The 144,179-nt window shown below is 43.4% G+C and overlaps 1 pseudogene; it reads right to left on the reverse strand.

The window, feature by feature from the left end:
• Nucleotides 1–7,163: 7,163 nt before the first annotated feature.
• Nucleotides 7,164–73,192, reverse strand: LOC144762750 (regulator of nonsense transcripts 1 pseudogene; annotated as a pseudogene).
• Nucleotides 73,193–144,179: the final 70,987 nt, after the last annotated feature.

A 144,179-nucleotide genomic window follows, 5' to 3' on the forward strand; every position in this document is an offset into this window, starting at 1 on the left:
CGGCTTATGGATACTGTGGGGTGGTGAATTTTGTGTTAGTCAAGTTGTCACAGATATGCTTGCAATGCTTTGTGCATCAAGTGCACTCTTTTTGATGCAAGCTTAAGCAAAAGCATTTCACAAATTACTGGCGATATAGAGAAGTTAAGTGGGTACTGCAGTAACCCCAGAGTGCCTCCAATTTCAAATCCCTTTAAATTTTAAATTTTCAGTTTTGCTTCTGTTTTAGAGAAATCCATTTAATCTGTTAATATTATCTAATTTTCTAAGCAGTTGCAGAGCCCCTGAGGAGAATTCGCTGACCCACAGGGGTACCACGACCCCAGGTTCAGAACCACTGACCTGGCTTCTTCTTTTGTTGATGGGACAATGATGGAGACTTATTAGCTAGTATAAGCATAGTTCAAAGTCAACTACTTCCAGTGCTCGGAACTACTTTTTAAACAAATTCTGGAAAAGGTATGTGCTTTCAGGGATAAACATGGGATTAGCTGGTGATCCTTCTGAGCACGTGATACAGAGGCTCAGGGAGTCAAACTCACAGGTATGCCACCAACACACCAGAAACACCATACACAGCTTTCTTAATCCTGGATTTCCCAAAGATCAGCACCTTGGCCTGGGCACAGAATTCTTGCAGATTAACTGTGCGCCGCCTATTAAATAAGGCTCTTTCCAGAAGACTCTTTACCCAGCTAAAACAGCACCAAGTATCCTTCCATAGGACTGGTTATTCCAGTAATGGAATAAGTCCTGAGGAAAGAGATTCAATAAACGTTCTGTGGCAAGGTCCCACAGCAGACAGTTGAAGGTCTTCTTCCAGCAGGCAGAGCGGCTTCCTACTCCTACTCCATAGGCCATGAAAACTTTGAAATGCCAGTGTGCTGCAAAACTATTTTCAAAACGGAATCAAGCAGCATATCAATAATGAATAGCCACACACCTATCTGTTAAAAGCCCCAAAACACAAATACAAGTACACAACACATTTTCTTTCACTTTGGAGCAATTCAGTTCCTGTGCCTAATGGTACCACAATTCTGCCAGTATCCTTTGTGTTCCAAAATCCACTATGACACCTGACAACTCTAATGCTAAAGATTTAATTTCCAACTCTGAACTCCACCCACTACAGACTGTTCAGCCTTTAATGTGATTCTGGCACTAGCTGCCAGTGCTGAGAGCCCTTGCTGGAGCTTTGCTAGAAAAGAACCAACCATAATCAGTGCTCTTGTACTTCACAAATGTACAGCTGGTAATTCCAAAACTTCCCTCCTCCACTCTTCCTGGTTATTGTCTCTCTGCTGTTTGAGTACTTGGCCACAGATGTCTTCCATGGAGACTTTCAGCAGGGGTGAGGAAAAACTACCTCATAGGGCAGAAGTATGAAGTAAGTGTGAAAGAGCTTTTAGCTAAAGTGGCTATTACAATAGGCTAGTTGTCTGGTTTAGACACTCAGAGGCATATGTACAAGCCCCTATTGCCACCACGACCTCAGTTTTACCGACGTTGTGGTGGTGATACGGGCTGCGCCTAACGTACAAGGCAGCGTTAAGTCACTCAACGTGGCTTAATGCTGCCTTGTGCATAAGGCCCCCTTTCAGGCTAAGCTTAGAGTGAAAGAAGTGGGCAGTGGGTGTTGCGCTGGGCGTTCCACCTCAACACCCATTATTTTGATGCTGCCCTCTATGTACAAGGGTGGTGTACATAGGAGGCAGTGCCACAATTAAGACCAGGTAAATCCTAGTCTTAAGTTGGCAAAACGAGGAGAAATGCATTAATTATCCTCGTTTTTGCTTTTTCCATGTGTGCTGCCTTGTGCAGCACAAATGGAAAAAGCAAAATGCCTTGGTTTGTTTATGTAAAGGAAGGTGTCCCTTCCTGTACATAAACAATCTTTAAAAAAAAATCTAGTTGTCATTTTTATGTATGCTGTATGAAGCAGCACACATGAAAGTGACAGAAAGGCATTTTAGGATTGTTTATGTGCAGGAAGGGACAACCTCCTACACATAAGCAATCCTCTCCTGCACACAGACACCCTTGCACTATGGTGCCGGCGTTGGCGCTAAGTTGCTAAACTTACCGCCATTGCAGGGGGAAACGCATGGCTGCACCACATTCTTGTAAATATGGTGCAGACTTGCTTTTCAGAAATGCCGGAGCGCGGCTTTAAGCCAAGGAGGCTAACGCTGCACTCCACCACTTACTTGTACATATTCCCCTCAATATCCTATGCCTCAAATATCACAGAGCTAAAGTAAGTAGCTTAAATCTGGCTTCAAATGTGAGTGTTCCATAACAAATTCCACTGAGTATACAACTGTGTTGTTTATTGGGTTTACCAACCCAGAGATTCAGATTAATAGGAAAATAACATGTTTACTCTGATATAAATTAAAAACTGCTTGTGCTTCAGTCTAACACACAGGTTGTCTGAAAGTGTCAAGCTGTGGGGATGACAAATCCTGTCATTCAACTTTCATAAATGTCCCCTGGACAGGAGGACCAGCTGCCCAACAATATTAAGTATGAATTACGGAGGCTGGATTGTTTTATTTTTAAGGTCTGGCATTAGCCAAGATCTTTTGATTGTACTGAAATTATACATATACATGCTTACACAAGCTTTCAGCCAGACCTCTTCTTCCAATGGTCTGTTGTCATCAATAGTTTTCTTCTGCCCACTTAAGCATATAACATGGGGCAATATTTCAGCCTACTTTAGCCATTGGTTAGATTCAGTGTGGAGGAGGTTTTTCAGTCTTTTACTAGGTTCACACCTGCACAATTTCCCTTCAGTCTCTCGGACTACTAATGTGTGCTTTTTGAAACTAATTAAATGTCTTTTTTTAGCCAACGTGTAAAATGTTGGTGAAAGCTGGCATAACACTCAACAATAAAGGTATACAAAATTCATGCCAAAACAAAACAAGCATTGACAAAGCTAAAACTTGGCACCAAGCGCCCGACCTGATGGCTTTGCCAATGTTTGTTATATTTTGCTACGCTTCAGTGACAGGAAAGCGCAGAGACTATATCGGGACAGCCTTAAAATGCAGACGGTGAATTGAGTGACAAAAGCATATTATTTCTACAGAGCATGCAGGCTTGACACTTATTTTACTGACCTGGGATACAGCAGAGGCCAGAAATCCAGAGTTTCAGTTTGAAAAATAAGATGGGAAATATGTAAAGTTGATGATGTTTTTTCACATTACTATACCATTTAAGTCTATTGGAGTATAATGCACCTGTTAGGTACATGTAGGAAACACATAAGATGCAGGAGAGGCCCGTGTAGGCAAGAGCAGTGGGGCAGGGTGGGGAGGGAGTCAACAAACGATAATGAGGGAAAAAAAATTAAAAAAAAGAAAACGACTTACCTTGCGCTCACCGCATCGCAGACTCAATGATGCGGCAAGCAGAAGGTAAGTGGTTTTCTTTTTTTAAATGTAATTTTCCCTCGTTGTCGTCTGTCGGCACTCTATACACCCCGCCTCACCACTTTTACCTGCACAGGCCGCCTCTGATAAGATGTGGCAGAGTAGTGTTTTGCAATATCATGTGAATGTTTCCAGTTTTGATGAGTTTCAGACAGGACACAAGTTGAGGGTCCACACGGGTAGAGGGTGTCCACCCACTATTTTCAACGGGTGGACACAGTCCACCCTGCATAGAAGTTCGGCTCCATTCAAATATGCGTAACTTAACAGCACACATTCATCCATGTTGTTTGCTTTTGTTCTGAGCAGAATGGTGCTGGCAGTGAGAGGGGCTTTGTTATTTGAAATTCGAACTGAGCCCAAAATAAAGGGCAAAGATGAGGGGCTGTCAGGCCTCCTTTTGTTTAAATATTATGGCTGGGAGCTATCTGGTGCCGCTGTAGTATTATTCAAAGGAATCCAAAAATAAGGTTGAAGGATAAGTTTATTCCATACAAATGAGATCTGCAGATAGGTAGAAACTGACCAGAAATGGAACAAACAGCACTCCACTACAACTCTGAATTAGAACACAGAATATAAATACATTCAAAAGGCTACAAGTATTTAAAGGAACATGCTCAAAACTACTATCTAAACCACAAGCATTAAAGGGATATACTCAAGATAAAAACAATATATAATTGAATACTACATATCTTCCCCTTTAACGGATACAAATAAATAAATAAATAAAGTTAACACCATACAAATTCTTTACACTTTCTAGGTATTTTAACAGGTCTTCCAAAAGAAGATTTTTTCTAGAGAAACAGCACTATTCAAAATTTCTATTTCATTGTTGACAATATCATTTTCATTGTTGGCAACATAATTTTCAACAACAAGATCATTCTCACTATTATGTGAAAGTAAATCCTGATGCAATTTCCCACCCTCACCATTGTCCAAACACCAAAAATGGCCGCGAGATTTTGAAACTGGATCGGATTTAATTTCTTCAAAACTGAGCAAATCACTAGGATGTGCTAAAGCTAAACGGCTCATGTGCCAGTTTTCACCATTATCTAATGTTACAGAGTTACAGTGAATTTTTTAAATTCTTTTAGGAGCACTGAACTTGCTACAACCTTTGGGAACTTTCTTAGCACTCTTAATACAAACCCATTAGACCCATGTTTGGTGTCATGTTAGACCTTATTCTTTCTTTGTGAAGAAGTAAGATCCGATTTAATTTCACCAGCATCATAAAAAAACATTTCATTCCTTTTCATCCAACTAGGATTTGTTTTAGATAAAGGGATTCTACACCTCATAAGAGAAAATGGACTTTTACCCAAAGAAGGGTGAGGGGTTACCCTGTAAGCCCACAACATTTTTTTAATTCACAATCCCAAGAAAGTTTTGATTTAATACCCAATTGTAAAGTGCTTTTGATGACTCTGTTAAGTCTTTCCACTGTGCTATTGCAGGAGGGATGATAAAGTGGTGTTAACGTATGCCTAATTCCATTTGAGATAAAGAAAGTATGCACTTCTTTGGACTTAAACTGTACTCCATTATCAGTTAGGATTGATGACGGACATCCTTCTTGTACAAAAATATGTTCCAAAAAAACTACAACATTAGTGGATTTCGCTTTTTCAACGACTTTTAGTTCAAACCATTTAGAAAACAAGTCAACAAGAACAATTATATATTTCAAAGATTCATCAAACCAGTTAATAGGACCCATAATGTCCATAGCCGAATCTTCCCATGGAAGGTTTGGAGCAGTAACTTCTCCTAATGGTGGATTGAAAGTTTTCTTTGATTTATCAGAAAGTTCACAATTAATACAAGATCTGACCATTTTTTCAATGTAATTATCCATTCCGGGCCACCAGTATTGATCTCTCACCCTGGATTTGGTGCGAGAAATACCTGGATGACCTTCATGAGATAGTTGTATGATTTGATTCCTATTTAAAATATTGTCTTCAGAATCAGCTTTTGACCATTGCTCTTGAGAAATACTATTGAAGACTTTGTCATTGGACATGACATTTGCAACAGAAAAATCATTCCATGAATTTTGATCAGATTCAATAATAGGTAAGGAAAACCTGCTAAAAAAATCTGCTATGACATTTTTAGCTCCATGAACATAACGAATTTCAAAGAAAAAATCTTGCAACCGCATGGAAAGTCTTGCAATCCTAGCAATAGCTTTATTGAGACCTTCAGTAGTAAGTAATTTGTTAAGTGGTTTGTGATCCATCCTTACACAAAAGCTTTTACCCCAAATAAACTTCCTGAAATGTTCTAATCCCCAGACAACAGCTAAGGTTTCCCTTTCAATCACAGAATATTTTTCCTCAGTTGGAGTCAAAGATCTAGAAGCAAATGCGATCACTACTTCTTTATTATGTTCAGAGATCTGAGTTAAGACAGCTGCGAGGCCTTTGGAACTCGCATCAGTAGTTACTAGTGTATGAGCACTAGGATCAAAACCTTGAAGGTTAGGAGCATGGCAAATAGCTTTTTTGATCATAACAAAAGCTTGCTGACATTCATCCGACCAAATAAAAGAAACTTTGTTTTTCCAAAGGCTCCTCATGGGATATGTTTTTTCTGAAAAACTAGAAACAAATTTTGTGTAAAATTCAGCTAATCCTAAAAATAATCTTAAATCATCTTTAGATTTAGGTGCTGGTGCATCTAAAATAGCTCTCACCAATTTAGTCTTGGGTCTAATGCCTTGTGCACCAATCTCATGTCCTAGATACACTATACTATTTTCAGAAAATTTGCATTTGGAAATTTCAGCAGTAAGACAATTTTCATTTAAAACATTTAGAACCTTTCTTAATCTAGAGTCATGTTGATGCGAATTTTTTCCCATTATAAGGATATCATCTTGAAAAAAAATGACACCTTGCATATCACCAAAAAGCTGTGACATAAGTCGTTGAAATACTGCAGCCGCAGATGCCAATCCAAATGGCATGCAACGAAAACAAAAACATCCAAAAGGAGTGCAAAATGCGGTCAAGTCACGACTGGAACGATGTAGGGAGATCTGGTGATACGCTGAAGATAAATCCAGAGTTGAAAAATATTTAGCACCTCTGGTTAAAGAAAACATTTAATGGATTCTAGGTAAGGGTTATTGATCAATTATTATATTGTTATTAAGATTTCTCAAATCAACACATAAGCAAATTTTTCCATTGGCCTGTCTAGCCACGACCAATGGAGAAACCCACTCTGCGGCTTCAATAGGTTCAATATTACCACTTTCCTGTAATTTCAATATTTCACATTTGACTTCATCCTTCACAATCACAGGAATATTACGCACCTTGTGTGTTTTAGGAATGGCATTACTTTTTAGTTTTATGCGATGAGAGAAACCTTTAAATTTACCAATCTTACCTGAGAATACATTTGGAAATTCTTTAAGGAACTAATTCTTTGTGTCCTCACTCTCACCGGTAACAAGAACTTGTTCAGGACTATTAGGATCCAAAATAATATGCAAAGCTCGTTGATCTTTCCATCCTAAAACAGAAGGGCCATCATGAGCAATATACAAATTGCAAATAGCGGTGCGGTTTTTTAATTCAAACACTAAAGTACGATAACCCAACATATCTATTTTATCTCCCCTAAAACTTTCTGGGTTAACACCAGTAGGTTCTAAGTGTGGACCAAACCATTAACTAATTCTTTTTCCTAAACATCCTTGGCTATAATAGTAAATGGAGAGCCGGAATCTGCAGCAACCTGCAAAGGAATACCACCAAACTTTACAATGCACAATGGTTTGCTCCTTTCATTAGCGTCAACATTAAGAACAATATTACATTGCATGTTTTCATTAAAGTTAGCAGAGTTGTTCAAATCTGAGTCATAAACAGACAAATCTGTATCAGTAATGCAAGTGACTTTCGCTCGTTGAAATGGCTTCCTCTTGCAAACTATGGAAAAATGGCCCAAAATGCCACAGTTCGAGCATTTTGCAGATCTTGCTGGACACTTCTCGTTACCAGCGTTATGATTCTTGTCACCACAACGATAGCATGCAAAGGTAGGAGTATCCGTTTGATTAAACTTAGACTTGTTGGAAGATTTATAATTGGTGGATTTAGTTTGGAAATTCTTATTAGTTTGAAAATTCTTGTTTAATCCTTTTTTTGAAGAATCCTTGTTTTTCTTATGCTCAGAAATCTTATTGACCGAAGGAGTGGGATTTTCCGAATGTTCAGAAAGTGCTTTTGAGCTTCTATCCGAGAGTTCAGCTTTCTTAAGAAGCGTGATGACATCTTTAAGGCTAGATTCACCCTCAATCCAAAGTCTATCTTGAGTACTCTTATTTCTCGTGCAAACAACAACCTGATCCCTAATAAGTTCGTCATGTAATGCACCAAATTTACAATGTGCAGCCAATAGTTTTAATTGGGCAACATATTCTTCTACAGTTTCATGTTGTAGTTGTTTTCTTTTGAAGAATGCACATCTAGTAACTCCAATGCAAACTGTGGATGAATAATGTTCAGTTAAATCTAAAATAGCTGCCTTGAAAAACGTCGACATCACCAGCTCTCTCAGGTTTTTGCATTTGATTGTATACCCTAGGACCTTCGGGGCCAAGACTATTTAGAAGCATTCTATGTTTCCTTTCTGGAGAAAGGGTACCAACATTATCTTCAAGAGTAGCAATATAGTTAAAAAATATTCTTTCAATTCAGTCCATTTAACCACAGGTTCACCAGGAGCTGTTAAAAATTCTTTGAGAGTACTTAAATTGATATTAATGCATGAAGAAGAATTTGAAGTGGTTGAAGAGGACGACGTAGAAGTTGAAGCAGAGGTATCAGTAGTATTATTAATATTCAGGACAATACTGAAGGTGAATATCAAATCAGTTAAAGCATGAGACTTCTTGAATAATAAAGTACGTGGTTGTTGTAAAACAAAGCAGTGCAGTAGCAGTATAGGCAGTATAGGCAGTAAGCTGTAAACTGTATAAAACACTGTAGTGCAGTAGTAGTATGGGCAGTCATAAGCAGTGTAGCTAAAACTGTATTACTTCATTTCGTAAATATCCGAAATTGTCCATTCAAATGTAGTCGTCGACTAAATAATAATATGGCCACAAAACGACTTACATGAATTAAGTAGCAGTAGAAATAAAATCGATAAAGGAACTCCAGGCGTGCTCGGGAATAATGAAGTGAAATGAATCAAATATGGCGGCACGTACGCCGCATCAGGTCGGATAACGTGACCTTTGAGTCACGACATTGACGAGTAAGCACTGTGTGAGAACGTAACTACTGCGTATTTGCTTGATGTTAGTTGGAGCGTTGCTATGCAGAGGAAAAAGCAGGAGCGCGAGGATGCAAATGCAGTCGGCAACGGCAAGCAAGAGGATTTAAACAAAAACACGAAGTAGGTAACTGTGAATCTTCACAAGCAGAGGTGAAATAAGTTTAAAAAGAGTCAAAATTAAACTTATCCTCACAGGAATACTCCAATAAAGTTGAATAGCCGATTAAACTTACTACGCCAAAAACACACGTGAAAGAGAGTCCGGTAGAAGAAACCTCTCACTCTGTTCACTTCTGAAGATGCTTTTAAGGGTAGTAATTCACTCAGTCTGAAGTTAGTGACAAAATATTCATGTGGAAAACACCAGTTTGAAGATAGATGTTTTGTGAAGCAAAGTTGAAAAAGAAGAGAAACAAAATAAATGATTTCTCTAAAAAATAATAAAGATGGTCTGAAAAAAAAAATCCAGTACGTCGCCAAAATGTTTGTAGTCTTATTGAAAGGAATCCAAAAATAAGGTTGAAGGATAAGTTTATTCCATATAAATGAGCACGTCTGGTAAGATCAGCAGATAGGTAGAAACTGACCAGCAATGGAACAAACAGCACTCCACTACAACTCTGAATTAGAACACAGAATATAAATACATTCAAAAGGCTACAAGTATTTAAAGGAACATACTCAAATCTACTATCTAAACCACTAGCATTAAAGGGATATACTCAAGATAAAAACAATATATAATTGAATACTACAGCCTCACACTTAGATGGAAATGCAATGAAGGAGCAACAAAGACGCACATCATGGTATCACTTCGCAAGTACTTATGAGAAGTTGGGTTTGACTTTGAACAGTCACTGTATATGAGAGATATGCATACACTGCAAGAATGCCAGATTTGTTGCCCTGTCCCATTTTTACTCAATATCAATTTAACTACCGCTTTTATAGCAGTTTGCATTACACATACACATACATTGACAATAACTCATATAACTGTGTAGATCAATGTATATGATGTGTTTACAAGGTGTAGGAGTATCATGTCCTTCATAGCTCACTGTGCTACATCAGAAGGATTACAATTTATGAACTGCAAGCAACAAAAGGATCTCGGGGCAAAAATAGTACCCAACTTACTTAGCAACATAAAATAAACATCTGTCATCTGTATGGTACATGATGTTCCTTGCAGGAGACATATTAATCCTCTGTACTACTTTGAATCAGAACAGGACAGAGGCAAAATATCTCCCTAGCAAATGTGTTAACCTCCAGAGTTATCTTACCATTATTATTATTCCATTAGACTTACTGGGGACACAACGATCTCTGCCGTACATGTCTTAACCCCATAAGATATCTTAAAACTGAGACTTTGCAACAAATGAAGCAGAACAGACTTACTGCCAAGTTTCTCCTTGTTGCCAAGTTTTTTGGCTCAGGATTCGACAAAAAATAAGAGGCCCATTATGATGTCGGCGGACCGACACTGTTTCCCTAATTCCCCCCGCCATATTAGTATGGCGGGGGGGACCGCGGCGGACGGAAAGACCGTCCGCCACTTTTACGCCCCGGTCGCCTTGCGGCCGAGGCAGAAAAGGAATAATATGGTGGCAGTGTCTAACAGACACCGCCAGCCATATTATGATGGGGGAAACAGATGCCTTTCTGTGGCGGCGATGCCGCCACGGAAAGGCATGCGGTCTTCACTTTGGGGGGCCCCTGCGGGACCCCAAGGTGAAGGAGGGGTGGGGGGTGCACACGGGGGGTACCTGTGGTACCCCCCGCATTTGCATATGCAATGCGGTAGGCACCGCGCGGTGCCTGCCGCATTGCGTATGCAAATGTATGCATTCATTCATAGCATTGTGGCGGGCGGTGCAGAGTGCCCCGCCTGCCACAATGTTATGAATGCAGGTTGCGGCCGCCACTCTGGGGGCCGCATCCTAATGCCAAACACGGGACCCCCGCCCTACTGGCGGACAAAGTCCGCCCGTCATCCTATTGGACCCCCTAAATGTGTAAATTGAAGATCAGATTTTGTGTCGAGTTGTGTCACTGTTTTGGCATAACCCTGCCACACAATCTAATTTGTTAAATCTTGTAATGTGCTCAAATGTACTCATGATAGATCTGCTAAACATATGGCTGAGTTAGTAAGATCTGATGTCACTTCTTGCGTTGTCATTTCTGGTGAGGTCATGGGATGTGATGTCATTTTCCGTGATGCCACATGCCATGGCATGTGCCATTAGGTCACTTGCATACTTCCTAACTTTGTTAGTCCCCCCACTTTTTTTATGACGTGTGCCCTGGTTTCACATTGGCATCAAACTAGTAATTGATTTCCTGCTTTGAAGTTCAGCAATCTTTGCATACAGCCAGGAAGTAATGTCCAGAACATACAACATACAATTAGAAGCTGTGTAAACCCACATGACATCAGCCTCAGTATGGTTTAGTATCATATGTATGAACATGCATATCACTATTACTTACATCCCAAAATGTTATGCTCTATCATTATGACTAGCTTACCAGCATAGTTTATCATATCATGTTCCTGCTTTTGTACAATTCATTATTATTTTTCATCAAATAAAGCTATGGGTCATTTATTTACAATGCAAGCTAGTAATATGTGTAATATGTACTTCAATATTTACTCGAGCTACATAGAACCAGTCACTACTGCATACACAGTAGTTGATATCAGGTGGCAGATTGTCATCATGTGTATGGACTATTTGGTGATCTGGTGTTTTGTAAATACCACGTGCTTCTTTTTTGTGATATTCTGTTCAGACACGTGGTAGTTTCTTCCATGTGGAACAAGCAGTACTTTTGGCAGCTCCAAAAACTAAGAGTGCCAGTACTACAGTGGTACGAATACAGATGTGCTAAATTCATCGGGCACATCTTTTGTTATTTCAAGAGCCGGCAGTGCATACACCATAGTTTAAGTAGGGGAAGCACAAGCACTGGTCTCATGCAGTTATTTTGTGTACATCATTGCATAGTTCCTGATCTTTATTCTGGGATAATGCACAAACTTTTTTTGGGGTAATAGTGATGGGTCATTTCCATTTGGTGGGTTTTGGGTGAGGTACATCACAGGGATTTTACTATAAGTGCTGGGCATACAGATGTTGCTTTAAAAGCAGTGCTGGAGTCAGAACCTGTGCCAGATGTTTTGCTGGGCGTCTTTCTGGTGTCTGATGGATAGAGCAGCTCCGAATTAAGAATACATTTACTCTGGGGAAAGAGAAAAGACCTTATTTGGCGCCACCTTGCTGCATTTTCAGCAAATACAAGGAACAGAGAATGCCTTCTGTTTGAGTATTTCAAAAATATGTTGTAACAGGACAGCAGGGTCACAACGGGCCAGATTCACAGAACTAGCTTAAGACAAATTCCTAAACTTACTACCATTTTGGTATTCACAGAAGGCACTTACTCATCAATGAGTAAGTGCCTTTTGTGAATAACAATATGAGTAAGTTATTCAAAAAGATTAAGTTACTCAAAATTAGTAAGTGTCTTCTGTGAATGCCAAAATGGTAAAAAGTTTAAGATTTTGTCGTAAGTTACTTCTGTGAATCGGGGCACAGAGGGCTACAAAGACTAATTTTCATGGATTCTCTTGAAATTAACATGGACCTTAATAGCCAGTGCAGTCTTTGCAGTTCCTGTAGAGATCTCCGCCTTTCGTTATGCATAGCTTCTAATCAAATTTGTACACCTTAGCAGACTGTGCTGTGGGTGTGCTTTGGATCTCTCCAAGTGTGCAGCCACATACATTTGCCTCTAAGTCTGCATGTGGCCTAAATGCTGGTCCTTCTGTGTGCGTTCATGTATAATTTCTTTAGGTACGATTCCTTTTACGTCGATGCATGCATCTAGATGTAAGCGGCCGTGTGAGAGAGATTGTCACAGAAGGAGAGGGTGCGTGTGTCAAGGGCCAAACTCACAGACATCATCAAACGCCCATCAAAGCTAAACAAGTCCTTCAACTGTGAGACATCTTTCAGTGAGTGGAAGGAACAGCTTTCATATATTGGAACTAAGCTTCTCTCTAGCAGAAATCCCAGAAAGGTATGTAACACAGATTTACTCATTTGGTATGAAGCAGTAGGAATTCAACACTTAGGGCATGATTCCGATCCCGTTTGGAAAGCCCTCTCAACAACTCAGTTCCGGAGAGCTTTCCAAGGGAACCGCGCTCGGGGAGTCTGTGCGACCGATTCTGATGCATCCGTATAGTTACGGACTCGATTCACTGTGACTTCCATTGAACTCTATTGGAGCCTGTGTACCGAATGCGTACACAGGCTCCCATTGCAGAAAGGGGTTGGTGGGGAAAAGGGCACACCCTGTGGTGGACACCCCATGGTGCCCGACACACCGTACACGCTTGGACTATGGGGGAACATGGGCACCCCCCTGTGACCGATTTGGAGGGCCCTGTGTGAAGGGGGGCATGCTATCGCCCCCCCAACTCCGATTCCCTAAGCCTTTTCGTCTCGCCAAAACCGAGTCTGTATGGCTGTCAGAATCGGGTATTGTACTTGCTCGTTCGGAAGCATTGCATGGCACGATTCGGCTTCGAATGACTCGGACTGACAGGATTGGGTTCGGAAACTATTCGATCGGGCAGGACGAGATCTTCGCATTGTACTTGGTCATTCAAAATGGGGGACGATTCCATCAGAAACAGGGTTTGAATCGGATTTGCCATTTCTGGAACCTGTCTGGAAGCCTTCCTAATGGGATCGGAATTGGGCCCTCAGTGTATATTACGCTCAACTAAGAGACTCCCTCGTAGCTTCAAAAAGTGAGCTCTATGACCTATGATGTCTTAGTAAATAGGGTTCTTCTAACTCGTAGCAACTTGCCACTTAAGCACCTAAACTACGTCTGACCAATGAGTGTAAATTAAGGGATTCAAATGCAGTCCTTCAGCATTTTAAGACACCATCTTCCGCAATAGATATAGAAAATAAAACCCGGCAGGGCTTCATCAAGAAATGGTCTACTCAATAACAGTATAATTTATGTTTTAAAAAGAACACAACTGACTGATTTTACCTTTTTATAGTGCAAGTAGTAATATGTGTCATTGCTCCAACATTTCCTCCTGCAGTGTGCTATTAATGGTTCGCCATCTGTAACACACTCAAGCAGTAATCTACTGCACAGCTTCACTTCAACAGTAAATGCATTGTCACTGCTTGATAACCTAAAATTCAGTTACCAAATGTTGGCTTCTAATAGAAGCCGAGCTAGACACTGAAAAAAAAAGAAAGTGGGTAGAAGATAAAGGAATCCAAGAGGAAAGGTTGACAGGGGTATTAGAGAATAAAATAGGAGAGAGATGGGAAGCAAGCAGACTAGCTAATTATGAATATGGCGAGGGATGCTGCAAGCTTCTAGCGTGGAAAACAAAAACCGACGCTAGCAGAACTAAGATATTTAATATTCTCCCACAAGATGGCTCTAGCGCAAGCTCAGAAGAATCTGTAATAATGAGAGAGTTTGTTGACCTCTTTGCTTCCCTCTATACGGAAGATACGTCTCCCTCAAGTGAGGATCTAAACGAATACTTAAAAAACCTGGAATTCCAGAAATATCAAATCTGGAAAAAGAGGAGTTGAATGCCCCGATCACCAATGAGGAGGTAATAGAAACATTGAAACGTTTAAAGAGAGGGAAAGCAGCCGGGCCGGACGCCCTTCCTAATGAACTATATATTAAATTATGTGAGGTCCTGGCCATCCCACTCACGAACCTACTAAACAAAATCTACATAGAGAAGGAGAAACTCCCTGACTCCTGGAATGATGCAACGATAAGCATCTTGTTAAAACCAGGCAAGAACCCAGCAAAATGTGAATCTTATCGTCCCATAAGCCTACTTAACTGTGATTATAAGATCTTCACAAATATTCTGGCAAAAAGGTTAGGGAAAATCGCAGGTAACCTGATAAACGAAGATCAGAAAGGGTTCATAAGGGGCAGGCACCTGCAAGACCTAACACAAGAACTCATCAGGTCAATAGATCTAGCGACAACCGAGAAAATTCCGCTCACAAAAATAACCTTAGATGCGACTAAGGCGTTTGATAGAGTGAATTGGGCTTTTTTGAACGCAACACTAAATAAATACAATCTGGGAGAAAACTTTCAGGGAGTAATTAAAGAACTCTATCGAGCCCCAAAAGCTAATGTCCTAGTTAACGGGAGTCTAACAGAGAATATACTAATACACAGAGGGACCCGACAGGGGTGTCCATTATCCCCAATTTTGTTCAACTTATATATCGAACCCCTGGCAAGTAAGCTCAGAGCTCATTCAGAAATAACTCCGTTCACTTATCATGCATGAAAAAAAAAAATAGCTTTATATGCAGATGATCTGATGATCTTCACTAATAATTATGCAGGATCCTTCAATGCTATTGAGGATTCCCTAAAAGACTTTGGGAAGGTATCAGGTTACCAAATAAATCGAACAAAAACAGAAATCATGAGCTGGAATACCCAAGTAAATAGCAGCTTTTCCAGAGAGAAAATCAAATATCTGGGAATAGAACTGGTTAAAAACATAGATAAGATACCCAGTACAAACCTGGATAGGATAATTGCGGAGGTAAGAAAGCTACTAAAAAGATGGGGAAGTCTCCCTTTGACCTTCCTCGGTAGATCTAATCTGATCAAAATGTCTATTTTACCCAAAATCACATTCCTGTTCAGCACAATACCCTTAGAATTTAAGAAGCAAACCTTGAAGAAAATACAAGGAGAATTATCGAGTTTTATCTGGGCTTCAAAAAGTACATGAATAGCCTGGAGCAAACTACGAAGACGAAAAGCAGAAGGTGGAATTGCCAGTCCCGACTTATTCGAATATTATAGGGCTTTCCAATTCAAGTATATGAGGATCCTGCTAAATGACTATGATCTGTATCCAGAACACCTCAAAACAATGACCGAAAATACCGGGCATTTCCTATTTAAATTTGGCCATCCAAAGTACTTTAAAAAAATTAAATTGAAGACGTTAAGATCAGCGGCAAAACTCTGGTACCAAATACGGTGTACCTTGAACATTCCCTATTACAGTGAGTTCGCCCCAATCTGGGACTCACCAGGAACCCAAAAATGTCTCAAAGACAAGCTGGCAATACCTTTGAAAAACAGCAGGCTTCCAAGTTTGGGGCCAACTAATAGTGGACAACAACTTAATAGACTGGGAAACTCTGTCTGAAAAAACAAACGCATCCCTTTCAAAGTTTAAATTCTATCAGCTCACTAGTTGGGTAAAAACAACGAAAGAGAAAAACACCGGAAACAAGATCATGGAAACAACTATGATAAAGAACTCCCAGATAAAAAAAGAAATAGCATCTTGGTATTGGGCTCTTATTGCAGCAGGGGAAGAGAATTTCCTAATTCCAGAAGCGACCTGGGGGAAAGAACTGCCGTCGTTGGATCTCCAAAACCTGTGGCAAGTATCTATGAGCAAATGCTGGGCTATTACGAAATCCGCTGCTCTAAGGAGAAATCACCTCTTTACTATCCACAGAGCCTATTGGACGCCAAAACGACTATCCAAATTCAATGGACAAAATGTGAAAGTGTGTCCCAAATGTGGATTAGCGGGTGCGAATGATGTGCACATGTTTTGGCAGTGCCCCCAGATCGATGGCTTCTGGCAGGAAGTGAGTAAAATTATAGAAGCAGTATTAAGAAGACCGATAACTGTAAGTATAGATCTCGTTATTTTTGGGGTCAATATACAAGAGAGGGTAAATTCCTTAACATTTAAAGAACAGAACCTTTTGTTCATGCTGATCTTATTAGCTCGCAGGGAACTTTGTATCAAGTGGATAAAACCAGTTGCCCCCACTTATTTAGAATGGGTGGCTTCTATAAATAAAATAAATAAATGGGATAGAAAAGGGAAACCAAGTAAGAAGTATAACTATTGGGAGCTTTGGGAAGGATCCCAGTATGTAAATGAATAGGTTATGTAGATCATTCCACGCTAAGCCCGCACATTTCCAATGATTATGCAATGGCAATAAAAACACAAACAGTAAGTTTGTGTGAGTGGCCAGGGTGGCCAGCTCCCCCAGTTCGATATTGAAAGTGTTAAGGACACAAGGGGACCCCACTCTGAAACCACAAAAGCTTGAATATCCCACAAATCTAGGGGCCATGTCGGAACAGAAATCAGAGAAGCGGGTCCCTGATAACTCCGAATACACTTTATTGCAGAATGAGAAAGAAAAAAAAAAATGTTGGCTTCACTCTAAGGCACCCTCAGTTGGTTTTCCCACTGCATGAAACTCTCCAACACATTGGGTCCAATTCACAAAGGTAAATCTGCAGGCAGAGATCTATGTGCGTGTAGATGTACACCTACAACCGAGCATGTCTCTCCCCCTAAATGCCCGAAATTAACACTGACTAGGAGAAGAAGCAGGTGTCCCCACTCTCTTTCATAACACAACTGTTAACTCACTACAATTACCTTTACAGGCATATCATAGGTGCAAATCTACCAAATGTACTTCTACATATCATAGGTGGAAGACTCTGCCTATGCCATGTAGAACTACAAACTGAAAAGAATAGGCGAATAGCCATCACCTGATAAAAATAAAATACAATAATAATAATAAGGCATACTTGACACAAGTGGAAGCCAATAGAGCACCTGTCCTGGGCTTGGCCTCTTCCCTTGGTGCATACACAAAAACGGGCAAAACAATAAACCATTGTGAGCTTGGGTGTAGGTCATAAAAAGTCAAATGAATGTTATGTTCACTTAATGATGAGGGAAAGAAACAAAATATTGTTATTATAACAAATATTAAAAGAAATCCAATAAAAGGAAAAGAAAAGAAGGTAGCAAGTGTATAGGATAATTTGGTTGTAAAAACGAATCAATTCAAGGTGGATAAGAATAAAGGGGTACAAAACAAATAATTTCCAGAGATACATCAACATTGTATAATCACCGTCCAGTACAGCTAAGAGTAACAAAAACACATATGTCGATGTATGCAGGGTCCACTCTCACTGTTGCATAATGCCAATTGTCCTTTCAGAGTAAATAGTCCATAGGGGAAGAAATTATGAATTTAAAGTTGGCAAGGATCGTCGATGTTTATGTCTCAAGTGTATTGAATCCACGAGACCATGCACAGGGCCAAATTGATGTGGGAGGAAATGCCATAGGAACTTGAAAAATATTAAATCAGGCATGAGCATCATCAATGTATTGAAGTACACCCATAATGGAAAGCAGGAGACAGTCTCCTTACTTTACTTTTCAAATATTTTAACAATGTAAATAGAGTGGTGGCTGCAATGAGTAAAGTTCATTAACAATTATTTTTCAATACCATTTCTTTTATACTTTTATACTGCTCTTTCAAAAGAAATGGTGGGGTCTGTGGGGTCTCGTGTTGCATTTCCTCAAACATCAATTTGGTTTTGAGGATAGTTTTGCCGATTAATTACACCTGAAACTGAAAATTCAACAATAAGTCCACCTCTCCTACTTTGTAATCCTAGGCCCTCAATTACTATGATTTGCCGTAGGTCAGTGCTGGACGTGTTTTTTGCTGCACTCCCATACGCCAAATCAAAAGGGCAGGAATGTACAGTATTTACGAGATATAGTGCTTTCCTATTGTTTCAGCGAGCGGCGGTGCACGATATGGTGCCGAGTGCCAACGCAGGCACCCTTGCAACATGATGCAAGGGTGTCTGCATTGTTGGCATGATTGTTTTTGTGCAGGAATGGACACCTTCCTGCATATAAACAATCCCCAGAGGTGTTTCCCTCTTTCTATGTGTGTGCCGTATGCATCACACACAGAAAGAGGAAAAAACGAGGACAAATAAACATATTTCTCCTTGTTACAGCTGCCAAGAGGAGGCATACAGTTGTAACGCATTCCCAGGTTTTCAAATCCATGTAAATCTAGAAATGCATGAAAACCCATGGGTGTTCGGTGGGAACACCCACTGCAACGCCCATGGAATGCCTCCCTGATGCAGTGTAAGGCAGTGCTTCAACTTGCGCTGCGTTGCCTTATTCCATTTATACAAGGCCATGAAAAGCCATGCAAAGTGGCTTTATGTGGCCTCATAGATATGGGTCTGCACTCTGCCCCAGTGGAGCATCATAAAAAGTGAGGCACCAGTGGCGTAAGGGGCATGTAAATAAGCCCCATAATTTATTCAGCTACGGACTATTTACTCTGCAGTGAGGATTGACATTACACAACTATGAGAGTGGACCCTGCATACATAGACATATGTGTTGAAATCACACACTCAATCCTTTCACAGGGCGGTTTGTAAAATTGATGCTTTCTCTAGGCGTTTAGGTCACAGTCGCATAAGGTCCATATTACACCTTTACAACACTAAGGACCCGATGTAGGTAATCCCAGATTACTGATTCTTAAATACCGAATCATACCGATTCGGTATTTAAGAACTGGCAATCGGGATGTAGGTATTTTTACCGATTCAATTACCGAATCGGTAAAAATCGGTATTTACAGATTCGGTAATTGCCATTGATTCCTGAATCAATGGCAATTACCGAATCGGTAAATACCGATTCGGTAATTGGGGGAAACATTGAAGGGTGGCAGGGTGTCACTTTGACACCCTGTTTCACCCCTCAATTGTGCATGGGTGTACATGTTGCAGACATACATGCCCTTAGGGCACGTATGTCTGCAACATGGCACTGTTTAAAAAGCAAAAGAAATGCTTTTTAAAGGGTTTTCATTATTTACCACCAACTTCTAGTTAGTGGTAAATAACGAATTCTTAGACCCCTGTAGCACTGATTGCAGCGCTACCTACATGTCAAAATACAGAATCTGTAATTTTACCGATTCGGTATTTTACAGAATCGGTAAAATTACCGATTCTGTATCTTAACATGCCGTCGGTAACGGCCGAAATCGGCCGTTACCGACCGGTATTTGGCGACCTACATCGGGCCCTAAGTGTGTCCCGGCTGTAACCTACAGGGCAGAAATCTGGGGTTATACATCTCCTACACTAATACAAACAGCAGAAAATAAATACCTAAGGAAACTGTTACGCATCCCACAGTATGACCCATCAGAAATAGTTCGTGAAGAGATAGGGGCAGGTCACATAGCTGACTATATACGCTTACTACTATGGTGTTCTATATGGACTAAAAAAGAATTGGATTTTAATGGACTAATAGTAAGAGATTGTTTAAACTTGAACTTTAGTTATCGTATACCCTGGCTTAGTTACATAAAAACTACCCTTTCTAATTTGGGCTTATTGCATGTCTTTATCTCACCTGAGAAAATACCTAAATCAGTTACTGCAGAAGTTAAGAAAGTATTTTTAGAGAATACTCAAGAATTTAGACTGCAAGACTCACAGCATAAGTACTGTTCCATTCATCATACCATGGTCAAAAGTAGTGAAAAAATTGAACTTTATCTAACACTGGATATGCCGGAGAACGACTCACGTTCCATCCACATGCCAACCAGATTACCTCCTCAGCTTTTTATAAGCTGAAGCTAATTAAAAAAATCATCCCTTTTCTCCCTGATAAAGCCGGAAAAACTCTTGTCACATCTCTTGTGCTGTCCACCCTGGATTACTGCAACGCTCTGTTTCTCAATGCACAGGAAGGAGTCTTGAATAAACTACAATCCATACAAAACTCTGCAGCGAGGCTTCTGGGAAATATCCCTAAACATCACTCTGCCTCTAAGACCATCAAAGAGCTGCATTGGTTATCCATCAGAAACAGGATAAGGTTCAAGACCCTGTGTATCGTATATAAGGCGTTGCACAACCAAGGACCAGCACATCTTGTCCGTAATCTGACCCCTTATCGCCCGCTCAGAACATTACGGTCATCTTGCTCAGGAGATCTTGTTATACCCCGGACAAAAACGGTCTCTTGGGGCGATAGAAGATTTCTGGTTTCAGCCCCTAAGTTATGGAACACTCTGCCACCAACGATCAAAGCCAGTTCATCTCTATGGTCCTTTCGGAAACAACTTAAGACCTGGCTCTTTAGTCAATAAATCATTCATTTTCTAGGGCAAACACTCAGACACTTAGCGCCGAGACGCCCTCGGGCCATTGCATGCGCTCTACAAATATCATAAATAAATAAATAAATAAGAAGACTTTAAACATACTTTCAACTGAATATGTTACAGCACCTTGTAGCAGGATGACACAGGCAACATAACCTTCCTGTGTATTCTTGTGATGAGTATTCTGCACTAGACACTTTACACATTGTACTAATTTGCCCTAAATGGGCCAGTTTGCGTCAGAAGTATATAAGCCCTTTATTTGCACATTTGAATTTTAAACAAGCGAGACCTGCCCTTTTATATTTACAATTTTTAGAAAATTCTACTGTCTGTTGGTATGTGGTGAGATTTTTATTAGCAGTGTATAATGCTTATACTTGACATTGAATTGGAGTGTTTTTAATTAATGACATTATTTGCTGCTCTTACTATTTTTGTATGATTGATTTATTAAACTTTTATGATTGTCAAATACAATTGAATAAAGTGATTATTGAGTGATCGATCGATTGATTGATTGACATATGTGTTTTTGTAACTCTTAGCTGTTTTGGACTGTGATTATACAGTTTTGATGTATCTCTTGAAATTGTTTGTTCTGCACCTCTTTATTCTCATGCACGTCGATTAGATCGGTTTTTACAACTGAATCTTTATTTATGCCTGTTTCATTCTTTTTTTCCTTTTATTGTTTTTTTTTTTTAATATTTGTTATAATAACAAGATATTGGATTTTTATTTTCTCCCTCATCATTATATGAACATACAATTCATTTGATAAGAATTGCTTAGCAATAGTTCTTTGAAATATTCCCTTGTTAGCCCTTTACCTTTCTTCCCCTAGTGCTGCAAGAGGTCATGGAGACAGACACCAGCTTCAGATGTGATATATGCATGCATCTGCTTGGACCTGCTATGTTTGTCATTGGTTTAGAATATGTATAGAATAATGGTAATTTCGAGGTAGTCCATATGGTTTCCATAATCCATTAATAATTTCCATATTCTTAATTTTCCACTTATGTATATCTGTTTTATTGATTATCTTTTATGATGTGATTTATATGGTTAGCTGCAGCACCTAATCTGACATGCCCATTTTGTCAAATTAAGTTCAATTCTTTATTTTTTTTACATTTTTAATGTTTCTACAGTATGATTGATAATGATGTCTTTACTGCACTATTTAATAATATACAAATACTATTTTACATTAATTTAAATTAATTGTTTGTGTTTACATTTTTCAAACATTTTAGCAATGTGATTTGTGTGGTGGCTGCAATGAGTAAAGTTAATTGACAATTATATTTCAATACATTTATTTTATTTTTTAAAACATTTTTGCAGTTTGCTTAGTATGGGTGTATGCAATGTGTAAACAATTTTGACAATTTTTTTCTTTTCTTTTTTGACTTGGTGCTGTAGCCCTATTCCTTGCCTCTTTTAATTCCCTTGTGATTCCCTCCAAGTACCTGTGTCCATGTGTGCTATTTGACTTGATCCAAGGGTTGGTTGGAGTAAATGTTAGCCTGTTGAAACTGTAGCCCTATTGTAGTCGATGTGGACCTAACTTTTGTAAACTGTAAATGACTTACCGTTTTGTGTGTGTGTGTGTGTTTTTCTATTTACATGTACTTCCTTCTACCTCTCAATATTTTTCTCCTACTACATTGTAGTAGATATTCCTCATTGTATCATCACTCCTGGTGCTTTTACAACTTTTACACATACATGATACAACTAGCTGTGTGATAGGACGTGTTTATGTGTGGACCTATGTCCATACCTTTAGGAATTACAGTTATCAGTAAGTGAAGTAGTTCCACAGTGGTACTACTACACATACTCATAAATGGTTTTGCATACTGCCCCCACTATCTCTGTCTCTTACCACAGTAAACTTGCAATGTCACCATGGGTTACTTCAGAGGTATGAGTGTACTTTCATACATGTCCCTAATCTCCTATCTCACTTCATAGGTACCAATGGAATGCCACTCTTGTGACGACCCTCTGCTAATATAAAGGTGCCAAAAACCCATACTGTAATCCTACCTATACCATACACACTTTTGTTGCATGCTGTTTAGAGAAAGAGATGTGACTCAATATTATCACATGCTGAATCTCAGACTCTCAAAAGAAATCTTCCTTAAAAACCTCTTCTACAAAATATGGAGGCATTTTTTCTCACCGTAACAGAAATGATCATACCAAAAGACATATTAATAAGTGCAAATCTAGCATGTTTGAAAGAATATCTCACTGTGCTAAAATGTTTGTAATCATTACATGGTAATACTAAACGTCTGTTACATTTGGAGTGCATAATGTTATGTATATAATGCTTGGGGCAATGCTTCACTTACACTGATCCCATTCTACTTGCATGCTCTCACTTTTTGTACCACGCTTTAATTAATATTGATACAAGAGAAGCGTGATGAACTCTCTAATGGCCAGGAAGTCCACCTCCTATGGAAGGTGGGTGGGAATCTAAAAGGAACCAAAATCATTTTTTCCAGTCTCTATGAGAGCCAAGCATATGTAAGGAATTTGTGCTAAACCATACCATATTCTTCACCTAGTAATTGTAATATGGATTTGCAAAAGTAGGTGCATACCACTCACATGCATCATAAGCCATTGTGAAATGTGTCTATCCACCAAAAGTAACATGGTGCTCTTGTGTCATCGCAACCTGTGTTCAAGGTACTGGACATAATGATGACGTCACTAAAAAACAACACAGGATGATGACATTAGGCACAATCAGATGGTAAAACACAAATAGGCACATATTGCTTTACTTCATTATTCAAAACCTCAGCCTTGGGAAATGCTATTTCAAGAAATTATTATTGGCATAAGGAAGCATTGTAAGCATTTCTTTAGAGTGTTTGTAGTTCTTTCTATTTACCCATTAGACTATGAAAGAAACCGCAAATTAATGTTCTCTCTATTTCCCAAGACTCTCCAAAGCTTTAATGAAAACAGAGTTCCTCAATACCTCACTATAACAGAGTAGATACTATATAAGTGATTACCTCAAAAACCAGTAACAATAAATGCAATACAATTTAACATTTTGTAAAGCACATCTACAATATCAAGGGCAGTTAGTTTGTTTGGAAACCAAAAGATCTTTAAAAAATGTTAAGAACTTTAGATATAATATTTTCTTTGCTAGGCATAAACACATTGACATTGCAATTAGTTTCCATGTGAAGGAGTTTGTCTTCTCACATGCAACAAGAACATCACATCATTTTCAGACAATTTCATAAATATTGGCCCACAAAGCTAGTGTGAAATAAACTCATTATGCCATGGTGGCTGAACAATTACAAGGTTCTGACTTTTCATCTTTAATACATTATTTTTCATTTCCATTGTTACAAAAAAAGATTATTTGTTCTTTCATAACAGTTTGCTTTCAACACATTATAATTCTGTTTTCTTGTGTTTCTTGTTCAAAATGACTTGTACATTGTTACCTTTTTTTTACAAGTCCACAAATCCAAATCATTCCACTTCATGATTCAATGCAGTAATAGCAACAGATTCTACATTAGTGTTAAGTTCATAGCACAGACTTGTTTCCTCGTTGTAATGAAACTGCAAAATAAGACCTAGAAAAGCCTAGTGAATAAAAATATTTATGTAGTCTAAGAATGATTCTGACATTTCAATCTTTATAGATGTGTCAGCATTTTGATTGTGAATACTGTTTTAAATGGCATTTCAGTGACGGTATACTTCTAAAAGTTCTCTGTAAAATTGAGCAATCACACATAGCTTAATTTAATAGAATGCCACTGGGTATAAATGCCCATCTTAATGTATTTTCATATAGGGGAATGTTGTACAATCATTATTCAAGTAAGACATTTAGGAACAAATAGGTTGATATAAGCAAACCAAACTGAAGAACATCTTTCATTTGTGAAAAACTATGCTCTAATTTTCTTCCCATTCAGTCAGTCAACATTCCCCACAAGTGATTCTGGCAACAGGCCTGAAATATGGCGAGGTAGCAACCAACCAGTTATAAAGCAAATCATTTTGTTGCAGCTTCTTGTTTTAGAATCCACTACATAGTTTTCTTGAATTTGTCCTTTACATTTTCTTTCACTATGTAATGCCATGTCATTGTTTGTACTTCACTGCATTTGTATCACAGGTATAATCTGAGTAAGCCACCCTATAACACATTTTCACATGAACCCCACGAAACCCCAATGTTGCTTCCCAATGATGGCAGCACCACTATCAGTCATAGGTGACAGTCCATGAAGGGTGTCCATTACCACGTATCACATATATCCTTCATGTTTTGGTTTATTCATTTCAACTTTGCAGCACAGCTAGTTGCCCAACACTGCTCCTTAGTCTCATCTGTCTTGAACTGAATAATGCTACAATGCATCTGAAGCATTATGTTACTCAACCTACTTTGTGCAATTTATCTAGAATTATCTTTGTAATATCTATGACGTCATTAATGTGCGTTTTTCTTAGTTTAATGTTGCTATCTCATAAACAAATATATCACCTTCTGCTACTTCCTTGACACCACATCATCTAACATTACATTGCCATTACATACTGACAATGCAATTTACCACTGCATAAACAACTGTTAGGTTGAATATTTTGGGGTTTATCTTTAAATTAGATAGTTATTATTAGCTAAAACATTTTAAAATGTAACGAAAATGCATGACTGTGATCAATCAATTTCAAATTGTATACATTGACATTAATCTCATTCTTAGGAAGACAAATTCAGCTCATTTGATCTAGGAGCTGATACAGCCCCCCTCACAAGTACATTTGAGCCATTTACAGCTTAAGCAAAGGTAAGACCCATTTAATACTGTACTAATATTATGTTCAATATAACAAACATGCAAATTAAATAAAAAAATATATTTTTCTAAAATCACACTAACACATTTATAACATTACATTTTCTTTCACAGAAATTAGGCATTTCACATTACAAGTGGTTAGAAAAAGTGGAATGCAAACTATAATAATAAATGTAGTGAGTACAAATGAGAAAGGTGAGGTGACACATTAAAAAAAACATGAGGCTGTTTGACACAAGAATGGTTTTGCAACAAAGGAATGACACCACCCCATGTGAAGGAATTACTAAACCTTATATTTAAATTGAATATTCTATTCCATTTTAACCCAGTGTAAAGATCGGACAAAGAGGTAGAAGTAATGTTATCAAACCTGCAGAGGTATTATAGCAGTCAAACCACACATGTTTTACAATCTTTGCAAAGACAAGAGTAAAATAAGCCAGAATGCTGAGGTAAAGACTATGTTATAGTCAACAGTTGGTCCTAGACATTGATTCAACATACACAATGTAATGCTATAGTTCAATTAGTCACTCTAGTCATCATTCGATTAAATCCACCATGATAAATATAGAACAGAACATGACAAATACAGTAGCCCAAAATATCAATTGATACAAGAAAAAATACACATAAAACCAAGCAAATATGTCTCACCAAGGTCCGAGAGACTTACTCATTTAATATATATTTTTTGAAAGTAGCAAATATAAAATACAAATATTTACAAATGGGGTTCACTGTCAAATGGTGTGCACAGAAAAGAGTGAAAGTAAGTGCTTGTGTGAGTGACCAATATGGTTGGTGAAGAGAAATAGAATTTGTTAAAAAATGAACACAAGTGAGCCTGCCCTAAATTAATAGCTCGCAAAAAAATGTAATTCTTTCTTGCTGGCACGCGGTTGGATAGTCCTCCGTATTCCTGGATTGGCACAGGAGACAACAGGAAAGGGGAGGGAGGAGGGGGACAAGAAAACGTAGGTACAGGCTCCAAAGGATGGGAATTGTCGACGTTTCGACACAAAACAGAAAACTGGGTGACTGGGTTCCTCAGGGACGGGTCTTCATCAGGACGGGTAAGGGAAGGGTGGGACTCAATGTGCACATAGGTATAGTAACCCCAATATCAGTGGGCACCCTTCACTGGTGTACCACTTGTGCGACGTTAGTCTGCACCCTAAAAGGGATTTTCCAGTGTGCTGAAGTTAACACCACACGACATCCCTTGATACAATTCTCAGTCGTCGATACAGATTTTGACTTAATTACTTGTCACAAACCGTGGAACAGTCAGCTTGCCTCCGTTCGTGCGCTGTAACGGCTCCGAAATGCCTCAATGGAGAGCGGAAACCACGTATGTGACGGAGCTTTGGAGTAACCTAGTGTCACGTACGTGGTTTCCGCTCTCCATTGAGGCATTTTGGAGCCGTTACAGCGTACGAACGGAGGCAAGCCGACTGTTCCGCAGTTTGTGACAAGTAATTGAGCTAAAAAATGGTGATGGAGAAGCCCTGATCTGTTGACTGGGTAGGAGTGTTCTGATTAACTCAGATACTCTGTCCCTCACCACCCCTTGTTGTAAATATTTTTGTCCACCCTAAGCGTGGAAGGGTATACTCAGACAAGAGTCCCTTGCTCATTGCACCATCAGGATTCAAGCAAGCCGGGCCGAAGACGGCTGTAATGCCAGAAACCGGTCCCCGGAAGCTTGTTTCCTTCCCAGTGTAAGAATTGGCTTTTGTAGTCTGGTCTGCCCTGTTCCCATGATGCACTGGGCCAGGGACAGACTAATTTGCATACAGCCAGGTTCTGAAACTGGGATGGTGCAATGAGCTAAAAAACGGTGTTGGATCTAGCCCAGATCTCTTGACTGGGTGAGAGTATTCTGCTTAATTCAGAGACTCTGTCCCTCACCACCCCTTGTTGTAAATATTTTTGTCCACCCTAAGCGTGGAAGGGTATACTCAGACATGAGTCCCTTGCTCATTGCACCATCAGGATTCAAGCAAGCCGGGCCGAAGACTGCTGTAATGCCAGAAACCGGTCCCCGGAAGCTTGTTTCCTTCCCAGTGTAAGAATTGGCTTTTGTAGTCTGGTCTGCCCTGTTCCCATGATGCACTGGGCCAGGGACAGACTAATTTGCATAGAGCCAGGTTCTGAAACTGGGATGGTGCAATGAGCTAAAAAACGGTGTTGGATCTAGCCCAGATCTCTTGACTGGGTGAGAGTATTCTGCTTAATTCAGAGACTCTGTCCCTCACCACCCCTTGTTGTAAATATTTTTGTCCACCCTAAGCGTGGAAGGGTATACTCAGACATGAGTCCCTTGCTCATTGCACCATCAGGATTCAAGCAAGCCGGGCCGAAGACGGCTGTAATGCCAGAAACCGGTCCCCGGAAGCTTGTTTCCTTCCCAGTGTAAGAATTGGCTTTTGTAGTCTGGTCTGCCCTGTTCCCATGATGCACTGGGCCAGGGACAGACTAATTTGCATACAGCCAGGTTCTGAAACTGGGATGGTGCAATGAGCTAAAAAACGGTGTTGGATCTAGCCCAGATCTCTTGACTGGGTGAGAGTATTCTGCTTAATTCAGAGACTCTGTCCCTCACCACCCCTTGTTGTAAATATTTTTGTCCACCCTAAGCGTGGAAGGGTATACTCAGACATGAGTCCCTTGCTCATTGCACCATCAGGATTCATGCAAGCCGGGCCGAAGACGGCTGTAATGCCAGAAACCGGTCCCCGGAAGCTTGTTTCCTTCCCAGTGTAAGAATTGGCTTTTGTAGTCTGGTCTGCCCTGTTCCCATGATGCACTGGGCCAGGGACAGACTAATTTGCATACAGCCAGGTTCTGAAACTTGGATGGTGCAATGAGCTAAAAAACGGTGTTGGATCTAGCCCAGATCTCTTGACTGTGTGAGAGTATTCTGCTTAATTCAGAGACTCTGTCCCTCACCACCCCTTGTTGTAAATATTAATTTAGGACAGGCTCACTTGTGTTCATTTTGTAATACATTTTATTTCTCTTCACCGACCATCTTGGTCACTCACACGAGCACTAACTTTCACTCTTTTCTGTGCACACCAATTGACAGTGAACCCCATTTGTAAATAGTTGTATTTTATATTTGCTACTTTCAAAAAATATATATTTAATATATATTAAATGAGTAAGTCCTCCGGACCTTGGTGAGACATATTTGCTTGGTTTTATGTGTATTTATTCTTGTATCAATTGATATTTTGGGCTACTGTATTTTTCACGTTCTGTGCTATATTTACCATGGTGGATTTAATCGAATGATGACTAGAGTGACTAATCGAACTATAGCATTACATTGTGTATGTTGAATCAATGTCTAGGACCAACTGTTGACTATAATATTTGATACCCAGGTCCTTTGACTACAATTGGGTTACCCCTTGTTTTATAACGAGGTAAAGACTATGGGCCCGATGTAGGTAAATTAGATTTACCGATTCATAAATACTGAATTTTACCGATTTGGTATTCATGAATCGGTAAATCTAATGTAGGTAATTATTCTGTAAAAAATACCGAATCGGTAGGAATCGGTATTTACCGATTCTGTAATTACCGAATCGGTATTTGTCATTGATTCCTATGGGCCTTGAAGCCCATAGGAATTAATGGCAAATACCGATTCGGTAATTACCGAATCGGTAAAATTACCGATTTGCCAAGGGGGACAGGGTGTCACTTTGACACCCTGTTGCACCCCTGTTTCTGGCTTTTGTGCCATGTGACACACATACATGCCTTAGGGCATGTATGTGTGTCACATGGCACAGGTGTACATGCACAGATGTGCATGTACACTGGAATTCGTTATTTATCATGCAATAGTATTACATGGTAAATAACGAATCGGTAATGGCCTGTGGCACTGTTTGAAGTGCCACCTACATCTGTATTTACCGATTCGGTAAATTTACCAATTCGGTATTTTACAGAATCGGTAAATTTACCGATTCTGTAAATTTGAAGGCCCCTACATCTCCATTTGCAAATACCGATCGGTAACGGTGTAAATCGGCCGTTATCGACCGGTATTTGCCAACCTACATCTGGCCCAAATGCTCTAATCTATCCTGGCGGACTTTAGAATTGGCCATCTAAGTTAGCATGTAACAGCAAAATCGAAATGTTTTTAAAAACTAACAATATTGGTTTGTGTCTCTCTTTAATGTACAGAAGAATATTAGAACTAGCTCGTACAAAGAAAATATGATACAACAAGAAGAAATCAAATATCAGCAGTACCTAATGACTTCAAACACAACTGAATTAGTAGTTGTCAGAAATGGGGTTTCTTGTTGGCTAAGGTATACACCCTGGCCAGGAGGAACCCACCACTCTAGTCAGGGAAAACTAGATACACAAATAATATAACCGGGCTTATCACAAGAGGCAATGCATTAAGTATTTATGCAACACACACACACCACACAGTAACACAGTTTATACATCACAAAAAGACTCCACACAGGTTTATAAAAATAGCTTTCTGTATTATATGCAAAACTAGACCAAAACAATAAAAATTCATTGTATACTTTACAAGATATATGCACTAAATGCATTCAGGAAACACAGTGTTCAAAGACGCATTCACCACTATTGAAGTCCTTATGGTACTACTAGTGGAATTGCGGGTTGAAGTGTCAGAAATCCACGCAGATGCTCACTAGGGATTATGAACGCACATTATGCCCAAGTGGCACTTGTTTCACAAGCTGCATTGGTCCCAGGGACCGGCGGGTGTAATACAGTCAAGGATGCTTGCGAATGTGCAGAAAGGTACATAGAACTTGCAGGTACAAGGCCGGATCACAGTACCTTTCTCTGGTCGACCTTGAGCGCCACACTAGCTGTCCTTCGATGATCGGGGCAGACTTGGTGGTCTACCAGTAGTAATGGGTGTGGTGCTCTGTAGCCCTGCGGGCTCCTCCCTACGGGCTGACAATGAACAATGGACACCGGTGCACCACGTTGGTTTCAGCTCCCTGAGGCAGGTTAAGGCAGCACTGACATCATCTGGAGTTTCCATGTTACCTCGGCAACGCGTCTATAAAGAATGTGGCTTGTTGGCTCAGCACGCACTGCCTGTGTGGCGCGAGTCAGAAAAGGGAAATGCCGATCCCAGGTGAAGAATGCAGAAAGCACTCAGCCCTGATAAGAGAAAAGCATCTGATTTGTCCCTGCAACACTGATCAATCAGACATGCACAATCATTGTCCAGTCCCATTGTCAGGCTGCAGAGTCCCATGGCAGGGGTAGAAAGGGGAAATCTTTGATGGCCCTGAGATTTCCAAAAACAGGAGGTAAGCCAACAAGCCCTTGGAGAACACCTGAAGTCAGTCACAACACCGAGGTCGCAGGCAGCGTGTTAGTACAGCAAAGCAGGTAACAAAGTGCCAGTCCCTCCTGCAGCTCAACAAGCAGCAAGCCAACACATCAGATTACTTAGTAGTGGCAGTCAGCACAGCAGTCCTTCTGGCAATGTGCAGATGTGGAGCCAGCGATGTCTGGTTACAAGTTTCAAAGTGTCTGGTTAGAAGGGGTCAAAACCCAATACTTATACCCCAAAAGTGCTCTTGAAGTGGGGGTGACTTCAAAGCAAAGTCTTTGAAGTGCATAGGTCCCCTTTCAGCCCAGTACTGTCTGCCAGGTTAACCCTGGGGGGTTCATCAGTGTTTTGTGTGAGGGCAGGACACTGCCTATTGAAGTGTACGTGTCAGTCTGTTCACTTCCCTCTGCTTAGGAAGACCCACCAGTATGCAGATTAATGCAATGCAGCTCAGAGTCTTGTGCTATTAGCTGTCTAGAGGGAATGCACAAAGTGTAGCTGCCAACCAAACCCAGACTTGTATTGGAGACAGGCTGGAAAACACACAAAGAGCTAAGAGCAGATAAATGCCCATTGTAAAATGATGGTGCATAAATCCAGATGAATAAGGAATAGGTGGAAACCCAGTTGGCAAAGAAGATTATACTTTGGACAATAAAGCTTGAAGTTTCAATTGACATATACAGATACGATCGATAGTTGTATCATATTAATAACTACACCAAGATCTATGGTATAGGGGGTACTCTTTTCTTCAGTGTAGCAATACCTAATCGCTGTCCCCATCAACTCAATTGAATCACTCCGAGTTGTGACAGACACTTTTAAAAGTGGCACTGCTAAACTAGTAATGCTAAATCCCACTTTACCAGTAAAGAGGATTTGCCATTACCAATCCAAAGTTATAAAACATAAAACAGCCACTCCTCTCTGATCAGGAATTACCACTTTAAAAGTGTATAAGGGAATTCCCAATCCAAGCCTATGGCAGAAGTAGGCCTCACAGTAAGGAACAATGAATCTAGCTGTTTGTCACTACCAGGACATACAAAACATAAAAGTAAATGTCCTAACTCTTACTTACACTGCACCCTGCCCTTAGGGCTACCTAAAACCTACCTTATGGGTGACTTATATTGGCAAGTAGTTTTAAATGCCAGGTCAAAGTGGCAGTAAACTGCACAAAACGGCCCTACAATGGCAGGCCTGAGGTAGGTTTGAAAGAATACTTCTGTGTGTGACACAATCAGTGCTGCAAGTCCACTAGTAGCAGTTAACATACATGCCCTGAATACATGGTGTACCACTTTACAGGGGAGTTACAAGTAATTTAAATATGTCAATCATGTATAAAACAATTACACACATATTTAGATGAGAGAGCCCATGCACTTTATCACTGGTCAGCAGTGGTAAAGTGCCCTGAGTCCTAAAGCCAAGAAAAAGAAGGTTAACAAACAGGTTGAGGAAGGCAGAAAGTTTGGTGTGACCCTTCAGAGAGGGCCATTTTCCAACAGTAGTCTAAATAGGAATGGATGTAAACGGCTATAGAGATGCCAAATACCTTGGTGGAACTACTGTTTAATGTGTTTAGAAGCATGACTCACTTTAACTGACTCACTTTAACTATCATGCCACAGAAAGATAGCGAAGTTATTTTGCTTCAATGATTGAGACAAAAAGTGTGCAGTTTCCAGGACATACAATAAGCATGCACAATTACTGATAATATACATCATATTTTCTTCTGAAATAAACAAAGCAAATCAGGCACAATTACATATATTTATTTTAAGTTTTAAATAGCTCAACAAGACCCAAGCGAGTGAAAGAGCGGTTTACAGAATTGATGAAGGTAGTTACAAATACAAATGTTAAGAGGTAAACATGTAGATGATATGTTATATGAAGACAGTAGTTACATAGCAAAAATTCAAATGAAAATAATGATATAGGCAAAATCCGATAAGGTGTATGGGGTATGTGTAGAGGGTTGGGAAGTGGAAGAGACAATGTGGATCTCAATGGCATGGGAAAAGTCTTGATAGTTGTAATGTTAGGCAAGCCAATCAGCATCGAGCAGGAGAAGGGATGTGGCCTCATTGTGGGAGGAATCTTTTGGATAGTAGAAGTTTTACTTCTTTCCTGAAAATGGTTGTGGATGGGTTGCATCTAGTCACTGAACGGAGAGAATTCCAGGTTTTTGGGACCAATTCGGAGAAGGGTCATTTGTATGCTTTCTTTTCATTAAATATTTGTGGCTTAAGTGGTAGGGAGCTTGTGCTTCTAGAGGATCTTGTTCTGCCAAAGAGGGTTCAATTTCTGGGTCAGGTATTATAAGGGTGTTGTGGTATAGAGCTTTGTGGGTTGTACAAGCAATTTTTTGCAGGATCCTAGCCTCATAGGGTAGCCATTTCAGAGGATGGAGATCAGGGGTGATATGATCACTTTTTTTCCAAGCCAATGAGGAGCCTTGCTGCAGCGTTGAAGGTAGCCTTCAGAGGAACAAGATTAGTTTTCAGAAGGCCGGCAAAGGTAGAGCTGCAATAGTCTAATTTCAATATCACAAGTGTTTCAGCTGCTGTTTTGAGATCTGCTGTGGGAAGGAAAGGTTCGCTTAGTGCATGTAGTTGATGATTAGCTCCTCTGGTTGTGGAACTGATGTGATTTTGCATGAAGAGTGCATTGTCCAAGTTTATTTCAAGGGACTTAGCTGAGTCAATAATTGTTGAGTAAAGCTCAAGGCAGTAAGATTTGGGAGCCAGTCTTTGATAAAGGGAGTGATACTGGGCTGTGAGATCAGCAAATATTCTGTTTTGATGGCATTGAGTTCGAAATGGTTATGGGTCAGCTATTTTTGCATTTTGTCAAGGTAATATTTAGAGTGCTGATGTCATTGGGAGATGTAATTTTCATATAGAGTTCAGTATCACGCACGTACATGCAGTAAGAGGTGTGAGAGAGTTTGAGTGTTTACATTAGGGGCTCCATGTAAACGTCAAACTGTGTTGGCTCGAGAGCAGATCCTTGGGGGCACCTAGTATCACTGGTGATTGATCAGAAAGAGTGTAGTTGATTAAAACACACTGAGTTCTGCTGTGAAGGAATGAAGAGAACGGTAGCAGAGAGACCCATCCTGCACCTTAAAAAAAGGTTCAAAGACTTTCAGGAATAACCATGTCGAACGCAGCTGACAGGTCAATGAAGATTAGTAAGCAAGATTAATTCTGGTCAAGCAAGCGGAGAGCATCATCAACAATGTAGATCAAGGCAATTTCGGTGCTATGGCTCAGTCTGAAACCAAATTGGCATTGGTCGAGCAGTTGGAAATGTTTGATGTTACTTCTAAGCTGCAGTTGCACACAATGTTCCAAGAGTTTTGCCAGAGTGGGGTTGTTAGAGATTGGGCTGTAGTTGTTAGGGGTCATACAATTGTGAATTGGGCTTTTTAGGATGTGTGCAACCTGGCCACTTTTTAGGTAATCAGGTATGGAGTCTTGGGGGACTGAGGCATTGATAGTCCCAGTACATAGGGGAGCAGGAGGTGAATTAATTCATTGTGGAGTATGGAAGGATGGGGGTCATTGGAGTATTTCGGATAGGACAGAAGTTTGGAGATGTCATTTTCGTTGAAGGTTTTGAAACATGCTAGGGGGCATATATCGGCCTCTGGAGAGCGGATCCCATCCCCCAGAGCCCAGCCATTTTTAAAAATGTATCTCTATTTATAAGTGTGCAGGTGTACGGAACTTTAGAAGGTTGGTAAGCAGTGATGACGGGTTTTTGAGTCATGGTGTAGTCAGTAGTGTTGATACAGTAAGTAAAATAGTTGCCTGCGATTTCATCCGTGGATGACCTCAGTGGGAGAGAGCAGGACAGAGGAGAGAAGAGGGGTGGGATAGATGAGGGAGTCACAGGAAGGGGGTCAGTAAAAAGTTGAGTGGAGGTGGGCAGGGCAATGGCTGAGTCTAAGTTGTGCTTGATGGATGAGAAGAGATTGACAAAGAGTTTCAAGTAGTGATCTGAGGATTGGATGAGTACAGGTCTGTTGTTATAGAATGAAATGGTAATGTCCACCTTGTACAGAGGTGAGGACACAATAGTGAGTTTAGGGCCTTGTGGGATGTTCTTGGAGGTAGTGACATTCAGTAAAGAAGAAATAATTTTCCTCCATTGACTACGCTGGTTGAAGATGAGGTGGTTCAATAAAATGCCCTTGTTGATGCAGATGTAGGAGTCAGTGATAAGGGTTTCTTTATTTCTTTATTTAGATTGAGGATTTTTTGTTTGAGCTTTTTTTGGTGTTTTTGAATAAATTAGGAAGGTAGTTTATTCTTAACGAGGTGTTTCCTGCAGGGGATAGTAGGGCATTCACTTTGCTGGCCTGGGATGGATCCATGTTGGATGGTGTTGGCAGGAGAGAGGAAATGGTGAGCAAGAGAGGAAAAAACCTCTTCCAAGAAGACTGCCCTTTTGGAGACAGGAGTCAGGCTATTGTTAAGGGAGGCTGGGGAGTCCCTTTTCCATTTTTGAGTTTGAACAAGGTGATGAGAGTCCTATGACGGTTTCTGTAACAGTTTATGTACAAGAATCTAGGTGAAGCGAAAGAGACATCTTGGGTGGTAAAAGGAAGATAGGGTAGAGTAATCACCAGTCAAGTCGAGGCAAAAACGACATATAAACAGGGGGAAACACTGTTGCAGATGCAGCCAATCTGCAAATTGAGCATCAGGTAATGAGTTATGTGGCAGGTGTAACATATTCATAACTATGTGCCCGAAAAATAACATACTTTCAGTGACAAGTAGTGCAAAGGAGGTTGCAGGACCATCAAAGAAAGTGTGGAAGCCGGAGGTTCCCTTGCGCTGATCTGGAAGTCTTGAGGTTGCCTCTGAGGGCAGGGAGATGCATTGGCACAGCGCTTGGGAATCAGGAATGCAGGTGAGGCATAATGCAAGGGATCAAACATCTGGTTAACTACGCTGGTGAGGTCTCAGTCGGGAGGCGGATGCCAGGCCCGGACACACGCCGCAGCCCATAGAGCCTCGTCAGAAGAAGGAGGCAGTGGCTCTCGCAGATAGGGAGTGAGAAAGTTGACTGCAGAGTCGAAAAAGAGCTACAATGCAGTCAGTGAGTTGCAGCACCGGGCCGTTTAGGCACAGGCGTAGTAGAGTTCGGTATTGGGTATAGGACGCCAGATCCAGGCACACGCTCCCACTTGATTTGTAAAGTCTGCAAGATGGTGGACTATTCCACACCACCAATACTCCCCCCCCCCCCAAAAAAAAAGAACAATACACATACAAAATTCAACATTTTGAGGCCATTTCTGGTATAGATCATCCAGAACTGGTGCCCCATTGCATTAATAATTTAAAAATGAATAAGCATGCAGAAAAATATGATCCTGAAGAACCACCCCTCTTCTCCCCTTACTTCCCAGACCAGAAATGCTTGAAAGATAAGCCCAAAATGAATTAAACAGGGAAGATACACTCATATTTGCTTAGAAGTCCATTCAAATTCAAAGTTATTGCATCTACATCCCAACAAATCTCAGTAACTTTAAGTTAATCCACAACCATAAATGCCCTAAAACCCAATAAAAATGTAAATCCACGGAAAGCCAACTAAAAAACTAAGGGGCAGATTTATGTTTCCTGGCGCATCCCTGCAAATCAGCAGGGAGGCACCAGGAAAGATGCGAGACGTAAGCTTACCTTTGCGCCACCACAGATGCGCTGCATTTACAATGCGGCACATCATGGTGCAAGGATAAACAGATGCGTGTCGCATCTACCGGCATACGGTCGCGCAGTGCTGGAGTTGTGTGGCAGGCGTGACGCAACTCCAGTACTGTTCCAACCTGGCCTATCCTCAACATGGTACGTCACGCCTTACGCCTGCTTCAAGCATGCGCAAGGATTTGACGCAGGTGCATCAGAAAAGTGACTGATTGAAATCTTGTAGATTTCACTCAGGCACTTTTCCAAGGCACTCCTGTGATGGAACGCCCACCTGCTCCAGAATGCCTGAGGCAGTTTCATGTGGCGCAGGGCATTACCGTGTTACGCATCTCCCTATATGCGTCACGTTGTAAATAGGGCGCAACATGGCGCATGGTTTACGCCACCTCTGTGTCAGAGAAGTGACACAACAGCGGCCCAAATGTGGCACATGGGGCTTGTAAATCTGCCCCTAAAAGTGCAATGATGAATCGGTAGGGAGAGAGAATAAAAGTTGTAAAACTCCTTAAAAACTAAATATACTTTAAAGTAAGGTTGTTTGTTGAAAACACAAATATAAGAGAGAGTAAACAATAACAGAAGAGTCTCAAAAAAATGGTTAATAAAGGAATATCAATATTTTATCTTCTCCTGGGATGCCATTATTTTAAGGCACAGTCAGGGAACACCTTGAAATTAAACAAATACGAAATAACTTCACTACACACTTACGGTAGCATTAACCTTAATCAATTATTATACCCCTAAAAGAAGTTAAATCAACCTGAAAATAAGCTTTAAAAGTAAAATTTTACCTGCAGCAAGCTAACAAGGACCCTCTACTAGTTGAACAAGGACAAACAAACAAGGTTCTGATGCATATGAAACAGAGGCTGGTGAGTAAGAATGTTTTTTTTGCAGTACTATTCAATAGAAATATTTTCTTTTATTGATTAAAATGGCATATTTATTTTTAAATTATCCTTGCTGTAAAAATGCAAAATGTTGTTACAACTGAGCATAAATATCTGAATTAGAACATGTCTATCATGTACTAAATGATGTTTGTAAATGTATTAAAAATTACATGTTATCAAGCAGCGGACCAGTAACACAATTGCCGTCACCTCATACCTCAAAATCCCTAAGATTGGGGAAGACCTTAAAAGAGCAACTGACCAATACTGTAAAGAAAATGAACACTCCGTAGCCTCAGCAGGGAGCCTTTGGGAGGCATACAAAACAGTAATAAGGAGACAAGCCCTCTCTCTGATGGTAGGGCATAGGAGAGTTAAGAAGAAAGAGGTGGAGGGATTGGAACGCAACATTTTAGACTTAGAATCACAATTGATAAAAGTAAACGATGAGGACACAAAACATTTATTGAGCCTGAAAAAACAAGAATACAAAGACCTAATGACATAAGCTGCCAGGGCTGCAAATAGGATGATCCAGCACCTAGTACATGAGCAAGAAGACAAACAGGGTCCTCACATTGCTCGACAAGCGAGAAAGAGCTAGCCGCTGGGTGGCTGCCATCCAACCAGCGGTAGGGGAAAGCCTTACAGACCCTAAATATCTAGCAGATTAGTTTTCAGCCATTTACAAGTGTATTAATACTGCAGAGATGACAACCACTATGCAAGATGCTCTTGATCTCCTCAGAGATAGAACCATCCCTCCACTCACACCTGTACACATAAAAGATGGTGATCTAATATGCAAGGAGGTGGCGCAAGCAATCAAAGCAGTTAAAATGGGTAAGGCACTGGGTCCAAACGGGTTACCAATAGAATTCTACAAAATCACGGTGACACCTACAGTACTCCACCTGCTCAAGATGTACGAAGAGAGCGAGTAGAGTGGTACTCTACCTCAAGACCAATGGCCTGCCTCAATAGTGGTAATCCATAAGGAAGGAAACCCAATTGACCAATGTGGATAATATCAGCCTTTATCCTTGCTAAATGCAGAGGCAAAATTCTGGGCAAGCTCCTGGCCCTTCGTCTTATCCCAATCACTACCAAGTTAATACACCCGGATCAATCAGGGTTCCTGCCGGGCCGAAACACAGCCCTCAATCTGCGACGCCTCCATGGGGTCTTGGGTTGCACAAATAGAATCCGAGAAGATGAAGTAGTTGTATCTCTCGACGCCAGTATGGCCTTTGAAAGGATCGAATGGCCATATCTATTTGCAGTTCTCGAACATCTAGGTGTGGACTCAAGTTCCTGGTGTGTATCAGGCTTTGATACATGGCTCCATTAGCGCAGGTGGCAGTGAATGGTAGAGTGTCATGGGTCTTTCTGCTGCAGCGACTAACCAGACAAGGCTGCCCCCTTTCACCTCTGCTATTGGCATTGGTACTTGAGCCACTGGCAGCCTGGATCCGGAGTGACCCATTGATCTGTGGCCTCTGCTGGACAGCATACTGGGAGGAAAAAATATCACTATATGCAGAAGACAATCTGCTATATGTAGCATCACCCCAGTCCTCCATTTCTAGAATTTTAAATATTTTCCCCACTTTCCGGAGATACTCTGGATACGCAATAAACTGGACAAAATCAGTGGTTTTCGTCTTATACGGTCGGGCACCGCAAATGCAGAAAGAGTGTGAGGCACAAGTAGTAACGGAGGAATTTTGATACCTAGGAATATTTTTCACAACCAACCAAGACCAATTTACTACTAAAACTCTTCACCCCTTCTGAACCGACTCAAAGGAGATGTGCAACATTGGCGGCTCGCTCCTTATCTCCTTGCTGGGCAGAACGGCCCTCTTCAAAATGATGGCGCTTCCATGCTTCCTCTATGTTTTACAGAACACACCGTTCCCAGTACCAGATTCGTATTTCAGAGCTGTACAAGGTGAGATCAGAGCACTAGTGTGGGATGGGGGTGTCCCTTGAATTGCCCTTAATAAATTAACCCTAAAATGGTACGATGAGGAAATTGCACTTACAGACATACAGGTGTATTATTTAGCGGCACAATTGACAGTGATCAATCCGTGGGCTCATCATGCTATGAAGGAACCAGCTTATCACTTGGACCGCTGGGTTCTACAGCTAAGGGGATATCAACGCACGCCATATACCCCACACAGACACAGCTCCCTGGTAGTACCAATGGCACTGATGTTTCCAAATTTTGCACTGTACACTCAATAAGTTAGGTTGGAAAAACAAGACCACTTTAGCAACCCCCTTGTGGGATTCTGATCTCCTTGGGGACATGAGTATGAGGCAAGGATTTGATAAATGGGACCTATTGGGCCTCTCGAGAGTGGGAGACATATATTCAGCTAAGGGAATAATACATTTTGCAGGCCTACAAAAATCACACAATCTAGCCCCCACCAAGGCGTTTCGATACTTACAAATTCAACACGCCCTGCGGGTGATCATATCTATGGGAGAAACGCTCTCAGAATCTTCACCCCTTGAGAGTAGATTGTTGGAGGAACGAATCACCCAAAAGGCGATCTCGCAAACAGGTAAACATATAAGAAGCTCATGAATAATGCGAAAGATATATTAACTTGACTACTAGGGAGTTGGAAGAAAGACATTACTAACATGCAGGAAGGCGACTGACCCGAGTCCCTAGCTCTCCCTAGAAAGGTAGCTATTAGGTCCCGCTTTCACCTAATACAACTTAAAATACTGCACAGAGCTTATATCTGTGCACCACTTTGGTAAAGATGGGTAGGAGCGGATGTTTACAAGTGGAGCACACTCCTACACCCGGCTGACGGCAAGCAGACCAGGATATACACCGAGGGAGTGTGACCAAATTGAAAGGGGGGTCACCGGTATGCCCAAATGGGGCAGTGAAGTGGTATAACACTTTGCATGAAGTAATTGCAGTGTGGTGAAAAACAGACCCTTGCCCTGAAGAAATTGCCACAAATTCAGAAGGCAATTAAACATGTTGGCCCTCTACAGAAATAGAAGGCGACAGAGTGTATTTTAATATGAGCAGACACACAGCACAAAGAAAGCAAAAAAGCCAGTGGTTGTCTAGCTCAGTTTTAACGGGGTGGTTCCAAAGGTATTAGATTCCACTTTGTTAGTTTAGGGGTCAGGCACAGGAAGCACTAGGGAGATACATCCTAGTGCACACATCACTACTATTTTCACCTCTACTTTACCATTTCTTCACGATTATCACATATCCTTTGTTATGATATGGGTGTGCTGATTATGAGAACCTGAGCCCACAGGTGAGAACCTACCAGTGAGCTTCCATGGTGTTACTTCCGTGAAGCACCCCATACCTCACACCATATTTTTTCTTGATATTTCACATTAATTGTTTGAAACATCGGGTTATATTACTCATTTTTTGGGTGGTACACAAGGGGAACATATGCTTATAAAAACTGAACAGGGATTTGTGGCAACAGATAGAATATAAATAACTGTTAGCGTAGCACACAATTGTGCAAACTTAGGACACGTAGAAATCCAAGTCAGATGGTTCGGCTCAGGATCAGGTCAGATTGTGGTGGACATGAGTAGGAGGCAAGGATTTGAGAGTGGGAGACATATATTCAGCTAAGGAAATTATACATTTTGTAGACCTACAAAAATCACACAATCTAGTCTACAGACATGCAGGAAGAGGACTGGCCCGAGACCCTCGCTCTCCCTAGAGAGGTAGCTATTAGGTCCCACTTTCACCTAATACAACTTAAAATACTGCATAGAGCTTATAGATTCAGATTCAGATTAGCTTTATTCGATTTTGCAATATCAAAATCATAAAAGCAACTATACATATATATATACACCATTACATTTCATTCACAATAAATAACATTACATTAAAATGGAATTAAATCAATGAAACAAATCAGCTATGAATCAGAAAGTAAGTCAAAACGGTTGGAGGTGGGAATATTGTAGCCACTCAATGAAAGGCCACTACTGCCCCTCGAATAGTTACTCTCTGCGTTTGATCTTAATGGTGGGTAGTATGATGTACTGGGGTAAAAGTCACACAGTTCCCAGGTTACAATAGGGCCGTCTCCTAGATGTGGCTGCCAGGCTTGAAGATATGGAATGACATGCTTATCCCTGAAATTTACTAGTACCAAGTCTCCGGCTATATCCTTTGGGAGGGGTCCTAGCCAACCCACCCTTCTGAAATTTAATATTCTTCCATCGATGTTTGGTGGCGGGGTCTATTTTTTGTTAACCAGAACATTACCTTGTTTTTTAGGTCCTGTTGCCTTTTGGCTTTTCCATTTGTCAATACAGGCACTCCCGAGAGGATGCACACAAATGGGGCGGCCTCCGATGGTAAGTGTATACGGTTGTTTTTTCTTGGTATATTGACTTGGCTATCAACTGACCCCTCGCGGAGTGTGGGTTTTTTGTTCTGCCCTTCTCTGGGAGCAAAACTCGGTACTATTACCGGTTTTAGGGTTGCCTTCTGGGTGTTTGAAGGTGACGTGTGTAGGACTAGTGGTTGATTGTGGACAGTAATACTATGTGCAGTAGCTTTAGGCGCTGCGGTGGCAGCTCACGACTGTAATTGCTTTGATCCGAGCATGCTTTGTATTAGTAGTGAGTTTTCCTTAGTCGTTTCCTCTATGCCCGTGAGCCTTTCCCCTAAGCTGTTAATTTTTTCTATCTGCGGCGATATTATAGATTTAACAAGGTGTTCAATCTGGACCAATAGAGTTGCCTGTGGAGAAAGTGGGGGAGATTCCAGTGTTGAATGTACCTTAGATGGTTTAATAGTGGTACTAATAGCCAGGGGGGGCTTGAGTACAATTTTTGGTGTTTTGCTGAACTCTCCGTATGTTTAGTCCCATTTCGCTTTCTTTTAACAGAAAGGACCTGAGGCAGCACTATCGGTTGCCTGTTATCTGTAGCTGATGGTAGGAGGGGAGTACCCAGGGGACTATCGTTTGGGAAGATATACTAGACTGGGGAATTGTATTTACTATAGGGCAGGTAGGGACTCTGATTTGCCCACTTCCCGGTCCCAAAGAAGCGTATGTGGTGTTACACATCTTGTTTAATTCCTCCAAGAGAGAAGAGTTTTGTGCTGAATCAGCTGACAGTAAAGGAGATAGCTTGGTAGATGAAATGTCTGTAGAGTGACATTGTTCTGTTCTCTCTATTTCGCGATCAATAGTCGATGTAGCCCTGTTTAAGTGATGGTCCAGTGTCCCCTTTAGCGAGTCCCTCTTGGTGATGGTATTTTTGGGAACCCCCTTACAAGACATGGAGTATCTGGCTTTTATATATTTAGTAGGAAGGAAACAAAAAGACACCAGAAATGTTCTTGCTAAGCAGTATAAAGTCCCTCAAAGAAGGCCCAGACGAAAATATAGATGATCTCCGGTGGTTGCTTTAGTCACTTTACCTCCTTTTGTGGCAAAGCCAAGAGGGGTGGCCCTGCCCGGCCTCCTCTGGCCCCTGAGGGCCACAGAGGGCCTGCCCTTTGCCTGGGTTTACCCAACGCTGCCCCGCGAGCTCCTGCGATGCGGGAAATGGGGCTTGGATTTAAACGCCTCCTGGCGCTCTGCGGCGTGATGCGACTTCCGGTCACAGAGGCTGGCGGGAAATGTAGTCCCAGGTCCCCTCGCGCTCTCCTCCGCTCCGCGGCAGCACTCACGGTCTCAGGAGTGCGGCGGCGGAGGGAGAGCGAGGACAGGAGGACAGGGGCTAGAAGCAGCAGTCTGGTGGCGGTCTGGGCAGCAAGTAAGTGGAAAATGTCCCCGCTCCGACGCAAATGAGGCTTGGATTTAAACGCCTCCTGGCGCTGTGCGGCGTGATGCGACTTCCGGTCGCAGAGGCTGGTGGGAAATGTAGTCCCTGGTCCCCTCGCGCTCTCCCCTGCTCTGCGGCAGCACTCGCTGTCTCAGGAGTGCGGTGGCGGAGGGAGAGCGAGGACAGGAGGACAGGGGCCAGAAGCAGCAGTCTGGTGGCGGTCTGGGCAGCAAGTAAGTGGAAAATGTCCCCCAGAGCTTATATCTGTGCACCACATTGGTAAAGATGGGTAGGCAATCAGACTCACTCTGTCGTAGAGTATGTGGATAAGAGGGAACGTTCTTTCATATAGTATGGTCCTGCCCCAAAATTAATTCCTACCGGGTTTCAATAACACAGTGTTTGAGCAAGGTATATGGGTTGCAGCTGCCAACATAAGCCAAGTGTTACCTGCTTAATATATGGGAAGCGACAGATTTGGGGAGGGGAGAACAAATTGGGATAACCCTGGCGCTGATGATTGCAAAGAGAAACATTGTGCGTAATTGGGGTGTTGATGCGGCACCATCTCTGAATGACTGGAGGAAGGACATGGACAGGTGTATGGTGGCTGAAAAGACTGTCTATCAAAACAGAAGTTGCCTGCAAAAATGGGGTAGAGTGTCAAATAAATGTAAGGAATACAGAGGCCACCCATGCTCCACCCCCAGGCCCCAAGCCGACAGGCTGTGTCAGATGCCGTTATTGGATAAAGGGGGGGGATCGAAGAATGGTGATAAATACACAATGCTTCGAGGTAAAATGGAATAGATCATAACTGCGATGGCATGGCCTTGATGTCTAATTGTATGACATATAAGTGGTGCAATGTAATGTTTCAACTGTTTTGTTTCAATAAAAAGAGGTTTTAAAAAAAATACATGTTGTGATGTTGAATATGTCACAAACTCCTTACTATGCTTTTCAAATTTATAAAACCGACTGAAATACTTATATATTGTAATTATTAGTGTACTTTTTAAATAAAACAACAATATTTAATCAACTATTTGCAAGGTATTTATATTGTTACTGTTATTATTACAATTATTGCTATTATTATTATTGTTTTTATTACTATTAGTAGGATTAATTGTAGTAGTAGTATTTTGTAGAATTTATCATTTAATGTTTTTAATATTGGCATCAGTAGAAAGTTATTATCATGTATATATGTGTATGTGTCCTTGGACATTGTGTTTGTGTGTCTGTCTGTGAGTAAAACTGATTTTGTCATGTAATGTCCCACAGTGCAATGAAGTAGTAACAAATAAGTTAATGGTATCCGCGATGTAGTAGCCATGATGTATTGGTCATTCGATGTAGTGGGTGTTCCAGTTTTCTCTACCCACAGTCCATTTATATTTCAGGATGACAGTTTCAATGTAGGCAAGGCTGTAATTTCTATTCTATAGAAGAACTGCTTCTTACAATAGTCCGTTAAGGAGAACAAATAGTGCTCTGTGATGCCACTGAATTTTTTCCACGCAGTGGCACTTCACTAATCAAGGATTAAAGTGCACCTCAGAAATGTCTAGATTAGATGTTTTTCAGACACAAAAAATTATCTATATTATCAGCTGGAACCTCCTTTGCTATTTTATTAACGAAATCTTGTTGGATGTGAGACAGGATTACAGTTTAGATACCCTATATTTTCCCAATTGTAGCATCAAGAGAGAGGAAAAGTTTGATGGAAAGAGATTAAGTGTCAGACATTTTGGATAAAATGTACTGATTTCCCAACCCTCTTCCATCCCTCATGACGTTCATTGTTTTCCAGAGGGCAACTCTCACACTGTACCCTTTGAGGATACCTACAGTATGTACAGAATATTGAAAGTAAAATATCATAGGGAAGAATCCATATTTAGATGATTGTCAATCTTCATGTTGTCTCAAGCAGATAGTCATTAACAATATGTGTTTTGACTTTTCCTACAACTTTACTGGATTGGTCTACCCAATCCATCACCTTTACCTCTAAATCCTGGCATAGATTTAAAGTTATTTTGTGAAGGACAGAACGCAACAGTAAGCAGTGCTTCTCAACCAGTGGTCGAAGGGCGGGGATCGGAGGGGCACGATGTGCCCCAACTTTTTTTATTTTAGAAAAACAGTTCCCCTCCTTTTTGTGAAAAGGCAGAGAGTCTTATATGCTGTAAAATCGAGGGAGGTGCTGACACCTAATCAAGCCTTCTTGACAGGGTGCCTGCTTCCCTCAAAGATATGTAAATACGTGCAACTTGCCAATCTGCAAATGTAAAGGGTGCTTGGTAGCAGTTTTGGCTTTGATTGAGGAAATCGCTCGAAGCTTCCTAATGACACACATTTATTCTTTTTGAGAGGTATTGTAAGGGACTACCTGTTAAGCTGTGAAGTGCGTTCTTTTAAAGTACAGTTATAAAAAACATGGCTTCTGATGGCACACATTTATTCTTTTGAGTGGTATTGTAAGGGAGCTACCATCTAAACTGTGAGGTGTGTGCTTTTAAAGGACAATTATAAAAAAATACTGCATTATATACAGTCTGCAAAAAATTTACATTTTGAAAACACTTTTGTATCTTAAACTTTTTGCGCATTGGAGCAGCCTATCTTATATTATGTGCAAAGCAATTTTAAAGTAATTACTTAAATGTTCACAGTGCTTTCTGTCACTGACTGGACCTCAAAGCACAAAATATACATAAGTCACTATTCTCGACTGCACCAACCAGTATTAAATTCTGTGACTCTCTGGTGCTGTGCATTTACCAATAGAGGTTCCATAATTAATCATAGTGCATTTCCCGCTGAAGAACATAACTTGTATATACTTTTCATCTAAGCTGTGCGTTGTTTTAGATGTAGTTACCTGAAGGTGAAAGACCCCAAAAAATAGTGGGGCAGATTTACAAGCCCCTTGCTACACTTTTTACGCCACCGTTGTGTCACTTTTCGTGGCGCAGCAGCGGCGTAAATAATACGCCACATTGTGGCCCATTTACAACATGGTGAATCTAGGGATATGCGTCACGTTGTAAAGCCTGCGTCATATTGAACCTGCGTCAGGTATAATGTATGCAGGGTGGCCGTTCCCACATGGGAACGACTCGTAGAAGTGATGCAGTGAAATCTACAAGATTTCACTGCACCACTTCTAGGACGCCACTGTGTCAAAACCCTAACCGTATTTGGAGCAGGTGTGAGGAGTGACCAGTGTATTAAGAATAGGTCTCCCTATGCATTGCTGGAGTTGCGTTGTGCTTGCGACATGCCTTCAGCAATGCGTGACTTTTGCCCCAACAGATGTGTCAGAATTTCTTTGTTGTATTGTAAACCCATGGTGGCGCAAGGGTTTCGCTGGCTGGCGCAGGGAAACTGACGCATCTTTACAGACGCCTCAATTTTTTGTAACTAGTCCCCATACAGATTAATATTTAGCTCGCCTTCGACTACGCCCCACATTCACTCACCCATCCCTCTTGAGCACAGCATATCATTTCCCATCCTTTTTTTAATGCACTTCGACCACTGTTCTCAACCCAATACTTCATAAACAGTATCAATGATCACCTTTCAGGTGCCAATGAATCCTAGTGTTGAAAATAGGTGCGAGTTCAGCCCCAAAATATGCACTGCTTCGTGGAGTTCCAACCCCTGTACATTTTTTTAAGGACAAATAACGGGGTGGCAGCTGAGAAAACAAGTAATGGATTTGATTCAAAACAGATATACTGTGCTAGCATACCAAATCAGATGCAACGTGCAGTTTTCACGAAATTAATAATTGAATGTGGATTACCCTTTATGGGTTTTCACGAAATTAATTATTGAATGTGGATTACCATTTATGGGTTGTCATCAGTTTAATTTTATACTGAAGGCTCTAGTCGGAGTACAAACCTCATGCTAAAGAAAATTGGTTGTTCATTGCTTCATCGCTCAATGCTAAACAGTGTTGCTAATGACTGGGGCCAGTGCGAAATTTCAATTACGCTTGCATAATTTGCGGGATTTCAGGGAGTTGGTGTCACCCTTGCTATGTGAAATTCTGCTTTTATGCCACAGCGCATATTTACACCATGTTTATGGCAAAATTATAGTGTGGGAACAATGCAAACAACCAGATTGTGAACAACTCTAATTATCAGCTCTTCTATTGTGTCAAATGTGTGCTTGTCTCTAAACTAAGGGGGTCATTTGGATAGCGGGTGGATCGCCAACGCCCGTATGGTGGTGGCGATCCTCCCACTTAAAACCACCACACGCTTAGGATTTCCCCCCGCCACATTACAATGGCAGGGTGGGAACCCAGCGGTAGGAAAGGCCGTCCACCGGTTTTCCACCCGGTCGCAGAATCGACCGGGTGGAAAAGCTGTTACCATGGTGGCGGTGTCTGGGAGACACCGCCATCCTTATTAGCATAAATGCGGGGTTGAGCCTTTCCGTGGTGGCAGCAGCGCCACAGAAAGGCAGGTGGTGTTTGCCACTGGGGGCCTGTGGTGGGCCCCCAGGGAATCTGGGGGGTGGGGATGCACATGGGGGGTACGGTACACCCCTGCAGTTCCATGCACAATATGGCAAGCACCACGCGGTGCCTGGCCCGTTGTGCATGGAAGTGCACGACATGCCTTCCTGGCATTGCGGCGGGCCGTGCTGAGAGCACCGCCCGTCGCAATGTCAGGAATGCAGGATGTGCCCGCCAGTGTGGTGGGCGCATTCTAATGTCAGCAACGGGACCCCCGCACCAATGGTGGGCGGTCCCAATCCACGATAGGATTGCGGGCGGACATCCTAATGACACCCCTAGATGCGAAGATGCTTTTAGCACTATAATATAGTGCTGGCTTTGCTCGTCACATAATTACTCGTAATGTTGCGTATTTCTCCTGAAATTATGCATAGTTGCTTGAAAGAAAATTACAAGAATTTCAGCCCCCCCCCAATGGCATAATCAGGGCAGAACTCTTAGCACATCTAGCATGGTAAAATTGTTGCTATTTGCACAATGCAGCATTTTCATTTTTGACCCAAAGCTCTGTTGCATGTTGCAGTTCATAAACATTGACCCACAGTATTCCTAAGGAACTTATCACTTCTTTAAATAAGCATTTGCAATGCAATAGGTCTCGCATTTGCAAAAGTTTGAGCTATTGGCATTGTAAATGACAATGCCTTTTATTTATGTGTTGTTTTTAAAACAGATAAGTAAAGGGCATTGTCATTTACAATGCAAATAGCTTCAACTCTTGCAAATGCAAGACCTATTGCATTTGAAATGCACTTGGCACTCGTGCTATAATAAATAGAGAACGTTAGGAGATAGCGTGTCCTGCCTTCAAAGAGCAAGCAGGAAAAAACCATAAATAAGACACAGCAGTACTAAGGAGGGACTACTATGCGAACACACAAGTCTTCCCTGCACGATGAAGAACGCCTGAACACAGGAACTGCCCTTTATATTGTATCCTGCACCCCGGGGGGCAACCGGCTTTTGGGTGTTTGAATTTAAGAGGGAAGAATGCGTTCTGTGCCAAATCCAAATTGCTATGGGGGTAAAGACGCCTCCCATGCCCGAATGCCCGCATCTGGCTCAAGGTTTCCTTAAATGATCCTATCTTCAACCGAGGGCAGGTGGGGGCCAGAGAACCCTGCATAGCAGCTAATGATGGTGCTCGGATTGGAAAAGCTGGTGAAAGACGTCCGGTTTCCCGAGCATAAGTCCTCGTGCAGGGGTAGACTACTGTAGCAGAAAAATGAGCTGGGAGTCCTGTCCCACCAATGCCCACCATATCTTCAAAAAAGGGGTGCAAGTACTCCGACCCCCTCCTCACTCTCGGGGTACGATGTCATCGCTCACTGCCTGTTCCTCTCTGAAGAAGATTCTACGGCCAGAGGGCGAGCCTGTTTTTGCTGCGGTGTTAGCTGCCCAGTGGGGGGGCTTCTGTCTCTCTGCTCAGGGTCTTGCAGCTACTCACCACAAGAAGCTCTGGGTGGATGTCAGCTGCTGTTGCTGGAGCCAAGCTCTTATATTCAGAGTGGCCCACCACTGACTCTGGACCTCAACCCAGACACTGGAGACCCCTGAGCGGGGATGGAGTGTTACTGTTACGACTCGATACCATAAACAAGTAGCAATCAGAAAGTGACTGCTGATGCCATGGTAAAAAAATATTTACAGTGCTATAGGGAGAGGATATAGACTTATGACCAAAGCTGATGACTTTGGAGCTGGGGAACTGAGTTCGAGCCTCGGCATCCTGTGATTCGGGGTAAATCACTTAATCTCCCAGTGTCTACCAAAAACAAGGCAACCATCTACCAAAGGGGCTTTTAAAAAATATATATTTGTATAACACTCGGGATATAACAGAGTGGCGTGTCGGGTGGGGCACCGCTTTTGAAAAAACATATTTTTATAACATTCAGGACAAAATAGAGTGGCTTGCCCTGAGAGGTAGTGGCAGGGGACGGCACCGCACATGCCGCTATAATTAAAGATAATGAGTTGGGCGAGCTGTGCAACAGACGCCCGGCCACCGATATTTTATGTTAAAAAAACTTTTTGGACGAGCTACGGAGCCCATCCCGCTAGTGGTGGGTGTGGCCCCATCGCACTTTCACTTTAACAATAGATGCCACCCCACACAGCACTCGTGGGGTGGGGCGACAGCTATTGTTAAAGTGACAGCGCGATGCAAAAATATACATGCGACTGCCATACCGCCACAAGTAAACAATCCAGGCAGGGTGGTAACGAAGGGGGGGACTAAGAAGCCAAATTTTTTTTATTACAGAGTTTAATATAGCGCGAACTTGACCCAAATCGGGTATCAGAGCGCTTTACATAGAGCCAGTTCTGTTGCATGAGGACACATTCATTTTTGTTAGGCAAGGGAGATTAAGGGGGAGGTTAGGGGGAAAGAGAGGAGTAGGGGCTGGAGAGGTCCCGTGGGCTAAGGGAGGTGAGTGTATAAGGGGCCTGGCACCAAGTAGAGTGGGGAGGATTGACCTAGAGGCTAGTTGAAGGGAGAGTATGGTTCTTCTAGAGCTGGGGGAGGGACAAGGCCAAAAAAATCAAAAGCCAGCATTTAGCATGAACGATGACGCAAGCCAATGGAAAAAAGGGGCTGGGCTTCCACTCCACTTCTGAAATCACCTCTACTACAATATGCCTCACAGAGCAAGCAGCGAACACGCGCTGCAACACTAGGTGAGACCTAAAAAGCACTGGGCTGGTTGCTTTCATTATTTCAGCAAGTGTTTGTACCAAGTTTGAAAGTATCATTTGTTCTTCATTTTCACAAACCTCAATCAAGAGCTCAAATATTCTCCATGTAAAAAAGTCGAATTTCGATCCTATTTACTCAAGTAAGTATGTAACTAGAGACAAACTTGATATGCACATTCAGTTAAAACCATCTAAATATCTTTTCGCATAACACTCATCCTTAGCATGTTAACCAACGCAACATGAAACATAATCTAAAAACAAGCTAGTCACAGGGAATATGTCAAATTAAAACAATACTTTGTTTACCAAAACAGAAGTATCATCTTAAACCAATAATTAACTCTGGATTGATTTATAAGGCTTTAAAAACACATGACAAAGACTATTTTATTTCCTCTTCCATGAACTTAACACACCTAACTGAATGCTGAAGCATTTCATGCTAAGGGAAATTGCATAACACATATATGAGCTTTCAGGGCACGATTCTTAGAGGGAACTCTACTGGCAGTGATCCTCTATTGCCTAGGTGGAAATGTCTGCTCCAATGGTTTTCATCAATTTCAGGTGGAGATCTCTGCCCACCTGTAAACATAGATGTATCCACTCCATCACTTGAGGAGGTAAGAATAAGAATGAGTTTATTTAGCATAGTTAACTTAAACCATTGCACTGATAACCATAACAAAAATTTTTTAAACAACCTTTTGATTCATAGACATTAAAAGCCCTTATGCAAATAATTCTGTACAGTAAAGCTCGAGATTATATATGTTCTTAAAGGTAGCCCTCAGTGGCTTAGTGCTATAGCAGTTCGGCCACAGCCCAGTTCTTAATCGGTGTGTAGTTCAAGTTATATTTGCATGCTGCAGGCATTGTTCCTGTGAGGTTAGGGGTTGAGTCCGTAGAGTGGTCATTGTTGAAACGTATTCCCATCAGATAGATGGCATGCATTGGCAGATCCTTGTTTATCTTTCGCGTTTTTGAGCAGTTTTTGTTCGACTATCATTAGGAATTTTACTAGTCGGCTATTTAACGGGGTGTTTTCTGGATTTAGACAGGCTAACAAGGCTTGCCTCCTGGTGCAAATGCCCTTCAGATAAAACGTTTTTTTAGGAGTTTCTGCCGTGCTTGGAGCATTTCTTTGCATAGGCAGATTAGATGTAATATGTTGCCTTGCTTTGTGTTGCACAGTATGAAGGTGACTTGTGCTGATGGCCTTTGCCATGGTGCAAGATGCTGAGCGCAAGGGAGAATTCCCAGTCTATGCCTCATGAAACTCATTTTTGTTGCCTAAGGGTACACCTGGTTAAAGTATGTTTGGGGTGCAAATGCTTTATATGAGTTAAGGGTCATCCATGCGTGGGCTCTGTTTGAAAAGGCTGCCTTATCTTCCACTAGTGAAATTTGTTTAATAGCCTTCCAGACCAGTTTTTATGAAGTTATGATAGCCAATTTAGGCGTCCCATAGCCCCTTGAGTTTGGTGTACTCCAAGGCTGACTGGAGATAGTATCTGGCTTGGGAGTGCTCTCTGTGCTGTAAATCTTGCCAGATGATTGAGCGTGTCAGTGGGGGCGCTTCTAATCTTAAACCAGCAGATGATATATACCCCATGCCTTGCAAGGTCTTGTCGTAGGAGCCCAAACTCCAGCCTTATTTGTGCTGGAGAAGTGTAGTTTCGGCAGGCAGAACTTTTGTCTGTAAGCTATAACCTGTATATTGTCCAGTTCCTTTGCGTCTCTGCCCCGCATAGCATCGTTGCCATATGCAATTGAGGGAAGTACTTTGGCCTGTGCTACCTTTAGTAATGGTTTCAAGATCGGCCCGTCAGTTTGTTAGCAAGGTTTTTCATTGTTAGAGCCATGAGGAGGTGGAGCCACTTACAAATGAAATTACGACGATTGAGTTACTATTACTTAAATCACAACTGGATTTAAGACGTACACCATTAGAAGTACTTTTCTGCAGCAGAGTCAGAGATGTATATAGAACACCAAATGGAACAGAATAGGAAAAGAGCATTCACATGAGCTTAATCACACACACCTGACAACATTAAACCCTATAGCACTTACATTTAGCCCCCACCTTGGACTCTGCTCTCTTCTATTTGCACAGCCTGAATTTGTGGACACCTAACAGCCTAAGGGATGCAGCCTACCCCACACAAGAGAAACAAGAACTTCTCTGAGAAAGAGAAAGATATTCTAGTGAGCCTTCTTGTAGATCACTATAGGCTATTCCATCGCCAGCTTAAACACACCCTCAGTGGAGCAGAGAAAACCATGTGGCAGGAGCTCATAGGCTCCATTAATGCACTGGAGGTAGAGGGGAATACCATGGAGAGTCTGAAGAAACATCACAGGACGAGAGGGGGTAGGTGTAGAAGAGGTTTTGCAGTAAGGCTATTTCTGCAGACCCAGCTCCTACATCCATGTTGAATGCATCATCTCCCCTATACACCCTGAGGCATATTTCTAATTTTATTGTCCTCATTTTGCAATAAGCTGGAGTAGGAGGTATCGGGGACCCTGATCGTATCTTCTCCGACTTAGGTCAGCCCCCTGTGAACACGGGAGGTTGGGGGAAATCTTTTTATCCATCCAGGCAGGACCCCCTTTATTCCACTTCCAAAGTAGTCTTTTCGCGAAGGGAAGATAGCCAATATGGCTACTCGTACAAGCACCTTGATTGTTGGTTATTGCTATTTCATAATAATTGGGCATTCATAGACCTTTCAACATATCCACTATGATCAATTTATCTCTGTTCCCAAATGTCCCAAATACAATATCTCATGCTTTGCCTCCCACTATGATCGAACTTAAATGCCCTCTGAATCGATGCTAACCATTCTCACTTAGTTGGTGGATTGGGCATTATCCATTTAATACAGATTTCACGTCTGGCCAATTAAATTAAGATGAAAAGGAGGTTCTCCTGTTTTTTACTTGATTTGGGATAACCTTTGGCGTAATTTCGGACCCCAATTATATAGAGATCTATGCTTACCTCTATTTGTTGGCCCAATAATTCAGTGAGAACCTTACCAACTTCATTCCAAAATTTCTCAAGCTGGGGGCACTGTCGAAACATGTGTATGTCATCCACCCTCTCTTCTCCACAATTTGGGCAGCATTCAGCTTATGCTTGTTTAGCTTAGACAATCTCTTCGGTGACCAGCAGGTTCTATGTATAGTGAACAAATGTTCTTTTCTTAAAGAGGTAGATTTGACAATATACCAACATGTAGACATAGATAGTTGCCATGTATCTTGTACATCCTGCGTCTGCAGCTCTTTCCCCCAGATCGGGTCAGGCAAGGTAAACTCCTCCTCTCGGGCTGATATAAAAGCCCAATACTAGCTTGAAACCTCCTTTTTTAATGCCACGTTCCCTTGGATTTTCTTCTCTATCTCTCCAGTTCCTGTTTCGTTTTCCCCAAGGCTCTTGACCCGGCTCATTAGCTGATAGTATTTAAATTTTGATAGTGTGCCTTTAGTCTTGGTTATGAGTTGGTTCCATTCAATTAGCATGTTTTCTTCTATAAGTTGACCCCATTTAGTTATACCTTCTTTTCTCAGTGGGATGGCAAGCTTATCTTTCAGGCTTTCTGGGGTTCCTGGGGACGCCCATACTGGGGCATAGTCACTATACTAAGGTATTTCTAGCGTTTTCCTGATTTGGTACCACAATCTGGAAGCTGACCATGGGATCTTCAGTTTTACTTTTTTGAAGAACTTTGGGTGTACAAATTTATAGAAGAAATGGCTACCTTCAATGTTAATAATTGCTTGTAAGTATGTGAGGTAGGTATGGAATTCATTCAATAGTACTCTCATATTCTTAAACTGAAATACTGTACAAGTCTCGAATATGTATGCACTTGCTCTCCTCCCTTGCTCTTTTCTCCTTCTGAGCTTCCCCCAGGCTGTCCTAGTCCCTTTTGAGGCCCATATAAAACTACTCAGTTCGCCTTGCAACCTGTTTAGTCACTCTTTTTAAAATTCCAGTGGTATGGAGCTAAATATATATATGAAAATTTAGGGAGGATTGTAATTTTCAATATATTTGAATGCTCCATAAATGATATTGGGAGACCCCCCAAACTTTGAGAAGTTTTCTGACCTCTGACAGTATTTTATTAAAGTTTATGGGGGCTATTTTGTTTATATCATTTACTACTTCCACACCTGGGTACCATATTTTTTCTTTTTCCAGTGAATTGTTGCTTTGATTATTCCACTCTATAATTTAAGATTTCAATTGATTAACCAAATAGCCTGACACATTCCCAAATTGATCGAGTGTATCCTCTATTGCCGGGAGTGACCCTATTAGCTTGTTAGTAAATATCATTAAATCGTCAGCATAGAGGGCCACTTTCTTCTCCCACCCTCGATATTTAAAGGGAGAGATCTTTCGGGTACTTCTGAACTCACTCGCCACCAGTTCGATATATAGGTTAAAGGGCAGGAGGGAGAGGGGGAGCCTTGCCTAGTAAGTCTCTTAATTTCTTTTTCTCAGTAAGACTGCCATTAACCAGGACCCTAGCTATTGAATTTTTGTATAAGGATTTTATGGCACCCCGGAAGGCTTCCCCTGAATCATATGTCCCCGTAACTGCGTTCAGGAACGGCCAGCTAACTCTGTCGAAAGCTTTGGCTGCATCAAAAGTGATGAGTGAAAGGGGTCATTCCTCGCATATTGCCATGTCAATCACACCATTCATCTCATGCGTCAGCTCTTTTATCTGTCTACCTTTGATGAAGCCTTTTTGGTTTGGATGGATAAAGTACCCAGCTACTTGTCCCCGTCTTTTGGCCAGGATTTGTGTGTATATTTTTTTATCACTTTCAGAAGCGATATAGGTCTGTACGAGTCGCATCTTTTTGGACCCTTTCCAGGTTTTAACAATATACCCTAGATTTTTTCCAGGCACTAGAAATTGATGATTACATTATCTACTGTAACTTCCTTTACTGTCTTATTAACAAACCCTTGTTGGGTGTGATGCATGATTGTACTTTAGACACCCATGTGTTTTCCTGTTATTCCACCAAGAGAGAGGAAATGTGCATTAAGAAAAGTTTGTATGACAGGCATTTTAGTTAAAATGTACTGATTTCAGGACCGTCTAGCATCTCCAATGAGAATGATTCTTCATCAGGGGAATTCTCTCACTGTTGCCTTTGTGCCTGTACTATGATTAAGGAATGTTTTCAAAGTGAAATATCAAAAGAAAAGAATCCATATTTAGATTATTGTCAAACCTCATTTTGTCTCAAGCAGACTGCCTTTAACAATACATTTTGGGTGCTTCCGACAAGTTTCATAGATGGTCCACCCAACCCTACACCTTTATCTTCAAATCCTGACATAGATGTAAAATAGTTTTATGTAGGAGCTCACGCAACAATAAGTGGCGATTCTCGACACAAAATATTGTGAACTGTAGCATTGATCAAGTTTTTGGTTCCAAAGAGTTGTACTGTTGAACATTGTTGCGAACACATGACACAACTATGCATTGTTTCACAGATTATCAACCCCCCTGCTAGTTGATGTAAACACATTTTTCAGGGTGGCAGATGAGAAAAAAAGCAGTATTTAATCCGAAATCAGACCTACTATGCTAGCATGACATGTTTTACATTAAATTCTAATGCCAAATAAAACCAGGTGCATCAGTGCAGTTTTCACAAAATTAATGATTTTATCTAGCTTACCCTTTGGCAATTGTTCTCCGTTTAAATTTGTACTGGAGGTTCTACCCAGAGTACAAATCTCATGCTAAACAAAGTTGTCTGTTCATTGTGCCATAATTCGGTGCTTTGAGTTGTGCCAAGCAAGCTTAGGCTCCGGTGAAATTTCACTTTCACTTGTGTAATTGGCATAATTTTGAGAAGTTCTGAACTTCTGGATTTTGGGGCCTATTATGATAGCGGACGGACCTGCGTCCGTCCGCCACCCCCGAGGTGGAGGGAACGTCTGCAGGGGCTGCGGCGTTCCCTCCATGCAGATTAGGATGTGACCGCCACCCTAGCGGTCACATACCCTATGTTTAACATTGCGGCGGGTGCTGCTTGAAGCAGCGCCCGCCGCAAGGTTAAATGTGCATGCACAAAGCGGCAGGCACCGCGCGGTGCCTGCCGCTTTGTGCATGCATATGCAGGGGGGTACCATAGGTACCCCCCATGTGCACCCCCCACCCCCCAACACCCTGGGGGCTCGCAACGAGCCCCCAAAAACGAAAGACCACATGCTTTTCCGCGGCGGAAAAGCCACCGCGGAAAAGCATGTCTTCTGCCCCATCCTAATATGGCTGGCGGTGTCTGATAAACACCGCCACCATATCAGAGCATTTCCGCTGCGGTCGGAATGTGACCGCGTTGGAAAAGCGGCGGACGGTCTTCCTGACCCACCAGCCATCCTAATCTGGCGGTGGGTCTTTGGAGCCTCTGCAGCGGTGAATCCGCATCTTCCGGGCCGGCGGTGGCTTCCGCCGGCCCGGAGGATGCGGATTTACCGCGATCCTAATCGGCCCCATAATGCGAAATTCCGCCATTATGTGATGTCGTACAATTATGCCACGTGGGAAAATTGCTGTGCTGGACACTGCAAACAACCAGAACGCGGGCAGCTAATATTTGAAGTGTTTGCGTTTTTGCTGCAATTTTTAAGCATTAATACATCCTCACATCCAACATAGATACAGCGATGCATATGGAGTTGAAGTATAATACCAAAAGCTTGCTTTGCAGTTTGCATAATTCCTCATAATATTGCGTAATTGTCCTGAATTTGTGCATAATTACGTGAAAGCAAATACACACATTTTGCACACCAATGCACCTGCCATCATTGGCACATAACTTTAGCACTTGTGGCATGATACATTTTTAGCTTTTGCTCAATGCGGCATTGTAGTTATTGACCCAGAGCTGTGTTGCAAGAAAGTAAAAAATAAAATGACCTCAGTGCCTTCTAAGAAACTTATCACTCATGTTTAATCAAATTACACCTTCTTATTGCACTTTCATTTAGAGCACCAGGCTGATTACTTATATTATTTCAGCAGGTTTTTGTACCAAGTACAAAAGTATTATTTGTTCTTCATTTAGATAAAATCCAGTGTCTGAGTCCTATCAAGAGCTCAAATATCCTATAATTAAAAAAGGCTAATTTGGATCCTATTGACTCAAGTAAGTGTTTAACTAGAGAGAAATTTGATATGCACAGTCAGTTAAAAACATTAAAATGTCTGTTTGAATACTAATCATCCTTGGCTGGTTAACTGATGCAACACTAGCTTCAAAACAGAATCTAAAAACAAGTTCATCACAGGGTATGTGTCAAATAAAAACAATAATTTGTTTATTAAAACAGAAGCTTCATCCCAAACCTATCATTAACTCTAGATTGATTTATAAGCCTATGAAAACACATGACACAAATAATTTTATTTCCTCTTCAGTGTACTCAAAACACCCAACTCATATCTGTATGCTCAAACATTTCTTAATAAGGGAAAGGGCCTAACACACATATGAGCATCCAGGGTCCTGGTCACAAAGGGAGCGCTACAGCCAGTTCGCACATGTAGATTTCTACCTTTGCTTGCATGGAAATCTTAATTCCGATGGTATGGCACGTTAGGTTCTGCCCATTTAGTCCTTTAGGATTGTTCGAATTTGACTACCTGTTTTTTTGGCCTTTTACTGTGAGTTAGTCTCACTACTTGAATCTCACCATGGTAAATTCCTAGAAACTGGACTGAACATGTTAACCGCCAATGGCCACCTTTTAAGATAAGGCTGCTGCTGTGAAGCTAGAGTAAGAGAAAATAGGCGGGTTACACATGAACATGTGTGCACATGCATGTGTGCTGGCCTTGCATGTGAGACTACCATTATGTGCAGGCCAGTCTCTGTGCAGGAATAGCCTGTCACAAAAATGACTCTGCCAGGATTGGTGCTGACCTGGGGTAGGCCTTGTAGTATGAGTGGGCATTCATAGTGTATCCCTTTAGTGCTTACTGGAAAATCTGTGCTGTTACACTGTATTATACATTTTAATTTAAATCCGCCCTAAAGTACAGTTTTGCACTACTTAGGCCTATAAAGACCAGTGGGGTATCAAACTAGGCTAAAACATGCACACCACGTTTGAATTTTTAGACTCTAAAAACCAACATCCACATCTTGTGGGACTCCAGGCTTTGTCATTATTCTCTTGCTCAGCTTATAATCCGATTCTAGGCCTTTGTCCCCACTACCGGGCCATGTTAATTACTCTTCTACCCAGCAGAGGAGTCAAGTACCACCCCTCATAAAAAGGCAATGAATAGTACTTGAGCCAGTTCCTGGGAAAAGGAAGGGATGGAGAATTAATCCACATCTGTTAATTAGCTTGTAACACTGCACCTGGGCTGGGACAGGTCAGGCACAGTGAACCAAAGGAAGGAGCTCAGTCCTATGGGGGAAAATACGAGAGGGGCTTGCCCTTGAAATTTTGGTTTGAAGGGATCATGTAAGCGAGTCAACAAAGGGTGGAACTAAGGCTCTCAGATGAGCTCTAACCAGAGACAACTTGAACTAACTGTTTTGAATTCCTCCAGATTGCTCTGCGGGAGTAGTGAATGGATGATGTGGCATTTTCGGACTGGCCAGCGTTGCCTGGCCCCTAAAACGTTCTACTTGTGCTTAAAAACCCCTGCATAAGGGAAAGAAAGATGAGATGACACTGGACCTATGAGCAACAACGACAAAAGGATTCCCAGCTTAATGGAGAATCTACTCGATGACCTGCAAGGATGTATTCAGGGACTTTGACTCCAGTTGTTCCCCCAGGACTGGGATTGGCCTCTCCAGGACCAGTGACACAGCTGTTCCGATGCCACTTGAAGACAAGTTGGGGTAGGACTGGGGTGACTCTGGATGATTCCCAAGGACATATATGGACTGGCCCTAGACTCCACGGTCAAGATCTGTCTTTAAGAAAATAAAAAGGAGAGGGGAGGCTGTGCTGAAAAATTTCCACAGGGGAGGGCCAAGGCCCTGAGGGTCAACACAACTTTATTAGATCCAGTCACAGAGAGATGGGTGTGCATGGGGCCCCCCTACCCAAGTCAACTTTTGAACTCGTGGGCCCCATTCCACGTGACCTCTCAAAATGATATGAAAGGGACCACATCTCCTAGGACAAAGACATAGAGCTTGTATGAGTAATTGCTTACCTATGGGACTCCATCCCCTGAGGCAGGGACCTCTTTGCTGAGCATGTTGCTGTCCGGGACTTGTGCCTGGAGGAGGCATGTGTGTCCAGTACCATGGAGCTGCTCTCACCACGGGGAGCAGAAAAGAAGTTGTCCTGCCGTGGAGGAGCCAAAAAGTAGATGCTGACTCCACTGCAGCACAGGAGCTGAGCACACGGAGTTGACAGGGTCTCAGGGGCATTGGAGCTCTCCCCGCGGCCCTCACCGAATTGCTAAGTTGATAAGTGGCCCAGTGAGGACTGAGGTATAAATGTTTAAAAAAAGAAACACATGGTGTGAGGTTGCATAGGCCTCAGCAAATTGGGCAACCCACCTCATTAGTAATTTAGGCTTCCAGCCTAGGAGCCCCTCATATTTTCCCACATGGGCTTAAATATGCATATTTGCCTTCCTCATTTTGCCCCAATGATGAGGGGCAAAGGCACCATCAATATTTCTTAAGGAGTGTTTGGGAGGCTGCAGAAGTGCAGCAGCCCTCCCATAATGTTTAGAGAAAGTAACCCTACCTCTCACAGGTGACTGAATTCCTGACCCCGAAAACGGTTTATTTGAACTGGGACAGAGTTGGAGCTCTTGTGCTGTGGGGTGATGGGATCCCTTGTGGTCAGTCTTATGGCTGCATTTTGTGGTCTTTGAATTGTGAAGAAAGACTGTAACACACTTGTTTTTAATTCATATGTTTTATTCACAACAATACATGTTGTTGATCTATTGATCAATGTTAATAGTGTGATGTCTTGTAACATAACATGTAGCTGATTTTGTTATTGTGGTAACACCCTGACAAATAGACTCAGCACTGTTCTTTAGCTGGAGCAGTGTCTCCTCCTGCATTACAATCGTCTAAATGGGACTCCCCGTTGGATAAGTCCTCTCTTTGTAAAATTATACTTCAACTTCTTGAAAACCCGTATCAGATATCTTTCAGTTTCACTCTCATGAGTGATTATATGTACTCAAAGTAAATTCTTCCAATGATTTCTTCATTATTGTTCATTTACTTAAACTCATCATATATGAAAAACATAAATATCTCAGGTCACATCTGTACCTTAGGCCCCAATGCACTTCAGACCCTGTTTAATTCTGAAAAGAAATTCAATGAGTATGCTCAATCACCTGTAATACAAACAAATAAACTGGTAGATAGCAAACCTTCACCAAAATTCAAATTAATACAATTAAGTGATAATTACTTAAGCGAAATATGCAGTTATAACATAATGAATTGGAGATTCTCAATTAGCGAGAAAACAAGGTCAGTAATGTAAAGTGATACCCTATAATGCTCATCTTGTTCAAATGGGATAGATGTCTCTGAATACACTCCTTGAAGCATCAAGATAATTTAGTTTTCATGAGCATAATGAAACTGTATAATACATTCCAACAATAAACTGATACCAATCTTAGCTCAACAATATATGTTGTTGTCTTGATACACCTACACCTACGAAAACATGCAGGAAAAGAATGTCCTTGAAACACATAAGTGACTTGGATCTGTAAAACTAAAATCCTAATGTTTGAACAATGTGTCTCAGATGCACAACCACTTGGGGGACCCTGCTGGCCCCCTGAGATGGTAAAAGCTGTGTGAGTAATTTTGCTCTACCTCCCGATACAACATCGATATAGATTTAACCGCTTCCACGCTACCACGTTTTCCCGCTGTGCGCTGGAATTTCAAAAATGCGCGGTTTATGACAAAGCCAGCTCGTCATCCGCGTAGCGCAGGTAACGCCCATGATGAGCTGGCTTTGTCATTAGCGCGGAAGGGGTTAAGCCATGATTACAAGTCACATTGAAACTGCATGCCCAATTCCCCATTTTATGGCAAGGCACGGAGGCCAATATTATGCATACCTCTTTAATTGCAAACTCACAGCAGCAACTACAAACAATCCAATAACATTTCAATCTCTACATAATTCACTGTCTCACAGCCAACTTCCTTCTTTGTTTCTGCTCACAGCTCAGATAAATTCACATGTTCAAGTCTGTTAATTTGTTCATGTGATCCGATTTAGTGTAAGTTGAGTGAGTGTTTGGCATATGACTGTCTATAAGTACTATAATAACTCATTCTTAGTAAGAAATCTGCATTCATTTTTTTTAGACAGTACAGGCATCCAAATTTCCATTTAGCTAAATATGTGAGTTTTCTAACGGATTAGGGGTGTTGCCTCATGATGGACTAGTAAGGATTTTGGCTGGCCATCAACGGCTAAAGTCACCTGTTTTAGAATAATCTTTAAAACTGAGTTCTTTGTGCATTCCTTGCAGTATCGATTAGTGGCATCTGTGTGGTGTGTTACTTACTCCAAATGTCCAAGTAGAGATGGTTGTAACTTTGGTGAATAGCAATTGGCTTATTCTTTTGTAGGTGTATTTTTGTATTTACATGAGCCTCTCTGTAAACGTCTTTACTCTTCCCATTTTGAAGAAGATATTCCCCATTTTTAAGACACTCCACCTTGCCTCTCCCACATTTATACCAAAAATATAAACCTCTTTGCACAGAAATTCTCCTTGACCACTGTGGTAAACTCCTCATTTAAGAGATAGGGCAGACCTAGTTGGAAATATTTACTTGCATGGTAGTAACATTTGTGAGTAGACAAACTAGTTTTACTGGAGTAATACTTTATATCTTCAAAAGTACTTTGGTGAATGGGACCACCCCCCTTAGTTCTGGCTATAGATAACCTTTTACTGTCTGTAATTTCCTATTTTGTAATTTTTCTTCGACAACACAGGGAGAGGAGAATGATATAGCTTTCTTCTTACAACACATTGTATCATTGAAGTCAGAGCCCTCACCTAGCTGTTATTTCAACTCCAATCCAGCATGTGCTCTTTTCTGTAATGATGAGCTACTCGGTTTTTGAATGGGGGTGTGTCATTGTAATGTGGGGTAGACAGTCTAATAAAAGCTAGCCTCTGTGCCACTAGACTCCATTACATCAAAATGTTCTATCAAATATGGAGCCACTTTTTGCAGCCAGCTATATTATGAATCCTCCCTCTCCCACCCCGACCCGCCTTTGGCTGACCTTATGATTTTCAGGTACTGACGTTATCATATCTGGCAGGACCATGTACTCTCTAATGCAGGTGAGCATTTACAGTTTGATGATGTATGTTGAGCCTTGCCTCTAGCTTAAGCAGTTTCGTTCAGCATGCCACATTTGGTGTTCCTAGCAGCAGTATAAGTGGCTAGCATTTTCAATAATTCGGCTGGATATCAAGCTCATTACATTGGTATGCCATTACAGGTGCTAACACTGAAAATACTAGCTGCACAAATGTTCTCATGGACTATTTAGGAAGACTCAAGAAACAGAGCTGCATGAAGCATTACTACATCTGATTCCTGCTTTGGTGTCTGTGGCTGAAATTAACTATTTCCATCAGAGACTTACACATTAGTTTCAGATATCTGGAAGGTAGCAGAGGTAAAATACAGAAAGTTGATACACTGAGGGTATTTCTTGGCTGTGTTTTAAGAATTTGCAGCAATACTATTGGCCACACCGGCTTCCCTCTTAGTTCTAAATGTTTCTGAAACAACAAAGTGATCATTATTGGCTTAGTTAAAGGAGCAGTTCTTCTACAAACACAGTCTGTAGTTATTGTGCATCCTTCTTACCATCTTTAGACTGCCTCTTTGTGTTACTGTGCATGGTTGCAGGAGTTCAGCACATTGTGAACCTTTGATAAAGTGATATACTACTACTCAGATACCGATTAGAATTGTATGTTATTTTCATAATCTTGCCCATGTGAACCTCAAGTGTGGTTCTATTTATATCCTACACCCAGTATAAAACGTTCTGCTTATCTATGAGACTTCCTATGGCTCCAGCACTTGTGTATAATAGCATTGTCTAGGACAGATGTCTCTGGCTGCCTTAAAGACTTCAAACAAAAGCAGCCACATCGCTTCAGGTCCTAGATCTTATGGCTCTAGACCAGCTGATCCTAGCACTTTTCCAGCATTCTGGTAGTACTTTATCATGTTCTTTAGTGGCGAAGTGCCAAGACGGATGCTCTCCAGAGTTCTAGTCCCACCACCTACTTCACATTTCTTTCATTAGTTCCTGCTGGATGATCAATATCTAAGTAAGATCCTTTAGAGATTCAATGTGCATGCTTAGCATGCAGTTAGCAGTTTTACACCTGAAGACTGTATTTAGGATCAGTGCCCCAACTACAGATTTTACCTAGAGTTACAACTCTCCCTTCCTGGCCTTGTGGTACTGCATTCGGAATTACCTTTGTTCATTGTGGGTTGCCAGTTGCCTAGGCTCTAAACATGCTTTATTCGATTCTTAATATTTTTAGACTGCTATCCCTTTGAGATAAGATTCTGGTGTTACCAAGATTTTGGGTTTCAATTGAGTTGCACTTTTGCACTCAAACTCTTAAAGCTTTTTCATTTCAATGCATGTTGTGATGCATAAAGGCAAGGAAAACTGACAATCATGAGTGAGTACTAGAATGTTTCTCTATACCGTGTTGTTCATATTATTTCAGAAGATGCTTTTAAACATATTTGCTAACCTTGCTTATACTACCTGCACATTTGAATATCTGCCATTAGTCATGTACTCTGTGCTTTATAGAGAGGGCAGGACAAGTCTTGGTAGTTGGTATATAACCAGATCTGCATTTCCAAGGTTAAATGTGTAAATGCAGACTGATCCTTAGTGATGATTGTGTTATAACCTGCTGCCTTTTCGACTGTAGAGGCCTCACATCCTCTTCATCACATCTTGCACACAGGATGTGAACAGGCTTTGGATGCATTCCTACATGACAGTTGTGGACCAAGCGGCATAGGAGACTTGGTCTCTGTCTCTTCCATTCACCTTTCCCCCAATTAACTCGAGTTGCTTGCATCAAGATATTTTGTAGTGGTATTTGCAAGTGAATGAGGGCTGCTCCTTTTACCCTTCTTTATGTCTTCACTTCCCCAATGTTTGGCCAAAGTGTGGGAGTGTTTTACATGTAGGAGCATAAAGATGGGAGAGGAGTTGGCCTAACGGCTAGGGCAGTCGACCTTAAATCTGGGGAACCGGGTTCGAGTCTTGATAATGATGCCGAACATCCTGTGATTCTGGGCAAATCACTTAATCTCCCCCTGCCTAACAAAAATGAATGTGTGCTCATGTAAAGCAACTGGTGCTATGTAAAGCACGCTGATACCTGATACCGGGTCAAGTTCGCACTACATAAAAGTCCTTTAAAAAAAAAATTTTTTAAAGTGCACAAATGAAAAGGACACACAATTAACATGTCAGTTTAGTGAGTCAAGTGCTATCAGACTATTAATATTTAAGTCAATAGAGAAAGGTGTAACCCAGTTAGCATCATCTGGCAGTCCTCCTGATCAGGCTTCCACCGTGTGCATAGAGCAAAACAATCTTTTTAGTTTCATTGACAATTTGCTGATGATCACGGGCATAGCTGACCATGCCATGTTTGCCATGCTGGATATTTTTTCATCTTTGAATACAATGAATCACCCTGTTTTAATGGAGCATAGCGGTGACAGATGCATTGACAGAACTTAGTTAAACCTAACTCTTCCCTCCTTGAGTGATGTGTGAATTTGAGTTCAAATATGTAGAGCAATAACTCTCATTTTGTTTGGATCCATGGTAGTCGAGATGTTGGTAATGCCATACTCAATAGCTTTCCATACTCCACATTCGTATCCCTTAGTGGCATCCTACACTTCACAGCGCCATCCACCCATGGCCTAAAGAAAAATAATCACATCAATCCCTTCTTAATGGAACTCCATTGACTCATGTTGCGACCCACACACATCAAAACCAGCTGTATCATTAAGAAAACCCTTTCAAGCTGACCCTCTTTTGTGGTTCTTGGCACACCTGCAGCCAGGACAACATCAGACTGCAGGCCAAGTGGTGTAGAAAAAGAAAACCAAGAGAGCAGGCCTTTTCCATCTATGCACCTAGCACATGGAACAACATCCAGGTATCCAATAGGACTGCCACAAAGCTGCTTGAGTTTATGAAAAAGTTGACGACTTCCCACATTGCATTAATAAAACTACATCACAATGCATTAACTGTCCACATCCCCATTTCTTTTCTTATTATATGCTGACTTTATGCTTGTCTTTGACCATGTATAGCGCTCCACTTTCTTTTGTCAAGGTTTGCACTTTAGAAATAGTGAACTCAACCTAACATCATTTAAGAACTGTGAGCTTGTTTCACAAAAGAATTCAGAAATCTGTGCCATCATGTTCGCTTACTTGCATAGGTACAGATTTCTGAATTTTAGGAATACTCAAAGGTTTTCAAAAGTACGGGATATCAGGGAAAGTTGAAAATTTCAAGGAATATGTCTGGAAAACTTTTAAAAAGTCCTATTTGTGTATAAAATGTTTTCTTTTTTCCTTCACAGAGAAGTTTTTTCTCTTAGAGAAACCACTATTTGTGCACCATAATCAATTTTGGGAGTGTTCCGTGACATTGCCACTGTGGTAAAGGGTTCCCCTATACAACTGTATGTTGAGAAACGTTTACTGTTCAATGATTCACTTAAGAAGTTGGCATTTTATCCCTGTCACTTGAAGGGCACACACCAGCAATGTTTGTAGGTTGAGCTGGATGAAACGTAGGGGTCTTAAAAGGTCCATCCTTCAAATTGCTTGTTTTTGGTCTTGCGTAGACACTGTTTTAGCTTTCCTACCATCTAAAAGAAATGCTAAGTAAATTCTGTATACTTATATATCCATGCGTTGAGGTGTTTTGGATCAGCCCTCATCATCTAGTGGTCTGTTATTCTGTCATTCACATTTTGGATGCAGAGACATAATATCGAGTAAAAAATATTGAGTTGCACAAATATCGAGTCATTAATACCATGGGTCCGAAATATCGACAGCAAGAATATCATGGTCAACAATATCTACTCAAGGTAAGTAATATCAATTTTAAAAATATCTAAGTTTTTAATATCGTTTGCAAAAATATAGTTATTAAAAATATTGTTTTTGTATTAATGTTATGTATTTTAGTATATATTTTATATGTATGTGATGTATGTTTTTTTGCATAAGAATTGTTTGTATTTTTAATATATGTGTTCAATTTTTTGCATTTTTAGTTCCATGGTGGTGTGTGGGTTTAAAGGGGAATATGGTGGGAAGTAATTTCATTATAATAAATGTATTGATTATTTTTCATTTATTAATATTTGTTTAATTGAGATGTTATGGTGTTAAATATGTGAAGTAATTTATTACTAAATAAATAATAATTGGTTGTTAATTAATTTTAACTAATTAATTGGTAATTAATTATGGTAATTGTGTAATTAATTTTAGGTGTGTGTAGTGCTGTTTATAGAAGTAAAGGGTGGGAAGTAATTTGTTTTTAATTAATTTATATATAGTTGTTAATTAATGTTAATTATATGATATTTAGTTTGGGTAATTGTTTATTTTTTGTGTGTTGATTTTACTTTTAAATGGGCAAAATATGGGTATTTAATACATTTTAATTATTTAAATATTAGTTTGTAATATTAATAGTTTTTAATTTAAAAATAAGTTTTAATTGTGTTTTATTATTTTATAGTTTAATTTAGGTGTGTGTTCTGGATATTGTAGTCTTAAAGTGTGTGTAGTCAATTAATGTTTATTAGTTTTTGTATTAATATTAATTGTTTAATTGCTTAATAATTATGTTAATTATGGAAATATAAGTAATTAAAATGTTGAAGTGCTTTGTTATTGTGTGGTTTTATAGGGTAGGAAATAAAATAAAAACATTTATTTTTTAATGAATTTTTTTGTTTGAAATTATTTTCTAGCTTAAATAATTATTTTATAAATATAAATTTATTTTTTATTTTATTGTATATAATATTTGTAGGTTTTTGTTAGTACTTTTTACCTTTCTACTACCTTACCTTACCACTAAATTTTACCCCTCCGCTATTCAACATTTTCCCTACTGTTGCACTCACTGGAGTTGGAATAGTAATTTCTGCCCCTCCGCTATCCAGCACTTTCCCTACCTTTGCATTCACTGGAGTCGAAATAGTAATTTATACCCCTCTGCTATCCAACACTTATCCTACTATTGCCCTCAGTGGAGTGGGAATAGTATTTTTCCTCTCCGCTATCCAACACTTTCCCTACTGTTGCTCTTACTGGAGTGGGAATAGTAAGTAATTGTTACCTCTCTGCTATCCAACAATTTCCCTACTTTTGCACTCGCTGGAGTTGGAATAGTAAATTTAGTTCCTCTGCTATTCAACATTTACCTTACTTTTGCAATCAATGGAGTGGGAATAGTTATTTTTACCCCTTTGCTATCCAACACTTTCTCTACTGTTGCACTCATTGTAATGTGAAATTTAAGTTTAAATATTTTTGAAATAGTTTAATGTTTTAATTTATTATAGAGTTGAGTTTTTTTATATTTTAAATCATTAATATATATATATTTGTATATTATTTTACATTTTTAACAAAAATTATAAATAGTAGTTTATTAATTATTTTAAAGTAAATATATGTGTATACATTATTGTTTGTGTGTTAATCTTTTTATTAAATGTATTTGTTACATTTTATTAAAATGTACGTTACATTTATTTTATTTTGTTAATATTATATTATATTTAATATTTAATGTATTTGATATATATTATTTTATTTTCTATTTATTTAAAAGTCGATATTTCATACATCTATGTTTTTTACAGCGATATTTTAGTGGATATTTTTGTACTTACCTGTATAATAATGGGAGTCGATATTTTTGTTGTGTATATTTTTTAGTCGATATTTTTAACATCGATATTTTTTACATCAATGCTGTGTCAGGGAACCCACATTTTGTTTCTGGCCACTACAGCATACAGAATGAGGTAAATGGGTCAACCCAAGGCATAAGTGGTTCCCTAGCATATTGAGTGATGGCATTTTGTCTGATCATGTGAGCAGATCGCTTAAAAAGAAGGTAATTTCAATGCCAGGGCTAGAGAGCCGGTACTTTACTTTGCCACATTCTTGCTTCTGAATACCTTATTATTAACTTATAGATGGATTTTTAATATACTGCATGTCAGCTTTTTTTATTCCGTGATCATTTACTCTGCACCTTATTTTCTTACTACTCCCAAGGTAAAATCTTGGAAGGACATATGGAATTGAGGGGAGTTGACCCTCACTCAATAAGAAGTGCTTACACAACTTCTGCTCTTCCCTTGCAGCACAAACAGGGTAAGTCAAGAGACATATATGGGCACCTAAAGCATTGAGATGATGGGAATCAGTAAGAAAGAGATTGTCAATGACAGGGCTTAGTGAGAAAATATTACATTCTTTAGTTGTGATGCATCATGTTTGGTGCTTTTCACTCATAGCCTCTCCTAGCAAGTACTCTCCATCTAATAATTTCATTTAACTGTACATTTGACTTGTTCCTAGAACTCCTTCCTTTTTTTGAAGTGTGAGCTGTGGGAATAAAGTCAGTTTGACTGCAATAATGAGATGTTAAATAAAGTGGAGCATGAGAGATAGGGTAAGAGAGTCATTTAGAACCTGGTGAATGGGCTTCTGAGCCTGCAGCCTGATGAAGGTTCAACTGCCAACACACCAGGGCAGAATACTCTCACTGTTGAGCTTTACTACCTGATCAGAAGTGTACATCTGTAGGACATACTCTTTGTGAGAAATCGGGTTGTTTGTTGAGGGGGGATAAACCTTTCGCAAACAACAACCATACACCTTGTAGGCTGAAACAGAAAAGTCACCAACCCTCTGGTAGCTTGGCACGAAAGCAGTCAGGCTTAACTGAGAAGCAATGTGTAAAGTACTTATGCAGCTACAAACATTTATAAAGTTAAAGTACAACACAAGAAAGATAACCAATTCAGACAATTAAAGTAGAGTTTAATAAATGATTTGACACCAAACCGACAAAAATCCAATCAGTAGAACTGGAATTATGTTTTTTTTAAGTATTTAGTAAAATCTAGCACTAAAAATATCAAAGTGCCAACCATAGACATCTGGTGACGCAAGACCGGGGCAAGGTAGAAATGTATGACAGACCACAATAGAGCATGGTGCCTCATTAGGATGGCAGACAGGCTTCAGTGGGCCCGCCACCCTAGCGGTGCTGGGACCGCCAGGGGTGCGGCAGTCCTGCACCGCAAATTAGGATGCGACCGCCACCCTGGCAGTCGCATCCTGCATCTTCATCCTTGCGACGCAGCACCCGCCACCATGCCAAAGAGGCGTGCTGTGCATTGCCATGCATAATGTGACAGGCACCGCGCGGTGCCTGCCACCTTGTGCATGGCAATGTAGGGGGTACCATAGGTACCCCCCAAGTGCAGCTCCCACCCCTCCTGGAGCCTGCAAGAGGCCCCCAAAGCAATTCCCACCAGCCCTTTCATGGTGGCATGCCGCCATGGAAAGTCCTGAACTGCCAGGCATCATATTATGGATGGCAGTGCCTTCCAGGCACCACCACCATATTATGCCCGAGTTCCGCCCGGCTGGCAATTGTGTCGGTTGCCAACCGGCGGAAAAGTGGTGGACGTACTTACTTTCCGCCGCGGTACCCCCGCCATGGTAATATGGCGGGGGAATGCGGTTGTGATGGCAGGCGGATCACCACCGCCATCCGGGCGGTGGCGATCCACCCGCCATCACAATCACCCCCATGGTTTGGATACATGAGGTGTATTTGGCCCAGTCTCCGCTTACCTTTGGAAGAAAAAGTGTTTTGAGAAGGAATAGTTAATTCTGGTTGGGATAGACCGGGTTGGCTCATTTGAGATGACTGACTCATTAAAATATAGCCCTGAGTCAATGGACCCTGCAAAAATGGCTGGGACACAACATCCTGACTAGCCTGGCTATTCAGCATATATGACAGGTTCATTCCTTAAATACCCATTCCACCGTTTTTTTGCTGTCCACCTCAACGAGTTTTTCCTTTGGGCATACCGTGACCTGTGATTGGATCATTCACCAGGGCAAAATATTCCAATGGTGGCACTGGTGGCATCACAAAATTGAAAGTTCATAGCAGACTCATGGCTTGGCCCAAAACTGATCATGACAATCTGGTCTTGAGTTTGGAAGTACATATTTGATTACCTTCCTTGACGGCTTCTGTCGTACTCTGAACCAGGGATAATTGCTTCACGGGCCTCATACATGGCTGTGGTCATTAATTGGGCACCCAGATTTTTTGTATTAACAGGTTTACCAGGATTTCTGAACTGCTTAAGGTTTTCTTGAATGTTGTTTAGTGGTCCTCAATCAATTCCTTCTCCTCTTTGTAGTAATTCAGAAGATGATCCCAAAGAGGTTGTTTAGAACAAGTCTTTGGATTTCCAACAATCATCACTCCATATCTTGCTTTGGTGAAGGCCACATTCAGACGTCAAAGATCCTTTAGAAATCCAATGCCCTGGTGCCTATTGGCTGTTACACATGATAGGATGATAAAGTCTTCCTCCCATCCTTGGAAAGCATCCACACTTGCAATTTCCACTTCCTGTGAGAGTTTTGTATGCAATGACCCACTGAACTACATGTACAGCACCAGGTAAGACCATTGTCTCCCATATGGAGTAATGATACCAGTCTGATCTGGCTTCACATGTGCTCTCAATAACTTTGTAGTGATCTTTTTGACATTTGCAGCCACTGTTCTGTTTAAATAGGAGGAGCTCGAACTTGCAATTTGTTCTTGCCCCGGAATCACATAGAAGAACATCGGTTTATCTGGCTGCGGCCACTGGAAATCAAATCCTTTTTTATACGATCAGCTGCAGTGATGCCATCCTGAAGAGATCCTTCATAGAAAATGTTTAATGGGAATGCACTAAGAGCAGGATGCATACAATACTCAACTTGAAGGTGAATTGGGAGGATTTCCAAGGCAACAAGCCTTTCAAATAGGGACTGAGAAAGCCCAGCCTTTGCTGCTTTCTTACACATCACAACAGCACCAAACGGGCAGTGATCACCTACCAGGATCATCTGTTTAGCTCCAAGAACAACTGGAACCATACATTCAGTCTCAGTAGCATGTGTACTTTCATCAATCAAAATTGAGTGAAACTGTATTTTTGCAAGTCTAGGATCACTGGCTCCCACACCTGTGCAGCACTTCTCTTCAAAGCATGATACTGTTTCTCATCAGCATAAGGCAGCTCTCCAGTTTAATCTTTTAACTGTTGCAAATTCTGAAGCTCCGGCACACTGTCCATGTTCTGAATTTAGAAGTACAATGCCAGAAATGATACAGGAGAATCAATGGCTTCATGACTCTTCATACAAAGATGAACCACTTTCAGTCCAGTTTGGTGGATCTTCTCAGTCAGCTGATCCACAGCTATGTTACTTGGAGCACAAAGCAGCACAGGTCCATTGCCTTGGCATGCCAGATGGTATACAATTGTAACAGATGTCACAGTTTTTCCTGTACCAGGAGGAACTTGAATAAAGCTCAGAGGACGCTATAATGGAGATTTCACATCATAAACCTGAGAATGGTTGAGGTCAGGGAGACCCTGCGCTGTGAAGCATTTTGGCAACTGGCATCTAATAATTACATCTTCCATCTCATGCCCAACAATGTGTGGTAAATGTAACCAGAAACAGATGTCTCATCCACAGCAAATGTTTGCAAAGCACTTTGCATTCTGTCAAATTGAATAGATTTCCAAACAAAATCAACTTAAAAATTGTGAGTAATCTCCATATGTGCACCAAAACAACTCAACTCAATAGCAATTTCATTACCATAATTATCCAGAATTTTGATAGCATGGCCGATTCCTTTCCATTGAGGTGCAATATCTCCTATGTATCGCAGTCAAATCACATCACCTTGCATAAGACGCAAATCAGAGACTATTTTTGGCAAGGTGAAATAGGCAATTCTCTTCTTGTTTGTGCCTAGGTCCCATCTCACAGTAATGTTATCTCGGGTCTGGAACTCCTTCATTTTTTTAATTTTCATTATCACGGGAGAGTTACCTTGGAGATGAGTTTGAGTCCCAGTTTGATGTGGCGCTGTCACAAGACTCCACTTACCAGGGTGAATGGACGTATCAACATGTTGGTGTGACAGGACAGTCACAATACTAGAGTGATGAGGAAGAAGAGCTAAGCTTGTCTGGAGCTCAGTTCATCAGCATTTTTTTCTGTGTAATAACAAATAAAATAAAATGGATACCTGTTTTCCACTGCTAAAGGTGAAGCACTACTGTGTGGGAGGAACAGGAGAGAAAGAGGATGACAAGAGACACCAACTGATCAAGAGAGTGATCCACATGGATAGTGAGACCACCGCTAGCACAATGAGACAAGGCAAACAACAGAAGAGAAGAGGAAACTGTAGCACTGGTCTATGTTTCCTTGGGAAAGACCAGACCCAATTGTGGACATCAGCAAAATGCTACCACCTAATTGCCCTAATACAATTGAATAGTCGGCTGAGACTCTGCACCCCACAGCCCAATTAAGCTAGAGAGAAGGGCGTTAAGTGATTACCACTCTGTTCACTTTTCTTGACAAAAGCATAGGATTTTCAGTGCAGGAGAAGAAAGCTTCATCTCATAGTTGTTCTCTTACATGAAAGCTGGACATAGCAGTGCATTGGTTGCATTTCAGGAGCAGAAATTCAGGCACCAAGTTCACTATGAACCTACCACAAATGGGTCACCTGTTGTCAGGAGCTCTACTTTGAGATGAAGGTTTTGTTTAAAGGTGACTTTTTTGCCTTCATGACAAAATGACTTTGTGGGCACCACTCAGAATGGGTTGTTCACTAAAAGCTGGCTTAATCCAACTTTTGATGCAAAGGTGGACTCGAGTTTTTGAATTTGCTTGCATCTTATATCTTGAGCAAGGATCGGGGAGATCCTTGTTCAGAAATGTTTTAAAAGTTTAAACTTAAATGGGCAACATTGCAGGGAATGTTCAGTGTAATATAAAGTTTGCAACAATTACTTTTGAGTAGTCTTGTGTCCTGAAAACCAAGACTACTGGGTAAAATGAAATGGAGCTTGAATGCTCTTCCAAGTGGAAGGTTTTTCGCTGGTCCCAGTTTGCTGCAATAAGATAGTGTCGGAATTATGTGGAAACTAGGCGGTATATTTACAAGGGCATTGTGTCACAGGGACGTCACTTTTAACAATATTCCTGTGGCGCAGTGTCCTGGACCATATTTACAAAGTGGCATTAAGCCACATTTTGTGGCTTAACGCCACTTGGTAAATATGGCACCCTTTCACGTAGGTATCTGCGTGAAAGGGGTTGCAATGGGTGTGGGTATTCCACCGCATCACCCATTGCTTTTTGCCCCTGCGCCTGATCTACATAGGGGATATATACCATAATGTTACTCCAAAATTGGTATTCCGGTGCTCCGATAGTATAGAAATGCATGGATGCGCTGTATGCACAAAAATACGATGCCCACCTACATGTCCTTAAAACAATGCCTTACGTCAGTGCCGCTACCTGTGTGGCATGCTGCCAGGGTGTCTGGGCTGCAGAGGCAAATGTTGATGCAAATAAACAATTCCTACAAGCAATTTGCTGTTTCTAGGTGTGCAGAAGAATGCAGCATACATAGATAGAGCAAAATACATAAAGAAATGTATAATGTTGTCCCATTTCGCTATCCTTAGAATAGGGCCCTTATTTGCAAGCACCTTGCACTGCTGGTGCATCACTTTTAATATGTAAAAAAAGTGATATACTGGAAGCGCAAGGGGCTTGTAAATAAGGTCCCAGGTTTTACCTGGCCTTAGTTCTTTGCTGTGACCCAACCTTGAAATATGGGACAGTTAGAAAAAAGCAATGTCTGTTGTGGTGGAATGCTTACTGCAACACCCATTGCACAGCCTTTCATGCTAAGTGAAGTGAAGGGGCCTCATATACAAGGTGGTGTTAACAAGAGTTAAGTTGCTTCATGCTGCATTGCAAATAAGGAGAGTCGGATTTAGCCCCCAGAACGACGCTAAAACGGATGTTCCAGTGGCGATATCACTTTGTATTTATGCCCCTGGGTTTGGGGATGAATGCAACTTATGTACATATGTAGAACATGGGCCATAGGTAAAAACAAAAGTGGCAGGATGCAAATGCATACAGATTGGTTGGTGTCAACATGCATCTTTTCACAAATGCATGGAAGGGCCATATAAACTGGAGTATGTGTCATCCCTCTGCATACCCCTGTGCTGTTGTAAAAAGGTCAGCTGTGCACCAATGCCACTATACTTGAAACCTGGCTCAAAGTTGGCCTTGTTGCTGCTCATCATTGCCAGTGCAGGTAAAAAACACAGGGCCTCATATATGGGAAGTGACACATTGCTGCGTGAAAGCAGCAATGCCTCAGTTCTCAGTGCGCCCTCCTTGCGACATGCTTGCTGCGTCATATTTATTGTATGACGCATCATGTCACAAGGAGTTACAGATACGTCAGTATTTCTGACGTATTTATATGGCGCAAAAGTGATGCATGGCTGGAGTGTGTCACAAAAGTGACTCAACTCCAGCAATGTGTCCTCTCACATGGGGCAAGTCCAATGTGAAAGGGCCTGCATCAGCCTTACGCCTGATGTGAGGTAGGTGTAGGATATTGATGCATTTGCACCGTAGAAGTGGCGCAGTGAAATCTGGTAGATTTCACTGCGTCACTTCTACGAGGCTTACTCGCCCACTTACTTACAACGCCCACCCTGCATACATTATACCTGACGCAGGAATGATGTAGGGCAGGGGTTTACAAAGTGATATATCTGCTTTGATGCGTCACTTTGTAGGGCGCAACAGGAGGCATATTTTACGTCACCGATGCGTCACAAGAAGTGACGCAACAGAAGCACAAAACTGTCGCAAGGCTTCATAAATAAGGCCCACAGTGTCTGTAAAGCCAGGTCTTGTCAGAATCTTGTCATAGGACCCTCTGTAGGTACATCTCACCATTCCCAAAAAAACATCATCTGGGTGCTGCATGACACATGTCACCTCACAACAACTTACAATATCAGTCTGTTGAGGATAGCCACACATGATCATGGTCACATAACTGTGGCAATAGGTTGGTTGTTCTGGACCTTTGTCTTGAACGTACATAGGGACCAATGCACAAATACAATGTCTGTGGAAAAAATACATAAGATGTCTTGCACCTTGCAGATGACCAACTCTGCACATGATGAAATAGAATGCATGTCAGTGATTTCTATATGACGACTTGGATAGGCCTTATCCACTCACTGTTGGCACACAGTGGCAATGTCATAATCCTCAACTCTTGACATGTAACCTTTATGGACAGTGTAAACTGCGATCCACAGCTTAATATAACAGGTGTACCATATATCTATGAATAAGGGAAATTGTCATGAACTTTGAAAGTCAAATGCTTAACAACAATCGTCATTTTCTAATGATTGATTATGTGCAGGAAGGTGCCCCTTCCTGCACATGAACAATAATATTAAAATGATGATTTCCTACTTCTAGATGTGCTGCATTCTGCAGCACATAGAGAAGTTACAAGTCAAAATGTGTGTCCATTCATGTGCAGGGAGTGACACCTTCATGAATATACACAATCATCACTTGCAATGCAGCCACCCTTGAACTATGGCACAAAGGTGCCTGCATTGGCGCTAGGCAGCTAAATATGGCAACGGTGCTTGGGAAAATGCAGGGGTGGCCGTTAGCAATGTACATATGGGACATCCCTGCGTTCTGAAAATGCTGGAGCGCAGCTCCGCCAAATTTGCTGCAGTTCCCGCTCCAAAATCTTCTCATGGATATGCCCCATTGTGGTGAGGCAAAAAACGATGTTACACAGACACAGTGTCCCCTTGAGTGAACAATGGGTGACCTGCTGCAAAACAGGAAATAGGAGTAATAATCAATCATCATGTGGCACATGTATCATGTGTTGACACAAATTATCTACATACATCATCTAGTAATATCAACCAAGTGTATGTTGAATTGAGGAAGGGGTGAAAAATGACAGATTCGCACACAACACAGACTCAATATGTGCTTCTCTTGTAACTATAATTTGAGAGCGGTAGTCACATCATTCATCGATGAACCTCCTAATGACAGCTGAGAGTCAGAACACATCTAACCTACACCAGCACCATCTGACTCTAGGACATCAGTCTACCATTGTAATTACATTTCATTATGACCTGTAACTCCGGTTACATTGATCACTAGCAAACATGTCTGCCCAGCACCATCTGGATTCCTGCCATGTAACCAACATGTTTAGTTTGCATGTGTTTAAACTCATATTGTAATGTGTGTCATGTGTGGTACGCTATGGCCATTGATGCCACTCACACCCATAATAATACTTGTATCAGGTATGTGTTGTTCACTCTGACGTACCTTGCCCTTACTTTGTTATGTTATGTTCATAACAACATCTAAAGCGCACGGTCACCCGTAGGTTTCATGGCCATAATCATGAGGAGTGTCACAGTGGAGTAACTATGCATAGGCTTGCTCAAACAGCGAGGTTTTCAAAGCTTTCCTGAAGCTCAGGAGGTAGTCACAGCTCCTGAGTGCCAGGGGTAGAGAGTTCCAGAGGTTAGGAGCTAGGAAGGAGAAACAGCCACCTCCTTGCCGTTTCCATTTGAAGGAGGGTATGGTGGAGGTGGGCCGATTGGAGACTTTGCAGGGGTGCATGCTTTTTGATCATACTATTAATGAATTTGGGGCTTTTACAGTGCAGGGCCTTAAAGGCTAAGCATCCAGTCTTAAAGGCTACCCATTGGGCCATCGGTAGCCAGTGGAGTTTCAGCAGCCCGGGTCTGGCTGAAAGCCATTTAGGCTGTTTGTGGATAAGTCTTGCTGCCTGATTCTGGATGCTGTGTAGGCGTTTTAGTAGACCAGCTGGCAAGTCGTGGTAGATTGAATTCGACAAGTCAAGCCGCGAGAAGACCAGAGCTATCACCACCTGTATGAGGGCTGAATGGGTCAGCAGGTGGACCGTTTTCTTGATTTTACGCAGTTGAAAGAAGCTAGAGGAGATCACCGCTCCCACCTGTCCTCTGAGCGAGAGATCTGCATTGATGGTAACCCCTAGACTTTTCACTGAGGGGGAGGGAGTCGGGGGTGGCCCCAGTTCCACCGACGAGTAGTGCGGGCCCCAGTTGATCTCGCTCTTCCCAGGCAGCACTAATTCCGTCTTGCCTGGGTTGAGTTTCAGGTGGTTCAGATCCATCCAGCGCTGGATGTGAAGCATGATGACCTGAAACTCAGCAGCAGAGTCAGGGGAATCCAGTGGGAATATAAGCTGAAGATTGTCAGCGTAGTTAAAAATGGTGATCATTCTGTTTTTGAACGAGTGGATCAGGGGCCTGAGATAAAGATTGAACAGTAGCGAGGAGCGAGAGGAGCCCCGTGGGATCCCACATGTGGAGGTGAGCTTGGGGCGGTGAAAGTTCAGAGCCTTACTGCTTGAGTACGGTCAGCGAGGAAAGATTTAATCCAGCTGAGTGTGGGTCCTCGCAGGCCTGCCTGCTCGACACGGTTCAACAAGATGTTATGGTTGACTGTGTTGAACGCGGCCGACAGATCCAGGAGCACCAGAGCCTGGTGGACACCCTTGTCCGCATTTGCTCTGAGAGTGTCCAGGACTGCAAGGATCACAGCCTCAGTAGAGTGCACCGGTCGGAAGCTGGCTTGATTTGGCTCTAAGTAATCTGTCAGTTCAATGAAGCTAGGCAGGCACCTGGCCACATGGGCATCCAGTATTTTGGCCAGAAAGGGGAGGGGAGAAATAGGGCGGTAGTTCGAGGGATTCGCGGGGTCGGGCCCTGGTTTTTTAATAAGGGGAACAACGGTCGCATTCTTGAAGGCGCTGGGAACCTTGCCCTGAGCAAGTGACTCGTTGAGCTAAGGCAGTACACTGTGAGGCATGAAGGAGAAGATGTCTTTTAAGACATAAGGTGGACAACTATCATTAGGCAACGCAGATTTAACAGGGGTCATTAGCTCGAAAAGTGTTTTGGGGCTGATAGGTGGAAGGAGGTCTACTGTGGATTGGTTGCTGGAAATATCTTCCAGTGGTTCCAAGCTAGCGGTGTTAGGGATGCTGGCTTTGATGGTGGAGATTTTGTCCAAAAAAAAGTTGTTCAGGGAATTGCAGAGCTCTTAGGTGCCTGAGTAGGCGATGTGCTCTCGTCTTTGCACAAATCATTCACTATCTTAAAGATTTCTTTAGATTTGTTGTGGGCATTTAGTATTCTAGTAGAGAAGTAAGCCGCTTTAGTGTCCACAATGGCTTTTTTATACTCTCTACGAGCTTTCGAAAATTTCTCCTTGTCAATGGAGTATCTTAGTCTCCATTTTTTCTCTTTTTGGCGCAGCTCGAGTTTTTGTTTTTGAGATCGATGGGAAACCATTTGTGGGCATCTGAGTGGCGGGTGCGGACAAATTTTGCAAGCGGGACATGTACATTACTTGCCGACAATAGCCACTCAGATATGTTCTCTTCCATGAAACTGACGTCAGGGCTGAAGGTGGGTAAAGAGATAGCCAAGGTATTGATGAAATCCAACTTATCTAGGGATTTCCACTTCCTTGCCATGCCTCCCGCCAATGTAATGGGCTTGTTAGGACCACTGATAGTAGCTGTAAACTGTATCAAGTGGTGATCTGACCAAATGCATGGGGTGATTATGGGCATCGATAGTGAGAGATTGTGGGACCATATTTGATCCAAAGTATGTCCCTTTTCATGAGTAGGGGTGTATAAATGCTGGGCCAGGTTCAAGTTGGAGAGAAGCTCGGAGAGTTCTGCAGCATGGGGCCCGCCCAAGACATCATTGAACCAGTAGTTCTAATCTCCAACAAGTAGAACCTTAGCATGATGTAAAACTAGGGTGGCCATTTGCTCACTTAAGGAGATAGGGAAGGTGGGCATTGCCTGAGAGGGTCGGTAAATAAGCACTAACACCAATGACCCTGTCTCAGTGTCGAGTTTGACATCAATGTTCTCGACCTCCGGGAGGACAAGGGAGTTTACACTGCCATGTGAAAATGAACAGACATATCATGGAAGGTCTACTATGTTTGCTATCAAGGACCTGTAGTCACATAAGCCTGTGAATTGCACTGCTGTCACAGGGGCAATTCCAAAGCATTCTCCCAATTCTCCCTCAAACATATTTGGTACATAAGCTAGAGAGGTTGTAGTGTGGTTGAGTTACATACTTCAGTGTTAGGTACTAAGAAATGACAAACTGACATCACTCCATGCTATTCATACTTTGGGGCATATTAACAATCCCCATAATGTCCCTTCCTGTACAAAATAATCTTGCCTTGACGCAAGGGTGCTTGTCTTGGCGCTAGGAGCCAAAAGTGCATGAGTACTAGGAAAGGACAGCAATTCACCATATAATGTTCAATAATGTGTATTCCTGCCATTTCATGCAACACAGTGCGCAGTAAGGTGGCTTGCTGCGTAGCCCTGGGTGAAAAATGCTAAGTATGGGCCATAGATGTGTGGTTCTTCCACCCCATTTATCTGTAGTAAAGTTCCAGTTGTGTGCCAACAGTGCATCTGCTGGGTCCATTTGTGAACACCTTTGCCCACCGTCCCATCTGCCAAATGACATTGATTAATGAACATCACATTGTCCAACCTATTCAGGTTGATCATACTGATTGACATTGGCTAGGATCACTCGGCAACGCTGAGCATGAAAACCAAAGAAATGACCCCCAAGTACAGGGAAAAACTCCCAGTGTGGCAGGGTCATTTCTTTTTTGTTTTCCAATTACAAACTCACACTTCTACAGTTTGTGATTGAAATACAAAACAACATTGTGAGCAGGCACATTAAATATGCCACTCACTGTTTAAAGCTTCATAACCATGTGCAGATGCATGATGGTGACCTTTGCACTAAAGGCACAGAAATCTCCACTTATTTAGTGAGGATTTCTAAATATGGTAGATAGTCTTCTACATTGGGAGAACACAGAGGTAAATTTACAAGGGCTTATCACCAACAGAACGTCACTTTTTTGACATTCTGGTGGCGATAATCCCTTCGCCTTATTTACAAGGCTCTGTTAAGCCACTTATCCTGGCTTAACGCCACCTTGTAAATAATGCTGTCCTAATCACGCAACACTTAGCGTGAAAGGGGTGAGCATTCCACCGTAATACCCATTGCTTTTTAATGCTGCCCCCTATTAACAAGGCTGGCGTAAATATGAGGAGGCGCCAAAAATAACACCAGGGAAAGCCTGTTCTTAAACTGGCGCACTGAGGAGAAATGATTAATCTCTCCTCGTTTTTGCTGTTTCTATGTGTTCTGCATTTTGAAGCATATATAGAATGAGCAAATCGCTATTATGTGATTGTTCATGTGAGAAAGGTGTCCCTTCCTGCACATGAACAATCATTAGATAATTACAAATTGCAACTTCTACATGTGCTGCATTCTGCAGCACACATAGAAGTTACAATTAGCCATTAGCGATTGTTCATGTGCAGGAAAGGACGGCTTCCTGCACATGAACAATCATTCCCTACAACACATGCATGCTTGCACTATGGTGCAAGTGTGCCTGCATTGGCGCTAAGCTGTTAAATTTAGCAGCAGCGCTAGAGGAAACGCAGGAGTGCACTGCAATATTGTAAATACAGCCCATCCCTGAGTTTTCAGAAGGTCGGAGCGTGGTGTTACCAATTGTGGTGAAACAACACACTCTACTGTTCTGTTGTGAATATGCCCCTTAGTCTCTAGTAGTTTCGTGTTTGGGTCCTTATGCGGTGTTCTCTTGGTTTGCTGGTGTATGATAAGCATATCATGCAGCTCCACACGTAAGACCTCTTACTGTGTGTAGTGTCCCTTGTGTTCACTGCTGCTTAGATTGTGGTAGATGGGTGTATAGGCTAGTGTATTTGATTCTGAAGCCAGGCCTATTGTGAGCAGAACAATGTGACAGGGCTGCCGGTGAGATATTTTCATTTTTATTTATTAAAATCTGATGTATGACCTTTACACTATGAAAAAAGGGGTCTTTTATGTTGCTTTATATTTCTGTTTATGTATTACTGTTATGTTGCTTGCTATTTAAAACTGTAAAGACTGGAAACAAACGACTCAAGTTGCATGATTAGAGTCAGAATTTTACAAAGTTCCAAGGACATCTTTCACAGAAACGTTTGGGGAGAAGGGGTTCAGGTTATACATTTCATAATGCAATGCTTTGAACATATTGGCAAAAATTGTCATGTGTCTTAAAGGACCCTTTAAAATGAGCTAATAAAACATATCGAAGTATCCATCGACGGCACAGTGCAATATTTCACCGTATCATATGGTTTATGTGCCTATAAGAACATGATATTCCGAGAGCTAAATGCACAGTAGATAAATATTTATAATACGGATGAAAAAATGTTTATCTGATCAATCCGCTTTGAAGCCCGATGCCAGTAGAAATAAAACAGTTTGAAACTCTGTGCCAAGATAATATCCCCATCACCTTTCTTGCGTCAACTAACTGTCCATCACAATGTCTGTTCTGCTAATAACATGATGAAAACCAAAAAAGTAATGAGTGGGTAGCTTGATTTAATGTCATCCACGGGTAATTACTCTAGGCTCAAATCCAGTTAATCAATTTTTGCCCATCATGATACCTCAGACAGGAACCAGCCATATGCAAATCAGCTAATAATGTGATGCTCAATCCGCGGACATACCGATTGCTTGAATTAATCCCAGCCACTGGTAATTAGTTTGGACTCGAATTCAGTCCATCGATTTTTTTACCCACTGTGCTGCCTAAGGCAGGGATAATCAAATGAGCTAATAATATGATGCTCAATAAGCAAACATGCAATATATTATAATATTGCTCACTATGGCAGCTCAACAGCAGCAATTACTGATGTACAAGTAGGCATGGGCTCCTCTGCAGGCCTAGGCAGCTACTTAGGGCCTCATTTATGAAAAGTGTTGCATTGCTGGTGAAAAACAGCGAGCCAACACTTTTCTTTGAGCCACCCTTGGGACACCATGGATGTGTTGTATTTACACTGCACTCCATGTCGCAAGGATTGCACAGATACGTCAGGAATCCTGACCTATCTAGTGGGCAGTAATGGAGCATTGCTGGAGTGTGCTGGTAAACTGATGCAACTCCAGCAATGGTGTCATTACACATGGGCGAGTCCCATGTAAAAGGCCCTGCATAACTCCTTATGCCTGCATAAGGATTGTAATGGAGTCAAGTCGTAGGAGTGGCACAGTGAAGTCTCATAGATATCACTGCACCACTTCTACAGGCTTTTTTACATGGGAACGCCCGCTCTGCATACATTATACCTGACACAGTTATAATGTAGTGCAGAGCTTTACAATATGACACATCTGCCTAGACTCGTCACCTTGTGAATAGAGCGCAGTGTGGCGCATTATTTACGCCACCGAAGCATCCCAAAAAAGTGACATAATGGCTGTGCAAGCCCTCATAAGTAAAGGCCTTAGTGTGCATGTATGTGAAGCATCATTGCCATGCCAGAAACCACATCGCACATGCATGTAAGACACCATCATTATCTATACAGAGTACTCAGTGCTCCGGGGCATAAAACAGAAATGTTGCATAGCGTGTACAGTTTTACACATTTGTAAGGCAATATTGTAATGCCAGTTTGCAGACTTTCTTCAAATATGGACACCATTTCCAAGCCATTTGTGTCCAACAGATGAACATACGACCTGTACAGAGGTCTGTTGTATCCAACTTTGGGCTCTAAGTATGAAAGTGGTTCTCCTTCGAAAAGCCTGGCCTGCAATAAGAGGCGCGAGATTCGTGATAAAGCCCTAAAAATGGAATGCACTGAAATGACATTGGGCCATATGTATCAAGCAAATTCGCATTCGCAAAGGCCGAAATTTGCGATTCCTTATTTTGCAATTGCATTTAACGAATCGCAAATTTTGCGATTCTCTAAATGCAATGTATGAAGCAAAAAAAATTTGCAAAATGTCCTTAAGGAATCGCAAATTACCACCAACTTCTAGTTGGTGGTAAGTTGCGAATTCCTTGAAAATGCACATTTTTGCATTTTTCAAAGTGCCATGTGACGCACATACATGCCCTTAGGGCATGTATGTGCGCCACATGTGCACCCATGCATATTTCAGGGCTGCAACAGGGTGTCCCTGCACCCTTGAAATTATTCTCAATTTGTGTTTACCAAATTGTGAATCGCAAATTGAGAATAACTTCCCATTCATTCCTATGGGCCTCCTGGCCCATAGAAATGAATGGAAAAGTATTCCTTAATTGTGATTCGCAATTTGCTAATCGCAATTAAGGAATTTTAAGAAATCGCAAAAAAAATGCAATTTTGTACATACATACCTATTTGCGATTCTCAAATAGCGATTTCTTAAAAATCTCTATTTGAGAATTGCAAATTGGTATCTTGATACATATGGCCCATTGTCATTTGGAAATGTCATTGTTACTGAAAGTGTCATAAATGCGATTTCTTCAAAATCACGACAAAGGAGGAGGCAGAAAGTAGTCATTCCCCACATGTGGCTTATAAAGAAATGTTGCGATATATTATGACTGCTCATAAAGTAGAAAAGCACTGCAAGGTTACCCACTTTCTAGTTAGGTCCATAAATCTCATGGGCTCAGAAAAAGTTTTGGCTTTTCACAACGCGATTTCAGCTGTTAAAACGCGCCTGCAAACTCCACATGAAATTCTGGGGGGGGAAACATGCGGGAATTGATGCTGAAACCAGTGGTTCCAGGTTCTTTATTTCCTGCAAAGTTACTTAAAACCAATGCAATATTACTGCATAAAATACAAAAATATGTATAACATTTTTAACAATGTATGTATGATTACCTCCTTTTTCCCTGCCTTATTGGTTTTTTTTTTAAATTATGAGAGGAAATCTTCAAGTTAAAACCAAATGAGACCCATTGTTAGATAAGACTTTGCAGATATCAAGATTGATTGTAAACATGTTATGTGTCCTTATATGGCTCGATGCTGTAAATACAGTACCGTGTTCATTTGGACCAGCCGTGAAAATCTTTTTACTGGTCACTATGTTTGATTTGTTCACATTTTCTCCACTCGTCGTGAGGAGTTTTCCTTACCACCTGACAGTTTGTCCTTGTATGATCTAGATAAGGACATGTTCCTGTCAGCAGTGAACTGCAGTGCTAATGCCTGATTCAATTTTTGTTGTATTTAACATTTTTTGATCAGCTAGCATAAGGACTTTTACCAATCTGCAGTTTAGTTGTAAGTTTTCTGGGTTTAAGCAGGCTAGCACCGCTTGTCTCCTGGTGCAGATGCCTTTCTGTTTTAAGGGTTCTTTGAGAAACTGTTGCCAAGCTTGTTGCAGTTCCTTGCATAAACAAATCAGGTGTAGTGTGTCACCATGTTTCGCTTTGCATAGCCTGCACGGCTCTTGTGCTAATGTCCTTAGCCATGGTGGAAGATGCTGAGTGCAGGGAGAGATTCCCATCCTATGCCTCAGACAATTCATTTTTATCTACTTCGGGTAACCCGGGTTAAAAAATGGTTGTGGAGCCAGTGATCTGTAGGAGTTAAGAGTCATCCAGGCATGCAATCTGTTTGAGAAGCTTGTTTTGTTCTCCACCAAAGAGATTTGCTTTAAGGTTTTCCAGATCAGTTTTTTGAAGTTTTGATAGCCAATTTGCGCATCCCAGAGTTCTGTGAGTTTGGTAGATTCTAGGGCTAGCTGAAGGTAGCTTCTAGCTTGGGAATGCTCCCTATGCTGTATATCCCGCCACAACAGATTGTTTAGCGTGTTAGTGGTGGCATTTCTGGTCCTGTGTAAGCAGATGATATACGCACCATACCTAGCTAGATCTTGTCGTAGGAGGCCAAACTCCAACCTTATTTTAGCAGGTGATGTGTAGGACGGAAGGATGAACATGATTCTATCGGCTTTGACCTGCGTATTGTCCAGCTCCTTAGCATCCCTTCCCCGCATTGCCTCACTGCCATAAGCAATTGAGGGGATTAGTTTAGCATGGACTACTTTCAAAAGCGGAATCAGGGTCGGGCCCCATCAGTTTATTTGCGAGATTTTTCATCGTTAGGGCAATCAGCAGACCTTTCCTTCTCATTCCCTCTTTCTGGTACCGGAACTTCCCTTCCTTATCGAATATAACTTCAAGGTACTTGTATTCCTGAGCTAGATTGACTTTTGTGCCACCAAGGAACCAATTCCTATGGAGGTTCTTTTTGTTGTTTATTGACATTGTCTGTGTCTTGCTCAAGTTTATTTTTAGGTTGTTTGCTGTGGCGTAGTTCTGCATTTCGTCAGTAGATGCTTGAGACCAATGTAGGTATGACTGAGCATAACTACATCATCTGCGTACATAAGGTTGGACAATGTTTTCCCTACTAGCCTCGGTGAATGTGAGTTACAGGCATCTAGCGCCTTTGGAAGGTCAGCCATATATAAATTAAACAGGGTTGGTGCAAGCACACATCCCTGTTTCAGTCCCTTTGTTGTTTGAACTTTCGAGGAGATGTGGGTACCGCCATTTAATTTCACCTGTACCCAAGTGTCTGTGTGCAGAAATTTCAGGATGTTTAGAATAGGCTGCGGTAAACCCCATTGCGCCAATTTCCCCCACAGTCTCCCCCTCTCTACGTTATCGAAAGCAGCGCTAAAGTCGATATAACAGAAGTATAAAGGCAATTTTGATGCTTTAGCTGCAACGATTATTAGTGAGATTGTGAGGATGTTTGTAGATGTGCTGACCATTTTGTGGAAACCGGTCTGGTTCAGCCGTATTATCAAATTCGTCTCACCCCAGTTGGTCAGCTCCTTTAGTATAGTGCCCGCAAAGTATTTTGCTTCATTGTCTATTAGAGCTACTAAGCTGTAATTGTTGGGCTCTGACTTGTCACCTTTTTATGAATTGGCATTATTTTTGAGCCCTTCCATGAATCCGGTATTCTGTTTAGCTGCCTGACTTCCAGAAATAGAAGTTGTAGGATTTCAGCCTAGTCTTCAGTCTTGGCTTTGAACAGGGCAGGTGTAATTCTGTTCGGTCCCGGAGCCCCTTCCTTCCTCCCCTTGGCAATCTGCTTTTTAATTAAGAGAGGCATAGAGCAATTATCTGTGCCTGATGGACTATTTATTTGTGTGTCTGCTCCTGCTCCCTCATCTCCGTTTTACTTGTTCCACCTTGTTCTTTAAGTGTCCGGCTATTGGCCGTTTGAGTTCCAGCACTGTCTGTTTGGTTAATAAAGTGTGTAAAAAGGTATTTTACCCAATTTGCTTATGCAATATGTGACCCAATACCCTTATGGCGTGGGTGGATAATCCCATTCACCGTTCTCCAGAATCGGGCGCTGTTGTTGCTGTTTGTGTCATATAGATGTTTTGCCCAAAGTGCCATCTCACGCTCACTGTTGATGTTCCATTTGAGACTTTTTAATGTAGCCCTTTGTTCATTCAAGGGGGCTCGTACAGTGGCGTTCTCTGGGAGTCTTCTCAGCCTGTGCAGACTTGCATTTATTGATTTTTTTAGATGTTTCAGCTATAAACTTTGTTCCTTCGAAATTTTATTGATTTCCCATGCATTCTTGGAGTTATTTTTTGTAGTAGAGGTTTCTGCATATCGATCTAGTAGTTGGCAGTAAACTGTTCCCAGTGATATATTTGGTCTTCTGAGCTGAAAACTGGTGAACTGAAGAGTTGGATTGCTGCTTCGGCCTTAAAATGTATATTGTTTGCTGTGCATTTGATCCTTCTTCCGTTGGAAGTACAGATCGACCCCTTAGTTGCGTCCATGCTGATTTATCTTGCTGCAGTTGCTATTATTTGGAGTTCTTGGCGGCGATGGTCACTGTCGCCCTTATCCCCCATTCTGTACCCAGATATATATGGGAAGAGAGTGAGACTTGCAAAGGTGTAGTCGAGTATGGAACTTGTAGGGGAGTAATAAGAGTCAACCGGTGGAGTGTCATCCAGAAATCTTCAGTTTAAAGCTCGGCGGTTTAATTGTTCTAAATCTGCAAGTAGGCGACTATTACAGTGCTTCTTCTTTCTGTGTGGTGGATGACTTTGTGTAGGAATATTGTGAATTCCGTTTTGCATAGCTACCTCCTCTCCTTGTGACGAGCCTATAAGATATTGGTTCAGGTCCCCTGTTAAAATGAAGATTGGGTTTTCCATCGCTGTAGCATACTTTGCTGCCTGTTCAACAAGTGCTGTTGAATCATTCGCTTTGCGTTTAGGGAGGACATATGAGTTAATAAAGCACACCTCCATTTCTTCGTCCTCGAGAAGGATTGAAATTGTGACTGCCATTGTTGCATTTGACAGCGAGACCATACGGGTTATTAAAGGTAGGCTTGTGATGGAGATGTAAATTGCCATCCCGCCAGAGCAGTGGCCGAATCTGCCCATCCTTATTGCTGGAGTAGCGAAGCAGGTATAGCCTTCAATGAGCTGTGAAGCCAGGAGCCACGTCTCCTGTAAAAGAATGATATCAAAAGTTGTTACATACTGCAGGAAGTCTGGATCGTCAATTTTAGTTGCCAAGCCATTTATATTCCACGAGCAAATTCTGAGAAGAGGCTCTTTTGTTCTGCCGTGGTTTCTGTCTTGCCTATCGCGTCAATGTTTCTCTAATCGAGAGAGGATGGTGCGCGATATTGCTTCCTTGTTAGAACCTTGGCTTGCTCTAGCGGCTGCCCATGGACCCTTTTCTTGTCGGTCCCTGTAGCTGCTGGCACTCTGTTGACGAGATCTTCCCTGTGCTCCTCTGAGTACATAATTCAGGTGTACTTGGGTGTGTTTTTGGTACTGGGCTTGGATTGCTTAGTAATGGTGATGGATACGCTGGTTTTTGGAAGGGGGCGATATCTTTGCCCCAACTTTGAAATTTGCCCAGCTCAGCTAAAATTGCCTCTGCAGTTTTACTTGTGGTCCACATTGTTTTTGTGGCCTCTGGACATTGACGGTCGGTGGTTTGTATGAACTCTACGGGATGTAAATCTGTTGTCCTTATGCTGTTCACATAGATAGAGGAAAAAACGAGGAGAATTATAGATAGTTCTCCTCGTTACGCCTCCACTGGGAAGGAGGAGCATTCTGATGTATTTCCAAGTCTACCAGTATTGGCAAATCTGGGACTGCTTTAGAATCTATTGGTAGATGCGTGGGAACATCCATTCTCCATCCATGGAGTGCCTCCCTGGGTCAGAGTAACACAAGGCATCGACTTGCTCTGCCTTGCATTAGTCCATATTTACCAAGCCACACGGGTACGTGCAAGGCGTGGCTTGGTTAATCTCATTATAGAATTTATTTAGTCATATCTTTTTCCTCTTCTGATCGTAGAGCTTGTCACGTCTTCCTCAATCCCGGAGCACATAAATGTGCAATGGGTTTTTTCCTCAGTCCGCGATGTTCCTCCCTACGCAAGGATCCACTTTCTACCAACCCCCACCTCTCCATCACCTCCTTCCAGGCTAGCAAGCTAAGTGGAAGGGCTGTTTTCCATCATCTAGTTATGATGCATTTCGCAAGTATGAGTCTGCAAATATCACCTGCACATTATAACCCTTTTGGCGAAGGTAGAGACCCAAGAGACAGTTCTCCGCTGTGTGCCCTATGCACACCCAACTACCTCCTGTAATGTTGCCGCAATCTGTGTCCAATGTTTCTTTATCCTATTGTTTAGAAAAGCACAAACTACTCAAATTAAGCAAAATGTATTACTGGCCAGATTGCACTAAAGGGCTATGTCTGCACCACATGTGCAATGCAACATTGTCAGTTGTTTGGGATATGCCCGATGTAACATATGGCATAGTGTAAGAAGGCTTGTGACAAAGAATTCATAGAAAACGTGACTCACATCAATATTATTGGGACAAGATTCGATCTGTGAATCCTTCCCACTAACTGTGAATGCAAAGATGGAGGCCCACGCTGGACAGATGACTTCACCCTTGCACCATGTAAGGGGGTTACATGGTGCAAGGGTGACACAAAAGCCTTGTTAAATAGGCCCCTCTATCTCTTTAGGGGGAAGAGTTGCAAAACCAGCAATATTCAGATAGCAAAACTGAAATGGAGGTCATCTGTCCAGCGTGGGCCTCCATCTTTGCATTCACAGTTAGTGGGAAGGATTCACAGAGGGAATCTTGTCCCAATAATATTGATGTGAGGCACGTTTTCTATGAATCCATGTCACAAGCCTTCTTACACTATGCCAAATGTTACATCAGGCATATCCCAAACAACTGACAATGTTGCATTGCACATGTGGTGCAGACATAGCCCTGTAGTACAATCTGGCCAGTAATACATTTTGCTTAATTTGAGTAGTTTGTGCATTTCTAAACAATAGGATAAAGAAACATTTATTGAAACAGGTTCAAGTAACTTGACCATAGCACCTAAACACACTGCCTCTGCGCTCACCTTCTATTGCCAGACATCAGATATTAATGCATTACTGGGGTTATTACAAGATGAATCGAATCTGCCCTTCATCAAGTACTATCCCATACTTCGTCCCTTTGTGTTTGCAATCTCAAATTACACCGCTGCTCTGTACTGACAAGCACAACGATGATTAAGCGCAAAACATCAGGGCAGGACAGGCCTTTTATTCCACTGGACATTTCCTCGGTGGGCTGGAGCCCTTTAAGGCTGGTTTTGAAAGTCCAGTGCCTCCCCTGGTGCCCCTGTCACTTTCCCCAGCTCCCACCTCCCTGATGAGCTGTAGAAAGTGCAACAGACACATGGAGGGAGGCTTTAAGAGAAACAGAGGGAGGGAGGGAAGGCGGAAGGTAGAGAGAAAGCGAGCAGAGAGGGAGGAGAGAGGAGAGGAAAGGAAAGTGAGGGGCTGGATGTAAAGAGAGAGATAGGGCGAGGAGACGAGGGCAGCAGGGCTGGTTTGAGCATTGTTGCCATGGCTGCTTCTAGTTCCCCAGTCCGGCCCTGCACGGTGACAGCAATAATAATGCTGAATACGTAAAAACCCCAACACTAAAAGCAGAAACAATACAGCCCACTCATCCCTCCCTGATCATGCCACCCGTCAGCTGGCACGCCAGGCTATATATATTGTGTGGGAACATCCCGATGTGAATCCCCGCAGGGCGCACGAGGACACGGTGTGAAGCAGGGACAGAAAGGTTGAAACAGGAGAGCTTTACAGAGAAGCACACCGAGCTGTGCGTTAATAATAATCCCTACAGCAGCATCAGCAAAGGAGACTGTACATGGATAGCGCCTGCTGCGTCATGGAAGGGGGTTATCCGCTTACCGTGTATGAAGGGGACGACAGACCTCTCAAGGTGGAGGACGGTACTCGTGCTATGGGAGTCTCGGAGTCTAAAACAGGTGCCTCCATGTGTCTGCGGGAGACATATGGAGAGAGAGGATTGTAATCCGGCTCTTTCCTCTGGAAGTTTCTGGTGGTTTATTTGTGTAATAAGAATGGAGTACAGCCAGGCAGAACAGATCTCATGCCATAACTATAGGTAGGGCAAGTCTGCCATCCAACTGTGGATCAAAAACGACTTCCACATCACTCAGTCTAAGCAGGGCACGCCTCTCCCCACGGGTTAGGAGGGCTGGACTATTTGAAGATCATAGCTACACTCACCCCCCAGCTAGTGGAACAACCCTGCCCCAGTAGCTTAAGGTCGCACCTGGTCTTTGATCATACATGAAGATCAGGACTGGCCACTGACCGATTTTCAAGAGCAGGACTGGCCTCTCACTATGGATGCAGCATTAGCCTCTTACAGTAAGGTCACAAAACCAATGGCCTCTTCACGTGGCTCACAGACAAGGCTGGAATATCTCCATTGCTGAAGGGAGGGACTGCCTCTCTCTATAGTTTAAGTCAAGACTGGCCATTTGACATGATTGAGTGATAAACAGCCTCTCACAATGGGTAAAACTAGCTGTTCACCCCAAATAGGGCTGAATAGCCTCAATGGGGTTTGATTCTGTGACTTTCAGGTTACACTCCACCGAAAAGGGAGGCCCTAACCCCTATGTTTGATTTAGTTATACCTTTTAGGACTTCTGATCATAGAGCTTGTCACGTCCACCTCAGTCCAGGAGCACATAAATGAAAAAGGCTGCACATGGAGCTCTGTGACAGGAATCTTAGGGGCATATTATCAAGGACCGGTGTTAAAATTATCGCCGTTTTATCGGCAGGAAACTGCCAATAAAACGGCGATAATGGGCTTGATAATATGCCCTTGTTAATTCCCATAGAAGCCCATGTTCTGATGTTAACATGGGCTTCTATGGGAATTAACAAGGGCGTATTATCAAGCCCATTATCCCCATTTTATCGGCAGTTTCCTGCCAATAAAATAGCGATAATGTTAACACCGGTCCTTGATAATATGCCCCTAAATTCTTCAGCATACCGTAATGTTGGGACTGGACGCTAGCTTCAGGGCAATATGACCCAGGGCAAAAGGGGACCCTGGCAGGGGAGTTGAGAGGAGAATAGAAGAGGGAGGAGCCAGTGATGGGAATAGCGGGCTAAAGAAGGGATGCAGAGAGACATGCTCCCCTCGAGGAATGTATGATGGAACCACGCATGCCATCACAAGGTGGCCCTACCAAGGCAAATGCCATTACCATGTATAACCTTTACCACATATGCCTGTACAATGCATATGCCTTTACCACGCATGGCTTTACAGTGAATTTCATTGTAAAAGCATGAATGGTAAAGGCACATGCTTGCTTAAAAAATGTACAGGTAGGTACAAACATGTGATTTGTGTGTGTGTGTGTGTATATATATATGTATATATTTACACATGCATAAATGCATATGAATGTGCGTGTATACAGATATTTGCTTCACCTCCTTATCGCTGGTTGCCCCGCCTGTTCATGACGGCAAGCATGTGGCGGGGTAACAAACACCCTTTACACACAAACAACTTTCGAAATTTCAATTGCAATGAGTCTTTCCTCAGTCCACAATGTTCCTCCCTACGCAAGGCTCCACTTTCTACCAACCCCCACCTCTCCATCACCTCCTTCCAGGCTAGCAAGGTAGGTGGAAGCGTTGTTTTCCATCGTCTAGTTATGATGTATTTCGCAAGTATGAGTCTGCAAATTTCACCTGCACTTTGTAACCCTTTAGGCGAAGGTACAGACCCAAGAGACAGATCTCTGCTGTGTGCCATATACGCACCCCCAACTACCTCCTGTAATGTTGCCGCAATCTGTGTCCAATGAGCGGAGAGGGCAGGACAAGACCATAACATGTGCAGTAGATCAGCATGCTGCAAGGGACATATTGGGCAAGTGGCTGCTACTGTGTGTAATCGATGTGGCATGAGATACGTCCTCTGCATTATCATCTATAGTACACAAATTTGAATGGTGAGTTACGGGAGACACGTTTTGAGTAGGCAAGCAGGGAGGTCCATTCTTTGTTTGACATGGCCCTGCCCAGATCTGTGTCCCATTTAGCCCCCAATGGCAACATGGGTGAATGTAAGGGCACCCATATACCGTGGTATAACCCTTGTGATAGGTGTCTACTAGTTCCCATTAGATATATCATGTGTACTAGTTTGATGGTTGGCAGTTTGGTCCCGGCAGGAGCCCAATGTTGTTTAACATAACGTATTAGGCTAGCATGTAGGACAATCAACATGTCTGTGAGCCCCTGTTCATTTATTAAATCTGTGTGTTTAAGTAGGGATCTATCCCCAAATAGTGCACCTATTGTGGTTACTTCTGCCTGTTCCCACCTAGATAGTTTATGGTGTGTTAGTATCCCGGTGGGGGTAGGAAGACCCATGAGTTTAATGTTGGGGGCATATGATGTAATCTGTGCCATACATTTTAGAGCCAGCCTCCAATATAAAAGTGCCGCTCACAGTAATATTGGGGTTGTTGCTGCGGTGCGCACCCCAGGGCACAGCAGTGTATGTAGCATTCCCTGTGTTATCATGTTAGGAGTATACGCTATCGCCTGCAAAATACGGACCGCAGGCCAGTAACAGAGCCATTGTAGCTGGCTTCAGTAAGCCCTGAAATCAGGAGCCCCGATGTCCCAGCCTCTGAGGGCAGTTGTAGTTTTGTCAGACTGACTCGGTGTCGGCCCGATCCCCAAACTCATCAGTCGTTTCACCAACCTGTTGTCGTACTTGACTGAAGATATAACTTTCATAGTTGACGTTCAGCATTGGGTGGAACTTGGCTTCCAATGCTTCTTTTACCTTTTGGTATAATTTTGCTTCAGTTTGTGGAATTTTCTTTAATGCTTCTTTTACTCTATCACATGCAAGGTTTTTAAAAAATGTGATGATTTTCTTATCATCTTTTTCTAGCGCATCTATAGTATCTCTTCCTTTGGCCTTACCTACAGATTCTGGTGGGCTTTTCTAATGTGCTCCCCTGTCAGGCCTTCAACTTCTCTAAGGGCGGTGTATAGGCTGGAGTAGCACGATGACTCCAAACACGCCGATCATAGACTATTTTGCGTTGATCTGGGGCGTACATCATCACAAACTCTCAGGGAGACCAGTTTTGTTCCTTCAGGGCACATATCCCCTACTTGTCACCACTTGTTGCGTGCTTCTCAGCCGGGAGCACAAAAATGAAACACTCGACACACAGAGCTCTGTAACAGATGTCTTTATTCTTCAGTATACGATCACACAACTCCCTAACAGTACACATTATGTCATGATTTTAAAAGCCACACCTGAACACCACCCAGCAAATTATGTAATTCCTGTTTGAAGTCTTCTCAGAACCATGAGGGTCCCAATGCTCATAGAATCAAGACTCTACAGAGCTGTAGCCATATAGTTTAGTATGTGAATTAGAATTGACCAGCACCATTTCACAGTACCTACTTCTCTTTGCCATGCTCTATTTTCAGCTCTTAGCTGTTAATTAACTTTGGGACACATCAGGCCCTTAATGATCTAACTAATGCTGTGGGTATGGTGATCCTGTGCAGGAGCCCCACTGCTACACCACATGTGTCTTCTGTCTCTGCGTCTTCGCATGTAGCCTGTGTCTTTGTAGTACCTGGTGCGCTTCACATTCCAGAAACCGGCTTTCAACCATGCATGTAGTGATGGATTCAAATCTAGAGGCATAACAAAACATCAGGGAGCCCTGCAATGTACTCAGAGGGAACCCAGCCACACCAATGCAAAGTTTCATTAAACAATGTGAACGGATGCAAGATGGTCTTTTCAAATTAAATGCACCACTTACACAACTAAGATTACATTTAGCTATCCCCTTTCCCCCAACCCACCAGGGCCAGGATGCCCCATGCATGGGTTTGCAAGGCGACGACTTACACCCATGCTCAAAGCACACATTTTGGACTTCCGAGAATTCTCCACAGTGCACGTTTTAATTACTATGGTAGCGTAAGTGCATGCTAGACCCAAAACAATTCTTACACTCCCAGGATTCTGGGGGTTTGCTTGGTTACTACACTAGCCAACCCAGCTCTGCTTTGAATCTTTGCTGTTATTGTAATCGCTTTCTTACTGTTATATGTGTTAAAGTTTATGTGTACGTTTTCATTCCAGGTTTTGTTGTTAACACCTTCCATGCTCAGGGCGGCTCCCGGCCATCATGAATCACAGTAGGTGTGTGCACATGCCTACTCTGACTCTTGACAGCCGGGAGCCGTCCTGAGTACCCGAGTGCCACGCCCAGCCCCTCCCACCCTCGCACCACAGGGGAATTTGCCCCCCAGCGAAGGGGTTAAAATAATTTTTACTACTACTGCTGCTGTGGGATCAAAGTAGCAAAATGTGCTTTGGGCCTGAGTGAGATGCAGGTGTTTTTTGTTTTGACTCAGTTGGTTGTGCTCAAGTGCTTCTTATGCCTGATTTCATTAGTTGTCTGTATTGATGGACATATTTATGAGCGTTCTTGAATTACTTACCGGTAACCTTCCTTAACTCCTTATATCTCCCCTGTTTTAATTCAGTATATATGAGGATTCCCTGCCTCTGTCAAATACCAATAACCAAGCTCCACCCTTTATAAAAAACACTCCCTGTGTTAGACTTGGCATCTTTTGGCGTGTTTCTCCTGTCTTTTTGCTTTCAGACCTTCCGGTTTTGACTCTGTTTTCACTGGTATAGTGTCTCTGCGCACTTTCTCACTGCTGTTCATAGTTAACCCGTTCCGTGCTCCCCTCGGCCGTTGGCCGAGGGGAGCACTACCTCACGGGTGCTGCCCACTCTGTAGAACGCCTGCACCGCGGCGGAAAAACTGCTGCGGTTAAGGCGTTAAAGTGCAAGCGCTCCTGTTGTAAATTGTGGAATGGATTGGTGTTTCCATGATTGGCTGATTTGATTTACTGGTCAGTCCCTAGTACAGTGCACTCTGTGTGCTCAGGGCCTGTAAATCAAATGCTGCTAGTGGGCTTGCAGCACGGGTTGTGCCACCTACACAAGCAGCCTGTAAATGTAACTCAGGCCTGTCATTGCAGAGCCTGTGTGCAGTCTGGAACTGCCATGTCGACTTGGCAAGTGTACCGACTTGCCAGGCCCTAACCATACCTTTTCTTTACCCCTAAGGTAGACCCAATGTCACCTGTGGGCAGGGTGCAGTGTATGTCAAAGGTAGGACATGCCCCTGTGTGTGTGGCATGTACTGATAGTGATTTACTGCCAATTTAATTTTTCACTATTGCAGGGTTACTTTTTCCCATAGTACAGAATGGGAGTTTGTTTATACTGTCTTATAAACCTAACTAACCCTGAGAACAAGGTAGAAAAATAACGTTTAGTATGTCTGGACTCAGAATGGTAAATGCATCTTTTAGTAAAGATGATTTTTACATTCTGTGTTTGAAAATACCACTTTTAGAAAGTAGGTATGTTCTTGCTTAGCTATCCTGTGTGCCTATGCTGGGGTTGTGGATTGACTGTCAGGCTTTGGGGTGACAGGGACTGGAGAGGGGCAGAGGCTCCAGAGAGCCTGATGGGTCAGGGCTGGGCTGAATAGACCTGGGCTGCATTTAGAGTAGTCGGAGGAGATTTCCTTGCACCTGAATGGGCCTGGTATGCCTTGCACTATGCCGGCTCCACCCCCTGCCAGGAACCTGCACCAGTGTGGCTAGAACTGGTTTGGGCTGGATACAGACACTCTCTGCCTTAGATCAAGGAATCTGCCAAGAAGATGAGCTGGAGAAGCTGTGAGGAAGAACTACCACTTAGCTGTGTGCTTTGCTGTGTTGGCCTGCAGTGGTTGCTTCTGTTTTGGAAAGCTAAAAAACTGGACTGAACTTTCTGCAATCTCTCTTTTTGCAAGTTTCTCCAAGGGCTTGAGGAAGAGCTTACACCCTGTTCAAGAAGTCTCAGGAAAAGCCAAAACTTCAAGTACTTCTGCCCTCCGCACTGGGACTGTGTGCTTCGTGCTACAGAAGATAAAGCAACCCGACACCGTCTACAACGCAGCTGCTGACTCGGTGTGCTGAAGGCACCACAGAGGGCACCGCCACTACGCCGCGCCGCACCGCAACCCTGGTCTCTTCGATGACGCCACCAAGCTGCTGCTTGTATCGCGACCTGTAGGCACTGCAGCCTCTCTTCACGTAGTTGTCCTGGTATCCCTGACGACGACGCTCCACGCCGACATCGAGGCCGCTTCTTGCACCATGGATCGAGGGCACTGCTTGTAAGTTACACTATGCACCATCCTCATCTCACACCGCACCCTTGGCCTACCAATACTGGCACCATCGACTCCAGTTCATCAGCCGATGACAGCGTTTCAGCAATGACGACATGACTGCTTGCACCGTGACCTGCCAGCACCGTGACGAGTATCGCATCACTTCGCACCACAGCCTTGGTCTCACTAACGCCGTTGGATGACCTTCATTGAGCCACTGCCTTCATCGCAACCTGAGGGCACAGCACGGTGCACCGCTGCACTTCACACCGCAGCACCCAGTCGCCTTCCACCGCTGGCGCTCCTGACTTTAACTGCGAGGAGTTCGATCTGCAACGTGTGTGACTTCAAGGGCCCGACAATTCCTGCACCGACTTCCAGTACCGATGTTTGCAAATGCCGTGCTTTTGGAGCTCAATGAGAGGTCGATGATGCCCTGCATTTCTAAAGGTACTGTTTTGCAGGTCTTCCCGACACAGTAGCTGGCCCGTGATGCCGCGGTCAGTCAGATTGGTTTGAATTTGTCATTTACCATGCCGTGATAGACCCAGATGGAGCTATCAACTTCAAGGAACTTTATTTCAAGTTTATTTTGATTATTGAAGATGTCTAAGTACTGTATTGTGGATTTTTATCGTTTTTAGTCTTGTCTTGAGTATATAAAAATATTGGATTTTTTTCTAAACTGGTGTGGTGTTCCTTTGTAGTGTTGTGACTGTGTTACTGTTGGTTATGTACAAATGCTTTACACACTGCCTCTAAGATAAGTCTGACTGCTCATGCCAAACTACCAAGGGGGTGAGCAGGGGTTATTTTAGGAGTGTAACTCCCTTATCCTGACTAGAAGGAAGGGTCCCCACTTGGACAAAGGTGCAAACCCCGGTAATTGAGAGACCCCCATTTATAAAACTCCCTCTGCTGCATCCTCCTGTGTTTTTTTTCTGCGTTAAGATACCTACTGTCCCTCTTGGCAGAGTCAGAGGGACCATTGTGTTGCAGTATTGCTGGACACGCAGATAGTGTGCGCCTCCATTGCAGCTTCTGCCAGCCAAAGTCATGCTTTCTGGTTCTGCTGTGCGGCAGTGGAAGAGAAACCATTGGAGTACACCATGACGGTGTTCAGTGGTCTTCAGTGAATGGGGCTGTTCTTCCAGGTAGGGAAATTGTGAAATTGGTGGTCGGCTTACGGAGAGCAGCCTTCGTCCCACTAGGTGGTAAGTGGCAGTGTTTGGGATATAACTATGCCATTTTTCAGGATCTTCTTACTATTTCCTGAGTGCCCATTTTTGCATCATGAAGACTATGTTGATTGATGGGTTTATGACCCAGGTTACATTGATTAGTGTAGCTCGAGAAGAGACAAGGTAGAGCTCTTTTCCCTCAGCATGTTAAGTGGTCCAGTCCCAATCAGAGACTTGGAGATGGGAGAATGGAAGGAGATTTAAAAGATCCAGGTTCCTCACTTTTTGCAGAAATTCTATTTGGTGGACGGCAAGGATATTCTTTCTCAGTCAGTGAAGCTGGATATGATTTTGACCCCTTTTAAAAAATTGGGTTTCTGGATAGCAGAGGTATGCTCATGCCCTTGCAGGAACCCCAATCCTAGTCAGGGCAAGTCAGATACACATCATAAATGACCATGTGCTCGCCCTCCGGTAGCTTGACACAGAGCAGTCAGGTTTGATTTAAGAGGCAATGTGCAAAATATCTGTGCAACATTTCAAACAGTAAAACTGTGACAACACCAGACAAAAAAGATACCACACCTAGTTAGACAAAGAGCTTAATTTATTTAACAAAACAAGACCAAAACAACAAAAATGAAATAAGTATAAACAGAGTTATGAATTATTAAAGATTACACTGAAATGTAGTGTTTAAATGCATAAAGCACCAACCAGGACAATCTGGTTACTCTAGACCAAGTAAAAAAGGTCACGTCAACTGTGATGGATCACAAGTCAGATACAGGGCCCAACCTAGTCCCGCTGGAAAGTACCTAGTTGCATCATCGATGAAGAGTCAATGCATGGAGCAGAGAAGGCGATACATCATTGTCGATCCCTTTGGATGTATAGGATTGTCGGTCCGAACCATGCAAGTCAGAGATGCATCGTCGTTGACCCCCAAGGTGTAGGCAATGCATCGACATCGAGCAGCGTAACTTGAGAGTGCATCAGGAATAGGTCCAGAAGGGTAGTGAGTGTGGTGGTGTCAGAGTTCTAGTACTTATACCCAGTGGTTCCTTTAGAGTCGGGGAGATTTCAAAGAGAGGCCTTCGAAGTGCACAGAGTCTCTGCCCTTTCGTGCCCTGGCCCCATAATCACTACAGGAGGGTGTGCAGCCCTTTGTGTGAGGACAGGGCACAGCATATTCAGCTGTATGTCAGCTCCTCCCTCCCATCCTGCCCTAATTGTATCTTGTGCTCCCGTCATACAATACTAATCTTGTCCCATACTACATCACTCATGACTTGTTAAATAACATCACTGATGACATCTCAAATGACATCACTGATGGCATCATTGTTGATGAACCCAGTCCTGTGCAAGCATCCACCCGACCTCCTCTGCACACAACCTCCATTTGCGTGCCAAGAAAATTGGACAGGGCCTTTCCCTCTAGCCAATTTGACATTTTTGGTGTTGTTTTTTTAAGGTTTGCTTTTTAACTTTTTGGAAGTTACATTTTTTACTTTTTCTAATTTTATGAACAACGTTCAACGATTGTATTTTATATACCCTTTTATTGTTAATTGGGAATAATAGTTTTCTTATTTCTTATGTTTTTTAATAGGTCTTTTTGCTCTTTGGACAAATTATTTTATTAGTCTCGTCAGAAGCTATGACCTTCAGACAGCATTTGCAGTATATATGTCAACTTTTTCACTCTGTATTTCCAGTGGTACAGTTTGATCTCCTTCTACAGTTTCATTCCTGTCGGCTCCCCGATGTTTTCTTTCTCTGGCTGCTCAATCTATGTATTCGGAGTGCATAATTTGCAGGTGCTTCCACATTCCACTTGTTTCCATGAAATACCAGCCAGGTTGGTCCCTGTACACCACCTGATTGCACAAGGTGCATCTTGCCCAGTAAAAATGGAAAGGATTTCCAGACTAACAATTCCCTTTCAACCTAGTGGGTTGTGCTACTGCACAAGAATGAATGAATGAAACAGTATTTTTAAAGCGCATAGCTACCCGTGGGCATCCCAGCGCTGGAAGATAACTGAAGCTTCCGGGAATCATTTAGGGAAGAGCCATGTTTTCAGCAGCTTGAGAAAGGCCAGGTGATTAGCTTCCCATCGTAGCTGACGAGGGAGGGAGTTCCAAAGTTTGGCTGCATTGTATGAAAATAGTCGGTCCCAACTTCTGACTTTCTTAATCCTGGGGACAACTGCCAGATGTTGTTCATCTGAACGTAGGGACCTGTTGGCTCAGTAGGGTTTGACCATAGAGGAGATAATCTCGGACCCCTTCCCTCCTAACAGCTTATGAGTGATGCATACAGCCTTGAAGTGAACTCTCTCCCGGACGGGAAGCCAGTGAAGAGCTTTCATGGCGGGTTTAGCAGATTCCCAGCTCTGAATCACCAAAAGGGTCTTGGCTGCACAGTTCTGTACTGTTTGGAGTTTGGCAAGGACCGAGCTCGGGGCACCAAGATATAGTGGATTGCTGTAGTCCAGGCATGACAGAATGAGTGCTTGGACAATACACTTTTTTGCATGAAAGGGAAGCAGGGGAAGCATTCTATGAAGCATCCTTAAGATACCAAAGCAAGAGGTCACTACCTTTCTGGCCTGGACTTTAAGGCTGAGGTCTGAGTCCAGCCAGAACCCCAGGCTTTTTATCTCTGACTAAGAGACGGGTGCCAAACCCACCCAGGATTGCCAGATCGTATCTGCTCTGAAAAGTGAAGGATTGCCAAGGAGCATAAGCTCAGTGTTATAACCATTTAATTTTAGGTAAGAGTGTTTCACCCACTTGGCTACTTCTTCAAGGCAGGGGCAGAGACGAGAGGAGGCCAGGTCTGGGTGGTTGAGTGCAACCACTAGCTGGGTGTCATTGGCATACGTCCCGATGTTCACTCCATAGGGACGGACAATCTCCATGAGGGGAGCCATGTAGGCATTAAAAAGTGTGGGGCTCAGGGAAGATCCCTGAGGGATCCCACAGTGAAGGGGCCAGGGTTTAAAGGTAACCTCTCCCTCAAATACCTGGAAGCCAAGTCAAGGCTACTCGGGACATGCCCAGTCTTCTGAGTCAGTCAACCAGGATGCGATGATTAACCGTATCAAAGGCCGTGCTGCGATCTAACAAAATCACAGCAGCGGATCCTCCTGCATCAAGGATCTTTCTGGATTTTTCCATGACAGCTAGAAGAGCTGTTTCTGTGCCTTGGCGGGTGTGGAAGCCAGTTTGAGAGGGTTGAAGAAGATGATTAGATTCCAAGTGGGTAGAGAGCGCGGAATTAACATGTTTCTCAGGAGGGATTTGACCCTGGCTTTTTTCCATGGGGGAACCAACCCTGAGGATATAGATGAACTAATCAAATCCAGGATGACCTGACTGGCTGCTTCTGCCACCTGCTTCAAGAACTTGGGCGGGGCAGGGTCTCTGGGCGATCCGCTTTTAACAAGTGCAGACGTGGTCTAGAGGGAGTCATGGTCCATTAAGGGGAAAGCCATTAGAGAGGGTGTGTAAATCCTCAGATTGAGAAGTGACATGGGTATTGGTTGGGGCAAAGGATCCGTAGATGGTTTGGATTTTGTTATAGAAATATTACGTAAGTTTGTTGCAGCGTTGGTTTGTGGCTAATTGGGTGTCGGGAAGCAAGGGTGCTTCCAGTAGTTTCTTAGCGATTCGCAATGTTTCACAGGGAATTTGCAGCTGAGGATATGGTTTCCTCAAAATACGTGGCCTGGGCTTTTTTATTTCAAGCTTGTAAGTTTCGATCACCTCCCTATATTCCTTTTTCTAATTCAGTGAGAAGTCCTTTCTCCAGACTCTTTAAGTTTTTTTACAGACTTGTTTTAATTCTCTGAGTTTAGAGGTGTACCAGTCCGTTCTATTGGGCCCTTTGTGAAACTGCGTGGTTGTTTTGGGAAAAACGTGGTCTAGTGTACCCTCAATCCAGTTGCTGAATCTATCGTTTGCCAACACCGGATCAGAGTCAGGGGGGGGGCTTCGAATTTTCTAATGCCGGTATACCATCTATGGGAAGTGTGGATGGCTGTAAGAGAGCAGGCAGATGAGAGGTTTGTGACTGCTGTTCTGGAGTATTTTCTGAGGTCGTAATGGACTTGAATTGTCTGCACAGCTGTTAGAACCGGGGTCTCTAGTTGGCAGAGGTATGCACCCTAGTCCAAGTAGGGACCACCGCTTCCGACCTGGTAGCTTGGCGCAGAGCAGCAAAGGCGTAACTTCAGAGGCAATGTGTAAAGTATTTGTGCAACACACAATGACGATGACACAGTAAAAACACTCACAAAAGGAACACCACACCAGTTTTGTATAAGAATAAGAATTTCTTTATCTAAAAATTATGCGAGAACCAAAAGCAGGTAAATCCAGCTCCAGGCAAGATCAATAATAAAAAGGATTCCAGTTTCCAAGCAAGATCAATAATCAATAAGAATGAATCCAGTTCCCAGGCTTGATCAATAACAAAAAAGGATTCCAGTTTCCAAGCAAGATCAATAATCAATAAGAATGAATCCAGTTCCCAGGCCTGATCAAATCACCAAAAGCTCATGTGTGCCAAGGGCTCTTGCTGGTAATGTCTTTCTCACAGTGTCCTTGGATGGTAAAAGTACACTTGAGGTAGGTTCTTATGGTCAAAATTCACTGGGGGAAGGTTCTTAGGCCAAAGTTCCCTTGTAGCGTAATAAGTGTGCCTCTCATAGAAATGATGCTCCCAGTGTAGGAAGTGCGGCTGCCCAGGCGCTGCTGGTAATGCTATATAATGCCCCAGTGTCAATTACCAAGTAATTATGCCCCCGTAGGCCAGTCAGTGAAGGACGGTTCCCAGCCAAGCACAAATCTCACACTCCAGGTACCCGGCCAACCCGCACCCCGCCCCTTCGCAGCAGCCTGGTTGCACTGAGGAGTTACCTGGGGTGGTAGTTGCGGACGCAGGTGCGAGGCTCCTCTCCCCTGGGGCCTTGGGCTCAGCAGGCGCTGCACAGGTGGGGGTCACAGCCACACAGCGCTCCTTTAGCACAGCGCTTAACAGTGCCTCCAAGTCCTGGGCAACGACGGAGCCTCCTGCCACACAACGCTTCGCTTCTCAGCGCTACACAGCGCGCTCCGGTCCCAGTGGCGGTGACCTCAGGGCCAGTTTCAGTGGGCTTGCGCCAGAAGCAGAGGCAATCACAGAGCCCTGGGAGGATCACGGGGCAAGCAGTGCTGAGGGCAGGCACAGCGTTGCAGGGCAAATCTTGAGAGTGTTGTTGCTGTTCCAAAGGGCAGTCTTTAAAACGCTGTGGTCCAAGGACAGGTAGTTTCCTTTAGCTTAAAAAGGGTGCAGAACCAAAAAGGCACTCTTTAAAAGGTTGAAGACTCTTTAAAATGCTGTTCAAAGAAAAGTGGTTCCTTTGGGATGTTGTGGAGACACTCTGGAGGTGATGTTGCAGTCTCCCATGCAGGGCAGGATCAGCAGACAGTAGGGCAGCTCAGCAGGTTGTGAGGCAGCAGTTCCTTGGAGCTGTCAGCCTCCTTCCCAGTGGCAATCCTCTTGCGCAGCAGTCCTCACTCCAGCAGGGATTCTTCCAGGTCCAGCAGTGTAACAAGAATGTGAGGCCAGGACCCTCCCTTATATATCTTTTTAGTCTAGGGGCTAGAAAGTGGTGGAAGTCTCTGGAAGGGTCTGGGGGCAGGGGCTTCTGGAAGAGTCCAGGGAGTTCTGGTATGTTCCCTGCCTTCCCTGACCTAGCTGTCACAGTGACGAGAGACAGGCCGTTAAGGCTACAGTGGGCAGCCCATCACAGCTCATCCCAGGGAAGAAGGTGTGAATCACCACTCCCACCTCCCAACCCAGGCAGGCTATCAGTATGCAGAGGGGAGGGGGGAGTCTGCAGCCTAATCTAAGTGTAGGCAGGAAAAGGTCCCCTTTATAAAAGTGGGATCCCTAGCGTAGTAATGCCCAAACTCTATATATCATTGGAAAGGGTTCCCCGCCCCGAGTCCAACAAGATCAAACATGATAGACTTATTAGGTCCCTGTCAGAAGTTATTCCACAAGGGGAGGTTCCCAATGTTAGCCTATGGAGGATTAAACCTTACTGCGGTAGCAGTAGCTTGTGGCAGACATGCCAGCCTCACTAGGTTTTAGGGGAGAGCACCTGCACCTCAGCACTGTTTAGCAGTGGTGAGGCGCCCAGAGTCCTAAATCCAACAAAATGTAAGGTAAAAATGGGAGGCAAAAAGGGCAAAAATGTAGGGGAGACCACCTTAAGGCTGACAGGTCTAACACGTGTCCCCCCCAGCTGAAAGTGGGGAGAACTACCCAACCTCCAGGGAGTTCTCATCACTAAGGCGGAAAAACCGAGAGAGACCGTCAGCATTGGCGTGGTCTACTCCGGGTCTGTGTTCCACCCTGAAGTCCATCCCCTGTAGAGAAATGGACCACCTCAACAATTTGGGATTCTCGCCCCTCATTTGCATGAGCCACCTGAGGGGCCGTGGTCAGTCTGAATCAGGAAGTGGGAGCCAAACAAGTATGGCCTCAGCTTCTTCACAGCCCAGACCACCGTGAAGGCTTCTCTCTCTATCGCACTCCACCGCTGTTCTCGGGGAAGCAGCCTCCTGGAGATGAAGGCTACTGGTTGGTCCTTTCCCTCCTCATTGAGTTGCGAAAGTACCGCCCCTATGCCATGCTCTGAGGCGTCCGTTTGGACAATGAACTCTTTGGAGAAGTCAGGGGCCCTGAGCACAGGAGCGGTGCACATGACCTGCTTTAGAGAGTCAAAGGCTTTTTGGCAAGCCTCTGTCCAGATCACTTTTCTAGGTTGTTTCTTAGAGGTTAGCTCAGTTAAGGGGGCCACAATAGTGCCATAACCCTTGACAAATCTGCGGTAGTATCCTGTGAGGCCCAGGAACGCCCTGACCTCAGTCTGTGTTTTGGGAGGCTCCCAAGCCAGGATGGTTTCTATCTTGGCCTGTAGGGGCTGCACCTTGCCCCCTCCTACCAAGTGTCCTAGGTAGACTACCGACCCCTGCCCTATCTGGCATTTGCTAGCTTTGATAGTCAGGCCTGCCTGCTGCAGAGCCTGAAGCACTTCCTGGAGGTGACCCAAATGGTCCTCCCAGCTGCTACTGAAGACAGCTATGTCATCCAGGTAGGCAGCAGAGAAGGCCTCTAAACCGGAGAGGACCCGGTTCACCAGCCGCTGGAAGGTGGCAGGAGCATTTTTCAGTCCAAAGGGCATCACTCTAAACTGGTAGTGGCCCTCTGGGGTGGAAAAGCCGGACCTCTCTTTAGCTCCATCTGTTAGGGCGATCTGCCAGTACCCCGACATGAGGTCAAAGGTACTCAGGTATTGGGCAGCCCCCAGCCTGTCAATGAGCTCATCCGCCCTTGGGATAGGATGAGCGTCAGTCTTGGTCACAGAGTTCAGTCCCCTGTAATCCACACAGAACCTAAGTTCTGGTGTGGTGCCCGGTGGGGCAGCTTTTGGTACCAGAACCACCGGACTGGACCAAGGGCTGTTGGAGGGCTCTATCACCCCCAACTCCAGCATCTTAGTGACCTCACTCTGGATGCTGGCCTTCACCTTATCTGACAACCTGTAAGACTTGGACTTGACAGGGGGGCTGTCTCCTGTGTCCACATCATGGGTACACAGGTGGGTAATCCCAGGGATAAGGGAGAACACTGAGGAGAACTGCCCCAGGACCTGGCGGCAGTCCCTCTGTTGCTCAGGAGTCAAGGATGGGGAGAGGACCACTCCCTCCACCGATCCATCCTTCTCTTTGTAAGCAAAGAGGTCCGGGAGAGGTTAACTTTCCTCTTCCTCGGCCCCATCAGTCACCATCAGTAAGGTGAGCTCAGACCTCTCATGGTGGGGTTTGAGGCGGTTGGCGTGTAGCACCCTGTGGGGCTGCCTGGGGGTCTTAAGGTCCACCAGGTAAGTGGCCTTACCCTTCTTTTCCAATATCTCATAAGGGCCAGTCCAGCGATCCTGGAGGGCACTAAGCTCCCCAGGCTCCATGACCCACACCTTCTGTCCAGCTTCTAGCTCCACAGGGTGAGAGTTCTGGTCGTACCATTCCTTCATTACCGCCTGGCTGGCCTCTAAGTTGTCAGAAGCTTGTTTCCACAACTTAGCCATTTGGCTACGGAAGGCCAGCATGTAGCTCACTACATCCTGGGGAAGCCTCCTTGGAGTCTTCTCCTACCCATCCTTCACTAAACTGAGAGGTCCCCTAACAGGGTGACCGTACAAGAGCTCGAAGGGGCTGAAACGCACCCCCTTCTGCGGTACCTCCCTGTAGAAAAACAGCAAACAGGGCAAGAGGATGTCCCACTTTTTCCTCAGGCCCTCAGGCAGACTCCTGATCATGCCTTTTAGGGTCTTGTTAAATCTCTCCACGAGACCATTGGTTTGTGGGTGGTAAGGGGTAGAGAACTTATAAGTAACCCCACACTCCTTCCACATGGCTTGCATGTAGGCAGACATAAAGTTGGTACCCCTGTCGGACACCACCTCTTTGGGAAAACCCACTCTGGTAAAAATCCCCATCAGGGCCCGTGCCACTGCAGGTGCAGTGATGGTTCTCAGAGGAATAGCCTCTGGGTACCGGGTGGCGTGGTCCACCAGAACCAGGATAAACCTGTGACCAGAAGAAGTCGGTGGATCCATGGGCCCAACAATGTCGATGCCCACCCTCTCAAAGGGGGTGCTAACGACAGGTAGTGGTTCCGGGGGAGCCTTCAGCTTAGCCCCTGTTTTCCCACTAGCTTGGCAGGTCAGACAAGTCCTGCAGAATGTATCCGAGGAGATCCTCATCTGTGGCCAATAAAAATGTGGGACAAGCCTAGCAAAGGTCTTGTCTTGGCCCAAGTGTCCTGCCAATGGGATCTCATGAGCCAATTCCAAAAGAAAGGCCCTGTAGCACTGGGGGACCACTAAGGCCCTTGATGAACCATGCACAGGAGCCTTGGGCTCACTGTAAAGGAGCCCATCCTCCCAGTAAATATGATACTTTGCGGAGGCATTGCCTGCTGCTTGGGCTTCGGCCTGTCGCCTCATGCCCTCAAGGGTAGGACACTCCTTCTGTGCCCGGCAAAACTCCTCCCTGGTGGGCCTCCTTCCACCTGCCACCCTGCAGGGGTAGGTAGGTCTCCCAAGGGAGCAACGTCCCCCTCCGTGAACTCCGGTGCGACCTCCTCAGGTGCCCCATCCATCTCATGGGGTGACTGCCCCGGGGCGGGCTTCCCACGCCCTCGGGCTCCTCCCTTCTTAGCAGCTGGCTGGGCCATTTTTCCAGGCTCCAGCCCTGGCTGACTCCCTTTCCGGGCAGCCATAGACCGTGTGGTAGCACAAATCCACTCCGGTAACCCCAGCATTTCCACATGCGCTTTGAGCTCTACCTCCTTCCAGGCAGTATGCTCTAGGTCATTCCCTAACAGACAGTCCACTGGCATGGCAGGGCTCACAGCAACTCTTAAAATGCCTGAAACCCCTCCCCACTCAAATGGAACCTGTGCTATGGGATAGTGACCCCCCTGTTGTCAGCCATCACAACTGGATGGACTGCATCGGGAATAATTTGCTCTGGGGACACCAGATGACTCCTTACCATAGTCATGCTGGCACCTGTGTCCCTCAGGGCCTCCACCCCCCGACCATTGAGGGTGACCCACTGCCTATACTTGGTAGTATTTGAGGGCACATGGACCTTGGGAACCATCTCACTGTCTTCCAGAGACACTAGGACAAGCCCTGCCCCCTCACTCCCATCATCTAGGGACAGCTCCTCCCCAAGCGCTACACTAGCCACCCCGGGGTTTTTACCTCCAGTGGGCTGTGGTGCTCTCTTGCGACACTTGGGATCCCCCTTGTAGTGTCCAAGTTCACCACACTCATAGCACCGGCCAATTCTGGGCTGCTGACCTTTGTCAGGATAAGTGGGCTTCTGGTGGCCAGGTTGGGGCTGGGACCCAGACCCTTTCCCTTGTGAATTATTTTGGGGGCCTTTGGGAAACTCTTTCTTTTTGTCTCCCCCCTCTTTCTTCTGGTAGGAACCCTGACCACCCCTTTGGGAGTCCCCCCCAGAACCCTTGTTGGACACCCTGGTACTGACCCAGGTGTCCGCCTCCTCCGCAAGTTTCCTAGGATTGGTCAACTTGCGGTCAACCAGGTGTTGGCGCAGCTCTGGAAAACATTTCTCTAGAAGGTGCTCTCTTAAAAACAAGTCATACAACCCTTCATAGTCATGCACATTGCTGTCCCGCACCCAACCATCTAAAGCTTTACTAGCGTAGTCCAGGAAGTCTACCCAGTTCTGTGTGGGAAGTTTGTGGCTATTCCTAAACCTCTGCCTATACCTCTCAGGGGTAAGACCGAACCTCTTAAGCAATGCGGCTTTCATGACAGAATAGTTAGTCTGGTCTTCCTTCTCTAGGTAAAGGAGGGTGTCCCTAACATCTGGAGGTAGGTACTTATACAAACCACCCCCCCCAATAACTCTCTGGGACCCCATGGGCTCTTAAAGATACCTCATTGGCGGCTAACCACTTATCAATATTATCCCCCACTTTAAAACTGGCCATCACATCTTTAGGCATAAAGACCCTGGACTCACGTGAAGCTTCAATAGGTACGCTGCCACCATTCTTGTTGCTGTTGGCCCCTACTTCTAGGGCCCGGATTTCCAGTTCCTTCAGGCTGAGCTCATGGGCAAGTTCTTTTTCTCGCATAGCCAGTCGCTTGTTCTCGCGATCCTGCTCTATGGCCCACCTTTCTCTTTCCCGCTCTCTCTCCAGCTTGGCAAGCTCCAACTTGAGCTGTCTCTCCTCCCTCCTGTCCTCCAGGTCCTCTGAGGACAGGCTCTTCACTGACACACTACTGCCTGCTCTGGAAGGTACCCTTGTACCTGGTAACAAATTACCATTTCCCGCCAGGTGCAGTAGGTCAAGGTTTCCTGTGGCATCGTGCTCTGGTCCTTGCCCGTCCCCATCTCCTTCTGCGTGGGCTGTTACCCATGCTCCCAAGGCTTTCTGAAGCTCTGCCTTCTTGGCGCTTCGCTTGAAGTGCACCCCTTTCTCCTCGCAGAATTCTTTGAGTTGCGCCACTGTGTAAATTTCCAGGTTGACCAGCTCGAATTCCATCTTGCTAGGTAGGGCCTCAGACGTTTGTAGAGAAAATCAAATGGGACTTAGGCAAAAGGACTTTTAAAAAGAGCAGCCAGTCAGGGAGAATTTAAAAAAAATTCAAAAATGCCAATTGGAGAGGGTAGACAAAAATTCAGTAGAGTCAGGTGTAGGGTTGAGGTGCACACTGCGTCGCTGCGTGGTGTTACACAAGCACAAGTCCTATCCCACCGCTGCCACCAATGTTAGAACCGGGGTCTCTAGTTGGCAGGGGTATGCACCCTAGTCCAAGTAGGGACCACCGCTTCCGACCTGGTAGCTTGGCGCAGAGCAGCAAAGGCGTAACTTCAGAGGCAATGTGTAAAGTATTTGTGCAACACACAACGACGATGACACAGTAAAAACACTCACAAAAGGAACACCACACCAGTTTTGTATAAGAATAAGAATTTCTTTATCTAAAAATTATGCGAGAACCAAAAGCAGGTAAATCCCGCTCCAGGCAAGATCAATAATAAAAAGGATTCCAGTTTCCAAGCAAGATCAATAATCAATAAGAATGAATCCAGTTCCCAGGCTTGATCAATAACAAAAAAGGATTCCAGTTTCCAAGCAAGATCAATAATCAATAAGAATTAATCCAGTTCCCAGGCCTGATCAAATCACCAAAAGCTCATGTGTGCCAAGGGCTCTTGCTGGTAATGTCTTTCTCACAGTGTCCTTGGATGGTAAAAGTACACTTGAGGTAGGTTCTTATGGTCAAAATTCACTGGGGGAAGGTTCTTAGGCCAAAGTTCCCTTGTAGCGTAATAAGTGTGCCTCTCATAGAAATGATGCTCCCAGCATAGGAAGTGCGGCTACCCAGGCGCTGCTGGTAATGCTAAATAATGCCCCAGTGTCAATTACCAAGTAATTATGCCCCCGTAGGCCAGTCAGTGAAGGACGGTTCCCAGCCAAGCACAAATCTCACACTCCAGGTACCCGGCCAACCCGCACCCCGCCCCTTCGCAGCAGCCTGGTTGCACTGAGGCGTTACCTGGGGTGGTGGTTGCGGAAGCAGGTGCGAGGCTCCTCTCCCCCTGGGGCCTTGGGCTCAGCAGGCGCTGCACGGGTGGGGGTCACAGCCACACAGCGCTCCTTTAGCACAGCGCTTAACAGTGCCTCCAAGTCCTGGGTAACGACGGAGCCTCCTGCCGCACAGCGCTTCGCTTCTCAGCGCTACACAGCGCGCTCCGGTCCCAGTGGCGGTGACCTCAGGGCCAGTTTCAGTGGGCTTGCGCCAGAAGCAGAGGCAATCACAGATCCCTGGGAGGATCACGGGGCAAGCAGTGCTGAGGGCAGGCACAGCGTTGCAGGGCAAATCTTGAGAGTGTTGTTGCTGTTCCAAAGGGCAGTCTTTAAAACGCTGTGGTCCAAGGACAGGTAGTTTCCTTTAGCTTAAAAAGGGTGCAGTCCCAAAAAGGCAACCTTTAAAAGGTTGAAGACTCTTTAAAATGCTGTTCAAAGAAAAGTAGTTCCTTTGGGATGTTGTGGAGACACTCTGGTGGTGATGTTGCAGTCTCCCCTGCAGGGCAGGATCAGCAGACAGTAGGGCAGCTCAGCAGGTTGTGGGGCAGCAGTTCCTTGGAGCAGTCAGCCTCCTTCCCAGTGGCAATCCTCTTGCGCAGCAGTCCTCACTCCAGCAGGGATTCTTCCAGGTCCAGCAGTGTAACAAGAATGTGAGGCCAGGACCCTCCCTTATATATCTTTTTAGTCTAGGGGCTAGAAAGTGGTGGAAGTCTCTGGAAGGGTCTGGGGGCAGGGGCTTCTGGAAGAGTCCAGGGAGTTCCCTGCCTTCCCTGACCTAGCTGTCACAGTGACGAGAGACAGGCCGTTAAGGCTACAGTGGGCAGCCCATCACAGCTCATCCCAGGGAAGAAGGTGTGAATCACCACTCCCACCTCCCAACCCAGGCGGGCTATCAGTATGCAGAGGGGAGGGGGGAGTCTGCAGCCTAATCTAAGTGTAGGCAGGAAAAGGTCCCCTTTATAAAAGTGGGATCCCTAGCGTAGTAATGCCCAAACCCTATATATCATTGGAAAGGGTTCCCCGCCCCGAGTCCACCAAGACCAAACATGATAGACTTATTAGGTCCCTGTCAGAAGTTATTCCAGAATTGGAGGTTCCCAATGTTAGCCTATGGAGGATTAAACCTTACTGCGGTAGCAGTGGCTTGTGGCAGATATGCCAGCCTCACAAGGTTTTAGGGGAGAGCACCTTTACCTCAGCACTGTTTAGCAGTGGTGAGGCGCCCAGAGTCCTAAGTCCAACAAAATGTAAGGTAAAAATGGGAGGCAACAAGGGCAAAAATGTAGGGGAGACCACCTTAAGGCTGACAGGTCTAACAAGAGCAATGTCCCTTTGTAGAACAGCGATTTGCAAATGGTGGTCATGAAATTGTGAGATTTTTTCGGAAGGCTCTGTGCATATTTTTTTGACTAGTGTATCCTCAGTGTTGACTCAGATGGCTGCTTTAATTTTTCTTTTTTGGCGTACCGTTGGTACCATAGTCGTGAGCTATATGGGATTGGTCACATAGCCTGGCCAGTGGCCCTCGCAGGCTGACTTACCACTGCTGTACACTGCCATCATATATTTGCCTTGAGGGCTAGATGCAGGGTCTGACTGGTGACCAGCCATTTCACCTAAACTGCCACTGGGCAGGAACACCTAATTTTTTCTTCTGAATTATTTTGGGGTATAGCTGTACTGCTAGAGTACCACAAGGCTATGATACTACTGTGGTACCACTCAAGACTGCAGAGGGTCCTATGGTACTTCAGTGCTACTGCCAACGAAAACAACACTGTTAAATCTAAAATACTTGGGAAGTTCCTATGCCCCTCATCCACCCAGCATACTTATATGCTCTTTATTTCTGGTTTTGAGGACTCAGGAACCGAGTACCAAAGTCCTGGAATGGCAGCCACAACATTTTTTCTAATATTGCTGCAAGCCACTCAGATCTTTTCCGTACCACAGTGCCAGTTCCCTAGTGGGGGATGGGAGAAAAAGTTCCCTTTGCTGATTAGGTTGAAGTATTTTCTAAAATTTGGGTATAGCAGTACCATACCTTGGGAATACTATGTTTCCAACCATCTAGATAGTTCTAAATGTTTCTGAAGGTTAACTCATTCATGCCCAACCCGAGCCCCGTCTTTTAATGATAATTTATAGAAAACAGCTGAACGGATTTGCACCAAGTCAAAAGAAGTATGCTTTCTGAGTAAAGTTCTATCTTTGTGCCATATTTGGTGCACATCTGTTCAGTCTTTTTTTCTATATAAGAAAGCAAACTTTCATACGGGAATTAAAATGGGAACTCACACTTTAGCGACACCCCTATGTTTTTTGGCCCTCCCTTAATTGATTCGTGTGAAACTGTTTCTCTGCACTCTCAAAATGGTGGTTCAACATTTGAATTTCCCTCTCAATGTGACTGTGAAGCTAGTCATCTGCCGCCGCCGGCAATCCATCTTTGTTTGCTCACAATGCCATTCCAGTTTGAACCCACCCATATGCAAATCATTCTTGACCCTACGCCCAATGCGAACAGTCCAGCCCGAACTGCCAGGCCAGGTCCTCCCTGGACTGGAAACAAGCATCCTAGGACCGGTTTCAGCCTTCATCAGCCAGGATAGCTTGACTCCAGTGGCATGGAGAGCACGGGACTCACGTCTGAGCATACCCGTCCCACTCGGGGTGACAAATGCAAAAAGAACAATTGATGGAGAGAATGCAGAACAATGTCATACATTCACCCCAGTACAGAGATCTGGGCCTAAATCCATCATTTTTTTGCTAACCATGCCATTCCAGTTTGGACCCAGCCATATGCAAATTAGTCTTCAACCTATGCCCAATGGGAACAGTCCAGCCCGAACTGCCAGGCCAGGTCCTCCCTGGACTGAAAACTAGCATCCAAGGACCGGTTTCAGGCTTTTGGCCCTCATCAGGCAGGATAGCTTGACTCCAGTGGCATGAAGAGCACGGGACTCACTTCTGAACATACCCATCCCACTCGGGGTGACAAATGCAAAAAGAGCAATTGCTGGACAGAATGCAGAACTATGTAATACATTCACCCCAGTACAGAGATCTGAGCCTAAATCCTTTGTTTTTTTGCTCACTATGTCATTCCAGTTTTGACCCAGCCATATGCAAATGAGTCTTGACCCTGTGCCCAATGGGAATAGTCCAGGGCGAACTGCCAGGCCAGGTCCTCCCTGTACTGGAAACAAGTATCCTAGGACCAGTTTCGGGCTTTCAGCCCTCATCAGCCAGGATAGCTTGACTCCAGTGGCAGGGAGAGCACGGGACTCATGTCTGAGCATACCTGTCCCACTCGTGGTGACAAATGCAAAAAGAACAATTGTTGGACAGAATGCAGAACAATGTCATACATTCACCCTAGTACAGAGATCAGGGCCTAAATTCATTGTTTTTTTGCTCACCATGCCATTCCAGTTTGGACCCAGCCATAGGCAAATCAGTCTTGACCCTGCGCCCAATGGGAACAGTCCAGGCCGAACTGCCAGGCCAGGTCCTCCCTCTACTGGAAACAAGCATCCTAGGGCCAGTTTCGGGTTTTCAGCCCTCACCAGCCAGGATAGCTTGACTCCAGTGGCAGGGAGAGCAAGGGACTCACGTCTAAGCAGTCCCACTTGGGGTGACAAATGCAAAAAGAACAATTGATGGACAGAATGCAGAACAATGTCATACATTCACCCCAGTACAGAGATCTGGGCCTAAATCCATTGTTTCTTTGCTCACCATGCCATTTCAGTTTGGACCCAGCCATATGCAAATCAGTCTTGACCCTGCGCCCAATGGGAAAAGTCCAGCCCGAACTGCCAGGCCAGGTCCTCTCTGGACATGAAACAAGCATCCTAGGACCAGTTTCGGGCTTTCAGCCCTCATCAGCAAGGATAGCTTGACTCCAGTGGCAGGGAGAGCACGGGACTCATGTCTGAGCATACCTGTCCCACTCGTGGTGACAAATGCAAAAGGAACAATTGTTGGACAGAATGCAGAACAATGTCATACATTTACCCTAGTACAGAGATCAGGGCCTAAATTCATTGTGTTTTTGCTCACCATGCCATTCCAGTTTGGACCCAGCCATATGCAAATCAGTCTTGACCCTGCGCCCAATGGGAACAGTCCAGGCCGAACTGCCAGGCCAGGTCCTCTCTGGACATGAAACAAGCATCCTAGGACTAGTTTCGGGTTTTCAGCCCTCATCAGCCAGGATAGCTTGACTCCAGTGGCAGGGAGAGCAAGGGACTAACGTCTAAGCAGTCCCACTCGTGGTGACAAATGCAAAAAGAACAATTGTTGGACAGAATGCAGAACAATGTCATACATTTACCCTAGTACAGAGATCAGGGCCTAAATTCATTGTGTTTTTGCTCACCATGCCATTCCAGTTTGGACCCAGCCATATGCAAATCAGTCTTGACCCTGCGCCCAATGGGAACAGTCCAGGCCGAAGTGCCAGGCCAGGTCCTCTCTGGACATGAAACAAGCATCCTAGGACCAGTTTCGGGTTTTCAGCCCTCATCAGCCAGGATAGCTTGACTCCAGTGGCAGGGAGAGCAAGGGACTCACGTCTAAGCAGTCCCACTCGGGGTGACAAATGCAAAAAGAACAATTGATGGACAGAATGCAGAACAATGTCATACATTCACCCCAGTACAGAGATCTGGGCCTAAATCCATTGTTTCTTTGCTCACCATGCCATTTCAGTTTGGACCCAGCCATATGCAAATCAGTCTTGACCCTGCGCCCAATGGGAAAAGTCCAGCCCGAACTGCCAGGCCAGGTCCTCTCTGGACATGAAACAAGCATCCTAGGACCAGTTTCGGGCTTTCAGCCCTCATCAGCAAGGATAGCTTGACTCCAGTGGCAGGGAGAGCACGGGACTCATGTCTGAGCATACCTGTCCCACTCGTGGTGACAAATGCAAAAAGAACAATTGTTGGACAGAATGCAGAACAATGTCATACATTTACCCTAGTACAGAGATCAGGGCCTAAATTCATTGTGTTTTTGCTCACCATGCCATTCCAGTTTGGACCCAGCCATATGCAAATCAGTCTTGACCCTGCGCCCAATGGGAACAGTCCAGGCCGAACTGCCAGGCCAGGTCCTCTCTGGACATGAAACAAGCATCCTAGGACCAGTTTCGGGTTTTCAGCCCTCATCAGCCAGGATAGCTTGACTCCAGTGGCAGGGAGAGCAAGGGACTCACGTCTAAGCAGTCCCACTCGGGGTGACAAATGCAAAAAGAACAATTGATGGACAGAATGCAGAACAATGTCATACATTCACCCCAGTACAGAGATCTGGGCCTAAATCTATTGTTTCTTTGCTCACCATGCCATTTCAGTTTGGACCCAGCCATATGCAAATCAGTCTTGACCCTGCGCCCAATGGGAAAAGTCCAGCCCGAACTGCCATGCCAGGTCCTCTCTGGACATGAAACAAGCATCCTAGGACCAGTTTCGGGCTTTCAGCCCTCATCAGCAAGGATAGCTTGACTCCAGTGGCAGGGAGAGCACGGGACTCATGTCTGAGCATACCTGTCCCACTCGTGGTGACAAATGCAAAAAGAACAATTGTTGGACAGAATGCAGAACAATGTCATACATTTACCCTAGTACAGAGATCAGGGCCTAAATTCATTGTGTTTTTGCTCACCATGCCATTCCAGTTTGGACCCAGCCATATGCAAATCAGTCTTGACCCTGCACCCAATGGGAACAGTCCAGGCCGAACTGACAGGCCTGGTCCTCCCTGTACTGGAAACAAGCATCCTAGGGCCAGTTTCGGGTTTTCAGCCCTCATCAGCCAGGATAGCTTGACTCCAGTGGCAGGGAGAGCAAGGGACTCTCGTCTAAGCAGTCCCACTCGGGGTGACAAATGCAAAAAGAACAATTGATGGACAGAATGCAGAACAATGTCATACATTCACCCCAGTACAGAGATCTGGGCCTAAATTCATTGTTTCTTTGCTCACCATGCCATTTCAGTTTGGACCCAGCCATATGCAAATCAGTCTTGACCCTGCGCCCAATGGGAAAAGTCCAGCACGAACTGCCAGGCCAGGTCCTCTCTGGACATGAAACAAGCATCCTAGGACCAGTTTCAGGCTTTCAGCCCTCATTAGCAAGGATAGCTTGACTCTATTGGCAGGGAGAGCACGGGACTCATGTCTGAGCACACCTGTCCCACTCGTGGTGACAAATGCAAAAAGAACAATTGTTGGACAGAATGCAGAACAATGTCATACATTTACCCTAGTACAGAGATCAGGGCCTAAATTCATTGTGTTTTTGCTCACCATGCCATTCCAGTTTGGACCCAGCCATATGCAAATCAGTTTTGACCCTGCGCCCAATGGGAACAGTCCAGGCCGAACTGCCAGACCAGGTCCTCCCTGTACTGGAAACAAGCATCCTAGGGCCAGTTTCGGGTTTTCAGCCCTCATCAGCCAGGATAGCTTGACTCCAGTGGCAGGGAGAGCAAGGGACTCACGTCTAAGCAGTACCACTCGGGGTGACAAATGCAAAAAGAACAATTGATGGACAGAATGCAGAACAATGTCATACATTCACCCCAGTACAGAGATCTGGGCCTAAATTCATTGTTTCTTTGCTCACCATGCCATTTCAGTTTGGACCCAGCCATATGCAAATCAGTCTTGACCCTGCGCCCAATGGGAAAAGTCCAGCACGAACTGCCAGGCCAGGTCCTCTCTGGACATGAAACAAGCATCCTAGGACCAGTTTCAGGCTTTCAGCCCTCATTAGCAAGGATAGCTTGACTCCAGTGGCAGGGAGAGCACGGGACTCATGTCTGAGCATACCTGTCCCACTCGTGGTGACAAATGCAAAAAGAACAATTGTTGGACAGAATGCAGAACAATGTCATACATTCACCCCAGTACAGAGATCAGGGCCTAAATTGATTGTTTTTTTGCTCACCATGCCATTGCAGTTTGGACCCAGCCATATGCAAATCAGTCTTGACCCTGCGCCCAATGGGAACAGTCCAGGCTGAACTGCCAGGCCAGGTCCTCCCTGTACTGGAAACAAGCATCCTAGGGCCAGTTTCGGGCTTTCAGCCCTCATCAGCCAGGATAGCTTGACTCCAGTGGCAGGGAGAGCACGGGACACACGTCTAAGCAGTCCCACTCGGGGTGACAAATGCAAAAAGAACAATTGATGGACAGAATGCAGAACAATGTCATACATTCACCCCAGTACAGAGATCTGGGCCTAAATCCATTGTTTCTTTGCTCACCATGCCATTTCAGTTTGGACCCAGCCATATGCAAATCAGTCTTGACCCTGCGCCCAATGGGAAAAGTCTAGCCCGAACTGCCAGGCCAGGTCCTCTCTGGACATGAAACAAGCATCCTAGCACCAGTTTCGGGCTTTCAGCCCTCATCAGCAAGGATAGCTTGACTCCAGTGGCATGGAGAGCACGAGACTCACGTCTGAACATACCCGTCCCACTCGGGTGACAAATGCAAAAAGAACAATTGATGGACAGAATGCAGGACAATGTCATACATTCACTACAGTACAGAGATCTGGGCCAAAATCCATTGTTTTTTGTCCACCATGCCATTCCAGTATGGACCCAGCCATATGCAAATCAGTCTTGACCCTGTGCCCAATGGGAACAGTCCAGCCTGAACTGCCAGGCCAGGGCCTCCCTGTACTGGAAATGAACATACCCGTCCCACTCATGGTGACAAATGCAAAAAGAACAATTGATGGACAGAATGCATTCAATGTCATACATTTACTACAGTACAGAGATCTGGGCCTAAATCCATCGTTTTTTTGCTCACCATGCCATCCCAGTTTGGACCCAGCCATATGCAGCACCTCGACTCCTGCTGGTGTGCCAAATTTGAAATATTCTTAACCTAGGACATATTTTATTTCATTCCGCCAGTGCAGGAAACACACAACAGAGACCTGCTTGGGCCATATTTTATTGGCAAATTAAAATATGTTGGGTGACCCCTGTCCATGCAAGGGGCGGGTCATAAAATATCGCAAGCACTTAAGTTGTAACACCCTACGGACAGAACGGAAAAAAGACAATTGCCTGGTTGAATTTATTTTAGCGTAGCTTTTACGTGTATATTTTATAGCAGATTCTATTTAATACTTTCACTGTGACCGGAGATTATATCAGTTCACGTGTTTATTTTGATTTTAAGCATATTTAGCAAGAGATTGATTGATAAGTGCAGGTAAACGATGATTTTCGCTAATGCTTGTTCAGAAAATATGATAGTGTTCCATTAAGAGGCCTATTCGATTATGTGTTTGCGACGAGGGTTCTTTATTACTAGCGCTTGAAAGCTTAAAGGATTTATTTAATGAAACTGGCAGAGAGGAAGCCGGATCGGGAAACCACAGGGAATTCACACTTTAAAGGTCCGGCGCGCGCCCAGGGAGCGGATTTGGGAGTATCGCCGATTTTTCGCTCAATTGGCATGTCCCACTGTACAAAGACGTGGGTCAATCTGTGAGTGCAGACGGCTGTCAGCAAATCTAACGCCAGCAATTGAGCCACATCACAGAACAATGTTCGGAGTCCTTTGAAGGGATGAAAGCAGAAAGACTATGAACCTGAACATTGCACATAATAAATTCAACGAGGCGTAGAAAAGCGCGCGCAATGAGCCGTGAAGGCCTGCGTATCACGTAAGGCCTGCTGCTGTGAGCGCGCGAAGTAGGGAACGCAGACGCGCTTAACTCCGCTAGTGTGCGCTCTCCAGATGGGCCTGGAAATGCTAGATTCCCCAGACAATAGTAGCAGATTTTTCAGTGGTAGGACTCTGAATTCAGGATTAAATACATTGATAGCAGATTTGGCAGACTGTACCACGCACTAGATCCCCGAGGGAGATTTCCGCTTTAGTGATGCTCTGAAAGGCAGCAATTTAATGCACCATTATATAACTTCAAAACACCGGAGCATATTCTCGGGAAAGTGTCTATAAACGAGTTTTCAACAATGTAGAGTTATTCACTTTTTTCTAATGAGGATCATCCAGTAACCTTTTAAAGTGACGAATATTGGTGCCTTTTTGTCAATTTCTAGCCGTTACCAAGTTACAGGGGAGTAACACATGCAGCACCTTGGGTAGGGGGGTTGTTTGTGCAATCCACCCCATTGAGCCCAAGGCCAATGACTATTTGTGAAATATGGGAACCTCAGGGGCCCTTTTTCACATTCTGCCGCAGGAGGACTCCATCATTTTGCGTTACGCCAATGGTGCAGCGTAACTTTGCCCACCCTTTGCACGTCACAAATAAGTCACAACTTCATAACAGATACATTACATGAATGTCTATTTAGCACTTGATTCTTATATAGTCTAACGATATTCAAATAAGTGTTGCATTTGACATTATTACTAAAGTTCATTTACTGTAGGACTAGTGAATTTACTCTAGCTGTGTGTTTAACTGTTTTAAATAAGATATTAATAAGTCATCCTTACTTAGTAGATATGTACTCATGATAAAGATGAAATTCGACTTTTATAATGTGTGTATTAATACTTTGAATAACACTTACTGTTTAGACAACTGGATAAGAACCATCTTCATATATGTAGAATGTGATTACTCTTAACAAGAGTGTATGTATTGTGTTCATTATTGTTTCATAAATGACATTTAAATGTAGTTCTTAGCCATACTTATGATGATTATCCAAAGGATTTACTATATGCTTTATATAACATGAACCTAATGCACTGATCATTCATATTAATTTGTGTTTAAATGTACACACGTATATTAAGTTTGCACTGTTGCTAATACTTTAAGTTGATGATTTAGGCCTATAATTCTTCATGCTGCATAAATGCTGGTTTTAATTTTCTGCTAACGAAACAATTCTTGCAGGTATTTAAATGCATTGTTGGTTGAAGAATAAAAAGTATTAGAGATAGAGAAAGAGGCTGAGACTAGGACCTTGACAAAAGAATATCGTGGGCCAGAGCGCTAACTGAAAGGCCTATTCAAGAGGCCCGGACTGGCCGTTGCGGGCACCGGGCAATTCCCCGGTCGGCCGCAAGGGGGGCCCTGGGGGCCGTTTTTGTGACAGGGCCGTTTTTGCAGCAAAGCTGCAAAATCGGCCCTGTAACAAATTCGACGGAAAAGCGGCCCTGGTAAAGAGCTTGGTGGCATCCCCCCACCTCCCCCAGGGGGAGGAGGGGGGGCCGGCCGAGCAGTTTGCCAGGGCCGGTTTTGGTTCCCAGTCCGGCCCTGCTATTCAGCAATGTTTCAACCTGGCTTGTATGCGAGAAGACAATGTCGTTCCCATGGTTGGTGTGAGATATTTGGAAATTGTTACAGTCTACAACATAAGAAGTAGAGAAACACAATAGACCCCTGATGATGCATGCAAAGGGATGTTGCCCCAAAAGACTCTTGTGCGCTGCCTATAGCTTAGTGTACACACCATTGGAGAATCAGATTCTTTTCAAATTCTTTTCAGATTGTCTCCAGATACCTTGCAGATCCCTTCAGAGGCTTTCCCCTGAATGCTTGGAGTACTTATCTCTCAACTTGGAGAAGTTTAGATCGTTATGCTTTCTTTGATTCTTTGCTGAGTGTGGCTTTGACTACTACTTACTTGCCTGACCCAAGAAGACTCTTGATTGAGCTTCTGAAAGGCTGGCCCTTTCCTACCTATTTTTCCTTTCCTAGTTCTTCTTTCATTTATGGAAATTCCTGATTTTTGAGATCCTTAAAATTTTTAGAATCATCCTTTTAGCTGGAACTTTACTTCAGATGATTTAGATTTAAACATGTATAGACAACAACATCTGAGACAATTCTCAGAGCATCAGATACTCTTACTGATTTTTTGTATTGCTGTGACCGAACTGCTTGTTTGCCTAATATTGGTCCACCTCAATTTCTTCCATAGCCTGGGCCTACCTGTTGTTATTCTGGACCTTTAAAGCATGGTGCTGAGTCGTGCATCTTAACTTGATTCTGGTCTTGTAATAAACCTTCTTAGCCCTTGTTACTGATTCTTGGTCTTCATTGTGTAGTCAAATTGGTTGCACTGTTTATTGATTTTGACTGATGTAATGTTAATTCCCATCACCTCTCAGTTGGATAAAAAGTTACATCAGAGGACCAATGAACAGCGAGTGGGCCAAGAATATGCTTGATTACCAATGAGCCACTAATGTTCTCAATTTACTCCCTGTGAGCAAAACGCAGTGAATTCAGAGTTTGAGTCCCAGCAATCCTGATTTAAACCAAATATTCCTAGTCAAAAGTGAAGTAGATGGTAAATGTCTACCACTCATATTTAAATGCTTTTGAAGTGCAGATAACCTCTGTGTAATTTAATGCAGAAGCACTGAATTGCTGGCACCACATTATTTAATTTATAAGTAGGCTGGTCGTGTTAAACATCACTGTGTGTGAGAAAATACCCTAATCAAGATTCTCGTTTTTGTGTTAAGCCTGCATACCTCACATAGACAGAACAATACCCTGTAAATGCAAGCTATATATACCTATTGTTAGAACTGGGGGTCTCTAGTTGGCAGAGGTAGGTACCACTGTCCAAATATGGACCATTGCTTCTAGTCAGGGCAAGGAGGTTACACTCTTTAGATAACCCCTGCTCACCCCCTTGGTAGCTTGGCACGCGCAGTCAGGCTTATCAAAAGGCAATGTGTAAAGTATCCGTACCAACACTTACAGTAACACAGTGAAAACACCACAAACTGACTCCACAACAGTTTAGAAAAATAAAGGTATTTAATTTAAACTACACAAGACAAAAACGACAAAAATCCAACATACACAGTTCAAGAATATGGTTTCAAATGAGTTCTTAAGGTTGCGTTACAATAATCCACAGTTGCGTCACGTTGTAGTCAACAGTACCTTAAGAGGCGACAAAAGTTCCAAGTGAAGAGCTGTAGCGGTGAAAAGCAAGCGATGTGTCACTCCTGAGACCCTGGGGAGGCGATGCGACAACCCAGCTGGATGTAGCGGGCGTGTTGCGATGACTCCAGTCTGTATGGGGAGGGATGCGATACCTTGCGTGGATTCCGCTGGGAGTGGCTCGCAAAAGGTACGATGCGACGATCTCCGGGGCGGCAACAATCTCCAGTGCGACGACGATGCGCGGCTCAGCAGCGATCCTCTCCTCTCGCGGCCCCTCGATGCGATGGCTCTGCCACGACTCTCGCAGCGACGTGATGCAGTCCACAAGCAAGCGGTGCGACGATCTCACCCAGTGATGACAGGCTCTGAGACAATACTCGCAGCGATGGTATCCTTCCGCACCGGACTGGTGCGTCCAGCAAACGAAGGATGCAATGACTCTGGCAGTGTCAAGGGGTCACATGCTGCTATCATTTGAACCATGTATTATATCCAATATGTTGTAATAATACTGATCATCTTGTTGCAGACGCTATGATTACAAGTAGAATAGTGTAATTGTATTGCTGATATCCCTTGCAGTTAGCTGTGCTTGTTGGTTGTAGCTATAATGTATTAATGTACTACTGATGTTCCTTGCAGCTAGCAGTGCTTGTTGCATCTTGTGCCCATTATTGTTTGTTTCCTCGTCTTCCTCACATGTATATACCGTTAAAACGGTTTCTGGATCTCACATGAGGAAGCCTACACCCTGATTCCCTTGTGCGCCCAAAAGCTATAAAAGCTCTGCCCTGACTCGCAGTGACGCTTCGCTTCGTCTCTGAGCGTCACCGCGAGTGTTCCGAAAACCCCGATCTGGACCCGTGAGCTTTCTCCGTTACCTACCCTGCATTCAAGCCCCCAGAGAGGTCCCGCTCCTGTCCTTCCTCTTTGGCTACGCTCCTCTGCTTACCTTCATCCCGACCTCCGAAGCCTCCGGACGATTCCTTCTTCGAGTTCTACTGGCAGAGGTCGCTTGCATTTCCGCTTCACAGGTCAGCCTGGATTTCCGTTCCTGCTTCCTGGAAGACAAAAGTAAGAACTTTTAAAACGATTTATTATCATTGTACAGCAGCGGATTATGGTTACTTTGCCAACGGACATTTACAGAATCAACTAACCAATAAACCTTGGCAAAGACAACTGTGGAAAAAACCAATCAAGCATTGCTACAGACAATAAATAAGCATTGCTAAAGACAATAAGGAAGTTTAATCAATCTCTAGGATTTAGTTGATTTTTGTTCATTTGTACATTGTAATTGTAAACTATGCAACAGTAAGCATCGTCAAAAGCAATAGTGAGAAAACTGAAAGAACACTATTGAGAATCCTGAGAATTCTAGTTGAAGTAAAGACAGAGGGTTTGAAAGTATTCACCAAGAAGCTCCTCTAGTCACTACTAGGATATTTTTTGTTTGTTTTTTCTTTCTTTTAAATTTCATTTCAGAACCCCCTTTTGGCTATCATCAACACAGTTGTCAGGTAGGATTTGTTTTGAAGTGAGTAGTGAAAATAACCAAGACTAATTAATAATCTGTTAACCCTTTTTATGTGACAACAGAGTTATGATCCTGATTAACATGTTTTGTCATGATGATGTTTTTTAAGGCGTCCAAGGAAAGGGAATTTCACTAACAAGAGTCGCCTTGATGATTGTAGAAGTGTTGGCATGGGCCACAAGTAACTTGGTATGTACAGTCTGGTTTTAGAATGTATAAGAAAACTTTGCTTAGAATTTAGTCGTAGAAATTCACCAGTTATAATTGTTGTTGTTAAAAGTAAGAGTTCCTCGGCTGGCGAATCCATGCAAAAGGCTCAGAACACTTCGTCCAGAGAAACTGTATCTGGGACCCCGAGAACCAGTATTTTGTTTGTTTCTCTCTCCACTTCCCCTTTCCCTTGTGGATGAATCAGCATAGTCAAGTGTACCCATCCTTGCTATCTGATTGGTCTATGAAGGAGTTGGGAGTTTGCATCGTCAAGAAGGAAACAAAAGGGAACTCTCGTGAGTGAACGTGTGACAGGCAGCGGCAACAGGCGCTGCAATGATCTCGACCCTTGCAGCGGCGGGAATTTCCTCGCACTGACGGGGATGCGCTACGCAAGCGAGCGATGCGATAAAACTTGCAGAAAGTATTTAAAATCTTGGTTTCCAGCTTCCCCACACAGGTACAACTTCCAGAGGCACCACAACTGGCCTCAGCACTCTAGGAAGGACAGAACTCTCTCAGCAGAGTTCAGGGAAGCTGGGGGTGAAGTCCTTGTGTTCATGGGACTTCTTAACAGGGAGCCAGCTATTCTCAGGCCCTTGGGGATTCCTTCAAGCAAGGGGACACAGAACAAATCAAAGTCCTTCCCCTCTCATTGGTAGCAAAGCAACAGCAGGTCAGTCCAGCAGAGCAACAGCAGGACAGTCTTCCTTCTTCAGTTTCAGCTTTCTCCTTGGCAGAGGTTCCTTCTTGATTCCAGGATGATATAATTTTCTGTTGTCTGGGTCCTGTACTTATACCCCAAAAAGTCTTTGTTCCCTTTGTGCAGGAGGGCTCTGAGCCCGGTCTGAACCAGTTCTGGGTGTTCCTTGAGCACTTTGTTTTCCTGGCTTCTCCTTTCCTTTCAGAGTGCAGAGCAGGGCCATCAGACGCACCACAGGGGGTGGAGCCAGCACTGTGGGGGGCAGGCACAGACCTATTCAGGTCCCAGGTGCAACTCCACCCTGCCATCTAGATGCAGATCTCTCTATTCCCCACTGGGCGGACTTATTCTGTCTCCTGGAATCCCCCAGCCCTGTCACTCACAAATCAGACAGTCAATTCACAAACAGGTCAAGGCACACAGAAAGGTCAGACAAGAGAACAGCCACTTTCTAAAAGTGCTGTTCTCAAACCCAGGATTTAAAAACCACCTTTCCTAAAAGTTTTTTTATTAAATTCTGAGTTCAGCGATACCAGACTTTTATGTCCTATCTTGCTCTCACAGGGAGATATGCTGGTAGCCACTGTAGCCAGCATTCCCCATGATAGCCTATGGGGCAAGATAGCCTTACAATAGTGAAAAACGAAAATGGCTGTAATTCACTACCAGAGCATGCCACCTGCACTAGTACATGCTCTACCTTTCACATACACTGCACCCTGCCCAAGGGGGGGTACCTTGGGCCTTCCATAGGGGTGACCAATGTGTACAGAAAGGGAAGGGTTAGGCTCGGTCAGTGGAGATACTGACCAGGAGGACATGGCAGTTCACAGACTGCACACAGACACTGCGGTGGCAGGCCTGAGACACCATTTTAGGGCTACTCATGTGGGTGGCACAATCAGTGCTGAAGGCCCACTAGTAGCATTTGTTATCAACAGCCCTGGCACACTCAGTGCACTTTACTAGGGACTTCTTGGTGACACAAATATGTCAATCATGGTTAACCAATCACAATTACAATTTGCACAGAGAGCATATGCACTTTAGCACTGATCAGCAGTGGTAAAGTGCCCAGAGTCCTATTGCTAACAACCACAGGTCAGGAAAAACAAGGGAGGAAGAAGCAAAAAGTTTGGGGATAACCCCGCAAAAAGGGCCATTTCCAACACCTATACTGTAGGTATAATGCTAAATATTCACGTGCACGCCAATTCAGAAGACTCTTAACACATGCTTCCTACCCTGTTGAATGTAAATTAGTTTTAATAGGTGTTGTCAAAAGTATGAAATATTCATTTTCAATTGAACTAATTTGACCTTAATTCTTGCATTCACTAGCACATCATGTGACTATTGAGCTCTTTTCATATGCCGTAGACAGGAAATAATGCTTACCCACCACCAAGAAATGCCCCGCCATTTTTAATTGTCATTAATTTGCCAGGCAGTTATTTAATTAACTAAATTGCGATAAACATTTACTTGACACAACCTCAGTGGAGCTGATGTTGGTAAAACAGGAAACACAAAACACACCAATTTCCTTCATTAATTTGTTATATGGCTATTGCCTAATTTACTGTTCTCATTCCATTTATGGGGCATAAAAGCCTGATTTTTATGGGTTATTGGGATGATTCTGTGCAGTTTTATAGACTGTTGATTGAAATATGAAAAAGGAAACTGAGAGTCCGATAGGCATCCCAATATATTTGCAGATGAGATAATTAGGCCAGGGCAAAGCACTACGCTACGCTCGCGTAGTTTGCGGAACTTCGCACTACGCGAACTGCACTTAGCACAGTGTGAACACGCGTAGCATAGTGTAGCAAAGTGCAGAGGTTATTTTTTGCTTGCTTGCTTGCGGTCCTCAATGTCAAGTTGGCGACCGCGAGCAAGCAAAATGACATCCTGGCGAGACTTTTTTCTCGTTCCCGATCAGCAACATCAAGTTGCCGATCGCGAGCGTAGAAAATAAACCTCCCTGTGAGATTCTCAGCGCGGGGACGTCTGGTTTCTCATTGCGAGTGGTCGCGTATGCTCGCGACCGCTCGCAATGAGAAACTACCAGTCCGCGTTGAGAATGCTACCGCTCGAGTAAAAATCTCCTCGAGCGGCGGAAAACTACATTTCGCACTGTGCAAGATGCCGTTTTCAATGATTGCACAGTGCCGGATGCTTGTCTGCACAGTGCAATCATTGAAAACTGAATCTTGCACAGTGCGAACAGGGTACTACGCAGTTCGCGTAGTGCGAAGTGCACTTCATGTAGCCACGCGTTGTGCTACTTCGCAAACTATGCCCAACCCTAGAAATAATGGGAAAAAATCCTTCCAGTTTCAACTTTCGATAGCTAAGACTGAATCATTAGCATCAGCTAACCTGATTAAAATAGACAACGTTGAAAGTTGGTTAGCCTTGGTTTTAAGTAGGAAATACCATTCCTTGCATAACATGCTATACATTTGTGCACTGGTGAACAACATTGTCTCTTTGGGCAACCAAATGCTTCTGTTACCATGTGAATAGTCAGATACAATGGGCAAAGTATCGACCCCTAAGGATCACCAGATGACATTGTTATGGAGAGATATTCAGTGCTTAATTTGTGCCGGTGCTTTCCAGGGCTCAGCACCAGCACTTACTGATCAGGGCCGGGACTACCACGCTGCAATTCTGCACATCATATGGCATTGTGGCGAGTGTAGGCAGTGTATAAAATTACCTCACTCAGTGTTTTGTTCTCAGTGTTCTTCTCCGAGGCCGAGTCCTGGTGAAGCAGTACTACGGTAAAGTCAGAGTGTTGTAGCAGTGGCAATGCAACAGTGACAGACAATGAAAATATTCACATCGATGACATATGATAGATGATTCATTACTGGGTCCAGACCATCTGACTCTAACCATAACTTTATTATTCTTCCATTTCCAATGTGATCCACATTCAACATCAACTGGTCGTGATGATGCGTACTGCCAATTTGCCTTAGTCAGGAGGTGGCTGTCGGCCCTTAGGTCAGTGCTGCCGGTGGGCGGGACACTGATTGGGGTCAATTTGGGCTTGATTTGGTTATGCAGGTGTAGGGCTGTGCGAAAGGCAGCGTGCGCAATTTATTTTTTATAAATGCCACGTCCCGGCAAACCTGCACCCGCCACGAGTTGCAGGTTGCAACTCGTCACTTAATAAAGGCAGACAGCCGCTGCCCACCACCACCTAACCTTAAGTGTAGCAGCCATTGTCAAACTAACAGTGCTTTTTTTTTCTTGAGATGGGCAGTGGTGGGTGGTGTGACCAGACGGGTCACTGTGGTAGCTCCGGCTCCCACTCCAGATGAAAAATCGATCATTGCACAGGGCCCCGGCCTCTGGTATGTCCAGTAGAGCAGGCGCCTTTGCCGCTGACAAGCATGGCAGTGTAAATTATGTGTGTGCAGCAGTACTGGTGTGCAGCACAGGCACATCATTAAACTGCATTAACTCAGGCAAGTTGGGAGCGGCTTGTGTCAGCACCGGGTTATATTGCCCCAGTGCGGTGAACCACAGCATATCCGAGTAAGGGTTCAATGTACTTAAAAATGTGCAAAACCTGTAAAAAAAAAAAAAGTGTTTGTAGTCGTCTAGATCAGTTATCATGATAGCGTCAGGGTTAAGTTAAAGGTCCTGCCTACCCTCTACGTTTCTTCCAGCCTTCTCCTGGTCCGGGCAGTCAGTGGCATTGTACTTGCACATGGTGCTGGGCACCGGAGGTATGATTGATGAGGGCAGACCTTGGACTCTTCACTCTGTGGTTCACTTATACGTATGAAGTATGAATTGAAGTGAAACGTGAAGTGAACCACAGAGTAAAGAGTCCAAGGCCTGCCCTGAGCAATCATGCCTCCGTGGCCGTGCCGGGCACCATGTCCAATACAATGCCCTTAATCATGGCATTGATTTGTTTTTTATTGAGGCAGTTTTTACAAATTAGGCCATTTCAGAAATGTATTTGAAGCATCATCCAAGTAAGTCCAGCAGAGAGGGAAAAGTGTTATTTATCTACTACAATCCTCACATTGGGTGACAAAGGTTTCTTTCACAGGACATCACTATGCCAAGAGCACCCTAGTCTAAATAATGTGTCATAAAATTAAATCTTATTTGCCTAGTTTTTAATGATGCATATATTTTAGTAGACCCTTTATCATTCACAGTAAGAAGTTTTATGTTTAGGATTTTGGACCAAGGCACTGAATTTCCTAAGAGTTAATAGGACAGATCTAGGCACACACTATCATGAAGGAAAGTCTGCAGTGAATACTGAAGAAGGGAAACATGGGGACAAAAAATAGCTGAAGTGGCAATTAAAGCTACGAAAAAATGAACTTCTCTTGTTTTGCAAATTGTCCATTTCACATTGGCTTCTTATTGGCTGCTTGTACTGGCACAAGAACTGGCTCTGCTGTCGACCCTGTTTAAGGAAACTAATAATGGTTAAAGGTGTCATTTTAATGTGTTAGTGGGCCAAAATAGAACCCTGGATGGTTTTAAGCCTTGTTTGGCTATTCAGTGAGGTGCAACTTGAGTCCCATGAGACAGCTGTGTCATAATACAACATACATCTCTATATAGCCTGGCCATATTTTAGACCTGATGCATGATTTTGAAATGAAGGGTGACGCTGATGCTGTCTAGTGCTGTGTGTGTGGATACACATGCGCTGTAGAGTTAATTGGTCATCCTTGTACTTCGGACAGCTTTGATCTAAATCATAGACAGTGGCAACTACCTGCTACAAATATTAGGAGTGTAGAGGTTTTACTGCCAACCATGATATTTATGTATGGAGCTAGTACAATCCACTCCACTTATAGGCTGCTTCAGCACCTGGCATTCATGGCAAATGCCATCCATCCTGGTGCCCCCACTTAGTCCAAGGCGTTGGTATGTCTGAGAGGTGGCTAACACATTTTTTTTTTAATAATACATTCCTTTATTCAGTTTTACACGTTGGCAAACCATAAAAGCACATTTTTTTTTAAAAAATACAGTCTAAGAAATATAAAATTCCACATGTTCATACAAATACTTGATCCAGAATAAGTCAATACGTTATAACAAGAAAAAAACTAGAGATAGTTAGTTCATTATAGTCTCTAGGGCCACAATCAAGATGTATTATTACAGATTTTTTCTATGCCTTATGACACATTTCAAAAAATTCACAACATGGTAGCAAACAGATTCAGATTCCAACATTTGTAGGCGAAGCATTGCAGGTCGACATTGTCTCAAACCCCATTGCCTCAACAGTGGCAATAACCATATTTTCCGATGTGAGGTATGGAATTTACAAAACAATGTAGTGTGTAGGTTAGTTTGTTTTGACTTTTCATCACATGGACAAACAGGGAGAGTTTGTTCCCACCTATATCCTACATAAAAGGCTACTAGCCTAAAGAAAAGGTCTAGCCTAAATCTTGTCAGCAGCATTCTCTCATAAGAACTAATTTGTAGTGTTAAGTAAGGTTGAATGCTTTCTGTGGCCTGGACCATATTAGCATGGAGGACCGATGGTTTTAAAGACTCAGCGGCCAGCCTTAGTGACTCTAGATGACTTAATGCCAGTTGTTTCAATGTTTTCTTTGGTATGTCAATGATGTTTTCAGGTTGGAGATAGTAATTCTCCTTTCCTAGATCTTTAAAAACATTTCTGACATACCGGAGCCATAAGATATTATCTGTTCTATCACCTCCACAGCAGTAGTGGCTGAATCTTTATGAGGTCTTCTAAATAAGGAACACCGAGTTCCACATGAATCGCATATATGGAAGTGGAACTTGGTATTGCTAGGAGGAATCTGAAAAAATAATTTTCTGCAACCTGAAGGGTAGTTGTGTCAACGTGGCCCCAGAGACCGGCCCCATATAGTGCAATTGACTGGCACTTTGCACTATAAATTTTTAATAGCTCTACTGGAGCCCTTTTCCCTAATCTCTGTGAGAAACTGATCAACGCCGCTGTGGCTCTTTTGAATAGATGGCACCTTGCGTCCACTGCTGCCCGCCAATTCAGTTTCCTATCGATCATAATGCCCAAATACGGATATTTATCAGCTATCTGGAGTTTTTGGTTGTTGAGGTGAATGCTCCTAACTTGTTTTTTCTTGCTCCCTGCTATCATGACAAAGGTTTTTTTAACGTTCACATGTTGATCCAACTTGGTCATGTAGTCGGTGTATCTATTCAGGGACTTTTGCAGTTCACGAGGAGTGCGTGCCAAGATGACGTCGTCGTCTGCGTAGAGCAGAGCGGGAATCAGGTGCTTTTTTACCTGTGGGAGGTCCTGTGCCCCCCTCAGCATCTCTTTCTCGAGACCGTTGGTATACAAAGAGAATAGGAAGGGGGCCAGGACACATCCATGTCTGACTCCACGCTCCACCCCAAACGGCTCCGTCAGCTCCCCCCTTAGGCCAAAACGCACTCTTGCAGTCGCTGTTGAGTATAATTCTCTCAGGAAATCTAGGAGAACAGCATCCACTCCCATTTCCCTCAGAATTGTCTAGAGTTTAGCATGGGAGACACAATCAAATGCCGCGGACAGGTCCACGTATACCATGTAGACCATGCCCTTTTTTGCTTGTGTGTATTTACTGGTTAAAAGGCTAAGATTGAGAGCTTGCTCCACTGTGCCAAAGCCTTCTCGAAATCCAAACTGGAGATCGGAAATTATGCCTTTCACCTCAGCCCACTGCTGGAGTCTCTGGAGGATTACCCTACCAGCAACTTTACCCAGAGAATCCAGCAGTGAAATGGGGCGATAGCATGTGACATCCTGGCGATCCCCTTTCTTAAAAATTGGGACCATGGTAGATCTCGACCAAGATTCTATCAGGCCCACTTTTGCTGCTGCACTACACACTCTGGTGAGAATAGGGGCCCAAAGATCTAAATTGTGTTTGAAGAGGTCCACTGGAACCCCATCTGGGTCCGGCGCTTTCCCATTTTTACTAGCACCCAGTGCAACTATTAGCTCAGAGATGTCAAACTGTAGAGGAATTGGATATTCAACCTTTGTGAGTGCGTTTTCAGTCCTTCCTGGTGTATTTGGGTTTTTAAAGATTTTTGAGAAGTGGGCCACCCATATATCTTCCTCTATGGCCACTTCTATTTTGGAGCTTTTATCATCTATGAGATAGGGTGATCTAACTGTGCGCCAGAATTTCTCGCTATTTTTAGAAAGAGCACTAGTGTGGAGGTCATTCCATAATTTTTGCTTAAGTTCTTCTATTCTTAATTTACGTGCCCTATTGTATTGTTTTCTGTAAAGTTGGATCTGGGTCTGATCTCTGGGAGTAATTTTTAAAGCTAGTTTTAAATTAGTTAGGGCCGCTGTACAACTGTGATTAAACCAACCTCTAGCAGTAATATTTTGGCTTTTAAAATTAGAAGTAAGGAGACACTTTGTTTTCTCCAGTATTTGAATAAAATTACTCAGGACAGTCTCATCTGTTTCACGTAAGTCTAAGCATTTAATTATATTTGGATAAGCCATTTTTACCAGTTTACCGGTGATTTCTGTTAGATTTACCTTTTCCCATTTTAGTGTATATCCATTTTGTTTTCCCAGCTCCAATCGGTTTTGAGCAAGCGTTTTTTCTATAATTGTAGTTACAGTTTTGGCCTGGTTTATGTGGAGATCCATTTTCAAGGCGGAATGATCACTTAATATGTTGTGTCTGACCTCGAAAGTTTCAAGTCTACATGCCAGTTCGGGAGAAAGGAGGATATAATCGACTGTTGTTTGGGATCCTCTGCCAACATAAGTTGGCTGTAGGTGGTTTGTGTCTGCACTTATGGTATTAGCTATTTCTAAATCTAACTCTGATAATATATTATTCATAGCATCCCCTATTTTGGTGTGTTCGAAATGGATCAAAGGGGAATCTAGCTCATCTGTTATACCACATTGGGTAGTCTTACCTCGTGAGCATGGGTGTATGTTAAAATCCCCTCCCCAAAGGAGGTGGATTGCCCCTTTTCCTATCCTGGTTTGACAGAACTGGATTATTTTTTCCTGCATATTAGAAAGAAGGGTCAGGATTTGCCTATCTTCTAGATTATTATAGAGATTAATTAGAAGGAGTGAATCCTTGTTCTTGAGGGTGAGACATAATATTTGGTAATTTGGGTCAGAGTCTACTGACGTTACTTTTAGATTCAAAGTAATAGCTATAAATGTGGTAAGTCCCCCTTTTGGTCTGCCCGCATTACAAGTAAGAGCTGGGATAAAATACGTTTTGTGTCCTGGGAGATGAAGTTCCACTGTGGACCACGTCTCCTGTAGACAGACTATTTTCCCCTGATCCAGAAAGTGCAGGGCCGTCCCATCATCAATTTTAGAACGAAGACCCGCCACATTCCAGAAAAAAATGGATAAAGGGGGCGAGTCTAAGTTTTTTTCTGCTACGCCTTGTTCTGGGAAGGGTGATAAGTTTATTGCTTTGGGTGAAGTAGGATTATTTTGTTCAGTCGCCTCTAATGGTCAATCGACCATTTCAAGGCCACTAAATCTGTTTCTCGTTGGGATATTATGCCATGTGTCCCAGCGTGGTTGTTCATTATAGGTTATTCTCTGCGAGTATGGGCCTTGATCATCCCACCCCCTCCGCCTGTAGCGTGGTCCTACTATTTGCCAGGGGTTCTCATAATCCTGGCAGCGCGGCATCGCTGGTTGTCTTATATTGCCATACTCAAAGTGGCGTGGAGCTGTAAATTCCCAGGGAGTTTCATAATTATTGTAAAAGTCATTGTATTGTCTTGCTGGGTAGAAGAAAGAGAGTGGTTTAGTACTTATGCCCCCATTTCCACCCGAGGGCTCCCATGAGCAGATATAATCTACAACTCTGGGGTCCTCAAATGTAATGACAATACAATCTCCCGGGATGGTCTTTCTACCAATTCCCACCCAGGTTGTTCTACGAACCGTTAAAATCCTGGATGGCCAGGATGGTGGGATTGGACGATTATTATTTAACCAATGCTGAGCTTTATTTTGTAGTGACCATGTGGGTTCCAGATTATGATCCGCTAATTTGGGAACTCCTGTCTTACCACCACGAAGGGGGAAGCTTCTGGAGGCATCTCAACAGGAAGTCTCCCTTCGGGCAGGAAGTCTCCTCTGCGTCCGGTTCTATTTACTGTTATAGCCGGATTCTTTTGTGGCTGTGATTTGGGGGCCGGAGTTTTGTCTACTGGTGTTTTAGTTGCCATTGTTTTTGGTGCGTGTTTTTTAGGGACTGGTGTCTTCGGGACCGGTGTTTTGGGGATTTCTACTGGTGACGGCAAGGGATTACTTTGTAAGGTAGTTATGGTGGTATTAGTAGGTAATTTTGTTGGTCTGGTTTTATTTATCTTTTCAGGGCCTGGTTTAGTTATTATATTTGGCAATGTAGGAACATTATCTTGAATATATATTTGATTGGGCAGTAACTGCTTACTATTCTTATTTCCCCCCTTTTTTTGTTCCGCCGGTACTTGTACCGGTTTTACAAGCTTTGCTAAGTTAGTTAGCTGATTCTTTATCCTCGCCAGTCTTGCCTCTACTGGGGCGAATAGGGATTTCACGGTATCTTTGATGGTATCTAAGAGCTGTATGTTGTTACTAGGCATTGTATTATTGCTACATGTTAAGAGAACTGGGGGTTCTGAGGAGATTAGACCTGATGAATCATGCACGGGTTGGTTTACTATTGCCGTGACTAATATGTGTTCTGGTCTGGGAGGTACGGGATGGGCCCTAATAGGTGTATCTCCATATCTGTATCTGTATATCAGCAATCTCAGTAGTATTAGTAATTTTTTGGCCATTTTTTCTTTTACTTACTGCGCCCTCCCTTCTCCCTCTAGCTTGTCTTATTTCATCAGGGGTTGTTTGAACAGGGAGGTCTGGGGTTCTTTCCAGATCTAGAATAGATTGGCCTGCTGATATCTGGGAATCTGAAAGCTGGGAGACCGAGAGGTCGGCAGTGTTTGGTAGGCTGAATCTACCCTCACAGCGACTCCCTTCTCCTAAAATGCCATCTATAGCAGGGGATCTTGCCTCCGCTAAGTGGCCCATAGAGGATCTCTTAGCGTGTTCTTAGTCCAGTGACACCCTTCCTTCTATCAAAGTAATACTTTGATCAATAAAGAGGTCAGCCTTGGTGATGAAGTCATCCATTGGGCCTAACAGTTTATCTCCACACCCGTTAGTCTTACTTTTACCCTTATTTCCCCTGGTTGATACCATTGTTCATAAAGAGCAAATCCACGAAACTAGCTAATGTGAAGTTATAGCTGTGTAGGGCCCAGTAAGGAAACAGTAATAAGCAATAAAATGTTTCAGGAAAAATAGTTGGTGGGCTGGCCCGGTCCGGTCTCTCCGGTCCTCGAACGGCCTCAAACGGCCCGCTCTTTGCCCGGTCTTCGCCCCGAGCTCAGTCCCGCGCGCGTCCCGTGACGCGGTGGAGTGGCGACAGTTAAATACGTGCAGGCAGAGGGCGTGGTCGCCGGGGGAAGAGGCACCAGCTGTGCAGAATGGAGAATGCTGGGCCTCGCAGTCCCCCGGTAGGTTCCTTTCCGTAGAACAAACAACAGAGTCCTCAACCTGGGCACTTTTGAACTGGGAGCGAGTTGATTTCCCGCCGACTGCGGAAAGCGCTCACACCAGCTGGTGTGCCCCAGGGAGCTAAGCAGGGAAGTCTAAGCGCTAACACCCACGCTATAAAGCAATCCTCGGCAGCAGGTAATTTACATCGGTGAGCGGCACCCGCGGAGCGGGTGTCGCAAAAAGTCATTAGAGCTGCAAGCAGGGGGCGTGGCCGCCGGGGGAAGAGGCACCAGCTGTGCAGAATGGAGAATGCTGGGCCTCGCAGTCCCCCCGGTAGGTTCCTTTCCGTAGAACAAACAACAGAGTCCTCAACATGGGCACTTTCGAACTGGGAGCGAGTTGATTTCCCGCCGACTGCGGAAAGCGCTCACACCAGCTGGTGTGCCCCAGGGAGCTAAGCAGGGAAGTCTAAGCGCTAACACCCACGCTATAAAGCAATCCTCGGCAGCAGGTAATTTACATCCGTGAGCGGCACCCGCGGAGCGGGTGTCGCGAAAAGTTGTTAGAGCTGCAAGCAGGGGGCGTGGCCGCCGGGGGAAGAGGCACCAGCTGTGCAGAATGGAGAATGCTGGGCCTCGCAGTCCCCCGATAGGTTCCTTTCCGTAGAACAAACAACAGAGTCCTCAACCTGGGCACTTTCGAACTGGGAGCGAGTTGATTTCCCGCCGACTGCGGAAAGCGCTCACACCAGCTGGTGTGCCCCAGGGAGCTAAGCAGGGAAGTCTAAGCGCTAACACCCACGCTATAAAGCAATCCTCGGCAGCAGGTAATTTACATCCGTGAGCGGCACCCGCCGAGCGGTTGTCGCGAAAAGTTATTAGAGCTGCAAGCAGGGGGCGTGGCCGCCGGGGGAAGAGGCACCAGCTGTGCAGAATAGAGAATGCTGGGCCTCGCAGTCCCCCGGTAGGTTCCTTTCCATAGAACAAACAACAGAGTCCTCAACCTGGGCACTTTCGAACTGGGAGCGAGTTGATTTCCCGCCAACTGCGGAAAGCGCTCACACCAGCTGGTGTGCCCCAGGGAGCTAAGCAGGGAAGTCTAAGCACTAACACCCACGCTATAAAGCAATCCTCGGCAGCAGGTAATTTACATCCGTGAGCGGCTTTTTTAATTTTAGAGGCTACTTGGTAAATCTTGATGGAAACCCCAACTTTTTGTGTTGCACCACTACTTCTACTACAGCAGTTACTTAGATCTGCATACTGGCAGCTCAAATAGAAAGAAACACATGACCTGTGAAGCGAACACAGTGACTTTCAAGATAATCAATGTAATAATGTGTCACAGTTACCAGGAGAGAATGTATATTAGGTAGACAATGACCTGTGAGCTGCAAGTGTTTCAGTGAAGCTTTGTGGAAAGGAGATTCCCCTGAGGAAAAGAAACTTTTTATCTTTTTAATTCTCATTGAATACAAGCTATGCTCAATTCTATCAAATATTTAGACTCTGGAGATCAGATTCACACAGTTTGTTGGGTTCATTACTATTGTGCAGAAAAGTGCAGTGTGGCTAGATGTTCCCTGTGAGTCAGTTGACATGTTGGATGTACTGTTGGGAAAATCATCACCATCCAGTCACCCCTATTTTCTTTTGGAGCACATTGATCTCCTAGGGTGCCGCAGAAGCATGGTAGTGAGAGAGAGATGAGGTGAAGAATAACTTAGAAGAGGGTAGGGAGGAAGGGTAGGAAGGAAGCAGAGAGAGACAGTTAAAGGGGTGAGGTCGGATACAGAGAAAGAGATGACGGAGCAAGAGATGGGCAAGGAGAGAAAAAAAAGGTATATGAAAAGACAAGGTGTTGAGAGAGGGATAGGTAGAGAGAGACTATTAGAGTTGGAGATAGACGGGGGTGGGGGGAGAGATTTGGGGGGGGAATAAAAGCGAGTAAGAGAGAGAAAGAATACCGGAGACGGGGAGGGCCTTGGGAGGTGGAGGCGCATATTAATTGGCCATTTTGCCCTTGCCTTAAAGAATCTCTGGGTGACAAACCATCCCAATTACCCATATACAAAGTTGTGATTAGAGTTGGATTGGGATTAGAAATTGTCCAGGGCACACTAAAAATAAAGTGCCCACATTTGCATATTGCCTTTCCACAAAACACTGCTTTCGCAAAGTTTTATATAAAGAAGAGGGGGGTCTCAGAGAGAGGCATGTTTTCTTAACTTTACTTAGATAAAAAAAAAAGATATGCACGGATTAGTTCACACTGGTGAAAAACACCTGAAACAAGTGAGGCCACCTCTGCTCAGGCTCCCTTCCCCCCACTCAATATACATACATTAATGGGCCGGCTCAGTGAGAGAAAGGGAGTGACACCTCTGCCCATTGATAAAAGGGAGTGCAGCACTATTTATGTACAAACTTGTATACAATGTGCATTATTCATTTAAGTTATAAAAGTTTGCAATCGCAAGTAATGCACATTGCAGTGGTGACCATAACTTGTGATTCACACTTGGGAATCTTGCACTGTTGCTGTCACTGTTTCCTGTTGTTTAACTGTTCATTGTGTTAGGGAAGCTTGTGCTCTTGTTGTCACATAGAGCACTGGAATATTTCAAGTGTCCCTTTTCAATGCATTAGTCATTTTAGCTAATGTATTCCAAAATTGTGCTTTAAATGCACTTTTGATGTAATCATTATCAAAATGTTCACAGGGCATGGAACCTCCTATAAAAACCTTACTGTGAGGAAGGCTCCCTTGCTGCAATTCAGATCATGTATTACATCTGACTTTTAGCAGTGCCAGTTGAGGATGTGGGCGGAGCAATATAGGAAGTGGGTGGAGCTAGTGGAGGAAGGGGGTGGAGCCGGTGGAAAGTAGGTGTGGACTCTGACAAACATTTGAGCACCTGGACTTCATATTTTACAAATTAAGCACTGGGGATCACCATGTGTTCCGACTTTATCTACTGCACATTAACAAGGAAAATCGCTTCCAAATTGCATGCAATCTTCCTCTCAGTTTATGCAAGTGACCCCTGTGTACATGAGCTCCCTGTGGTCAAATATATTACATGCTGGAGAAAGATTCAGAGGAAATCACATCCACCATCCTGCGTAAGGAAAACATGAAGGGTGACGTTGGTGTAGCTCAACATGAAAGTCATGCTGATAAGACACTAAGGCTGGGTTTGTCAATGTTCTTTTGTAAGGGCAATGCTATATCATTTACAATCAGTCTACAAATGAAGGTTAATTTTGTGAAGGGAAAAAAACAAATGCAGTAAGTAAACAAAGTTTAGTTTCTGTGATTAATAAATGTAAGATGTAATTACTTTCTAAATCAGAGGGGCAGATTCCCTGTGAAAAAATACACCGAAGAAGCAAGAACATTTATGTTGGAAACACACCACCTACATATGAAAATGGACCAGTTGATGCCTGCAGTCTGGTGAACATGTCAAGGTCCAATTCTTCAAATGAAGACTAACAAGAAACACATTGAGAGTGACAGATGTATACTAATCCAATTTATCTGTGGCACGACCATTATAACTGAAAATTTTAGGGATGTGCGAAGTGCGCTTGATTTGCTTTTGCATTATTACCTGACATTTTAGGAAAGTTATGCAAAATTACATGTAATTAAGTGATTTCTAAATCTGTAAGTTAATGCTGCAAGAAGGTGTGAAATGTATTCTTATGTCAATTTATTGATAAGAGTACGGATTTCTCAATAAAAAAATAGAGCAGAGAATACAGTTGCTGCGAACAACAGGAACTTGCATTCTGTTTGCTTGCATTGTTCCCACGTTCCCCGCTACAATTTTGCCACAAATGTCAGTGGAATTGATTGGGGTGGTGTAATAGCATAATTCCAGGAATTTCGCACAACAATCGTAATGCAATATTGTTGAAATTATGCGTAATTCAAATTTCGCCAGAGCCTAATAATTTTGGCATTGTTTATGAAGAACTGAGGGGCTTATTTATGAGCCCTTGCATCACTTTTACGCCACCGATGCATTACTTTTTGTGACGCACTGGCAGTGTAAAAAATGCGGCATGTTTTGCCGTATTTACAAAGTGACGCATCTAGGCAGATGCCTCACTTTGTAAACCCCTGCACTACATTATACATGCACCAGGTATAATGTATGCAGGGTGGGCATTCCCCCCGCAAAAAGCCTCGTAGAAGTGGTGCATTGAAATCTATGAGGTTTCAGTACGCTACTTCTAGGATGCCATTGCGTCAATATCTAACGCCTGACTCACAGCAGGAGTAAGACTGATGCAGGCCCTTTCACATGGGTCTTGCCCCATGTGAAAGTACACATCTGGAGTTACGTCTGTTTTCAGACACACCCCAGCAATGCGCCACTTTTGCACCTGCAGGTACGTCAGAAATACTGACGTATCTGTAACTCCTTGCGACCTGATGCGTCGTACAGTAAATATGGCGCATCCATCATGTCACATGGAGGGCGCACGGAGAAGTGAAGCATCGCTGTTTTTTTCACACAGCGATGTGTCACTTCTCATAAATAAAGCCCTGGATGTTTTGCTAAGATTTTTCTTTGAATGAGATATAACAAGGGAAAGCTCCAGATTAACACTGCACATCAGTTCATTGGAATACGATTTTCAAGTTATGCTTTGCTTGACCACATTGCCGCCGTTTAAGTAATTTGCTTGAGGCTTAGAGTGCACTCTGGTTATTTTGCATGGTGTGAACATTGCCACTTTGTCTCAAGTTTACATTCATGACCTGAAGGCTCCAAGCAGCTAAAGGTTTTAAGTTGTACTATTCTGACTTGTAAGTGACAAGTGGAAGTTAAAAAGCGATGGACCAAAGCATTACAGAAATAAATAATTTAATTACCAATAGTAGATGGCAAGGTTGATAGAGCAAAGTCTTTTAATTACAGTAAACAATTATGAAAATTAGCTTGTCTTTGAAAATAGCAATATATTGATGCCATCTACGCAGAGACAAACCACGCCTCACACAAAGCCTAAAGATGTCCTCTTAGAGGGATCCTTTGACTGTGTTCTATCTACACTGCGTGTGTACTTGAAAGTGACAAAGGTCCCGCAGACAGGAGAATACGAATTGAGATTGGGTGCCACAACGAGAAGTGAAAGAGCAATCCTATTGTGAAAGCCAAGGAGAAAATTGCAAAACAAACCCAAACGGAGACTTATATATTAAATATATTTTTTTAAAGAGTGCAATAGTGTTCCCATAATTGTGTACGTTTTTTAAAGTCACTGACTCCCTTATGAAATACAACAGTGCATTGTTTCTTAATTATAAGGTATTTCAAAAGCAAGAATAATTAAATCATCAAGCCTGACAATAGCTACTGTGTTTACAAACAATGTTAGCGAGTTCCAACAGTTGTTCTTGGCATCACTCTGCTTCCTTTTCAATTTATTAGAAAAACAGGTTGGCGAACGTGAACCTGGTCGGTTTGCAAACCTGTACACTTAAGCAACAATAATGAATTTAGAGCTGGCCTTCAACCACTTCAAAGAATTATAATGGAAATAAAACTCGCAAGTGAATTCTACTGTGTATGTGCTAGGCATAACGTGGCAGATCTACTAATATTTCATGCAGCTCAGATAGGCAAATTGCTGCACTGCGTTGTGTGAAAGGGAGACATCAGAAATGGGCCATATTTACAAAGGAATGGGACATTCACATTTATACTGCCTCCTAGCCAGCCGTGGCTCATGCAGGAAAGAGTGGTGGGGTCAGGTGGGGGGTATTTCGACAGATGATGCCAAGGGAAAATGTATTATTTATTTCATTTTCCACTGTCGTCTTCCGTCAAACCCCCCCCCCCCCCCCCACCCGGACTCACTCCACCACCGCTCTTACCTGCACCAGCTGCGACTGCTTCTAGCGCTGTCGCACTGTGTGCTGCAGAGAGTGAATGCAGGCACCCTTGAGCCATGGTGCAAGGGTAGCTACGATAAAGCAGATTTGTTTTTATGCAGGAAGGGACACATTCCTGCAAAAAAACTATCCTTAAAGGCATTTTCCTTTTTGTATGTGCTATGCAGAATGCACCACAGATAGAAAAGGAAATAAAGTGGAGGGATAAAGATGTTTTTCCTCGTTATGCCTGGGCCTAGGAGGCACACCATTTTGACATATTCTCAGGTTTAATCTTTTTGTAAATCTGGGAATGTGGAAAAACCATGGGTGGATGCATGGGAGTGTCCACACTTCACCCATGGAACGCCTCACTGTCGCAAAGTAACACAAGGCAGTGCAATGCCCTACCTTGCATTACCTTGGATTTACGGAACCACCCAGAGCCATACAATGGGACTTTGCATGGCTTAGAAAATCCCAGTTAAGGGCATATGTTCTTTTGCATAACCTTGCGGAACAAAAGGGCAACAACAACCCTTAGTAAATGTGATCCAACATCCCCAGCTTGATCCAAACATTACCATATTACCCTTCTTCTTCATCACATTCCTTACTATGGATCTGTTTTACAAAAAAATAAACTTTACACGCAACTCCACAAAGATGGCGTGAATGGCTTAGGCTGCCACTGATAGGGCTTGCCCAGTCGCAAGGAGAGGTGGACTGCAGCAGGCTGGTGTGGTGCAAAGCCAGGATGAGCCCCTGTGAGTGGCACTGCGGGGGGCACAGAGCCCCAAAAGGTACTTGCAGGCTTTGGATGTGCAGTGGGAGAGCCTGGATCGGGATTGCAGCTGAGACCTACTTGTGTTCTTTGACACCAAGCTCTGACCTGGGGTTGGAGCCGTGGCAGACTGGCAATATGGATGAACTTCCTCCCCCCATCCTTGCAACAAGTGGGAGCCACCCCACTGGCCCTGCCGCCGTGATGGGTGCTTGTGATCCCTGCTATGGTGACTGGAGTGATAGTCTGGAGGAGGAATAGGGTGGACCGGGCCTGAGGAGCATGATGTTGTTGGCCCTGGGGACGCTGACAGTCTTGATCAGGCCATGGAGCAGCCCACAGGTTCATCCTTGGTTAGGGTTGCGGCCTGCACTGCACTGATTACCTCATCTAAATGTAATAGGGCCTTCCAACTGATAGAACTGAAGCGACTCATCCATGGAGACAACACCATTTCCATATATCTGAACAACAACTCCCAAAAATATAAAATGCCAGTTGAGTCAACGTACCGATTAAGCAAAAAATCAAGACTTTTTTGAAGAGAGTTGCCACTTGCCAAATGCTTAACAGTCGCAGCAGTGATAAATGCAATAGATTCTTCCTGTATTTAAAATCTCATATGGGTTCTAACTCCCAGATGCATCAACATCCCATTTTGCGATTCCTTAATAGCGAAAAATACCGATTCGCTATTAAGGAATAGCAAAATGGAATGCATCAAGAAATCACAAAAAACATAGCGATTTCGTAGAATTCCTTAATTGCGACTCACAAATTGTGAGTCGCAATTAAGGAATACCTCCCCATTCATTCCTATGGGCCTAGAGGCCTAGAGGCCCATAGGAATGAATGGGAAGACAATCTCAATTTGCGAATTACAATTAGCTAATCGCAAACTGAGATTGCGGTTTCAAGGGTGCAGGGGTGCCAAAGGACACCCTGTTGCACCCCTGCAATTGATCTGTGCACATATGTTGCGCACACACATGCCCTTAGGGCATGTGTGTGCGCAACATGAAACTTTAGTGCATTTTTCAAAGTTTTTGCAAATTACCATGAAGTTGTACTTCATGGTAATTTGCGTGCCCTATTAGCGAATTCGCTATTTTTAAAACTTTCATGCATTGCATTTAAGGAATCTCAATTTGAGATTCCTTAAATGCAATAGCAATTTAAGTAATCACAATTTTGCGATTTCTTAAATTGCGATTTTTGCATTTGGGATGAT

This window comes from Lissotriton helveticus, chromosome 6, assembly GCF_964261635.1.
Source record: "Lissotriton helveticus chromosome 6, aLisHel1.1, whole genome shotgun sequence".
NCBI classification, from domain to species: domain Eukaryota; kingdom Metazoa; phylum Chordata; class Amphibia; order Caudata; family Salamandridae; genus Lissotriton; species Lissotriton helveticus.